General features: G+C 39.2%; 11 protein-coding genes and 1 pseudogene across 34 annotated transcripts in view; 7 read left to right on the top strand and 5 right to left on the bottom strand.

The window, feature by feature from the left end:
• The window catches only part of fam131bb (family with sequence similarity 131 member Bb), a 42,248-nt gene extending 27,309 nt beyond the window's left edge, over window positions 1–14,939 (top strand). For 2 of the 6 annotated variants that reach the window (XM_067511644.1, XM_067511645.1), the window contains 8 exons: window positions 3,300–3,337; window positions 6,212–6,247; window positions 6,642–6,744; window positions 8,314–8,538; window positions 8,679–8,819; window positions 9,453–9,763; window positions 10,239–10,505; window positions 11,312–14,939. In XM_067511644.1, the coding sequence (XP_067367745.1) occupies window positions 3,300–3,337; window positions 6,212–6,247; window positions 6,642–6,744; window positions 8,314–8,538; window positions 8,679–8,819; window positions 9,453–9,763; window positions 10,239–10,505; window positions 11,312–11,530 (1,340 nt within the window). In that variant the 3' untranslated portion in view covers window positions 11,531–14,939. Of the gene's footprint in view, window positions 1–3,299; window positions 3,338–6,211; window positions 6,248–6,641; window positions 6,745–8,313; window positions 8,539–8,678; window positions 8,820–9,452; window positions 9,764–10,238; window positions 10,511–11,311 lie in introns of all 6 variants that reach the window. The other 4 variants (XM_067511646.1, XM_067511649.1, XM_067511647.1 and 1 more) reach the window with 4 other exon arrangements.
• A 953-nt stretch (window positions 14,940–15,892) lies between these two features.
• On the bottom strand, window positions 15,893–39,475 carry clcn1b (chloride channel, voltage-sensitive 1b). Of its 3 annotated transcripts, none has more exons than XM_067511629.1 (23): window positions 34,122–34,265; window positions 29,497–29,746; window positions 27,691–27,822; window positions 27,432–27,560; window positions 27,185–27,318; window positions 26,757–26,834; window positions 24,510–24,588; window positions 23,436–23,561; window positions 22,482–22,566; window positions 22,184–22,285; window positions 21,626–21,710; window positions 20,959–21,114; window positions 20,774–20,843; window positions 20,573–20,683; window positions 19,795–20,008; window positions 19,565–19,698; window positions 18,880–19,061; window positions 18,724–18,805; window positions 18,547–18,629; window positions 18,309–18,353; window positions 18,085–18,189; window positions 17,305–17,391; window positions 15,893–16,999 (listed from the first exon to the last, which is right to left on the bottom strand). In XM_067511629.1, the coding sequence occupies exons 1-23, from the start codon at window positions 34,173–34,175 to the stop codon at window positions 16,538–16,540; spliced, it is 2,985 nt and encodes a 994-aa protein (XP_067367730.1). In that variant the 5' UTR covers window positions 34,176–34,265; the 3' UTR covers window positions 15,893–16,537. The 3 variants fall into 3 exon arrangements, with proteins under 3 accessions (XP_067367730.1, XP_067367731.1, XP_067367732.1); XM_067511630.1 differs by lacking the exon at window positions 34,122–34,265 and adding an exon at window positions 38,714–39,475 and having other exon boundaries at window positions 15,894–16,999; XM_067511631.1 differs by lacking the exon at window positions 34,122–34,265 and adding an exon at window positions 32,037–32,164 and having other exon boundaries at window positions 15,894–16,999.
• A 715-nt stretch (window positions 39,476–40,190) lies between these two features.
• On the bottom strand, window positions 40,191–49,122 carry casp2 (caspase 2, apoptosis-related cysteine peptidase). Of its 4 annotated transcripts, none has more exons than XM_067511641.1 (12): window positions 48,977–49,122; window positions 48,332–48,495; window positions 47,422–47,592; window positions 47,241–47,312; window positions 46,585–46,663; window positions 46,061–46,152; window positions 44,480–44,662; window positions 43,943–44,071; window positions 43,749–43,839; window positions 43,035–43,235; window positions 41,959–42,068; window positions 40,191–41,880 (listed from the first exon to the last, which is right to left on the bottom strand). In XM_067511641.1, the coding sequence occupies exons 2-12, from the start codon at window positions 48,479–48,481 to the stop codon at window positions 41,746–41,748; spliced, it is 1,413 nt and encodes a 470-aa protein (XP_067367742.1). In that variant the 5' UTR covers window positions 48,482–48,495; window positions 48,977–49,122; the 3' UTR covers window positions 40,191–41,745. The 4 variants fall into 4 exon arrangements, with proteins under 4 accessions (XP_067367742.1, XP_067367743.1, XP_067367741.1 ...); XM_067511642.1 differs by having other exon boundaries at window positions 43,047–43,235; window positions 47,241–47,315; XM_067511640.1 differs by having other exon boundaries at window positions 47,241–47,315.
• A 1,163-nt stretch (window positions 49,123–50,285) lies between these two features.
• rap1gapl (RAP1 GTPase activating protein-like) lies at window positions 50,286–56,256 on the top strand. Of its 3 annotated transcripts, none has more exons than XM_067511661.1 (19): window positions 50,286–50,646; window positions 50,806–50,838; window positions 50,988–51,078; window positions 51,273–51,308; window positions 51,397–51,444; window positions 51,565–51,762; window positions 51,845–51,942; window positions 52,350–52,428; window positions 52,680–52,733; window positions 52,829–52,912; window positions 53,023–53,123; window positions 53,201–53,330; window positions 53,425–53,586; window positions 53,842–53,931; window positions 54,322–54,408; window positions 54,510–54,665; window positions 54,765–54,848; window positions 54,932–54,951; window positions 55,039–56,255. In XM_067511661.1, the coding sequence occupies exons 1-19, from the start codon at window positions 50,576–50,578 to the stop codon at window positions 55,124–55,126; spliced, it is 1,710 nt and encodes a 569-aa protein (XP_067367762.1). In that variant the 5' UTR covers window positions 50,286–50,575; the 3' UTR covers window positions 55,127–56,255. The 3 variants fall into 3 exon arrangements, with proteins under 3 accessions (XP_067367762.1, XP_067367763.1, XP_067367764.1); XM_067511662.1 differs by having other exon boundaries at window positions 53,842–53,913; window positions 55,039–56,254; XM_067511663.1 differs by lacking the exon at window positions 54,322–54,408 and having other exon boundaries at window positions 53,842–53,913; window positions 55,039–56,256.
• A 672-nt stretch (window positions 56,257–56,928) lies between these two features.
• LOC137130942 (glutathione S-transferase kappa 1-like) lies at window positions 56,929–59,857 on the top strand. 2 transcript variants are annotated; one of them, XM_067511667.1, is made up of 7 exons: window positions 56,929–57,420; window positions 57,515–57,596; window positions 57,692–57,820; window positions 58,806–58,951; window positions 59,022–59,138; window positions 59,233–59,326; window positions 59,663–59,857. In XM_067511667.1, the coding sequence occupies exons 1-7, from the start codon at window positions 57,313–57,315 to the stop codon at window positions 59,710–59,712; spliced, it is 726 nt and encodes a 241-aa protein (XP_067367768.1). In that variant the 5' UTR covers window positions 56,929–57,312; the 3' UTR covers window positions 59,713–59,857. The 2 variants fall into 2 exon arrangements, with proteins under 2 accessions (XP_067367768.1, XP_067367767.1); XM_067511666.1 differs by having other exon boundaries at window positions 57,515–57,820; window positions 58,806–58,946; window positions 59,026–59,138.
• A 925-nt stretch (window positions 59,858–60,782) lies between these two features.
• styk1b (serine/threonine/tyrosine kinase 1b) lies at window positions 60,783–66,080 on the top strand. The gene is made up of 10 exons (XM_067511664.1): window positions 60,783–61,466; window positions 62,171–62,217; window positions 62,414–62,584; window positions 63,048–63,380; window positions 63,504–63,685; window positions 63,780–63,854; window positions 64,528–64,736; window positions 64,893–64,933; window positions 65,148–65,244; window positions 65,366–66,080. Exons 2-10 carry the CDS (start codon window positions 62,172–62,174, stop codon window positions 65,556–65,558), a joined length of 1,347 nt encoding a protein of 448 aa, XP_067367765.1. The 5' UTR covers window positions 60,783–61,466; window position 62,171; the 3' UTR covers window positions 65,559–66,080.
• Window positions 66,081–66,149: 69 nt separating this feature from the next.
• phc1 (polyhomeotic homolog 1) lies at window positions 66,150–74,748 on the bottom strand. Of its 5 annotated transcripts, none has more exons than XM_067511658.1 (16): window positions 74,366–74,748; window positions 73,855–73,941; window positions 71,441–71,562; window positions 71,184–71,282; window positions 71,016–71,081; window positions 70,780–70,920; window positions 70,323–70,493; window positions 69,401–70,147; window positions 69,163–69,298; window positions 68,866–69,044; window positions 68,681–68,744; window positions 68,465–68,552; window positions 67,616–67,787; window positions 67,179–67,422; window positions 66,929–67,072; window positions 66,150–66,832 (listed from the first exon to the last, which is right to left on the bottom strand). In XM_067511658.1, exons 2-16 carry the CDS (start codon window positions 73,886–73,888, stop codon window positions 66,822–66,824), a joined length of 2,418 nt encoding a protein of 805 aa, XP_067367759.1. In that variant the 5' UTR covers window positions 73,889–73,941; window positions 74,366–74,748; the 3' UTR covers window positions 66,150–66,821. The 5 variants fall into 5 exon arrangements, with proteins under 5 accessions (XP_067367759.1, XP_067367758.1, XP_067367757.1 ...); XM_067511657.1 differs by having other exon boundaries at window positions 74,039–74,748; XM_067511656.1 differs by having other exon boundaries at window positions 73,855–74,748.
• Window positions 74,749–74,896: 148 nt separating this feature from the next.
• On the bottom strand, window positions 74,897–80,933 carry m6pr (mannose-6-phosphate receptor (cation dependent)). Its single transcript, XM_067511665.1, has 7 exons — window positions 80,610–80,933; window positions 78,191–78,357; window positions 77,876–78,045; window positions 77,499–77,608; window positions 76,862–76,992; window positions 76,648–76,774; window positions 74,897–76,555 (listed from the first exon to the last, which is right to left on the bottom strand). The coding sequence occupies exons 2-7, from the start codon at window positions 78,355–78,357 to the stop codon at window positions 76,433–76,435; spliced, it is 828 nt and encodes a 275-aa protein (XP_067367766.1). The 5' UTR covers window positions 80,610–80,933; the 3' UTR covers window positions 74,897–76,432.
• Window positions 80,934–82,954: 2,021 nt separating this feature from the next.
• arhgef5 (Rho guanine nucleotide exchange factor (GEF) 5) lies at window positions 82,955–97,090 on the top strand. Of its 5 annotated transcripts, none has more exons than XM_067511651.1 (15): window positions 82,955–83,493; window positions 83,993–87,814; window positions 88,435–88,480; window positions 88,636–88,688; window positions 89,401–89,768; window positions 90,561–90,721; window positions 90,839–90,991; window positions 91,178–91,307; window positions 91,409–91,483; window positions 91,581–91,670; window positions 93,206–93,348; window positions 93,523–93,666; window positions 93,767–93,837; window positions 96,097–96,201; window positions 96,323–97,090. In XM_067511651.1, exons 2-15 carry the CDS (start codon window positions 84,013–84,015, stop codon window positions 96,463–96,465), a joined length of 5,484 nt encoding a protein of 1,827 aa, XP_067367752.1. In that variant the 5' UTR covers window positions 82,955–83,493; window positions 83,993–84,012; the 3' UTR covers window positions 96,466–97,090. The 5 variants fall into 5 exon arrangements, with proteins under 5 accessions (XP_067367752.1, XP_067367753.1, XP_067367755.1 ...); XM_067511652.1 differs by having other exon boundaries at window positions 88,639–88,688; XM_067511654.1 differs by having other exon boundaries at window positions 82,957–83,493; window positions 83,993–87,151.
• Window positions 97,091–97,491: 401 nt separating this feature from the next.
• Window positions 97,492–101,451, top strand: zgc:92606 (uncharacterized protein LOC100000242 homolog). Its single transcript, XM_067511668.1, has 5 exons — window positions 97,492–97,679; window positions 99,001–99,090; window positions 100,004–100,082; window positions 100,632–100,750; window positions 101,177–101,451. Exons 2-5 carry the CDS (start codon window positions 99,001–99,003, stop codon window positions 101,240–101,242), a joined length of 354 nt encoding a protein of 117 aa, XP_067367769.1. The 5' UTR covers window positions 97,492–97,679; the 3' UTR covers window positions 101,243–101,451.
• A 537-nt stretch (window positions 101,452–101,988) lies between these two features.
• Window positions 101,989–107,994, top strand: si:dkey-26c10.5 (uncharacterized protein LOC563797 homolog). 3 transcript variants are annotated; one of them, XM_067511519.1, is made up of 7 exons: window positions 101,989–102,146; window positions 102,397–102,495; window positions 105,964–106,068; window positions 106,342–106,473; window positions 106,943–107,094; window positions 107,178–107,275; window positions 107,530–107,994. In XM_067511519.1, the coding sequence occupies exons 1-7, from the start codon at window positions 102,059–102,061 to the stop codon at window positions 107,654–107,656; spliced, it is 801 nt and encodes a 266-aa protein (XP_067367620.1). In that variant the 5' UTR covers window positions 101,989–102,058; the 3' UTR covers window positions 107,657–107,994. The 3 variants fall into 3 exon arrangements, with proteins under 3 accessions (XP_067367620.1, XP_067367621.1, XP_067367622.1); XM_067511520.1 differs by having other exon boundaries at window positions 106,342–106,467; XM_067511521.1 differs by lacking the exons at window positions 101,989–102,146; window positions 102,397–102,495 and adding an exon at window positions 105,679–105,869.
• Window positions 107,995–108,135: 141 nt separating this feature from the next.
• LOC137130877 (transient receptor potential cation channel subfamily V member 5-like) lies at window positions 108,136–117,957 on the bottom strand (annotated as a pseudogene).
• Between the last annotated feature and the right edge of the window lie 3,939 nt (window positions 117,958–121,896).

The raw sequence follows: 121,896 nt of genomic DNA on the forward strand, positions 1-121,896 counted from the left end.
AAAGAAATCTGGGACAATCTCTCCTACCCAGCCAGAAATCTATAACTGAGATCAGCCAATAAGTAACATTCTTACACCACATGCCACATTGCAAAAACTCAAGCATGCCTGACTAATCCTTCTGAGGTCACACAACGTTCATTTATAACGTGTAATTACAAAGTGTAATTAGAATCCAAATATGTCCATGTCCCCTGAAAATGATGAGCTAAGATGCAAAAGTAGTTTCTTTGCTTCTGCAGCTAAGCGTGTCCATCAGCTGATCCAAAGCACTTTCATTTTCAGGAATGCCTTGTTCACACTTGCACAGTTTCTCACACTTTTATAGCAAAGGATAGATTTGCAGTACTTGGAGTACTTTCAACAGCTTCAGTGTTAAAACACTTAGATTGTAAAAACTATAACTGGCAATGTACCCAACATTTATTGGGACATTTTTGCCCTTGGATGATGTATCTTAAATTGACCAGATCACAGCAGTGGCTCACAGTAAAGATTGCTGAAAGAGCTAAAATTAAGTTTATACTTTACAAATGATACACTAAAATTACTTTTCAGTGTCAGGTCCTTAACAATAACTAGAGCCACATTTGGCTCGTTCAGACTGAAAAACTCAAAACAGAATGCGAGTTTCCCTTCCAGCAGAGACTTTGATGGGACATAATGTAATATAGAAAAAATAAAGCTCCATCATATCTTAGGGGTCATCCTTATGAGGACCCAAAAGCACAAAAATGCCATCCGGTGTTTACTTTATGTTAAGGTACAAGCAAAAGTCAAAATGGAGGGCAAACTCAAACAGCAGGCAGGAGTTTAGAGTCCAAGGGGCAGACAAGGAGTCGAACAGGCTGGAATCAGGCAAGCAGAATGAGAAGGTTAGAAACATGGATGCACAATTGAAAGTCTGGCAGCTGCTGAGCAAAAATGGTTGGTTTATATACTACAGGGCTATTTGGGGAAGTGGAAACAGGTGATCGAGTGGATCTTCAGGGGCTCAGAAATGCGGAAACTAGGCTTCAACAGGGCAAGAGGGTGAAATAGGATATTGGTCTCATGATGCGAATCATGATGATGATATTTCAGAATCTTGCTGAAACTGAGTGGAGTTTGATTGATATCAAATCTTTAGTAGTTCACTGCTAAATATCTCCAACTAATATTTAATAGTATGGCAATAAAGTCAGCACACTTGTGAGAAATGAATAAGAAAAAACATAACCTGATTTTTAGCCCCCTCATGTGTGTCAAAAACACTCTGTAACAGAGTTCCTTTTTTGTTGTGACCTCTTCACATAAAGTGCAATCTACCACATTAAAGATTACAGCTTTAAAAGTGTTTGTATCTTTTTAATTAATTTTAGGTGATGAATATGCCTATAATATGGCCACATGCACATCTATAAGGCAAGCTTTGTGTTTAAATTTGGTATTCTCCAAGCCTAAGCTGGGATACAATGTTACTTTTCTAGAGCTACAGAAACTGGTTAAAGAGAAATTAGGTCAAACTGTAAGAGATATTAAAGAAGTAAGAAAAATGCATTAGACTAATGACACATGAGCCACTCGTACAATCTCTACAAAATAAGACAACTGAAATTAGGAGAATCAAGGTGTAAAAACTGTATTAACTCTGCAAATGATGTAAGGTGATTTTTATTTGTTTATTTGACTTCCTGTAAAAGAACTAAGGGTCAGTTTCTAAAATGAAATCTATCCCTTGTCTCCTGCCCTTGCAGTGATCTGAAGCGACGGGATGGAGTTCAGAGGACAGGGTATTTTCTGAGAGCCCAACAGAGACACAGTAGAGCTGATGTTTTTGAGTCACTGGGTCAGTGGGTCAGAGACATCACTGGACATCCAGAGAGCCAATAGCTCTGTGTTTCTCAGAACTCTCAAGGAATCAGTCATGATTGCCAAATGCAGCTGATTGACTGAGCTACACCCTCACACATACACACATTTACATACGCTGACACTGACAGGGTACTGATACAGAAGTAAGCCCCTCAGAGAGAGGCACACACAACTCAGACCCTCTGATACAGAGAACCGGTACCTAGAGACCAAAGCTGTGTTTAAACTTCATTACCAGTGCAGTCTATAATTAAGCCAATGTTTTAATTAGGCTTTGGGCAGCAAGAAAAGAGGAGAGATAATAATGTTAATTTATCCAACATAGAGCATGCATTTCAGATGACTCCCATCTTCAATGCTCTGTAGATGGCTTTGTGTATGATCTGCCACTTTGTCTGAATAGTTTGTTATTAAGTGTTATATACAGGTGTAATTTTCATACAAAGGAAGTTAAGCATAGACCCAAATGAAGGATCCCCTGGAATCTAGATGCCAATGGTGGTGGAATAGAGCCTGCAGGTGGTTGATGGAAACTCTCAGGTGAATTTTCCAGAGTAAATGGTGGTGATGGAGAGGTGGTGGATTGCACAAAAGAAAGACAGATCTGACACTTTTCTCTGCCACATTTCAGTGATATTTTAAGAACAAGCTCAAAAAACTGAAGCGGAGATCAATGGCATATATGGTAACATCAGAATGTAAATGAATCAGAGTTAAAGGGTCTGGAAGGGGCTGATCTCTGATTAGTAATTAGTAGTCTGATTAGTGTTTTTCGTCATAAAACTGTGGGAGAAAGAACACATTGCCAGTGAAAGGTTTCTGTTTAAACCACCTGTGGAGAAGGTTGGTTAGAAAATAATTTAACTATTATTTATTATGTAACTATTATTACTTTTGTTTTGTTCAGATTTTTACCCATAAATCTTTATATCTCGTAGTACGAGCTCCGGATAAGGTCCGGATTTTTTTTTTTCTTTGGTGAATGCAATGCGCCGCTGTAGAGCATTAATGTTTATGTTTTATTATCATTATAACAGTTTTATATCAAAGGGCGATTTCACCAAATTTCAAATGGTTCTCTATTTAGTTTAGGGTGTAAATGTACATTCATGCTTTTAAATTGATTAGTGTTTTTATCATTAGGAGTTCAGATGATGTCATCTGGGGGAGATCTAAAAAAGCATGTTGACTCTGATTACAAATTACATTGTGTGAGCAAGAAGATAACATAATTTGAACTGAAAGTTCCTTCAAGGGATGTCATCTAGAGGCATTTTAGGCTGAAAGTAGAGAGACATTTTGTTATGGGGATAAGAAGTGAGTTCAAAACCAGTGAAGGCGTCCTTTAATTCTTGTAGGGGTATTCAACTGGAGATTTCTTTTGTCACTGAGAGGGATACAAAGAATACACACTAATTTTCAATCTTCCTTTCTGTTTATCTCAGCGGCAGATGGCGTGCCAGTCCAGAAGGATGGGGAGCAGGTAAGTCTCACTCTGGGTCACCTTTCTTGTTGACTTCCTCTGACAGTGGATTGTTGTTGAACATGGCTGCTGACTAACATGAGTTTCACAGACAGCTACATGATGAGCACTGTTTTTCAAAAAGCTCACCCCCTAGCTCTCTGTAACTCAAGGTGCCGGTGCTTATGCTAGATTAGGGAAGTAGCAAATTTTATGTCAGCCTCAGTTGCTTAACGTCTGCTACACTATTCTGTCCATGACAGAGTGGCGTAGCAGGACATCTGAACCAAAGCTGGTTGGGTTTGCTCATTGCTGCTGGCATTACATCTGTTGCTTGATGTCCATCTGATAGAGTCACTGCTCAATGCTGGTTAGCAACGAAACAGCAGAGACATCACCCCCTCTTTCTCCAACTTCTTATATACTATTTCTACTGTATATCCTCCTCTCCTCTGCTCTACTCTCCCCTCCTTTCACTGCTATACTGATCCCGTGGATGCAGGAAAAGAAACCATTTTGGACTCAAATGTAGAGAACTGCACTTTTCACCAAATGGACTGTAGACTGATTCCATAATTTATTCATGCATCATGCCTTAGAATGCCCTTCAGTCCCATGGAGATAAAAAACACACACATATCAGTATTGTCAGAGCTGCTCAACTCTATCATTCATGCTAAATCTCTTATCACCCACACCCACTTTTTTGGGCCGGGAAGAAAGTGAGAAGGATAAGCAGAGTCAGAGGGAGCAGAGAATAGAATAGAATAGACAGGAAGAGGCTGATATCGATTAACATGAGCTATGTGGAGACGAGCTGCATGTACAGTAGCTGATGGAGACAGTGAAAACGGCCCTGGTAGACCTTCTCCCTCAGCATTACATTACCTACAAATTACAGTTCAATGATTACACCTACTACGTTTCAACTACAATACAGATGGAAATATTATATCTTATTATTCCGCTACATGTTTTAACAGTTGATTTGGAGATGATGCTTGTTTCTAATTGAGTGTATTTTATGTACAAACCCCAATCCCCAAAAAGTTGGGAAGACAGGAAAACCTAAATAAAAATAGAATGCTATGATTTGCAAATCTCATCAACCCATATTTTATTCACAAAAGAACATAAACAACATATCAGATGTTGAAACTGAGAAATTGTACCATTTCGTGGAAAATATTAGTTCATTTTGAATTCGATGGCAGCAACACATCTCAACAAATTTGGAGGAGAGGCAATAAAATGCTGGACAAGTAGGGGAGCATCTGACAACTAATTATGTTAATTGGCAACAGTTAATTGGCAACAGTCAGTAACATGACTGGGTATAAAAGGAGCGTGACTGGGTATAAACAACTAAAGAGGAGAGGGACCATCCAGCTTGATGGTATGTGGGTGCATCAGCACCTATCGCGTGGCCAGGTTACACATCTGGAAAGGCAACATTAATCCTGAAAAGTACATAGAGATTTTAAAACAACATATGCTCCCATCCACACAACGTCTCTTTCAGGGAAGGCGTTGCATATTTCAGAAAGACAAAGCTAAACCACATACTGCATCCATCACAAAAGCATGGCTTAGCAGCAGAAGAGTCCAGGTGCTGAATTGGCTTGCCTGCAGTCCAGACCTTTCACCATTAGAAAATATTTGACGCATCATAAACCAAAAAATCCACCAACAAAAGCCAAGGAGTTTTGAGCAGATTTTTGAGCAGTCCTAAAACAGAAACTGCTGTCCTCACTTACTGTTGCTGCCATCAAATTCAAAATGAGCCATTCCATGATATGTTACAGTTTGTCAGTTTCCACATATGATTTGTTGATTCTGTTCTATTGTTAATAAAATGTGTGTTGATGAGATTTGCAAATCATTGCATTCTGTTTTTATTTATGTTTTACACATAGTCCCAACCTTTTTTCTCTTTTATATTTAAAGGTCTAGTTGGATGTTTTGGGCAGTGAGAAGATTGAAACCTCCCGCATGTCTCAATGTTAACTATAAAGCTGGTGCTAAAAGGCTGTTAGAGCCACATACATAAAAATGGACATGTGCACCTTCGTGACAGGCTGGGCAATTAAATGAACTAAATTCTGTAAATAAAAATATGGTCAATGATGTATATGCTGTCGAGGGTGGGTGTGATTTTCTAGTTTTGTTTATATTTACGAATGTATCGTCTTTAATTTTTTACCCCACGCCCCACTGTCTGTGTACAGTATATTGACAGGCAGGAGAAAGCATTTTAGCTCATGCAGGAACTCACCACTGTCCCTGGTCCTGTTACTGTCAGTCCAGTTTAGATGGGGTGGCAGATGCTGCTTTGTCTACTCAGTTTATCTACTTTGTCCCCAGTAACTCCATTCTCTTTCTCCCTGTTATACCCCCCGACACCCACACACACACACACGCACACGCACATGCACACGCACACGCACACACGCACACACACACAGACCTTCCTTAGCCTCTGTCCCTTGTCTGTCTGCAGCATCAGATATTGTTCGACACAGAACTGGGCTCACTCAATCAATTTTCCGCTGGCTTTCAGTGTTTTTGGCAGCACATTTAACTGGAGAAAAGGCTCGTTCATCCGTAGCATATTCACTCTGCTATACATAACTAAGCAAATATAAACTGATCCCTATTTAATCCCCTCCCTTCTCCCTGTCATTCTGGTCCTTGACTCTTTCCTCATTCCTTGAAAATCCCCCCTCTCCTCTAATTTTTTCTCTTCCTCTGAATGTTCGATGTGCATTCCTCTACCTCTGTCTCTCCTCTTTCTCCTCTTCCATGTTCCCCTCCATGCATGAGAATGTTCTCGCTGTCCTGTCACTCTCTCACTCTTTCCCCATCCCTCTCTCTTCTTCTATTTGTCTTCCTTAGCATGGACGTTCAGAATTTTCATGGGAAGGAATCAATGTAAGTGTTGTGACACCATTCCTTCATCTACTACTTTTCTTTCTCTGTTTCTTTCATCTGGCTTGATTTAACTCACTCTTTAGTGATCTGCTCTTTCTCTCTCACAATCCCCACCACCTCAGCATAACAGTCAATCTTTCGGTTTATTGTAGTGGTGGACATGAGCACTAGCAGAATCACTTATTGGTACAAAAACAGTAACTTGGAGACAGGATTTGAGAAATGCAGATATTATCTTTTGTATTAACCCAGCATTCCCATCACTTCTCCTTTCCACCCACCTCTTTCTAAAACACTGTTGTGATGTCTTTGTGTGCCCTGTCACACCTTTCCATACTATCCTTTTCTCTGCACCTTTTCCCCTCCTCCATTCCTCTCTCTTCTCTCCCTCTAGCTGTCTATGGAAGATACTACATCAATCCTGCCTCGGCTCAAGAGGAACTCAAATGCCTATGGCATAGGGGCTCTGGCTAAGTCTTCTCTGTCAGGTGTGTCAGGTGTGTGTCTGTGCTGTAACTGGTAAATCGCCCCCATGTTGGCTCCGTCCCTAGTGGGTGCTGGAGTCAGCATGGTACCCAAAACGGGTTCCCTGTATCACTTCCTCTCCACACTGTAAAAACACAGTCAATGACTTGTTGCAAGTCATTGACTGGAAAACACAAGGCATATACACACACTGCATCATCATACAGCTTGTTTCTCTAAGAAAAGGTGAGTGGGAAGTGCAGATTTTTATGTTAAGGGGTTGTGAAATTGTGGTGTCTCGAGCAGATATTAGAATGAATGTTTTAAACTGTAAAGTGCTGTGTTAAACAGAGTTAAGTGCATTGCAATGAAGTGCTTTCTTTTAGTGCAGTGCTTTTGGTGTAATAGCTGTTTTGTGCAGTGCAGTTTATTTGAGTGCAGTGACATGTATTGCAGTACGGTGTAATGAAGTGCAGCTGCTGCACTGTGTGGCGTGGTACTGATTTGTCTTATAATTTATTCATAAATCCCATCTCCATGTGCCACCATCAGAGATGAATCGAGCAACTAGGGATGTACAGTATGTGTCATTATGTGTTCATCGCATGAAACTTGAAGCACAGCCATTATAGGGATGTGAACTGATTAGCTTGGTAGCAGTAAATTAATTTCTTTCTAAAAAATGTTCTGCAGTGATTGTATGAGTCAAGTTCTCAGACAGACAGCAAGGAGAGAGAGAGACCTGTTTGCTTACCCAGTGCAGCTTAGCAGAAGTGTGAAAGCCATAATGTCAACAAGCCAGCCTCTCATTACTCATGCTACACAGCCACCTCACCCCAATTAACCTGTTCAATCCCATGATGCACCTTTGTCAGACAAGACACACGTTGCCTCCACAAGGTGAGAGGCAATGGCTTAGTCTCATTAAACACATGAATGTAACCTCCACAACCCATGTCATTTAGCTATTCACATAATCCATGCTTATGAAGATCCTCATTTAATTGCAGCCATTGGAGTATTGAAGTAGGATTCGACTGATGAGTTTTTTTGTTTTTTTTTACACTGGATTGTGTTTATTTGAAACTGTATTTAACGCTAATGTTTAATATAAAAACATTATTTAACCTGCCGCCCAACATCCCAGATTTACATTTAGTGTTTAATCCAGGATTTGTGAATATTAAAACAAATCTTACTTGAAAAAATTAATTATTGCCAATAATACTTTTATGTATTATAAATTCCTCATGGGAGGTCAATGCTGACTACAAATTATATCATTCCTATTGCCTATCTTATTTATCAGTCTAACTCTACTGGATATCCATATTGTCACTGGCCATCACATCTCCCCTCACCAAAAAGTAATGCACCTTTGATAATAACAAATCTACATATTTCTTTTCCTCCCCTTACTTTCTCATTTTCAATCCTCTAACTTAAAAAAACAAACCTATCTTCATTAACTGAATCCATCAATCACCTTTGCATCCACATCTGATATGTCATTTATTTTTTGAAACCTGTTCCATTGCTATGCGTGCTGTCCTCCTTTAATTTAATCATCCTTCTTTCCCTGCTACCTCCTCTCTCTGAAGGAGTGACCCGCACCATGAAAGAAAGAGTGACCAAGCCCACAGCCATGGCCCAGGGTCGTGTTGCTCACATGATTGAATGGCAGAACTGGGGCATGCAGACTGTGGGTGCAGGGGGCCTCCCCCAGTCCCGCATCACCACACAAGAACGGGAAAAGGAGCGGCGGCTTGAGAATGATGCCTACAGTGACCTCAGTGATGGAGAAAAGGAGGCTCGTTTCGCTGCAGGTTCGGAAAGGCACTGAGTTTGCTGACATCAGCAAAGTATATGGTCATGTGATGTTTGTTTTGTGTCAGTTAGTTAGCCAATTGAAAATGATGCGAGTCTTAACAACAATCATGCCTTGTCATTTGAAATCTGACTTCAGGTATCCTGCAGCAGTTTGCTATCTCACAAGCAACACTTCTAGCCTGGTCATCAATGGATGGAGAGAGCCCACGGTCGGGATCAAACCAGGGTAGTGTGGCCCATCTGAGTGAAGTCAACCAGGAGAGCATCACCAGTCGAGGTACAGTTCTTAAAACATTAATGCATGCAGCATGATAGGTCTCAAAACACACTGTACATACAGGGTGTAGATGCAGATCAATTGGAGTTGATCCTGTTCACTGCACCATTAAATGAGGTGCTTTTCTAATCTGTGTATTTATACATGTTTTTGTAGGTGCAGACAAGCAGTTTGCAGGATAGCATCAGAACACTGTTTCATCTTTTGTCTCCATGCTTGAGGTTTCTCTGGAATGACAGAATTTATACCTGTCCCTGAGAGAAAGAGAAACTGTAAAAAAATCAAAGCTATGTCTGCATTATACAGTTTGACAGAAGTGATGAATCAACGATGTAACGTGTTCCAGTTTGAAACTATATTCACTACAACTTGGAGAGTTACTGTCATGTTGAGACTTTTCTGCTGAGCTTTTGGATTTAGATCTCAGTCAAATGCCCTGCTTGTTTGGTTTGGTAAGTTCTGCATTATAACCTCACAACACCAGCCACATATAGTGTCAGTGTTGACTAGGTTTGTATTGCTTTGGTTATATCAAGATAATCTATTATGCTTTTTGTTACTGAAACTCTTGCCATCATTTCTCCCAGTCTAAAAAATACTAATAGCACCTGGTGCAATTTTAATTTTTTACAGATCAGATATTGCACCACTCATCAGCAGAGGTGTGGCCTCACACATACGTCTCACAGGGACATTACTGCCTCTCCTCCTCGGACGCCTGGGAACCGATCAACAATGATCCCTCCGGTGTGGCGTCCCCCGCTCCTGGCTATGTTATGGGAACAGACGGGTATGATGGGCAGGTGGCAGCTCACTTCCTGTCGCAGCAACAACAGCCGCAGCAGTTCAGCCTCCAGCAGCAGAGTCAACTACAGCAGCTGCAGCAGATCCAACAGATCCAGCACTACCAGCAACAGCAGCTCCTGCAGTATCAGCAACAACAGGTGATTAATGGGAGCAAGTGTAGTCTTTGGGATTTACAATGTCACACTGAGCTTTAAAGAAACATTGTCCATTGTGCCACAAAACATTATGTACATGCAGATTTTCACCTGCAATATTTGGTAACTTTCTTTTCCTAAAAATAACTAATATATGTAAAATTCATAGAAGAGGTCATATAAAGAATGTTGTAACTTGGTTCTCTAGCTCATAAATGCTGCAAATCAAAAAGAGCTGTTTATCTTTTCCTGTGCTCAGTATTGATCACTGGTATAATGAATTAGCTTACTTAAGTATTTTCTTCGCCAACACCTGACTTTGTGTATTTTGAAAAACACTGTTTCACCTCTGAAATGTCTTTGCATCATGAAAGACATACTTGAGAAAACAGGTTCCAAACAAGCAGGAGATCCTAGCTCTGTCTTTTCTTCCTCACAAGTCACTGTCTCTGACCACAGTCTGTCCCTTTGTTACTAGTCTCTGGAGCACAGGTTGCACAGTGCCAACCAGTCTTTACAAGTGACACCCAACAGCACCATCCACAGTCTAGTCCATCAAGTTCACCCACCATTGGTTGATCTCTGGAACACGGGGCAGATGGAGGCCTATCAGGCAGAGGCTGGCGGCTACATGGGGGTGGCGGCGGTGGTGGAGCCAAGCCTGTGTGTCCCCTCTGGAGACGAGATGGTGGGAACAGAACACTCCCCACTACTGGAGCAGCAGGAGGAGGAAGAGGAGGTCAAGGTGAGGTGAATGTGGGCTTAGATTAAATCAAAATTACATCTACAGTGTTTAATATTTGAACTGTGAAGTGCTGAGTAAGTTCTGTTAAGAGCTGGCATGTATTGTTATATTAATTACAAAAATGCGTCTTTTATAGTATTTATTTTTGCAAATTATTCCATAAATCTGAAATATTGAATTGTAGTCATACTGTTAAGAACCACTTGTGTCTCAGTTTTTAAGTTGAAAATGTCTCAGAGGTGAGAAGTCTGTTTATTATTGAGGTCATAGTGGGTGGCGGAGACTTACTGGAGTGCATTATAAGAAAAGGTGGTTCTGTTTTGGCCACCCTATTAAAAATCAATGAGAGGGCTAAAATATCAGAACCACTTCTTCTTATAAGTAGAATTAATGGCGGAGCTTGTGTATTGGATTGCATTAGATTGAACAAATGTGTCTAATAAAGTGGCCAGTGAGTGTCATTTGGATTTAACCAGTAGCCCAATACAAAACAGAGTAAACAAACAGCAATGAAAGACACAAAAACACAATAATAGCCAAAGAATTTAAAACTCTCAAGAAAGCTTGAATTCATTGCATTGCTGGAACAGAAATCAGTCTATACACTACAGCAATGTAAACTGTGTAATTTTTCGAGTTAACTGAATATAACCTGGAAATCCACAAGTACAGATCCTCTGTTTCATATTTAGATTTTTAACTGGCCAGTTGTTGTGTGCACCCTCAGCTCTTGAACAGTTTCTATATGTGAGCTAAGCTGACTGAATTTGTGTGTGTGCATGTGTTTCATCACGTGTCCTGATCAGGAAGCGGAGGTGACACTGTGTACAGATCCAGAGTCGGCTACATTGACTCCACCTACGCAACAAGGAGATACCTCTGGGGGCAGTAGTCCAGGGCAACCGCCAGCAGAGCCAATAACAGAGCGGAAGGCCTCCGATGTCACCTCTGGCCTTGTTCAGACGTTAGATGAGAAGGAAGAGGAGGGCAAAGATGGGCCACTTGCTTCCATGGCAACTAACTGAGATCCTGGATGTTAAAAGACTCCTTACTACAAACTGACCCAGGAGTCAGCACGAAATCAGCGTAATAATTCAACATGTCTCTATTAATCTGTTCCTTTTCAGGTATCAAAGACACAACTTTTTGGTTACAAGGTGAATTCTTCAAAATGGTGACACACTGACTTGGAAGTGACTCTTAAAGAGACATACGCTAATGCAACAAAGGACACCTATTTCTTTATAAGCCTTACATCCCAAAAATAAATGGAAGAGAAGAGTAAGGATGGAGAAACTGAAGACAAGGAAAGGAGGAGCAGCACGACCTGACCGAGACGCTTCTATCAGGGAAATTAAACCACACTGAGACTAAAAGGAAGGGAATGGAAACATGCATGCTTTTTATGAAGACAAGCAAATTGACCCCATCCTCGTCTCATAATGATAATGAAAATTTAACACAATGAAACAGTATAATAAGAATAACTTTATAACAAACCAAAAAAAATAAAAAATGACAGGAATCTATGTATAAGTGTATGATAGGTCAACCGTTTTCCTATGGGAGAACATCTCTGTTTACAGCTGTTACTCAACATATTAGTGTTTAATCAAATTCATTTCCCTGTTGAAACAAACACACACAGTGTACTTTAATAATAACAACCCAAACAATTTCACATGTAATTAAGGAAGGTGCAGAAAATGTCAGCATTTCAGTGAAATGCAGTTTAACCTTCTGAAATAAATTCCTCTATGATGTTGCGCCACTGGGATGTTTACATCCCACAACCCAAGAACAGGCCCATTCTGCTGACTGCACAGTACCCCAAACACTGCACAGATAAGGATTGTACTGTAAGATAGGTGTGCTTCCTACTCTGTCTCTCTGTATGCATGTTTCTTCAGAGTACTATGGAGTACCTGTCCTATACAGCACTGTATAGAATTTGCACTGAACCATAGTATCCCAGGTGGGGCCTCGGTGGGCCTGCGGTGGGACTTGAGCGGCATCTTTCATAAAAAAGAAGTAAAGATGGACCTGCATAAGCAAATCTTTTTTGCACTGATGCAATCCAACAGATCAGAGGTTCCCTCTGGACTGTTGATGTTACCCAGTTCCCACTCCAAAAGCTTTCAGCATCACTGACAACCAAAACTGAGCCGCTTAACAACACAAACACTCAGTTGCTTTTTTCATAAGACATAGTCGTGATTATTTGAGGATGATATCTACTATTTTGAATGTACTCAAAGACAAATGGCAGAACACACGCATTGCTTCTGATATCTGCTCACTGTCCACATGAGAGATAATAAAACAATATAAATAAGGGAATTTTTTCAAACAAGTTGAAAACTTACTCACTTCTGACTCAAGCAGTATGCCACTACACACACACACACACAAATATCTAAATTGTAACCAGCAATAGGCAGGCAAACACTGGCCTCCCAACAGACCAGTGTCAGCTCAGTCCTGGAGATGTACATAGTGTGAGTAAATAAAAATCGCCTCTCACTCAGTCACAACTGTTCTACTGCAGTATAATTTATTTATTTTTTTACACATCTTGGGTCCCACTTTATTTTGGGAAGTGTTTCACCACACAGAAGACAAATGAAAAATGTTTTTAGTTGTATATATGTGATTGTTCAAATTGGAGAAAGCTTGTCGAAAACATTGGTATAGTAGTAGGTCTAAGTGCAAGGGGGGGGGGGGAATCAGCCCGTGTGTCACTCAATCAGCCAATCAGGGAATAGAATAGAAGACTAGGACCTAAACTCTAGAGCCGAACAGATCGGTGTCTTCCTATTCATTGTGATTACTATGAAGCAGCTGCCTGGAGTGTGACAGTGTTGGTAATGATGTTTGAGAAGGCATGTTTTCATTCCCCCACCCCACCCCTTTTTTTTGGGCCTGAAGAGGACTGGGTGTTTTTCCAGGAAGGAGGGGAGTTAAACAGTGAACAAAGGGGACTGTATGTGCATGACTCACTGACAAACTTTTCAATATACAGCCACTGTTCTTATCTTTTCTCTGTTACGGAGCACCTTCTCCTCTCACTTTGACGACTGTGTGAGGAACTTTTAAGACAAAATACAGTTTATTGACTTGAATGAATTCATTCATTAAGGATTGCTTCTTTATGCAATGTTGAGGACAATGTTTATTTTTCTACTGACTTGTCTAATTCCCTTCCAGTATAAGTTAGAATATGTGTCATGACTGTAAATAAGATTAGCTTTGGTTGAGTTTTGAGCACTTTAAATGCAGAAAAATCATGTTGGTAAAAGATAAGAAATGGATAGCTCTCAGTTGTAACAAATATGATTTTCATAAAACAACTTAGGAGGGCTCAAATGCAAGCAGAAGGTCTTTACACAATGGCACATATTAATTTATTTATTAAACAATTACTTGGGGAGGGAAAACGTGACAGCTTGTACAGCCTATCATTTCATAAAGGTACCAACCCTTCTGGGGGCAGTATCTTTTGCTTTATGAGTCTTGGTTTTAAGACATAATATGGTGGAAAGTCTGTGTTGCTTTTTATTTCTTGATGGCACAAACCTTAAACGTTTATTTGGGCTCGACTGATTGTTAAAGGAAACATGCATGGACCAGATTGAACCAGAAAAGACACTGCTTCAAATGGGTTATTTTGTTTTTCCGTTTTGGTTTTTATAAATCTCAATGAATGAATAAACTAACAAGAAGCCAAATATATTTCTGTGAATGTTAAGGTTTGCTGATTACATCTTTGTTAACCGACTGGGTTGCAGTTGAGTTCCTCTTTTTTGTATGATTCTACTGCCATTTTCCAACAGTTAGAGTAACTTGTCTGCAGGCATGGCACTCAAAATCTGCTTCTGGTCCTCTGCCTTTCTCCTTCTTTCTCTCTTTGTATTTGTTCGGTATATTTGTGTCTGTCTGTATGTCTGTCACTGTACAGTATATTGTCTGTCTTGTTGGAAGAATCACTGCCTAAAAAAAAAAAAATAATAGTTTTTTTTAGATCAACCAAAGGGCATTTGAGGCAATCATAGATGTAACATAGACATACTGTAATTTGGAAGTGTGTGGCAAAAAAGTAATTGCTGTACAAAATGCTGTATAAAATTTGATGGCTTCTGTAAAGCTCTAATATAAAATTGGGTTTATTTGTTTGGACTGAGGCAGTGTGGCTAGTGAAGCCAGTTTACACCCATAACACTTACACCTATGCATGCTTGTTGGACAGCTATCACAGGATGGTTCTTCCACGTGTCTGTCTTCTCTGTCAACTACCCTCTGTTTTTTCCTGTTTTTCTTCCTTTCCACTCTTTTTCCTGCACGACAGAACCTCCTACACTTTCTCCAGATTCTTACCCATTTCCTCTTCTGTTCCTCCTGTGGAGAAAGAGCAAATAAACAAACCAACAAATGGCATTTCTGGTGCAAATGTGTGGATATCTTTTCACATCCTATAAATAATTAATCACGCGGACACCTCTTTCTCTCAAGAGCCTTAACACATGTGATATGTCTTTTCTTAATCATGTCAGGTGGCAGCCAGTGTCTCTGGCCAGCCCCATCGGTCCTCATCAGACAAAACAGCAATCACCAAGGAGCTGGCAGCAGTGTAATCCTGTCTGTCTTGCTTTTCTAAAAACATTCCTCTCCAGTCTTTATCAGGGATTTTATGCCAGGAGAATATTAATGTGTGTATTTGTTTAAGCTTGTGTAGGAATCAGAGAATGAAAAACACTGTTGACCTTCACAGCAAAAAAAAAAAATTGTGCTCAAATATAATCTCTTTGCAAGCCTGATTGCTGGAACGCTATCACTGATAACATGATATTTTCTTACCCATGCTTGAAGCGGGTCTCTCAACTATTAGTCGAAGTGCTCAGTACAAACAGTATTAACATTCTTGTCTTAACTTTGGTGATAATCTCTGATTTCATCTAGCACCACCAAGGTCAAAAATATATATATAAACAGTTCTTTTTGACAATTGCGCATGGTGTAGTGAGGCCGTTTTAAAATAAATATGAATTTTAAGTCTTAAGTGAAGTGATGCTGCACTGTTTATACACTTAGAGTGTTGTCTCTATAAACCATTTTACAATGGGCAACAGCTGTATTTTCTTTCATTGTAACGATCACACACCTTAATGGTTCTGGTCAAGCAATTGAACCAGGTTCAGCGGTTTTGCCAGAAGACCCTTCATTTTTTTTTGCAAGGGGTTAGAGTCAGTCTGAACGTATGTTAAGTGCAAAGTAAAAATGAGAGCATGCTAGCAAATGTAAACTAGAACTGTGAACATGGTAAACATTTCTTGATTAACATATGCATGTTTGCATCTTTATTTTTGTATTTCACTCTAATCACCACAGTTGATCAACACAGAGAGGTTACCATTGGTGTAGCTTCTGTTTTATTGTTGTAAATAATTAAAATAACCTATTGAACAAATTTAATATTTATAATATTAAAAATTACAGACTTGTAGAAACGATATAAACATTTATCATACAGCAAATATTTGATAAATGCAAATTATAATTCAAAATTAACCTCAATCAGGACATATAATATGCATGATCTAGTTGGCCTTTAGGTCAAATTAATTAGGTTGTCAACATAATATTATTCCATTAGGACATAATTGTTTGCTCTCAGTCATTTTTTTTTAAAGTACTTAATGAAATCGATACAAGTGATGTACAGTTACATTCAACGTTTCCAAGATATAGAGAGACATTCAATACTAGTGATATGCATGTCTGTCTGTTTGTAGTTCAAAAAACACGGGAAGGCACCTGAGATTCTGAGGAGTGAAAAAGTGAGACTGTCATTAAGAGTAGAAAAAAATATCTTGTACTGCAAGTTTCAGGAGCTTTGTGTGCACCAGTCACCCTGCTTGCTGAGAGTTGAATAGGGCGGCTGCAGGTCGGCCTGACTCCTCCCACCAGACAGCAGCTCTGTACCTGGGGAAAGGAAGATAAATCAAGAGAAGAAAAAAGTCTTAAACCCAGTCCTCTTATATGGGCTCGTCTGACTCCTCGCTGTCCATATCCTCTTGCAGCGAGGATAGTGTGAGGACAGGGCTGCTGGGAGACACAGGGGAGGCAGGAGGTGAAAGTGAGGTAGGGGAGGAGGTAGAGGGGGATGCTGGCTCCAGTGTAGCACCATCAGCTCCTCTTGTGTTGGCACAGCTGTCAGTGGTGCTCCGCACACTGCTGGGGGAGGAGGGAGCAGTGTCACACCCGGGAGCTCCTCTGGAAGATGATGCCTTCGCTCGGGAATCCTCCTTGGACCCTTTCCTGACCAGCTCCCCCTCCCTGCTACCCTCCGCTGACAGGTCTCTGTCTGGTGTGGGGGAGGACGTGGTGGATGACGGCACCTGGTGCTTCTTAGTTTTCCTGCTGGCATCTCTGAAGCTGGCCAGAGGGGGACGAAGTCTCACCCCACTGCGGGTTGAGCTCTCTATAGCTTTCTGTAGCTGATAAAAGGAAAAGAGGAAAAGTTGAACTATCTACAAAAGGTAGGCAGAAAATATGGCACAGAGAAATGTGTGGAACTGACAGTGTGGGATATTAATAGTGAAGATTGAGGGAGATGAGCTGTGTGGCCAAATAATGGAATAACAGCACGAATCAGAGCGTAAACCATGATGCATCCTGTGACAGAACAACTGCCCACAATGTGAGATCATTATGGATCGTAGTCATGCCACCCAAAAGCATCAAACTGAGGGAGGTGACAGAAAAAACAAAAAACCATACAGTCAAAGAAAAAAGACTTTACCTCTTTCAGTGCCACAACACCCACCAGCTTTCCAATACTGGTGACATAGGCGTGACTGAGACCCAGCAGAGAGAACAGAGTGTGTGTCTGAATAATGAGAAAGGAGGACACAATCCAGTCAGTGTTAAATGGGCTGTACTGTGACAGTATTCTGCTTGCATGGCAGAATTGTTGCTCAGAAACAGTTTCTCTGCAAGTAAAGGAGGACACATAAGGCTGTGCTGCATATTTGCATCAGGTTTGGTTATTCAACCACCTGATCTTACATTTTGCTAATTCTTAGTTTATTTTATTAAACCCTTCCTAAATGCCCCTTTATTTGTCCACAGATTTTACAAAGCCAGTTTATAACTCAGATTTTCTGTTAAATTATGTCCACAACCACTTTATCTTTCATCACGACAACTGTGAAGAGTAGAAATAATTCATTCATTGTATAAACTAATCTCTCAACAAAAAACCAGGGCCTTTATAGTATTCAATTTTAAAATCAATTGAGCCTGGTTTATTTTTGTCTGGGTGAACTGTATCTTTCTTAGTATTGAGGTTAGTCTGAGTTTTCTGACTGTGGCCTAGAGCTAACTTAATAAAATGTTTACTTTATCTTTTTGTTAAATCTGCACAAAAAAGTTTAAAACTGTCAAATAATTTCTTTCAAATCTGCTGTGCTACTTAGAGACACAAAATTATATTTGTGTGTAAATTTCACCTGCATAATCGAATGTCTGTGTAGTGATCTTTGTTTGTAATGACATGCTAACCAGGTGATGCTGTTATCACCTTGTGCAGGGACGTTCTTTCCACCAGCTGAAATGGTGAGGGATCTATTCGTATATGCTCCATATCGATTGGTTTGTCCAGCTCTGTCTCTTCCCACGCTTTAATCTGTATAACCCAAACAGGAGACAGAGAGGTGGAGGTTAGACTGTCTCCAATTATTGATTAGGATCATTATATAATCACACTGGTGGCTTTTTGGATGCTGAAAGGATAAAGTACACTACCTCCTCAGGGGTCATGGTGTCAGGGAGTGGAGAGGTTGTAGTCTCCTGAGGAAACAGAAGGAAAAAAAAGACATGATGGAAAAAGGGATGGACAATCAGGACACATACAGAAGATCAATAGTGGTGGTTTAATGTCTTTGTAAGACATGTCAACACTTGAATATTTGCAACATGTCCGGCTCCTCTCATCATAGAGGCGAATTTAGCTCAGGGTGTGGGGTTGATCTTAGCAGCAGACCTGAGTTTCAGTCTGGCCTGTTGAAGATGTGGAGGAGAAGAGTCTCTGGAGGGTCCTTCTCACTGACGGCAGCTTGCGCTTGTCTGAGGACATGGTTTAGCAACATGTGTAAGAGGAAAGAGGAAGTGACATTTTATGGGTGAACTTGCTTTTATGAGCAGGAGAAAAGTCATTTACCTGAGCCTGTGTGGTTGGTGGATGGTTCCTGAGGTTTAGGGGATTCGAGGGGGCCGTTACATTCTTCCTGCACTGGAGCAGTCTGGGGGCAGAACATACTGGTTAACACAATCATCAACAACATGCAGCAATTCATGGCAGGTGTGTCTTCTCCACCTTGCCAGCACTCCCCTCTCCACCCTCCTCATCCACAAAGGTGAAGGACTCCCAGCTGACTTTGGAGGCCTGGCCTGGTGAACTCTGACCTCTTTCAAAGACTCGTCTCTCTGGTGAGAGCCACCAATCTAACACAGCTTGGAGCTCTGTCCTCTCGATGGAGCCCAGAAGAATCATAGATTCTGCAGAGGTAGTAAAGGAATATTTTGTTGGGAAATATGCTTATTGACACAAACTGCTCTTGTTAGTTTACACTAGGTGAAGGTAAAACCAGCAGGCTAGTTGTTTGTTTGTTAGCATATAATGACTAAAAACAGCTAGCCTGGCTGAGTACAAGCTGGCTATTCAGTTTTCATGTTTTTGTTATCATACGTATAGTGTATGTGAGACTATTTCTCAGCCTGGTTTCCTGGTGTCTCTGACATGGTAATCAGTAAGTGAAAGAGGTGCCGATAGACTTTTTTTTTTTTAAACAATCTTTGGGGAGGTTAACTGTTTCCACCCAGTTCTGTTCTTTGTGTTAAGCTAAAATAACCCTCTTCTGAATGCAGTTAATTGTTTAGAGCTGTGTGGTATAAACATTCTCTTCTCTCAGCAGATAAATAAACATCAAACCAAACACAATATGTTTTGTGATATTTAAAAGTAAATCACTAAATATGACAAACATTGTAGGTCATTCTACCTTTAGAGTCCACAAGAGGGATTGTTTTTAGGGGTGTGGTCTCTAGCAAATGGCTTAGTTCCCGAAAAGTGGATTGAGAAGACAAGAATTTCACTTTGCGTACCATGATATCCTCCACAAAGATGTTATACTTGCTGTGGATGTAGAGAAAAATAACCACTTGTCTTAGACTGACAGCTTCATAAAAAACACAAATATGAAATGTAAGTGTTTTACAGTTTTAACTTTACCTGATGTGCCCAAGGGCCAGCTCAGGCAGGTAGGGCAGCTTCTTCACCTGGATGATGGAGTCATAGAGGGAAGGCTGCAGACCCTGGGCCACCATGTTTGCTAGGATGACCGCAACCATCATAGGTAAGATGTGGGAGATTTGACCTGTCAGCTCAAAGCAGATTACTGCAGTGGAAACTGTATGTGTGACAGCGCCCGTCATTGCTGCCGCACCTGGTAAAGAGATTTTTAAGCAGAGTGCCTCATTATTCACCTTGTGGTTCATCTGTAAGTGTTTTAATATTAATTGTATAATGAAAAGAACATTTTTAAGGGTGAGTTTAACAGTGTTGTGACTCATTTGGATGTAGAAGTCAAAGTGTGAAGTGGTAAAAATACATATGCCTCTTTCAACTCAATCAATTATTTAAACCATTTTTCTGCTGCTCAATGGTCACAGGAGACTGGTGACTGTCCTTGGACATATTGTGCAAAACACGATAAAATGTATTGATAATAACCACTAGTTTAAGTGAAACCAATTTTTTCTGTAGCAAAACCATGTGTGTGGGGTTATCACACTGAGTTACACATCAAGCTCTGGAATTTTCAGTGAATGTTAATGTTTATTTTTGGATATTAAACACACAACTGGTAGTTTTTACAAATTGTTTTCTGAACTGCTGCTATGTCAACATATTTTCAGTATTGTAAAGATAGGCAGTTATTACTCAAATGCAAAGCTCTTCTAAGATGCTTAAAGGAACCCGTGCACAGCAAAAAGGTCAGTAGACTGACCAATGACAGCGTAACCTCCTGGCAGGATACGGTAGACTATCCCATCAAACAGGATTCCATTTGGAAAAAGAGTGGCCATGATCTCCCCTACGAGGCGACCGAAAGCAGCTCCTTCAGGAGAGCGATAAGACAGGCTGGTAAAAACAAATTGAACTGAAGCTCAGCAGGAGATCCTGCACTCGCATTACTAAATCCTCTTACCTAATATGAACACTGGCATGAAGGCGCCTGAGGGGATGGGCATGGTGGTGGAAACTGCTGACATCCAGAACTACAGCATAAAAACAGGATGAAGATGGGATCAAATCCAGTCCCAGAGGTTCTGTGTGCTACCACACACTGTAAACTATATATTTAAAAATAGTACCTACAAAACTGAGACATACCTTCATAATAAAGAAGAGGAAGAGGATGACGAAGACGCTGACATGAGGATGGAGCCATGCAGATGAGTGACCCAGGTTAGGTGGAGGAGGAGATCCTGAGATTTTGGTCCAGGTGAAATTATCAAACAAGGAGTTGATGCACTCTCTGGGCATCAGCTGAAAACACACACACACACACACACACACACACACACACACACACACACACACACACACACACACACACACACACACACACACACACACACACAATTCTTTGTCTTTGGAAAAATGTTGTTGGTTGGAAAGTATTTGCTAAACAACTGAAGTGAAAGAAGGCAATGTACTATCTGGCCAACATGACAACAAGGTAACATAGTGCCCACAAAAGTCAGTATGCAGATACATTGTCATGATGTATAAATAGTTACAAAAACTAAAATCTAAGGGAAAGCTAACAAAATCCTAACCATTTATAGAGAAGGTTGAATATCACTTCAAAGTTATGACTTTGAAATGTGAAATGGTGAGTTCTCTATCATGTTTGTTTTTTTTGCTTCCATTGTAGCATGGTGTGGAAAAACTACACAATCTTGACCCCACTGACCTGCTTTTTCAAAAGTACCATAAATGATAATCACCGCGCATCACAAATAACCCAGAGAGTGTGAGATTTATTCAGTCTAACCTCTCCAGCCATAAACTGTCCAAATCCAGGAGGAAACGTGAAGGTGGCGATGATCAGTGTCACTGCACCTGGATAGATCAATCGACTGGGAGTCCAAACACACATAAACACAAATACATTAACAGAAACTGCTGTGTATTACCAAAAACAGGCAATATGGCAAAGTACGTGATGATTGTAACTGAAATAACTGCCTGAGTACGAGTGTGCAACAGCACTGCTGCTGCTCAGCTCTTTGTAATGGTGAAGACTAATGTTCCCTGACTGTTGAGTCTCAGAGGGTAAGTGAATCCTCCCATTGAGTGAATAACTCTCTGAAAGGTTGTTAAGGCTTTGCTGCTGTCCTGGCCAGTGTTGTGAGACTGATGAGTTCAAAGAGAGGAGCTGAGATCCATTACAAGAAATTGGTTTTGAATGTGCAAATGGTTTGAGTTCCTAGGAACAGCATGTGCTGCCAGAATCACCGTGGTTTTAAATCCGAAGTCTACCTTGATTCACGGTGGCAGGGAGTGAGTTTATGTTCCTGTCTGTGTGCATGTGTGTGTGTTGGAATCTCACTGTTTGGTTAAGAAGCGGGTGAGGGCTGTCGGCCTTCTCATGAATAGAACCACCTGTCTGTTCAGGTAGACGAAGAACGCCCCCAGGAAACCGCATGAGATCCTAAAACATCAAGTTCTCACACATGAACTTCAGCTTGCTTGTACTAAGAAAGATTTATCATTAATATGACTGATTATGCACTATTGCAGACAAAATGCATATATTCGACTGACCTATGTTAAAATGATCATTTGAAAGGATTGCCCTGTGAAATAGACTTGACTCACTTCACACACATACTCAGAAATATTCTTACCCTATTACTGCAAATGCAGGCAGCTCCTGCAGGTCAAAGGGGAAATCCATCCGGAAATTAGTTTTGAAGAGAGCTGTGATTGTGACTGAGACAGACAGGAAAATAAATATTTCAAATATATTTTTTAGCCACACAAATGTTTGCTAAATGTTTTCTGGACCTAATGAAAAAGAGTTATTATACATTCAAATCATATTTATATGTAAATAAAGTTTTATTAAAGCCATATTGCTAACATTTTCTGCAGTTTTTGTGTAAATATAAACCAACAATGAGCTGTTCTATAATAATGAAATTAAAAATGATAACTATATTTGTACTGAAATGAAATGTTACCGTGCATGTGGAGTATAAGGATGTTTTTAAAGGAGTTACAGATAAATATGAAAGCAGAAGAAATCTGCAAACAAATAACCACAATTAATCCAGACTGCAGACGATCAAAGTTAGATGATTCACCTTTTCTCATAAGAGGTTTGGGAGGAAGAGTGTCATGTTGGTTGATTTTGTTAATTAAGAGGATTTGTTTAAAATAAATTAAATGAAGAGAGGAATCTATAAATCTGATATTTTCTGTCTTTTATTTTTATTGTATTTTATCTTCTAAACTTGGAAAATTAAGTAAAAACTTGATCTGTGAGAGTTTCTCTGACTAAGAGTGGATGTGTGAGCTTGTTAACACTTAACAATCTTTGTGCTAAATGTACTTTGTATATAAAATGAAAAACTGTAAGAAGTAGACGTTTCTGAAAAACTGAAGATAGTCTGCAGGGATTTGCGTTTGCACAAGTGGCAAGAATCGCTCCTATGGAGCCGGGAGTTTGCATATGATGACTTATAAATTTCTGGTTTATCTTAAGAAGCATATCCAGCTACTTACCATAACATGCCAGCACAGCACTATTTCGCTGGTTTATGATTGTGTGCTAAATGTGTGTCTACTCAGCTTCTCACCAGCATCCTTGTTCCAAACAGAGAGCACTCTGAATATGAAGGCACTGAAGGTGGCGGCAAAATATCCCCGCCAGTAATTCCTCACCGCAAAGTAGGTAGACGTGACCTCAATACTGAACAACACCCCTGATGGCAGTGGGAAGTGAGAGGCAAGGAAGGACAGAGGGAGAGGAGAGATTACAGCAGAGAGGCAAAAATGAGGATGGATAGTGTGAGAAATCAAGATGAGAAGGAGGAGAGAGTGAGAGAAAGAGGAAAAACATGGTACAGAGGGAGAGAGGGTGAGAGAAAGAGAAAAACTGGGTACAGAGGGAGAGAGGAGGGAGACAAAAATGAGTTAAATAAGCAAATTAAGACCAAAAACTCTTCAAGCTAAGGGTGTAATTATATACAACAGGAAAACCACAGGGAGTAAATACATACAACTCTAACCCAAAGCACTTATGTATGTCGTATCTTACTTGAACAAACACAAACACACACACACAGACACCAGATTTAAACAATATTATTCTGAAGAATATGAACTGAAGATAAAGAGAAATGAAGTGTCTGCTTTACTTTCTTTGGTGAATAAAACCCAGGTTTTTAAAGTTTTTGACTTATGTACAAAGGGAGTTTTTTTGTATTAATTTACAGAAGGATGAGTAACATTGAGCAGGGCTGAAACTTACAACTACATTATTAAGTAATGTATTGATTATTTTTAGTTTGATCTATGAAATAATAACAAATTGTGACAAACACATCATTAATCATTAATTAATTAATCATTAGATTTAACAACAGACAAAAGACCAAGACTGAAAAGCTAAAAACAGAATGTTTTGCAGCTTTGGTTGAAAAACGTGTTAATGATAGTCAGTGAATCATTTCAGCTCTAATACTGATGTTAATTAGTTGTTATTGTGACACATATCTACTGTATATTTTGGACGTGGGTGTGAACTAAAATGGTGTAGTAGTGGGATTGTTATAGAGCTGTTCCCTTAGCCTATCAACCCTTTATAAATGTCCGCTAGATCCTCAACAGTGGTTTTGGTTGTAATATGCAGTGTGCAAATTGTACAGTACCTCCAAGTGGAGTGCCGAAACAGCATCCCACCCCCACGGCACAGCCAACAGTCAGAATATCTGTGTAACCATAAGGGTTCTACTGGCACGAAAAACAGAGAAGGGGAGGAAAAAACAGGGGGGGTGAGCGAAAGGGGTAGAAGAGAAAATGGGCGTGAGGGATGAAAAGCAACAGATAAAGGAGGAAAATTAAGGTGATGTGGAATGAGAGAGTGGACAGAAGGCCAGGGGAGTGAGGTGAAGAAAGAGAGAATAGAAGATCAAGGTGAAAAGATCAGGATGGGGAACCACAGGGGGGACAGAGGGGAAGTAAAATGGAATAAAGTGAATAAATAATGCTCACTGGAGACTGAGGGTAAAAAATACCAAGAGAATATAAAGCAGAGGATGCACATGCCAGTAAGAGTAATGTGAGTTAGAAGTTCAATTAAGCAATAATGAAACAAAGAGACATGAAAATGTCCCTGAGTTGTAAAAGTCTGTGTTGATTTTTAATGTACGGACTGTATCGTATGACGTGTTCCATTATGTTTCCGGGGGAATATTTGAATTTAATCTAGTGACTAAATAAACACAAGATGGGAACAACACTAATATCAGAAAGAACCTCATAATAACTAGAGTCATACACAGAGCTACTGGCAAGTTAATTGGTGTGTTTAAATATTCATTACATGTAAATTCACATCTTAGTATTGTCTGAGGTCACTTGACATTTTGAGAAATGCGCTTATTAATGTTCCTGCTGAGAATTAGATAGAAAACTTGATATCACTCTTATGGCTGTGCTGCAGCTGACACCAGCTTGGTCTATCATTGCCCTAATATAGCTCATAGCTCGTGGGCCAGTGCATAAAATAGAAAATAGAAAAAGTCTTCTCATCTCTCAGACACTAAACAAATAGGTGTGTTTCCAAATCACTTTTCCAAAACCACCTTAAAATCCAAGCATCAGGATGTAGTATCACGGACAGGTTTAGATTCATACAGTTTTCAGTTTTCTGTTTTCATTCAGTAATGCAGGCCACTGGTCTGTGGTCAGATTAAATCCCTACATTTGTGTTGCTAGGGACTGACCAGAGACCTGTGTCTGAGGGAGCAGCATGGAACTTGCCTCCCACAGGGGCAGCGAAGCAGGTGGCCACTCCAACGGCACACGCACACACCAACAGGTCCAGCTTATGGGTGCCATTCTGGGGTTAATGGTCACAGGTAGAGACAGAGACGGAGGAATGGGGGACAAGGACAAGCAGGGTTGAAGGACAAGGCAGAGAAAGCAGGAGAAAGGAATATGGGAGGTCACTGTTAAAACAAGTGCTAGCCATTAATGTAACACTATTAATACAGTGAGACACAAACACAGATGAGGAGCAAATGGGCGAGCCATAACAAAGACACAAGAGAAACAGAAAGAAGTGAGCTGGGCAGGAAGGAGACAGATGGGAGAGGATGACAGGGTTCCCACTTTTTTTTTAACATTGAAATCACAGACCATTCGGTGAATTTTAAGAACTCAGAATCAGCATATTTGTTAAACAGAGGACTAATTCATTCAATTCAATCATTTAAAATCTTGTCAGGTAATAAAATTGAAGGTATGATAGTTACAAGGTCGTCTCATCATTGTCATCATGTTAATGCTAAAGACTTGTTATTGTAACTAGCATTGAAAGTAAAGTACACCTAATCCTCCGAAGGATGTTGTTACTTTTGCAAGTGTATCACAGAACAAACCACTGGACACATGGAAAGTTTGGTCGCACAAAGAAGTTCAATGGTAAGAAATTGCCGAAATCGCCAAAATTAAAACTGTTCATTCTCAGTTGTGTGTGTGGACACATTTTTGGAACAATAATCAAAGATTTTACTTCAAACCACTAGTGTAGAAAAGTAAGGGGATTGCAAAAGTCATTTCTACACCTTAGTTGGGAAGGATGTACAGTATCTCTATACAAAAAACAATTTATCTTGTTATTACTGAGATATTTCTGTCCAAACCACAATAGGGACTGAACAGCTGACCAACAGACACTGTCACGCATGGAAGTTTGCTACAAGTGTGCCTAAAAATAAAAAAAAAACTGATCTGAAAACAATTTTACAGCCCAAGGGAACCCTGTAATTACATTAAAGATAGCAAGAAAGGACACTATAATAAAAAAAAATGCATTCCACATCCTCATAACTGTGACTGTAGTCAGTGGTGCTTACGGGTAATGTAGTGTTTTGGTCAGGGTCTCGGCTTACCTCATAGACTCCAGAGAAGATGGACATGAATCGACTTAGCACTGCAGCACAGATACTGGCAATATGGACAAATGGACCCTGGAGGTGATAAGAAATCGCTGACACAAATGAACAATGTCTAAACATCATCTGCACAGTCACAGACCACTGTCTGTAAAACAGGAAGTCTAAACTGGGACATGTTTTATCAGAATGGATAAATCATTGTATAATTGGTGGATATGACAGTTGCTGTGGAACTTTAAGGGAAAAATGAATGTAAGCCTCTGCTTAATACTTGAATTATTTGCTTCCGTCGCGGGAGGAGGGAGAAACACAACAAGGGATGATTTATTATCTTCCAAGCATAGATGAAGAACAGAGGGATGAGGAAAGCAAAGAATGACAATGATAGTTGTGACAGATAGCGAGGAAGACAAACTGTGTACCTCTTTGCCCACTGGCATCCCACTGCCCAGCCCAGCAGTCAGGCCGACAACTTTAGCTATGAAGGCCTTAAAGGTCAGATACTCCTTTAGAACTACACCTCTAAGAATGGTTTTCAGCTCAGGGATACCAGAACCTGACGAGACAAAACACACCCACTAGATGACCGGACAGACTAAACGTAACTACTAAAGTTAGGCAAAGTTGTTGGAGAAGATGAGAGAGACTGACAGGGAATAGAGAGCATACCGATGGCCTGTGGGGAAACTAGGTGACAGAAGAGCGAGGCAAACATGACAAGAATCACGGGATACGTAACCCAGGCAAGGTACTGGAGGGGTATGTTGCCTTTAAGCTCCCCATGCATCCACTTGTAGGCTGAAAAATAGAAAACAGGACAGAATAAAAGGCTTCAAATACAGGCAAATAATCACAGACAGTTGAAGCAAAAATCCTGTGGGATTTAAGTTGTAAACCTGACAGTAACAATCCCTGAGATTTTTGGTACCTTGTAGACTTTTGGCACTGGCGTAGTCCATACTCCAGCTGACCAGAGCCATAGCCAGTCCCAGAAGAACCAGGAAGATCCAGTCCTCCCCCATCTTGGTCAAAATGTACTGTCGAACACGAGCCAAACAATCTGGGACAGAGAGATAAAATCAACAATTCACATTGAATCCATTTATCTCTCGATGTGAATACTGACAGATATTGTAACAAAGCCTAAGAGGTAATTACTCAGTGTGATTACTGCTGCAACGATGGTGCTATAACTCATTTTAGTAGTGCCTACAATGACAGTACAGTGTGAAACTAATGGTTTGCTGTTTTTCACATTTCACATCACGTTGTGTGCATTGTTTAGAAATACATTTTCTGACAAAAACATATGGCATACATTTTTAAAAAGGTATAACAATCACTGAATATGGGAAAATAGAGAAGTCCACTGTCCTAAAGCTTGGGGATGCTCAAAGTTTATCCAACAGAACCTGAGATACAGGATCATGACTCTTGGTACTTAGTATGTGTTCAGGTCAAAAACACTGATTATTGCATTTCCCATAATGCAACTTATAGTTTTCATTTTACTAAAATAAACATTTATAGCTTGTACAGGTTTTAAAAATCCATAGTTGAAAGTTGAAACGTTACATTTATATTTAGTATTTGGGCAGATGCTTTTTTCCAAAATGAGGTCATTTTGAACATGTGCCCCTATAGAGAGCAAAACTATTAAACAATGTTATTCGAGTAACTTTCTCATACTTGGCAAAACTCAACAGACGTTATATTACACCTGCAAAGGCTGTGCCCAGTGACTAGGGCATGAAATTCAAATCTCTGAAGTAGCACTTTAAGTAACACTGGTCCAATCCAATACTCAAACAAGGTACCGGCACCTCAACAGAACACACACCATCTATAACACCACAAACATGGTTTTAAAACTTACCACAGGGATAATTTACAACTCTCAGGGTAAGTCTAACAATAAACTGAATAATATAACTTAACAACATTGTAATTATATAGACAGATACATGTTGTAGAATTACATAACATTGTACATATTGAGACCAATGATGTCCAAGGATTGCAGAAACTTTGTGTACAATCTTTGGACTTAACTACCCATTCTTTGGAGTCTTGATTTACTGATGCATTGATTGTTGTTGATAATGAGCAATAACAATGTCCAGGCGCAGTCAGAATTACCAATCGTGCTGTGATTGTAAATGTTAGGCACTGGTTGGTGTGTAGTTACATCTGTAGTAGTGCATCGTATTTTATCAGCTTACATGTTTTATTTAAAATCTTACTCTGCTTTAGAAACATAAACTATAATGAAATTGAAATACGCTAGTAAAACACAGGTACCAAGATTATTTGTACAATTAAAACACATTCAGAGCACATTATATTACCTATATACTATATTTATATGTACTATCCTATATATAGCCTAGGTGGCCTTTATTCATATGTCTAAATTGCAGGTGCTGCTAGTCAAACTCCCTCATGTTCTATGTAACAGACTAATTAAAATGTAGAAGTGCATAAAATTTTATGAGCTCATCATGTTGCATGTAAAATCATAATCTGCATAGCAACCAGTAACTTGAAGCCATCAGATAAATGTGCTCTCTGCAGCATGGCACAATAAAAAAAAAGTTTAAAGTTATTTTCTGTAATTTTCATCTCTGTTACCTGGTTACCATATGAGGTGTCAAGGCAACTATTAAAGCATAAGCACTGAAAATGTTTCTCAATCTACTGCGGCTACTGTAAATTGTAACAACTTTACTTTTACCTTGGCATTTGGAGTAGGGGCGAGGTTTCTTGGTAGAAGATGTATGGCTGGAATATGACTCCAGGGTCACAGGGTGGTGGTGGTGATGATGATGATGATGATGATGATGATGATGTCGCCTGCTGTGGCCTTTGCGGCCAGTGGCTGAAATGTTTTCCCCTGTCTGTCTTCTCCATTGTCTCTCTGTGAGCAAACGGGCAGCCTCACGTCTGGCAAAGTTCCCCAGGTGCTCTCTGTACTCGCCGTACAGCTGAAACAGAGGCAAAACCCTGAGAAAACTATAAAGCAAAATGCACAAAGCCAAGAAATCTTATGTTTGCTCTAAGGAATAAGACAGAGACTAACAGAAAAAAGAAAGGAGAGACAACAGAAAAACTACGAGAAACCTGACAACTGAGACTAGGGAGAAGGATCAAACTAGATCCAGTATAAAAAGTCTTGAGATAACCAGAAAGAGACAAGGACTATGTGGGGTGTGTGTAAGGGATACACACCAACCTGAATACTCTGGCAGACATAAATAGACAAAACGGGCATTGAGATTGGCAAAACCCCTCCCAGACAGGAGGCAGGGGCTGGACAGCAGCCAGAGGAAGAGTGGACATTCCACATCTTCCCCTTTCCCTGCATTTTACACCTACAAACCCCAGAAACCTGCACACACGCACCAACTCAAACACCAGAAAACACGACACCTCGTAATCCAGTGTGATCAGTTTGCAGTGCGCTTGTTAAAGCTGTAGGCGCTGTAAAATATTGCAGATCCAGGTGTAGCTATGATGTGCAACTGAAACCTACAGATCACATGCATCCCGCCACACAGCAAAGCAAGAAGCTAAAACATTAGGAGGCCGGCCTGCAACGCATTACTGTCTCATGTTCACACAGGGAAGGAGAGCTGAAACATTCAACCATGAGGCCCTACAAGGACCAGAGCTCAGCAGACTGCACTTAATTACATAACATTCACCACTAATAACATACGTACAGTATGTACAAGGACACACTGATTAAATCTGTCTTTTTTTTGAGACTTTCCTTAGTGTAACTGAACAAAAACTGCCTTACACAATCATCCACTTTAATACATGAGTCACTACAACCACATGACAAAGTGACTGATATAGAAGTTTATAATTAATTCATGAATACACCACATAGCAGGTGGCCATGCAGCTACACTGTTAAAGGCTCTTGAAAACTTTCGATGCCTCTAAGTCATCTAGCAGGGTATTTTAAACCTCACTAAACACTACAAACCACAAACTGTTATTCAGAACAATGTTGCACCACTTAGAGCTGCTGAGTCCTGATGCAACAAGTTCAATTCACTTCAAATCACTGTATTTGTCCCCTAGAGGCAATTTAAAACATAAAGGTAGACATAAAGGTAGCTCATGAAAACATCAATCAGTAGAATCAAAGTGTTTGTTGTATTACTTTTTAAAAGCTGAGCTGACAGTAGATCCGGGACAAGATTTACTAAGAGACACAAACAACTAGTGTCTGATTGGATTATTTATCAGTATGCAAAAAACTGTGCAAATTAGTTTCAAAAATCACTTTTTACCCTGATTTGCTACGAATTACTGGGATTTACTACAGAGGAAGAGCACTTACTTTTGTAAAAATAAGGGGGACTAAATGGTCAAAATGGACAAATTGTTAGCATAACAATAGCATTGTTTTTATTTGACTAATATTTACTCCTCCAGCTGGATTTTTTTCTTACTTATTGATCAGTAGTTTGCACTTATATTTGTTTATTGTCTTGGTTTGGCGAATATTTTTTTCTTTCTTTTCTACTTTTCACATGGAGAGTAGCTGTAACAAGGCATCTCAATTTCCCTATGGGATCAATAAGGTTGTTTGTATCTGGAATTTTACAGTCACATTTTAGCAAAACAAATAGGAAAAACATAGCTGTTATTGATTTGTTTAAAGTTATGTATTTAAATTTAATCTGATATAAACCATATATCTAGTGCAAAACTACAAATGCAACATAGAAGTTTAATCATTTGTGGTTTCAGATTAATTTTTAAAAGACCAAAGCACCAACAGAAAATATCTATCTATGGTTTAAAGACATAACATGTGAGATCAAAGAATTTTTTTTTATTTTGAGATAAAAAAAAAATCTATTTGTCCAATATTTACATATTCATTTGCCCATCAAATATTTAAAGAAAGTGGCTAGTGTTAGAATCATATTAAAGTACATTATATAAAAAAAACACTTCACGTCTTGCATATATTGTATAAACTATATTATTTTGTTTTGTATATAGTTTACTAAAAAGCTATGTCAGTCAAAATGGGAAATGTAAAAATTATAAACATCTAATGTCATGTTATGGTGCATCTATATGTGCACAATTTAGTAAAACTTCCATCATGTAAAATATGCAGAGATGCACCAAAATAACTTCTGGAGATTAAAGGAAAACTATTAAATCACTATTAAATCTTGACCAAAAAAAAAAAAACAAAAAAATAGAAACCCGACCAGATGAAACCTTTGGTCCTCCTGTCTTTACCTGTTGCTCATCAGCTGTCTTTGGCATGATGTGGTAGGAGCTCTGTCCCTGCTCTGTCTCCTGTCCCTGCAGACAGCCTCAACACCATCATCGCTGCACTACACATTAACACCAAAGCACTAATCCATCAGCATCATCAAACAAGACCTGGCACCAGGCGCGGTCAAAACCAGGCACAGCAACAAGAGGAACCTGAGGCAGTGGTCACAGAGAGGATCACAGTTGTTGTTGTTAAATATAATTTTACTTCCAAAGTCCTCTAATGAGCAGAAACATGAACCATCTTTACCTTACTGCTGTGTGTGTTACATACCTTTTAAATATAACAAAACATAAAAGATATTATTATGTTGCAAAGGAATAAGATATAAAGAGGCCTGTTAGGACGAATTATAAGGACAGCCTTTTGTTAATAATCCTCTTTCCACAATATGTATTTAAATCATTGGTTTTTCTGCAGTTTTTTAAAAATTAATACTCTTCTATTTCATTCAATGTCACTTTACCCTCAAGCTCATCTTTTGTTTTAAGCATGGTGCATTTGTATGGTTTGTCACGTTATTGTTCCCCTTCTCCCATTTTACCATTTTGTATATATTAACTTATTGTATGTACGACTGAATGTTAAACACTATTGTACATTTTGTGTGTGTGTGTTTTTAGCCTTGAACTCTGAAAAACGTGTGTCATTTACTAAACAATTGAAAAACATGTCAAAATAATTGTTACTGGAAATAACTGATTAAATTGTTGAAATGAAAAAAAAAATCTGAAATAGTGGGATAAAGAGACACAGTAAAGACAAAGAGACAATGACCACAGAGTGTGAGAAAGACATTGAAAGCTACCATTAATCCACTTTGGCTGACTGCTGTCTCCATCTCTCAACCTTATGTGTACTCATTAAGTCAGATGAGGCCCTAAAACATCAGTAACTTTCACACGCTTTTGAACAGTTCACTGACCTTCCCACTTCAAGTTAAGTACACCGACCATACACCTGTTGTTGGCGATACTACCAGCAGAAGTCCTTTGACTTCCCCGCCTCGCTCTTATTATTTTTTCTCTAGGGCATTACTGTACAGTTCTTACACATGCACCCCTCATTATTATTTTCTTCTGCTCTACTCTAAGAGCTGAAGCTTTACCGTTGTGCTTGTTGTACGTCTAATTGGATGAATAAAACAGAAATATGTAAACTTTTCCTTTCTTGGCTTTGTTAGGAATACAAAGCTTGTGTTAAATTATGCCAATGATCTGCCAGGAGCTTTGAATTCACTTTCAGATTTGTCCTTTAAAAGCAGCCTTTAACCAGTTAATATGTACTGTAAAAAAAGAAAAAAAAGAATCAAGAAACAACATCTTGTGGAAGGAGAGAAAGTGAGGAAGTGAAACCGAGAGAAAGGTTCATTTATAGTGAGAGCTGAAGAGATGCAGAGGTTGAAGGACAGTGTGACATTGAGAGTTAATTAAAAAAATAACACAGTCCGGTGCACCTCATGAGAGAGAGCCTGTACTGCATATTCATAAATATCTATGTGTGAGTTCTTCAGCATGATAAAATAGTGTTTGTGTGTTTATAAACTGATGCTTGGTTGTGTGTCTGAGAGTGGCCCTACAACAATATTGCTCTGTCCCATATCTCAAGGTTAATAATAAAATGTGACCTGCTCACTGACTGATATATCAGGAGATTACCTTCCCTACACACACACACGCACACACACACTTCTTCATATGCATACACTAATTAACCAGCACAATAACATTTCCATGTATCATCCAAACATTGTTCAAACTGTCAGGTTCTAATTAAAACATGCCAGCACACCCAAAAGAGAAAAATAAAAAAATCTGTAAAAGTTCATGTGCTATGTATGAGCCCCCAGTCCAGTAATGCAAGAAAAAAAAAAGAGGTAATTTAGGTAATTTAGTCCTTTCTAAAGCTAGTTTACAATTCATCAGATTAGTCACAAACTTGAAATTCAAAACCAAATTAAAAGCCAGAGACAGGAAAGAAGTTGCCTTTGCAAATTCACCAGTTCTTTCAGAAAACTTTTCATAACAAAAACAATAAACCCTTACCAGAAACTGATCTATATTCAAAACTGTCTCAAAAGTGTTGATCCGCTCCCTCATGTTTTCAGCTGTTCCTGCTGCAGGTCACTTTCTTGTTTGTTCACTTTCTAATTTTTCATCTGTCCTTTCCTGTCTTTACCAGATTCACAGACACACGCTGTACCTGCTACCTCCATACAGTGACCGACAGGTATGGTCAGTCTTACACACACGCATACCTGGGGGGGGAAGCAGTAGAGGTTAATAAGGCACTTGAAGCTTGACAATAAATTGTCAGCAGTTCTTAATTCAGTGGGGTAGATTCTCAGTCAGGCGACCGATCCAGCAGATTCCAGCAGCAGGATCATAAATGATACCAGGAAGGCAGGACACAAGCTTAAGGTATGAAAATAATACCTGCTGACTGAGTGGAGACCACAGCCATATTAACATTGTGTGGGATTGGGTGGATCATACTGTGATGTGCTTTAAGTTCCTTCCGCATAGATGACATGTTTTACTAAAGCCTGACTAGGCTCCAGAACAGTATCATGTCTTTGGCTAAGAGCTGTTTTTGTACACAAAAACTTTTGGCAGCTGTATCTAAGTTTTGGTTGTTAAAGTTCAAGTTAGGACAAAAGGCACTGTATAAAGTTTTTTGCTGTTATAGGAGACAGTATATTTTGAACATTAAATAAAAAAAAAACAAAAAATAAAAGAAAATGTAGACTATAAAATGATATGCTACAAATCTACCAGCATATATTATAGACCAATACATTACACCATTTTGGCTTTATTTGTTATCTTTATTCAGTCTACCTGTTCTCCAACTATGAGACTGAAAAGTAGGTCATGATCTGGATCTTTATGGACCAGAGTGTTGCTGGTTTTAGGTCCCATCAGAAAACCAGCAGTAACAACGATCACCCCTAAATGTGAAAGTCCCAGTTTAACTATGGTAAATTATGATTGTGTCTCAGCTTGCAATACACTGATATTTGTAGAAGGTATTCCAATGTTTTTTCTCTTTTTTATTTAATGCATGCATGGATACAATTCTGCTCAACAGAAAAAAATTATTTACAGTACATCTTATGACTAATAGGATGATAAGTGGGAGTGGAGACATTTTTGGAAAGCGAGTGAATTAAAAACACCTTACAGCAAAACATTTCCATTTTTACAACTGCACAGCTTCATAACACATTAGAAATCTGATTTGCCTGTCATTGAAGGCCTCGGATTTTCTTGTGTTTTTTTGTTCCAGACCATCTCACCTACGATGGAACTCATGTGCAGCATTTCACCTTTCTCCCCGACTCTAACAAACTTTCTCTCTCTCACCACCCCTGGTTCCCGTCCATCCAAACCCCACCCCTGAGGTGAAACCTTACTCGTGGATAAATTTAGAAAGAGTGTGACCCTATGTTCACTGACTCACTTCTCCACACCTCTCCCTCTCTCACACTGTTTGTCTCTTTTGGCCCATCTCTCCCAGGAGGCCACTTGTACAGACAGATGGAGAGCTTTAACTTTCATAATAAAACGACACTATTATTTTACAACTTTAAAATTCTGTTTTATCTTGCTGCTATTGATGTAAAACTAATAGTTTAATTACTTCTTTTTTATTATAATGTAGCCACCATTTTAATTGAAAAAAAAAAACATCAAGTGACTGCCATATCATATGAAATTTAATGGCCTAATCATCTACATCCCAGTCATTCCAGTCTACAAGACGTTTGCCAGGTGAACATTATCCTTCTTAGTAGCCTGTAACATTTGAGACTTCTAAGATTTATTGCACTGCGGCTGGCATTTTCACTGACTGGGACTCCTCTCCACACACAACCTTGTTTTAACCACATCCATCACAGAAATTGTTGAACAAACATAAAATATGTGTTTACACACAAGCAGCCCTGCTTTTGTGAAACTATCAGCATGACACAAGACCACAGAGGTTGCTCCCTCTTTGTGAAGGTTAAGGGTCAACAACAGCTCTGGACTTGGAAGCAATTAATACAATTAACACAAGAGACCCCGATTATAACGAACAACTATTATTACTTTATGTTAGGGATGTGCCTTGATTTCTAGAAATAGAATGGGCTAGACATTGTTTAAAACTGAAAGCTGTCTTTTTTAAAATGTCCAAAGAGCAATCACACTCTTAATTCCGTAGCTAATAATCTAGCTAATAATAAGCTAAGAGTGTAGATTCTAATTACAGGAAAACAAATTCATTAAAGTTATGTATTAATAACTTATTATAAATGTTAGAAGTTAGATAATTATTTCACAATTTAAAATGCTGTACCTGCCCATTAAGTGCTTTAGATAACATAAAATAGGGACACACTTCTAGTTAAATTATCGGTAGTGTGAACATTTTTTACATGAAACTGAAATGTTTCTACAGGCGAGAAGAACGTTCGCATGAACAAAGATAAAAAGATTACTATTGAAACGAATAATGGATCAGAGTTGTTTTTCCATTACATCACACAGATGCTTGAATGTATTAAGGCCAAAGCCACAGCTCAAACTCTTTGTTGTGTTACTTAAATCAATCTTGAAGCATTTTTGCAGAGTGGCAGTGTGCATTATTCTGCTGAAAGAGGCCAATGACCGCAGAGACTATTGTTTCCATGAAGGGGTGTACCTAGTCAGAAACAATGTTTAGGTAGGTGGTCTGTGTTAAATTAAAATCCACATTAATGGCAGGTCCCAAGGTTGCCTTTTTCCTATAGTGCATTTTTTTGCCATCTTTTTATATTATTGGCGACAATAGCTATTCTGGATCAGACTAAACCAGCCAGCCTTTGCTCCCCACATGTGTTAATAAGCCTTAGACACCCGTCTTTGTACTGCTGGTTCACCGGCTTTCAGCTTGTCCCTTCAGGGGTCGCCACAGCGGAATGTGTTCGGCACGTTGAATAGGCATCTTCCTGCTGCAACCATCCCATTTTTATCTGGCCTTGGGACAGGCATCAAGGTAGCCCTTGGCCACACCTGGTGGTGTGGGATTCAATCCCGTGAGCCACCAGGCCCCCCTGCCATTGTAACAAGATAGACATTGTATTCACTTTACCCATCAGTGGTCATGGTGATGGTGATTGATTTCTTAAGTTTAAAAATATTCCTAAAGTCTATAATAAAAAAGATAAACATTAAAACATTTTATAAAATACCACATTTAACCCAATTTTGACCTCAACACATAAAAACAAAACCTTACAGTGTGCAACACCACTGTGCATCTGTGAAGTGTGAAATCAATAAATAAAATAGGACAATCTATTAACAGCTCTGTGCATAAACTCCTCAGATCCTTTAAAGCTCTAATTTCCTTTTAGCAAACACACACACGCACAGCCATGGCACTTTTCACACCTAAGAGATGTGTGACTTCACAGAAAGACATAAGCCTGTAAATAGTGTGGTTGATTAAGATTTTTTTATTTATATCTGAACTGTGGCCCCCCGAGAGACTCCAGCAGGGCTGAGGATTAGGGATTTTACTTTGGGCAATTGTCCATCTTCTCAAAGGAGAAGAGGAGCGGCATTGACACTCTGTCACTGCTCCTCCTCACTTTATCAGTTTCTCAAGCTGCTCTGACACATATATACACACCCCAGCTGCTCCAACCTCAGTTGCTCATGTATCTGTCTGTTGTTTCATCTTTAATTCATAATCAGCTTTGTCAAAACCTGACCTTTAACAACCCTGGGCATAAACAAAATACATGAAATAATCCACAGTCAAAAGACCATAGTACAGGTGAAAGTGGATGGAAATCAATGGAAGACAAGACGCTTCTGGGAAGAATTACCATCTTTCTAGGTGAGCATTTAAACAGATAAACTTAGGATATAGTGACACGACTTCATCTCAACATGTACATCTAACCTGTCTGCTCAGGTTTCCTATATATAGGCATTTACAAGACTGCTGCTTGAAGAGGTTTACAGATAGGAGATAGAAAAGGTCACACAGACGTAGTGTACTTAAGTAAGTAATCTGTGCAAAAAACAGTCAACTGTAAAAGATCAAGTAAAAGATTGGAGTCTAGAATCCAAATAAACAGTAAAATACCCATTTATTGCAGGGGTGACATTTCGTTTATCGCCTCAGCGTTTTATAGTGTGGGTGGTTTAACACCAGCAGAGACTGTTAATGTGTTTTAAGGGCTGTACAAATAAACTTCACATTACATTGCAGAAATCTTACTCAAGAAAACAGAACAGGAGAGGAAGAGGAAGAAACTTGAAACGAAGAGTACGGATTTAACACAAGGGCTTTCAGGGCACTTTGTGTGACGTAGTAGAGAAATGGGAAAGAAACAAAACACTGCTTGCTGATGAGACAGATGCAACAAATGCAAACAAATGGCCAAGGGCTAGCGGTGGAAGAAAAGTAATAAATTAACAGGGGAAGTACACTACAGTAGTAGTTGGCTGGAGAAAACTACATGACAGTTGGTTAAATGGAGAGATGACAGAGAAGCAGCTAATTAGACCTTTATCAGATTGGAAAGGGAGGGCATTTAAAGAAACTAATAAGACAAAAGACACACAGGCAGATGAAGTAAGATGTGGTTAAGACCTACCAGGGTCTGCTGGTATCTCAGAGCCTTCCTATGCGACGCATCTGTAGCCATTGACCCGCTGTCACTGATCCAAAAATAACCACGCTGGGCACCCCAGCATTTCCAGTGGCGTGGGCAACACCATGCACTCTTATTCTCTTATATATACACAGACTTTGCACCAGGTCAAATAAACACAAACATGTTCATAAGTTTCTCACTCTCTTATGAACTCAAACACACTTGTTAGACAGATATAACCAATAAACACAGGTGACGTCCTTCCTGAACATGCTCTTCTCCAGATGATCCAGAGGCTGCAAGCCATCCAGCTCCACTGCAGGACTGACAGACAGAGACAGAAATCAGACAGGCGGACAAAGCAGAGCGAAGCCATCTGCTGAGGCAGTGAAGGACGCAGCGCTTTCCTTTATTAGAACTGCAGACACCTAATAACACACACACACACACACACACACACACAGACAACTTGTTGCCCTTAGCAGCACCCTCCCTGCCAGTCGGCCATTAGGTGTGTGTTGGGATGGACTGTTTCTATTTGGATGGGGGTGGTGGGGTTGGGGGTTGGATGGGCACCCCCTATAGGGCTGCCCCTGCAACGTGAGAAGAAAGGTGCACATGACACCCCTTTGACAGCTCACACCTAATCAGCCAATGATGCAAGGCAATCCCCATAACACTCACGTTATGAAAGTCCTCTCATATGGGAAACAGTTAATCTGAAAGTGCCCTTCTCCAGTAAGCACTACCAACCCCCCGCCCCCAAAAAACACCCCAACAATAAAAGTGATCTCCACATTGCTAAACCTCAGTGGTAGCATCAGATATCCAAATTGTGTATGTGCTGCACATCATTCACTAAAACCTGAAAAGCCCAAAGTGCCTTTATCCTACCAACACATGTTAATCTAGACGCCTGTAACTCATTGGAAAGTTCCTCCTCTCAGGCTGAGACAGGCAGCCATTATGACAAAGGCACAGATAGATCCCCCTAACCCCGCCTTGCTTTGTGGTCCATGTGCCAGCACATAACAGCTTAATCACACAGATACACAGGACGCCAGCTTGTGTGAGTTTGTGTGTTAAGGGAGAATGACTGTGGACAGCTGGCCGGGCCTCTATCTGATACACTAAGAACATTATCACTGGGCGGCAGTCAGTGTGAGAGATACATACGTCCCAGTCACAACACGGGGAGACCTGAGCACAGCGGAATAGTGGGGAGCCAGTTATACTATACCTGAGAACGTGGAGGACAGGCTGTACACCGGGAACAACACACACAAACACAGCAACAAGGAGGATCAAATAAAGTGGAGCATGCACAGGAGCAGCCATGGTGCACATTCATAGAGAGGCCTCACACACAATCTACAGGATTAGGCCTTAAACAGGCACAAAAACATGCAGCCCCAAGCAAACTCAGTTACTTAGTTTCATACTCATACTGTAAAAATAATAAGCCTTAAAATGTGTCTTCTTTAGAAACCACGTCCTGTTTATTGTATAGAACATTTGGCAGTCATTGGCAATAACAGATGTAAAATCTCCCCCCCACCCCATCTCATGAGTATGGCAGCATATAGTTGACAATCAATACTGTTTCCATCACATGTTGTCTTTTCTCTTTAGTACAAAACTGCTGTAAGAAAACATACTTTATTTCTGCTCAGGGCTTTTTTGGTAAACATCGATGCTCACACCACCTTCAGTAACAGAGCCATATAGCCATTCTTTCCGTGTGGAGGGCAGGGTGCCAAAGTGTTACAGTATAATATGAAAGCCCCATCATGTCCATGGACATTTGTCTAATAGATTTTTACATGGCACAGGCTTTTGTAGAAAACTGCATATTGTTTATGGAAGACATAGGAAACACGTGTTTTGCACCTTACTATATCCGATATAGTAAAACAAAGTAGATGGACTAAATGTGAAGCAACCACACAGGGAGAACACTATTAGTAGTCAGAGTTAGCGTAAAGGTCAGAGTTCATACAGTAGGCGTATGACCCCACAAGTAGCACCACATTCCCCTGGCAGCCCACCACCCTGACAGAAACACATTTACAATACCACAGCTGATACATGAAGAGATTTGCAGGGTTGCAGTGGGTGACTCAATCGAATTGAACATTAAAAGCAGCTGACTGATTTTCAATCAGCAAAAGTGAAATAATATATGACAAAGATTTCTTTTTTTTAAGCTGCCCTCTAAATGTTTTTCTTCTTCATAAAACAAATAGCAAAAGGCAAAAAAGTGCTGTGGCTGAAGAGAGGAGTTTAAAACCTGCATTCTGTGTCTTTACTGTTTAGTTATCACTGCAGTTGACTGCAAGTAAAATAAAGTGGTCTGCAAACATGACAGAAAAGATTATTTGAACTGAAGGATAAATATTTTTGATTTAGTAAAGATGATGGAATGAATTTGTCTCGGCTGGGCTGCCCCCTGCCTGTCAATATACTAGAGACAAGAAAGAATCACAATTTAAACATTGTACACCTAAAAAGAGAACAGGATTAAAAATTCCTTATAAAAACAATTTGATAAAAAAAACAAAAGGCACAAAAATATATCTGTGTACAAAATACAGATTAAAAGAGAGTTGTGAATCCTCAAAGTAGCTGTGCAGTGAGAAAACAAAAATATATGTCTTTGACTAAAAATGATAAACATCTAAACTTCCTAACTGGCATATACACACACACACACACACACACACACACACACACACACACACACACACACACACACACACGCAAACAATACAAATAAGCCGCCTACTAATACAGTGTCCACTTCTGAGTCGATCACTTCTTTTTCTCACTTCGAACCACTTCCTTTCCTAGATTTGTGTGTGTGTGTGTGTGTGTGCATGTCCATTGGAGAAGCTAATATTCACAAATATCGGAACAAAATTGTATGTGAACTTGCAACTTGGGAATGTGTGAGTATGTGGCAGTTCTGTGCTCCTACTGAGAGGTTTCATTGCTAGGAATGGTCTGTGTGTTATTATGTGCATATTTGTATATCAATACTGGGGCTGGTACTTTGGGAACAGGTAGAGGTCTTTGCACAATGAGCTGGTGAACTCTGACATCTCTTTGCAACGATGGTGGGCAGTCCCTGGAGCGTAACCCTCTCGCTCCTTGATATGCCTGTTGACCTAGTGACAGAGATGAGAATTTTACAGTACTGTCTTGAAGGAACCCCCCCCACCCCAAAAGACGCCACTTCTATTCACCTGCACCAGGAGGTCTGCAACATGTGTGTCCCTGGCATGAAGCCGGAGCGCTGCGTTAAGATCCTGGATGAACCAGGATCCTCTCTTTGTATTTCGCATGGCTGCCGTGCCTTGAGTAAGAAGATAATACATAAATAAGTAACAGCTTAATACATTAGCTATGGATGCAAGGAGACAGAGCAAATGGAGTATCAAGTTTTAAAATGAGTGTAAACAGAAGCCATAACTCATTAATTCATGCCAACATGTAAAATATCAATGTGGATGTAAACAAATGATCAAATAAAGCAGAAGCAGAGAAATTGTCTTTATTTAATCCGTGTTTTTAGGGGCTTGCAGGTATATCCTCGAGCTGCTAGCCTTAAGCAGAGATGAGCAGTGGTTAAGTAGACTCTGATATTTGTCACGCAGGCAATAATTTTTGCATTTTCTAATATTATAGTTAGTGGAATAATTAAGTTAATAAACCTGTTTCTTCCAAGAACCAATAACATCAAAATACATAAATAGGTAATGTTCCTGAATATAATATGCTTCCTATACTTAACTGTTCTGCAACTACATTAACATTTGAACCAGAGATGTTTTAAGTCGTGGAGGGAACTGATCAAGAGTTCATTTGTGATTCCACAGTTGCTGCAAGTCACTAAAACTTTGCATGAGAAGAATAATTTCATCATGTCCATCTGTTCATCTGACATCATCGATTTTTATTCAGTTCCAATAAAAATAAAACATTTAATCAGAATTCTTATTTTAAAAGCAAGTATTTACTTACTAAATTTTTTTCATATCATGAAAAAGTCATTATTAATAGGCTTTTTTCATCATAGTTTTTGTTGATGGAACTAACACTAAAACAGATTTAATATGTAGAATTAGGTCTTTAAAGCTACTAATATCTTCCCATATTGGTTTGGTTGCAGCTCCCCCAACACAGACTGCATGCTTTATTTAAAACAGTGGCATGTTAAACTACAATAAAGTCTTTGTTGAGTAAGTTATAAACACCAATGTGATATTTGCTCTTCAAAAAAAGAAATACAACACAGAATAGCAAAAAATTACAAACTTACAAATTCTCTGACCTTTGAGAGATGCAAAGCCACAGATCATGTCAGAACGCTGAGGAAGTTTAATCCTAGGCCTTCCCATGTCCGTTCTATGTCTCGATTCTCCATCTCCTGGTCCCTCCCTCCCAGCATCGTGCTGTTCACAGCTCGGTGATGAGGTCCTTGCTGGTCCATCTATCTGTTCTACTCCACAGTCCATCTCCTCTGAAAAACAAGGTTTCAATTTAGCCTCTAACAGTTAACTTTACTTTTTAAATATTTAGTGCATAAACCAGGGCTTTAAATACATTTTTATGTTATTAAAACACGTGATTCTCTTTTGTCTAATAATGTCTAGTTAAATTAGGGCTGGACCTAAGGATTTGTCAGATGCATGATCAGCTGTGTACTGGAAGTCAGGCAAGAAAATCCATCACAAACAAACTAATTAGCACTGTCAAGTCACAAATTACATGCTTATGAAACAATATTGTACCAACACTGCAGAACACTGAAATCTGACACTGTGGTCCACAGCATCTGGAATTGTGTAGTTGATGGACAGCTTTGAAACTGCTCCCTAGGTTGTATGTCCCATGGGACAGAACATCCGGACACATGAAAGGACAAGCTGGCATCTATCTATTCACTTGCTCTTACACACATTCAGTAAACACACTTTGTGGATTACTCCTTATTGGTCTCGCTTAACTTTGCCTCCCAGTTGCAGCATTTTACCTCCTCTGCAGGCCTGGATGAAAAACATTTTTGGCTTGTTTTGCAGAAGTGGACAGTGTGCATTGTCAAAGGCTTCAAACACCCAGTCCAGCTGAAAAAGACCACATGACAAAGAGGTTACATGAAAAATTGCAAAAGGTGTATTGTTACTTCTGATATCATTCTACACACAAACAAAAGTGTCAAAAACACACCTGCAGAAGTTGTCCATCTGTGCCATACACAGCTCCTTCCACTCCGTGTGAGAGCAGACAGACCACAGAGCTGTCCATGGTCCGGTGGTCTGGCTGTCTGCTAAAGCTCTCAATACATGTCTTCATGCCCTACATAAAGAATGAGAAATCAGGAAAACTCTGGATGACAAAGAGTAGCCTGCATCAGGTTGGTAAGGCAACCATGTGGTTACACAGGTCACTCAGAATATAAGCAGTAACTGTGTCTGAGTTTCCTAATTTAATGTTGAGTTAAATGGATGGAAAGTGTGTTTAATTTATAGCAGCATAGTCACTCTGAACAGCTCTAAAAATGGGAACTAAGACATAAATCCTAATAAAATAATTTTCTTATAAACACTGGTCATATATGACTGTCTCTAAATAATTCAAGGTCACGAGGTTGTTCCTCTTCCTTTTAACAACTTCCTTTTTACTATGCCTGACAATTAAATGGATGGGTCGTTGTTTAAATAATGCCTTGTAAATACATATTCTACCTGTGTCGGTGTGTGTTACCTGAGCAGTGAGGTCTCTGTGCACAGTAACCAAGTAGTCCAGTTCTGTGAGAACCTTCCTGAGGACCTCATCATCAACTTCACCTCCCTTCCTGGGGTCAAGGTCAGGAGCAGAACAAGGGTCAAAGGTCACATTACTGATCACCAAGGCAAAGCCACGAGGGGACGAGCTCATTTTGTAAGACTGGAGAGGGAAAAGGGAAAACAAAAAATATGAATGAGAAATTAAGAAATTACAAAGCATATGGAAAAAATATAAATATAAAACCACACTAAAAAGACATTTTACTTGAATAGATTACATGATTACAACCCCAATTAAATAAAAGTTAGGACAATGTGTAAAAACATATCAGATGTTGAAACAGACATTTTACTCATCTCAAAAAAGAACAGGGGCAACAAAAGGCTGGAACAGTAATTGCTGCGAATAAAAAACCCAAATGGAGGAGTATTTGACAGCTAATTAGGTTATATCGCATCAGGTCAGTAACATGACTGGGTATGAAGAGCATTTCAGAGAGGCAGAGCCTCTTACATATAAAGATGGGCAGAGGTTCATCAATCTGTGCCAAACTGCATCTACAAATTGTGGAAGAATTTTCGAAAAATGTTCCCCAATGTACAATTGCGAAGACTTTGAAGATCCCATCATCTACAGTATATAATATCATCAAAGATTCAGAGAATTGGGAGGAATCTCTGTGATCAAGGGACAAGGCCAAATCAAAACTGGACGCTCGTTATCTTCAGGCCCTCAGGCAGCACTGCATTAAAAACAGACACGTTTCTCTACGGTGGTCAGATGAATCAAAATTTCTTTGGGAACCATGAGGCCATGTCCTGCAGACTAAAGAGGAGAGGGGACATCCAGCTTGTTATCAGTGGGCAGTTCAAAAGCCTGTATCTCTGATGGTATGGGGGTGCATTAGTATAAGACGTGGGCAGCTTACACATCTGGAAAGGCACCATTAATGCTGAGAAATACACAGAGGTTTTAGAGCAACATACGCTCCCATCCAGACAATGTGTCTTTCAGGGAAGACTGCATATTTCAGCAAGACAATGCTAAACCACATACTGCATCCATCACAATAGCATGGCTTAGCAAAAGAAGGGTCAAGGTGCTGAACTGGCCTGTCTGCAGCCGAGACCTTTCATCAATAGAAAACATTTGGTGCATCAAAAAACAAATAATTCAGCAACAAAGGCCCAGGACTCCAGAAAATTCCAGAAACTGGTCTCCTCACTTACCAGATGTTTACAGACTCATTGTTAAATGAAGAGGGGACGCTACACAATAGTGATCATCACCCTATTCCAACTTTTTTGAAATGTGTTACTGTGTCATGCAGTTTCAACATCTGATATGTTGTTTATGTTCTATTGAATTCTGTTAATACTTATGTTTTACACATCAACCCAACACTATCCCATTATTTTGAATTGGGGTTGTACTTCACAAATTAGTACAAGATACAATCCTTAAATTTTATGGCTCTCTGCATTCAGTCGTCTATATCATGCATTTCTTGTCAGGCCCACTGCATACCTATTAAGCTGACCAGGGGAAGTATTTTACCTGCTGGCAGTGTGAGAGGTAAAATTCTGGAGTGCATGGGAGCACAGGTGTGTTGATGGGACTATCTGCATCCAGGCTAAACTCCATGGACTCTGATGTAAACACAACACACACAAACATCGCCATGACACGGACATCTACCGATTACAAATTAAAACACTGATGTAAAGCTTTCATTGTCCACACCTGCCAGCAGTGGTGTGACAATAAACTTAATGCTGCAAGAGCTGTGAATGAGTCACTCTTTGGGTGTGGCACCTGCAGGTACCAACAGTATCAAAATTCTAGCACAAGCACACAGCTACATTTCTCTCAGTCAATAGGTTAAATCAGAAAATGCACTGCCTATGGATTATTTTTGAGCATTGATATGTTGAATTACCTGTCTCAAAAACTAACAAATCACCCTTCTGTCCGGATACCCCCTCGTGTCTCCAAAGAAACAGATATTAACATTTTGACAACACTGGACACAAGGAAACCTATGTTAATCAGAAAAGGGGCCTGAATGCAAGACCACTCACCATGTGTGCGTGCTCTCTTGGCTGAAATAGCTTCCTGTGTGGGAAGTGGGAGGGGAGAATCCACAAACCTCTGCAAATTCTAAATAATGCACAAAATAGAACAAATAGGGAAAAAAAAATTACCTGTTGTAATAGAAGCCACATTAGACAGATAAAAAGAAAGGCAAAGAATCAAGGATTTAGTTTTTTATTGTAACAGCAGCTGTTGTCTTCTGGATGAATATAACTGGAAAAATACAGTAGCTATTAAGGAATCTACTGCCTGCTGTGTTACTACATAAGTACACCATCTGGATTTCCAATGTAGGATGAACGTGATTTGTGATTCTCACATCTGTCTGCTTATCACTTTCTCTGCTCTTCATCCTCTGTCCCTCTTTGTTCCTGTCCTCCAACCTGACAGGGACAGATCCTCTGAATGATGACTCTGACCACTGGCAGCTATCTGAGGCTTGGCCTGGCTGTGATGTGGTGCTGGTTACCTCGCTCTTTTCCTCTCTGGCTACTAAGGATTTCTGCAGAAGACCACGTAACTATGGCATAATGTTTTTTGAGTTTCTTTTCATTAACCGGATTTCTTTGAGAATGTGTCACTAAACTGACAGCTGTGAAACCTGCAGTAGCTATGTTTGAGTGATCGTAGGCCCTCTGCTCACCTCTCGCTTCTTTGCTGTTGTCTCCATTACCAACCCACCTGCCTTTCTCTCTGGCTCTTCCTCATGCTGAATCTTCTGTGAGCAGAAAACAGCACTGCACTAGATCTATTAAGATTCTGCTATATGTAGCTTTTTGTTGTGTACTGTATGTGTTTGTTGATATGCACTGATGTTCATTTACCTCAATATTTCCTTCACTGCCATCTTTTTCTGGTGACTGTGCAAGCAGGTCACAGAGATGCTGCTGCTCAGTGTCTCGCAGAGCTGCACAGAAGCTGCTAAAGGCTCTGGGGCCTCGCTTTGGTAGAAGTAGTAACAAACGCCAGCTTCGTTTTTGTGAAGTTTGCTCAGCCTATAGGAGAACAAATACAAAGATCACCGACAGATTTATTAAAAGAGATTACTACTTCACCTGATATCATTTTCCATCCTAATAGCCCTAATAAAGATAAACCATCATCAGTGCCACTTTTACTAATGCCACTCCCATTAGGTTGGCTCAACAATGAACTAAATATTAAGGCAGACAGTAAAAGGGCATCTCATATGGTAATCACAAGCTGGAAAGAAGGCAAAAGGCTGAACCCAACCCAAGCCCAATTGCATCTCATGTCCAAACCTTACCTGAGCATTTTTTTTTACCTTGTACATACACAAACCCACTACAGGCTCCTCATTTTGGTATTTGTCCTATTTGTCCTAACTCTGTGATCAAAACCAACCCGAACCTGATTTCTAAATTTCTGCCAGGACCCTGTCTGATCCCTTTAGGTACCAAAGGGTCCCACTGGGCTTCGTTTGGGTATCCACCCTCTAGTTCAGCCAAATAGTACTTTTGCTTGAAGATGTTTAACAAAATAAAGTTTCTAATATCTTACACATATGATTCCTGTGATCATCTTACACCTCCACATATTTATGTTAGCGGCTCTGAATGGCAGGTTTAAAAACACTGATTTAATCCCTGGGTTTAATGCTGACGAAAAGGAACAGACAGCTGACACAAGTGTTTAATTGTCACCTGAAAAAAAAATCTGCTGACAAACTGTTTCCCTAAGGTAATATTATCAGAGGTGTTAGTGTTTACATACCATGATGCTCTCAGCCATGCTCTCGGTTAGGATGTCGTCTGCCTGCAGGGACTGGATGAGCATCTCATCCACCACCAGCTGTTTGCAGAGGACAGCAGAACGTTTCCGAAGAGCCTTCCTTTCCCGCTCCAGCATGCCACATTCCAACATCTTGCCCCAACAGACTAGGTGCAGGACAAATATCAATGTGTAACGTTACCATGACCTTAAAAACTCCAGCATCTTACTACAGAACATATTGTGGAATGCCGCAGTATCGTGGTACCCTATGATACTGCTGTACTCTCGCATATCGCTACGTTATTAACTATATTTAAATTAGCATCACAAAATATCTATGAATCAAGAGCATGTTTTCTAGCGACACAATAGTGAACCCATCAAAACTAAAACAATCATGAATGCTAGCTAAACAGTGCAGGTTAATGTAATAAAAACCGACATCAACGCAATATGTAGCGTTACATGCTTTTATAGAGAACAGACACTGATCTAAAAAAAAGTGTAGTTAGCCAACTGTATTTAACCTCAACCTAGAGGTTGGGGCTAAATAGCAATGCTAACGAGCTAGCTAGCCAACTTTGAGCGCCCTTCATTTTTTGCATGAAAATAACAGACATGATTCCTTCACAACCTTACTCTTACCGTTCTTCTATTTGTACAAGAGAATAGCAGAGTCCGCCAAAACTACAACGAAGTATTAGTGTGTTTCACCCGATTTCACGCAAATTAATAACAACATCTCGACCACACTTCTCCAACCAACTTCCGCGGGGTATGCAGTCCTGAACAAAAAGAGGGCGGGACAAACAGGTCGTTACTTTGGATTTAGACCAGTAAGATCACGGTGCATTTTGAGTGGCGTTGAAAATGGCCAATCCCCTCCCTATTACAGGTGCCACCTATCTGGCATCAAGGGGGGCATTTTGAATTTGAATGTGATTCTGTAAATAAGTGACCAGCTGATAGTGACAGTTTTGAAAACTGGCATAAATAAACACTGGCGCAACTAACAAAAAGAGTTAACAAAATGTGATTTAAAATAAAATGATTTATATTCATTTGATAATTAGTCAAAGTCAACTAAACAGCGGTTTATTAAGTAAGAGTATGTCATTCATTTATGATTTTTATTCTATTTATTTTATTCATGTATTTCTGTTTTATTTTATTTTAAGCCAATGCCAATTGGGCTACACAACACAAGAGATTTGCTGTTGTTCACTATTTAAAAAAGCAACTGTTTACATTATTGTATTTTAAGTTAAAAGTTAAGCTAAAATATGTCATTTGGAACAACTTTTTAAGTACCCTAATGAACAAGGTTTCCCTAATGGACAAAAATATAGAAAACTGACTCAAAATGATAACCAAGGAAGGTGCTTGGTTAGGAAATACACAAGGACTTTAAAACTTTTTTTAAAAAAATGGAAGGAGATCCCAAACAAAATTGTGACATTCATTCATTTCCGATTAATAAGCTCACTCTATTTGACTAACAATTGAAGTTAAACAAATGTTTTGCTAATATTTCTAAATCAAACAGTAGAGAGAAGTGAAACATATAAAAAACATTTTGCAATTTCTTTTTTTCTTCATTCCTAAAGATTTGTCTGCTTATCAATGTTTTATTTTAACAAGCTATAAATACTTCTCCCACCAACTATATAATTGTACCATTACATACATAATAAACCAAAACATAGTGTAAATTATACATGTTAGACACCATTTAAATATGTTTTCTTCCTCTCTGGGTCTGTCTCTTTTTGTCTTCCTCTCTCCCTCTCCTGAGGCCTACTTCACCCTCCCCTGCTGTCTATCTCCTCACCCTCACTGTGTGTGCTGTCAATAATTAATGATCCTTACTAACTCAAAGGGTAACAGGTCCAGAAAAAAAATGTCTCTGTCATTTATTTATTTATTTATAAGTCAATCTTTAAGCTCAGTCAGTCTGAGAAAGTGTTTATTCGAGCACGAGGATGAATGGCACGAAGCAGCCTGACCACCTCTGTTTTATAGTTTTTGTCAGCTGCTACACCTGTGACCACGAGTGGGTTAATGCTGCCTGTCTGGCTGACAGCAGGACGGAGGGAGGAAAGGGAAGCTTAAATGAGTGAGAGGCAGGGGGCAGAGAGGAGGAGGAGTGACAGAATGATAGGGTGAATTAATTCAGCCTTAACCAGCCCTGATTGACTCGGCAGCAAACTGGCATGTACATACATCCACAGTCACACTAGAGGCATGGAGAGAGAAAAGAGGAATGACAGTTCCTTCTCCAGGAAGAGAAGTTTTACTTTTGGGGCGTATGAAGGGTGAGTAAAGAATCTGTTTTTCTTAAATTAGCATTGACACTCTCTACAAAAAGACAATTGAATTGCTACACACACTGAATAAACAACATTGTTTTTGACATAAGGAATCCTGTCTGTTTAAGAGGATCTTTTGAGTGGTTCTCACTTCCTTGTTTACAGTGTGGACAGATTCCCATGTGCGGATGAAACGAGGTGAGGCGTTATTGTCCATTTTGTTGCAATTGTTTTAAGGTAACATTCAAACTTTATTGTGTATTGTGAGCTCTGATTGTGAGTTGTATTGTGAGCTGAATAAGAAGCAATATATTGTGCTTTCTTCCTATATCAACCTGTTGCTGCAGACCTGAATCTGCAGAGGACAGCCTACTGGACATCCTAGGCTCTCCTGCCGGTCAGAGCAAGCCTTTCCTCTCTGCTAGCAGCAATCAGAGGGTGATATAACATTATGTGCCCAGCATGCAGCTGTACCCCTTATTGTATGAATAGCCATATATTGCAATTTTGAGAAGGGAGTTTCCACTTGTAGCTCATGTATTTGTCATGTTCCTCTTCCACCCGATGTTTCACCTTCCCTTTCTCTCTGTCTGCATTTCTCTCTGACGTCTGCTGCCTGTCGTTCATAACAGGACACAGAGCTGTTTGAAATCATTGAAAAGCTGCAGGTGAGTTACAGTGTGATTGATCTTGTGTTGTCCAGCAATTTCTGAGCAGCAGAAGTTTCTTATCATCAATACTCCTCTTGTCCATCAGGGCAGCAGAATCAATGAGCAGCGATGTGAATTCCCCCTGCCTCTAAAGGTTAGTTTTTAACCTGAGAAGCTGAATCTATATGCTAATATAAACCGGTGTGGGTTTCCTTAAATAAGACAAAACAGGCCCTAAGGTTCATGCTCAAGTGCTTCTTCGTGTCTGTTTTAGTCTCAACTTTTAACAATAGGTGGAGAACTGCCACTCATCCTACCTTCGAAGTTGGGGGGCTACTGGATAGACCCCCCACTGGAGAGGGTTGCAGATGTGAGTCCCACCTCTTCCCACTTTGGCTTTGGTCCAGAGAGCTATGACATCATGGAAAGAGATGGAGAGGCCAAAATCTACCACGAGTTCTTCCGCTTGCGAGTTAGTAAATCTAAAATCTCAAGGGATACAGTACATTATGTAGAATATGTATTTATAATACAATTGCTTTTTCCTTTCCTAGTACCATCACTCTTTCATAGCGGTGGATCCATCTTTAGGTCCTCTGGTTCTCTCTGTCTGTTTGGAGGAAGACGAGAATAAGCTGCGGGTGATATTAAGGTGAAGACCTTTGGCCATGTTAGTTTGTAGACAGTGTTTTATATTCTGAGCTTCAAAAACATTTCAGCATTTATAATGTTTCAATATGCAGAGTTTGACACTAGTGGGGTGTTCATATTCATCAAATTAGGAAGTTTCTCTATGCTCAAATTAAATTATGAGTTTAAAACATAACCGTACATCTGCAATAATAGTTCAGTTCATTTGGATCTAACAACTTAAATTGGGGTGACAAGAAAACGTGAACCCTCACTTTCACACCATGAACGGGTGAAATTTATGGTCAGTAACTTGGCAATTTAAGTGATCTTGAAAGTGATTCTAAATTATTTAATGACAGAGAAAGAATGAGCATAGTTTTAATAAACTTGTAATGAGATAATTGAACGTTGTCTTTTGTGTCACAGAATGAAGGAGTGCTCCCTGCATGGAGTTTTCTCCTTGTCTCTTTTCCCCAACATCCCATCTGCTGTTGAATTAGCAAAGGTATCAAATAAATTATTTTGGTCATGGAAATGTAACCAGTTCTTACTTGTTGATACACTATCATGCTTAAAACTAAAAAGGAATAAAAAGTTAACTGTTTACTTCTGTAAAGTAATAAACTAGCAGTGCATGATAAATTATCCAATAACTCAGATTTGTACTTTTAGGTAGTGACGTAAATAATTATATTCTACCAGTGACAGTTGACTAATTATAAGAAATCTATAAAGTCACCATTTTATTTTGTCTAGATGCTATGTGATAGAGTAACCCTCTCAAAGTTTGAAGTGGTCAGCTACCTGAAGGTAATGTTCTAATTTTAATGAATAGAAAAAAGAACGACATATTATTTTAGAAAAATCCTCTCAAAGCCTACGACTACCTGTCACTTGATCCACAGGCTCCAGAACTTATAACTGCATTTGATGAGCACAGAGTGTCTCCAAATTTTAAGTTTGGCATTTTGTATCAAAAGGAAGGTCAGGTAAGGAAACCTGCTGTTTTACGTCTCAGTGTCCTGCATTCATAAAAATGACTGAAATGTGGAATCGTGTGAGAACCGTTCCTTCTCTGACAAGATCCATCTCTCTGTAGTTCACAGAGGAAGAGATACTAAGCAACAGTGATGAAAGTGAAGAGTTCAAAGAATTCCTGTCAATTCTGGGAGAGACGATACAACTGCAGGGCTTTGCCGGGTAGAGTATGCTGATGTTGTAAGCTGGAGAAGTGACACATGCAGTGTGTAAAATCATGTGAATTCTCCTTGTCTCAGCTTCAGGGGAGGACTGGATGTGTGTCATGGTCAGACTGGCACCGAAGCCGTCTTCACTTCCTTTCATGGGAGAGAAATCATGTTCCACGTTGCAACAAAGCTGCCTTTCACAGAGGGAGACCCACAGCAGGTTAGCCACTGTTTCAATAAGCATATTATTAGAAAACAGGTTTCTGAAACATACGGTGACACTATTTTTTCTCTTTCTCTCTCTTTATACCCAGTTACAAAGAAAAAGACACATTGGTAATGACATTGTAGCTTTGGTCTATCAGGAGGGCAAAACTCCTTTTCTGTCTGATGTTATCAAGTCTCACTTCTTGCACTGTTTCCTGGTGGTCCGGAGAATTCAGAGGGCGGAGGATACAGGAGCAGCTGCATACCAGGTGAGTGAAAACAAACTAAATCTGTCATAATCTATGTGTTCCAATTTACCATAAAAAAGCCTCATATAGTCCAACTTATCTTTAATAGATGTGTCAGTTCAAAGCATCCAACAATATATCGTATTTTACTTACCAAGTGGCACTTCTTATTGTAGTGGAGTACTTTTTTAGTCTTTCTCTATGTACTTCTGCCCACTCACATTATTAACCAGTAATGTCAGTCAGGCTCAAACACTTTTTTTCTGTTCTCTACAGGTGTCTGTCACAGCCAGAGAGGATGTTCCTTGTTTTGGTCCAGTTCTCCCAGACCCTCCGGTCTTCAAAGATGTAGGGACCAATAGTGAGGTCAACAAGTGCCAGCTGCTTTTATTTTTCTTAATACATCAAAAAATACATGTTGTAGCAGCATTCACATTTTAATACCTGCCTTTCCTTCGTCTGTCCAGCAGTTGTTGCTGTGTGCTCCCAATCTGCACACTGGTTCCTAACTTCCTCATTAACTTACTGTCTCATTGTCACACTTGTCTGAGGACACAGCAATAGAGCACAGCTAATTCCGTGTTTCTTATATTACCAATTCAATGCTGTTGCCTAACATTTCCTCATATTCATTTCTGCTTGATTTGCCTGTTTTGATTTTAGCATGCCTTCATATACCCATTGTCAATTTAACAAATCAATAACAAATTACTAAGAGGGTTCCCAAGTCTTCATTTCTTCTGTTGTGTCTTTTAGTGTTCTCTGCTAAGAGAATTCCTTCTAACTAAACTCATCAATGCAGAGATTTCCTGCTATAAGGCTGAGCGATTCAGCAAACTAGAGGTAGAAGAAAAACTGTTTTTATTCATGTTGTTTATAAGTGAGGTTCCAAGCATATTCTCTGCCCTTTTGACCTCAAATTTGTTTGACTCTCTCTCATGAAGCTCCGCACTCGTTCATCGCTTCTAGAGAGTCTGCAGGCCGAACTCTCCACCCGTTCGCAGTGTATGATGGGGGATCAATCACTTTCTGCTCTCCCTTCCTCTGATGGGGCACGTGGGGTGTCTGAAGGGAGTGGAGGATTCATTGAAAACTTTAAGGTGAATATTGGGCTCCCCTACATTTGAAGTCTCAGAAACTATATCCCGTTTGACTAAATTGTTTTTGTTGGACTTTCTAAAATTTGAATCTACTATTAGAGGGCCATCCGAGTGCGGAGCCACTCATTTGAGACACTAGTAGTACCCAGGAAGACTGGTGGCAGTGGATCACAGAAGCCAAAAGTAAAAATCCACATTTAAACAGAAAGTGTTTTTCTAAATAAACACTTACTATTTAAGATTCATATTTTTTATTTCTTTTACAGACAGAGAAAAATGGAGAGAGGTAAGGCTTGATAGAAATGGGTAAAAACAATTATGGTTTGTATAATCTGTGTTAGCAGTACACATAACTGTGTTCTCTTTTTTTCAGTGACAAATGTCCAGGAGCTCTGTCTCTTTCTGACAGTTTGGGACCAGCTGAACTCACAAACCAAACAAGTCCACAAGAAGAGACTTAAAGGGAAACATTCTAAAGTAGATCTTAGACATTAATATACATATAAAAATTGCTAGCCTATATGGTTACTACTTTATTATCCTGGTGGATGACTTATATGTAAATACAGTGTAAAAGTAAATAGTGTTTCTGAGAACATACATATTTTACTTCCACAGCAGTGATATTTTAGATTGATAAGAATCTTTAAATTGTATTTCAGTGAAATGTACAACATTGTTAGCAGAACAGTTCCACTGAAACATGATGTATCTTTACATTCATCAATGTAGAAAAGTATGTTAAGAGGTAAAGGGAAAGAGACAGACGTGGGCAAGACGTGGAAATAAAACTTATGAAACAGAAGAAGTATAGGCCTGTTTAATTTATGGTACAGTACAGGTGACATTTTAATGTAATATATATTTTTATTCATGATGGTGTGAATAGATTTAAATTTGTTGGAATGTTACCTAACTACAGTATATAAATAAAGTATTTAAAGACAAATTCATCATATAAAGAGAAGACAATTTGAAATTATTCCTTTACAAATCATAGGCTGTATAATACAGGTTTATTATGTTGAACTTTAACGTCCTGCCCATAGAAGTGTGTGAAATGCAGTGACAATGTGGATATATGGTCAAATATTAATTACCAACAATAATAAGATATTGATATAACAGGCATGTAAAATAATGTAAAACACATGGGGCAGGAGCCAGAACAAGGTTACCATCATTATCTTTCTGTGGTAAAACACCAGAGGACTAAACATAAGTTAGAGCACAGCAAAGACAACCAGGACAGCAAAAAAACTTTAAAACCTAAACCTTTCTTCAAACCTGTTACTTTCTACTTAAAACGAAAATAGATAGATAGTCAAGGCAGTTGTCTATGGACCACAGGGTCAGTGGTTCGATCCCTGCTCCTGGCTACATGTCGAAGTGTCCTTGGGCAAGACACTGAACCCCAAGTGGCTACCAGTGGGTCAGGTGAGCACCTTGCATGGCAGCCACCACCATCGGTGTGTGAATGGGTGAATAGGAATCAACATTGTAAAGTGCTTTCGATAAAAGTGCTATATAAGCGACTATTTACCATTTACCAAAACTATTATTCTGGCTTAAACACTTTTTGCCAATAAAAACTATATGTGAACTTGAAAAGAGACTGAATAATTCCGAATCAACAACAAAACTGCATTTTAGGTTTTCCATGTAAAATCTTACTGGGTCTACCCCAGTCTAGTAAGCAAAGATGAGTGAGATGAGAGTTTAGAACTTCCATGACACATACAATGACAATGGCCATAAAGATAGTGCATCTGGTTTTGAGCAGTTAAACTGAAAAACGTTAAACTGCAATGTACCAATATTTACATCTTCAGAGAGTTAGTTCAGAGAGTTATTGTCTCCCTTTATGGTGGAGTAGAAACACAAATTCAATTCCATCCCCAGCTGTGCAGTGCTGGTCCAAGCCCGGTAGAATTTGGGGAGGGTTGCGACAGGAAGGGCATCCGGAGTAAAACAAACTGGGCCAAATTAACATGCGGACATGATCCGCTGTGGCGACCCTGAACTCACGGGATAAGCCATAAGGACAAAAAAAGAAGAAGCACAAATTCAAAATATCAAAATAACACTTAATTTCTGGGAATGTATCTTGGAAATATGTATGTAGGAATCCTATAATTTAAGCTATATATTACTTAGCTTGTTTATTTTTAATGCCAAAATATTGCTGTACACTTCAGTCCAGTAGGTGGAGGTACTGCACCCTTCAAGGGTTTTTGTCATCTACAGGTTAAATAAGCGAAGAGGAATCAGTAGCACTACGCCTGCGTAGGAGACGTAAAGCGATATAATGGTTGTGCAGGTTTTCTAGTGGAGGGCAAAGATGTGACTGTGCATTTGGTTTAATAAACTATATAGTTGTGGCGGTCGGACCTTGTCAGAGAGCCGATCTGAATGATTTGCAGTTCCAGCTAACTGTAGCTAGCTTAAAGCTAACTTCCGTTATGTAAGTCTGTGGTAACAGCGACTTTAGCTAAACATTAGCCTAGAGTAAAACCACAGACTTGTTGGAATGCACTGCACTTGGTTATAAGTTACATCGTGCACTTGAACTCTGACACACTTAGCAGTGAAGCCCAAAGAACCGTTCTGGGAAGGCCACGCAAGTTTACACACATTTAAGACGTTGATGTTGAAAGTAAAAACCCCTGAACCAGCGGACCTGAATATGACCTCCAAGAAGGTGATCGAGTTGTTCTACGACGTTATCTCTCCATACTCCTGGCTTGGCTTTGAGGTTTGTGCTTCTTAGAAAAAATCTGCGTCGATTGAAATAACAGGCGTTATCAGCCCCTAGACTTCACACAGAGGAATTCTGGTTAATGTTTTAGGTGATGTGCCGCTACAGAAATGTGTGGAACATGGATTTGAAACTGCGACCTGCCTTTTTGGGTGGCATCATGCAAGCTACAGGCAAATAAACTTTTGGAACATGTATCAACTATTGAAGGTTGTCTGTTTCTTATCCACGGGTGTTACTGTCATGTACTGTTTATTTGTCACGACAGGCAACAAACCTCCAGCTGTGGTTCCAACCAAATTCATGTACATGAGCAAAGATCTGGCCCGCCTGACAGAGTACTTTGGGGTCCCCTTGCATCCTCCATCTGATCCTTTAGATACCATGTTCAATAAAGGTAAACACCAGTTGCATATGATGTGATCAGTGCTGACCCTTCTGAATTCTGCTCCTTCTCTGTGGATACTGCAATTTCTGTGCTAATTGGACCAAAACATTCGTTGAGGAACATGTACATCGTCAGCTCAAATAACAGTTTTTTTAAATTGATCATTCTTTTTCAAAGAATTACCTAGCTTCTCTTATGCAAGATGACCGTTAATTGTTGATTTTTCTTCTATCATCTATAATAGTAATATAGTAATGGTAGGTGCAATGTCTTTAGGGGTTGGATTGTGTTTGATTTGACATTTTAGAGGCAAAACAAAGCATTTTATCAAGAAAAATGTATGTAGAATGATCAATAATGAGAACAGGTGTTAGTTGTAGCCTAATTTTTAAACCATTTTATTCCTAATGGTACTTTTGATTCTAGTGTCTTCTCTATGATTTGGCTTTGCTTGATTTGTACATGCACCTGTGTCTCTTTGGATAAAAGTTAAATTTCTTAAAGTTTAAACACTTTAACTTTAAATTTGTTATAGTTAAAGTGATAATGTTAATGACTACTTTACCCACATGGGGGCAGCAGCTGTTTATAATTTTTTGTTCTTTATTTACACAGACAAGCAACTGTAGCTCAGTTGGTAAAGGCAGTCATCCACAGACCAAAGGGTCAGTGGCTCGATCCCCGGTCCCTGCTATATGCGGAAATGTCTATGGGCAACTGGTAGAAATTGGGGAGGGTTGCGTCAAATCAACATGCGGACGATGATCCCAAAGGACAAACATTTACGCAGACCCTAAGTTTGTGGTCACCAGATAAAATGCGGAGTGTGACACTAAAAGTTCAAAACAATGAGCTGAAACAATCTAAAAATTTCCATAGTGGCACACATTACCTAAATAAGATCTGGGGTACTGCTAGTAAAACACAAATTAAAAAGCAAAGCTAACAACATAACAACTTTCAGTTTTTGCTTTGTGCTATTTTCGTGGCCCAGGTTCTTTGTCTGCAATGCGCTTTCTAGTAGCAGTGCAAGAGAGGGAGAAGGGTGGACAAAAGCAGGTGGAGCAGGTGTCCAGGGAGCTGTGGATGAGGATTTGGAGTGAGGACAAAGACATCACTGAACCTGCATCCCTGTGTGAGGTATCAAAATATTCAGCCTGGTTGCATTAATAATCTTAAACATTATTTAATATTCACACTTTGTTTGCAGGCAGCAATGAAAGCGGGATTGTCTGGCAGTGAGATTAAGGAAGTGCTGGAGCTGTTTAATTCAAAGGAGATAAAAGACAAACTGAAAAGCACAACAGCAGCTGCACTTAAATATGGGGTCAGTTGTCCCTTAGTTGTCTGTGAGGATTCAGATAGGACACACAAGACATTACAAAATAATGAAAATAGTCTCCCCTGCTGCGTTTTCCCAGGCATTTGGCTTCCCCATGGTGGTGTGTCATATAAATGGAAAGCCAGAGATGTTTTTTGGATCTGACAGATTTGAGCTCATGGCCCACTGCATTGGTAAGACTAATAATCACTCCCACTTCTCCTCGAAATTACAACCCCTATCTGATATGTTGTTTATGTTCTACTGTGCAAAAAATGTGGGTTGATGAGGTTTGCAAATCATTGCATTCTATTTTTATTTTTGTTATACACATTGTCCCAGCATCTTTGGAATTGGGGTTGCAATAAAATATTTATCATTAATAAATAGAAAAAGACGTAATTGTAAAGTGATAATATAACATTCAAAATCACACTTCACACAGCTCTTATCTACTGTTGCATTCGCTGTGAGTCGCCATTCATCTGAGAATTAGCTAGTCAATTCAGTCTCATTTTATTCTGTTTCAGGAGAGAAGTGGCTGGGACCTCAGCCTGAAAAATCAGCTGCTAAGCTGTGAGATGAAAGCCATCTTCAAACACTCTTAGTGTGCTCACACATTCTGGAATCTAATACTTACAAAGCATGTTCTTTGCTGTGCCTTCTGACATGAAGCACCACTTTTTCAGTAGACCAGGATAACAAATAAATTACATACAAACTAATATTATTGCAGTGTTAATTGTGTTCCAATTAAAGGAAGGTTGAACTTTTTCATTTCTTTAACCTCATAGTAATCGAAAATACATTTTTGACACATCGTAAATCTCTGTTTGCATCAGTGGTTACAGCGTTAAGTTCCTGAGTTTAAAACCATGGGCAGGAAGTCGAGCAGAGGTCTGAACAGGACGCTGTACATAGTAGATAACGGATTTTGCATTAAATCTAAATGATGAAATACATTAAACGTCATGCCATGTATCTAAACATAGTATAGCAAAAAATCAGTTTATTCCTAATTTTACACAGAGCTTATACATTTTAATTTTAGGTGGGGATGTGTGTTAGTTTTTTTTTTTTTTTTTTTTTTTTTTTCTACTTGTTAGCAAATGTGGTATACGGATAAAACGATTAAGCGTGGTGCATGTCTTATCTCCATATGAATCTAGGGCCTACAGTCTGACTCTACAGGAGTCAGATTATGGTTATGTTTGGCTGTGCAGTGCCTTGTTACTGGTTACTCTGCTTAGTCCAGTACCTTGTTTATTAAATTGCCAACTTCCATTTGTTTATATTTTTTTGATTTTTAGAACATAACGTGAATAATGTTGCAGAACTTTATTCATGCTACATTTTTCTTTTTCTTGTATTATAACGTTCTCTTTGTCTGAACATGTGTTGCTTCTTCCTCCACATCTTTTCCTATCGTGTCTGCACTACTTCAAACAACATGTATGCACTTTAGGAAATATAACAGTTTTCTTTCAATTAAATCCTTAACATAAATTTCCTTTTTTCGGGAATATTTTATCAGATTAATTTTTACTGTACATCACAAACTTCCAACCAAGAAATCAATCTCCCAATATAAGAGCATAGATGCTTCTGTTTTTAATAGATTTTTATATTTTTCTCTAAGACAAAAGTCTAAACTGTCATAAAATATATAACTTTTCAGCTTACCATTTATTTTTCAGTGTGCATAATATTGTATGTGTTTGATCTCTGTACCTGGAAAAACATTTTGCCGATTATAGATGACTACTCCAGAGATGGCAGAACTTGTCACACGAGTTTCACGGCAATGAAAGCCAAACATGCTTAACAAAAGGTCAGGGACTTATAATACAACACAATAAGCAGTAGGACCAGTTTCCCCAAACAAGAAGAGAAAGGCAGGGCTAGAAGTAGCTGGCATACGTCAGCTTTAAAAGGAAACACAAATAACAGAATGTGGTAGAACTAACTAAGGAAGGCTTGGCAAGAAAGTGGATAACCATACACCTGATGCATTGCAGCTCAAAGTGCGAAAGAGACAAAAGGGAGGAAGACGTGAGAGGTAAACAGAAGTAAAAGGATAAGGTGGTAAGGAGGGTGGAGATTAGGAAACGCTGAAGGTGTAACATAGACAAGCAGACAGCACAGATCCCCTGAGCCTGACAAATCACCTGAGAATAAGAAGGGAATGAAGATCTGAACAAACACAGCTGAACCCAGAGTTAACACTGAGGTGGGAGGTTGTGTAAAAGGACCTGACAGTGTGAACAAACAAAACATGAGCCTGCACTAACAGGATCTAGTATTTTCTTGGGAGAGACAACTGAAGGACCTGAGGTAAGGGTTTTCTTTACTGCAGGTGTTTCCTTTCACACGGGCTGTCGGTATTGTTAATGGTGCTGTGAAGAGTAGCATACTGACAAGTTGATTAATACAAGCTTTTACTATGTAACTCAAACTACATAGACTTTCAAAAAAAAAAATTTTTTCCCAGTACTGCAGGGTGATTTCTGGTCCCTAACATCGCTGTTCTGGTACTGTAGCTATAAATAATGCATAATAAATGCTTCAGTTAGTGATAATGCATGTTTTCTTCTTCTTCTTTGGTAGTTTTTGTGCCTTTAAATAGTCCCATAGAATATCTTTTTTAATCAGAAAAAAATGACAAACAACAGAAGTCGGATATATACTGTATATTCTGAAGGATCGGAGTTTTGTGCTACAAGATAAAATGAATAAAAGAAATTCGGTGAAGTGTCAAGAGTTTTTCCTGACTGACAAGAAAAGAAATGCTTGGCATACCTCAGAGAAAGTGATAGAACATCTGAATGTCCTGAATTTCAGCTACGAGTTTGCTCAGACACCTAGTTCTTGTTACCTGTAAAAGTCATGTTGTTATTATTACATAGAGTCAAAATGGGGCTCAGGATTACAACTGTCAGTTCATCTGTAGTTTCTAATCCTGTACATCTATTTGTTTGTCCATAAAAACAATATTGTCAGCTAATTTGTTGAATCACCCTTTATTTCACATTTACCAGGATGTCTTCATTATCAGCAGGCTGCCAACAAGGTGATACCGTCTGTGGTGAGTTTAATGAGCGGAGAGGAAACGTGTGGGCCTCCAACGTGGACTCACCCTTACAGGCCTTGTTAAGATGAACAAACATAGCAGCACATACTTTACAGACAAACATTGCAGCCACTGTGACAGACTGGCAGACAGACTGGCTGATTCATTGTACACACTTAATGACTTTCCTCTTGTCTGCTCCTAATTGCAGTGATCCGAGTAAACCAGCAGGAGGTGATTGTTGTGCCTGTCTTCTTGTTGGCCAGCTTCTTGGTCACTCTGATCTTCATTTTACTCCTGCGCTTTTGTCCAGAGAAAGTCAATCGTAACCGCCCACAACACTCAAATCCAAAGTCCAGAAGACCACTGCATGGTATTGATGGTAAGTTGGTGGTAGTTTGCCTGGATCAAAATGTGCCCATTTCCTGTATACTGAACATCTTTCAGTGTTTAGGAGTTCTAGCTGAATGCGAAAGCAGCGATCCCTTATACATTTTAAAGCTGTGTAGCATTTCACAGTATATAAACATATAATAAGGGGTTTAATTTATGTTTTGGATTATTTGCTACAGATAATGGGCCTAACTTGTTTTGGGGAAACAGACCATTCTTATTTTTTATACATTAAATCGAAGAGCAGCAATTAGCAGGAAATGGCAAGTTTTAGTATCTGGTGTAAATTGATTTTAACCCCTTGGATCACTACTGAAAGTGCTGTGTATATCTATGTTTAGATAAAAAGATTAATAGTTAAATTTAACTACAGTCATGTTAAAATTTTTCAGTTTTCCATAATGGTTTCTTTGAATTCACTTACTTTTCTATCTGTCTCTCCCAATGCATAGCTCCACCAGGTATCAATGTTTTGGAGCATGAAAGTATCGCTCTGGACATGCCCAGTTCCTACTCCACTTTCAACCCCCCAAACACCTACCCCTCTAAAAACCTCTCGATGCTTGTGAGCACACCATCTCTCCATCCTACCCCCCCATCACAGACCTTCAAGCCCAGTTTCACTCCCATTGTCCAGCCCAGGGAGTTGCCCCGCCAGAGGCTGCCAGAGTCCTTCAACCTAGTCACTGCCCTGCCTGTTTTATTCTCACTGCGCTCCGACTCCTCAGTGTCCCTCTACAGGGCCCGCATGGAGAACAGAAACGTGTTGCTGCGGGTGCTAAATGGTAGGAAGGTTAAAATTTCACTTAAAAGGGACATTTGTTGTCAGCTGCTGGTCGGAGCTCCTAATTGTCTGCTTTGTCAGCTACAAAGTTTGTTGTTCATTAACACCACTCTACCATCTACAGACTCTGCTGATGCCACAGAAAGGCACAACTTTCTCAGCTTTGCGTCCTTCCTGGCCCAGCTTGGGCCCCATCCCTTCCTACCAGAGCTTCTTGGTGTCATTTCCCTACGTGCTCCACTGGTGACTGTTTTGGAGGAGCTGGAGAACAAAGACCTGCTCAGTTTCTTATGGAGATGCAGGCAGGTAGGGAGTGTTGTTGGTATTGTTTTTACTAAACTAAAAAAATAAACTGTCATTTCAAAGCCTGTGTGTTTTCAAAGTGTGTTTGTTCTTTTAGGAAAATGTGGATCCTCCATGTGAGATGACTGAGAAGCGAATATTTGCCATGGCCATACAGGTGGCCTCAGCACTGGTCAGTATGCTAATAAATATGTAATAAATATATTTTAGGTTTGGAATCACTGAAATAAATCAATCCTAACCCCATCTAAGTCTTACTGACAGGATTTGTCTTCCAAAACATCTTTGTCTTTGTCTGCAATCCTAAACTGGCAAGGACACTAATTTTCTTTGACTTCCCATTAGTTTCAATTTGTGGGCCACGGATAAACACATGTAGTCTACAGCAGCTACCAGCTCTGGAAGCTGTAGCATTTAATTTATGCATGCAACACCAGCATGTCAGCATGTTAACATAACATGCTGATGTAAGTGGATTTGCTCATGAGAATGGAAATTGCATTGCAGCTGAGGCTGTTGGGAACGTCTTTAGTTTAGCCTGTATAAGCCAAAATGCTACCACCTTTACAATTTAATTAGAAAACACGTATGCCTGTAGAAAATTTCCCATGCTCTGTGGTTGTAGAGATACACTTAAAATCTTAAATTTTAGCTCCATAGTGGAGCTACAGGTAAGGTCAGGGGAATCACCAGAGTCAGTAGGATTCAGTCTCTAGGGATCTTGAATGTCTTAACAAAGTAGTATGAGAAATATCTGCAAGGTATTAATAAGATTTTGATTTCTAACAGTATTATTAAAACACATGACGTGAATGACATGCGCAGTTGTCCTCTTGCCTATTCAGGAGTTCCTTCACAGCAAAGATCTTCTCCATGGCAATATTCGTGCCCACAGCGTACTGGTCAGTAAAGAATTCACAGCCAAGCTTTGGGGCCTGCATGGGGTCTACACGAGGAAGAACCAGGCAGCCACTCAGATAGATGATTCCTGCATGAAGAAATGGCTGGCACCAGAGATTTTAGCCAAAAGGCCTGCCACTCAGAGCAGTGATGTGTGAGTTATTTTTATGCCTGAATTTATCCAGAAACAAAAAAGTGTGGTCAGCTTGAATTATTTGTAGGTGAATAGGATAAGATGTGAAATTTTTGTTTAATGACATTAACCTCATGAAAGGTTCTAACTATTATTTGTCTGTGTGTCTTCCTCCAGCTGGTCATTTGGCATCTTACTGTATGAAATGGTAACACTGGGTAAGTTGAATTTTAACTTATGGAAAGATAGTTGCCAAAAGTTGCCATTGTCCCATAGGTTATTTTATTATCAATTATTTGCTCAATTAATTTATTGTCAAATCCTCACAATTTACATTTATATCACAAAGTAACTACACACACATTTCTAGATAATTCTCACAACCCTATATCACTTGTCCTATCTGCTACATGTGGTATTTTTCTTCTCCAGGTGATGCTCCATTTGCAGAAATCTCAGTTAATGAGCTTCTGCAGTTTCATCAACGAGGGAAAAGTTTGAAAAAACCCTCCAACTGCTCCGGCACACTGTGAGTGTGTGTTTCTGACAGTAAAACACTAAACCTGAAGCAAATTCATCAATTACAAGTCTCAGCTATTAAACAAATGTGCTTTTAAGTTCACACTATTTTCTCTCCCTCTTGCCCTCAGGTATTCAATTATTAAGGGTTGTTGCCAGTGGAAGGTTCAAGATCGACTCTCATTGGCTGATGTGAGGCGAAAGCTCATTTCAGGAGAGAAAAGTGCCTCTGACAAAGTCCTTAAGGTGTCAGGGACAATTAACATTGAGCAGTACCTGCAGGACGCAGGGTATGGGGAAACCCACAGCTACACTGTTTTCTGACCACCGACTGTGCCACCCAAATAAATTGCACTATTCTCAAATACCCCAGTGTAGCACGTTTACAACACAACACTTTTAGCTAAAATTGGGTTAAAAGTTTTCCAAACTCAGTGTATGAATAGTCTATATGCAAGTTATTTTATTTAGGATACCATTGATTTTCATCCAAGTCATCATTCAAGTGTTTGTGTAGTGAAAACCTAAAAGTCAACTGGGGTAATATATAATTTTGTAGCAGACTTTTAAGACACATACACTTGGTCAATGTGCTGCATTTGGAAGAATTTGTTCAAAGTGTCAATGACAAATATTAGTGACATGATGCCAACGTATAATTGAATATGTAATATATGATATGTATTCTGTATGATTCAATATTTGTCAGGGTTATGGAATTGAAGGACACGTCAGTGTAATTGTGTTATTATTACATGCAGTGTCTCAATAATGTCTCTATAAGCTGTGCACATCTATGAGGGATAGGTAAATCTCTTTACATGTGAATAAATGATCATCACAAGGCTGGAAATGACCTTTTCCTTTTTAGGGGATGTCATGGGAACTAATGAAAAAAAAAACATAGACCTTCCATTAACAGGTATTGTTTATTGGTAGCACTGCATACATGTCCACAGAGCACTTTTACTACCAGAAATACCTATTTTCAGGTAGTTAGGTTGATTAAAGCTACTAAAACTATATCATATCCATGAAAAAATATTTTTGATTGTAGTACAAAATGGAAAAAGATAGAAAACTAAATTTTTAATAACTGATAAAACTAAATAAAATACCAGGCTTTTTAAGTGTTCTTTGCTCGATTTGATTGCAGCCTGAAATAACCATCTACGGTTAAAAAATAATAATAATAAAACACTACTAAAGATTAACATGTAAATGAAGTTGTCCAAAGCATATCACTAAAGTTAAAGCACCATTTGGAATACAGCAAGAAGGCAACATTTCTCTTTTTACCCAACAAGTGAAGTGTCCTAGTTAGATGACCTATCACCGATTACTGCAGGTTGGCATATTTGCAGTCTCACAAGGGTACACACACTACTCTACTCATACTGATGGAAAACAACTGACAAACACTACTGCCATGGATACTTCAGTCTGTCCATACTCACCACTCACACAACATGTTTTGAACATTCATTGTCCAGAAAGTAAACTGCCTCCATCTCCACATGAAGCGACGAAGCAAATGTTGTGTGGAGGAAAAAAAATCCTGTCGCCGTAGATCTCAGTCTTGACTTTTCAACTTCTTACTAAAAGAGGAGCAGGTCCATGTTTTGATTCCAGTGAGAAATCATCAATGAGAAAACAATCTTGGTAACCCTCTAATCTTGGTAACCCTCACTCACGCAGGCTGTTGATGGAGGCACAGATCTTGAGAGCAGGACCTAGCTTGATATTCATTGTGGAGATGAGGTGGTCTTCACGCAGCAGAAGCAGAGCCTGCCCATCTATTTCCTGTGACAGAAACTGGGCAGCCAGCTCCTCACAACCTAAACACACCAGAAAGACAAGAAGGTAGAATCAGTACAAATTGAGGAGACATGAAACACTTGCACTTACAAATCTTGAACTCTTATCCAATAGTCGAACGCCAACCTTGAAGTGAAGAGATGAACCTGCAGACTTCCTCTACAGTCCACTGAGCAGGAGTTGATGAAAGGAAGTTGGCCCCCTCTGGTGGGAAGCTAGCAGGAGCTGAGCTGTCTGATGGAGGAGCACTGTGTTCAGCTCTGGAGCAGGAGTTCGAGGAGCTTGAGGAAAGTGAAGGAGAATCGTCTTCCTCTTCCTCTTCTTCCCCATCGCTAGTTATATCCTCTGAACGACTAGACTCAGAGTGGCACTTTACCCAACAGAGTAGAGATTAAAATACAAAAGTAACACAAAACTTGCACAGCTTAATTTTGATACAATTTAATTACATCTAATATAAATCAATTAATTGCCAGATTGTTTAATATGTTTTGATTGAATTTGTTGGCAGGAAAGAAAATACAGAATAGTGCCACCCATACCCTTTAAACTACAGATCTTACCTTTACAGGTAGATGCCTGTTTGGTATTTTATTACAGGCAATATTAGAATTGCTCCTGCGACCAGGGCCTCTACGCTTAACAGTGCTTTCTGTGGGTGGAGGCGGTGATGTGAGTCCTGCACCAGTTCTCCCTCTGCTTGTCTTGAAGTGTTGACTGCAGCTTACATTATACCTGTGGATGCAGGAGTTTCTAGTTTTTAGCTTATTTTATAAAAGAAAGCACAAAAAATGTAGTTAAAGCTACAATATAAAAGATCTGGAAATCAAAAAGTAACACCAAGCACAAAAGTAAACGACTGCTTCTCTTGTCCCTTCCTTTCCCCGTCTCTTACTAATCACTATCCAGACCTGAATCAGGCTCAAAACACCCTCCTAAAAAAAACTTTAACAGGAAAACATTATTTATCAGAAAGCGTTAGAGGTATCCCCCTCTCTGGACAGACATGCAACAGTTGTGTCTATAGAACACACTGCCTAACATTGCTGACAATCGGAGTTTCAACATTAAAGGTTCTATAACTTCCCCTGCCTTTGAGTCAGCCATACTGGCATATTCCAGCAGTTAATACTAGTTTGAAGACTTATTATGAGGAAAGTCATAGATCTGAAGCATGTTCATGTACTGACTGACAGCCAGAACCTCCTCCCCCTGACTCTTGCTTTCGCCGATTGGTTAGACATGTTAAAAAAAAAACCTTAAAAGAGAATATCTCTGCATTGCTTGCATGTACAATGAGTCTCCTTTGATGGAACCTCACTTGTCTTGGATCATATTTCAACAACAAAAAAAGTGTAGCTCTAAGAATAATGCTGAAAAGAGAAACTTTTGGATGCTCATGCAACTCTTACCTCTTGGCGCAAGTATTTGTACAGAACCTCTTTGATCCCCTGAACTGGCTGGCTGGAGCGAGGCTTCCACAGTACTCACATTTCAACACTTAAGAAAAAATAAATAAAATAACATAAACCCCAATACATATATATTTAGCAATGACTATCCATACACACACCTTTGTTATATCATACAACAGCATATAAAAAAAAACATCTTACACCAACACTTACTTGGAGGTCCATTTTCAGAGCGGCCAACCAGAGCGAAATCTCTGTCTTTCAAAAGCCCAGCAACCTGCCACATCAAATACAAACCTGACAGTAAGAAACGTCTTCACATATAAAATGTGCAGCCAGTGTGACTGAAAGTATGCCTTGATTTAATGAAATGTGTCATCATGGCAGAATGTACTTACAGGGAAAGGTTCCGCTCCCTCCTGAATGACAAAGCCCTCTATGAGGTGAGTGAGGACTTGAGGTTTGACCACAGCTTGGGGAACAGGTGCTCTGTCTTTGTCACCGTGTCCAACTCTTGACAATGGTAGGGGCAAGGACAGTGTGGGGGGAGATGAAAAGGTAGTGGGCATGGGAGGAGCTGCTCGATATAGAAAGAAAAAGCGGGGGGTGGGTTAATAGATTTATAGAGTTCCAATATTTAAGCACTGCTACTGATATTTTAGGGTTCATTTAAAGATGATCAATTGAGCATTTACCAGAGTCCTTTGTAGGAGCAGGGGATAAGGGAGGAGCTGAATCTTTTATGGAAGCAGAGTCAGAGGATTCAGTTGGCAGCTCATTTGGTGCATCACAGTCAGACTTTCTCTTCAGAGACCCAATAGCAGGCTTTGTCTAATTATATGTGGGGGGATAAAAACCACAAAATGATAGAACGTAGATACAGCTTTGCAGCTAAACAAAATGGTTTCAGCCCTTACCACTCAGTGATCTTACCCCTGTATTGTTGCAGGAGGCTGTAGTAACATTCCCACCAGCTGTATTTTCCTGGGTTGTGCTGCTGCGTGCTTGTCCCAGGGCCACAGCTTGTGTATTTCCTGCTAAGCCCTGTCTGGCTCCCACAAGCTGGACGGGGATGTGGTGTGGGTTGTGTCCAACTGTGCTGGCCTGGTTATTGCTAGGTGGAGCTGGGAGAATGGGAGGTGGGTATCGAGGTGGCAGCTGGACAGGTAAACGATGTCCCTGAGCCGTCTTTGGCTGAATAGGCACAGGACCTTTGTCTGCAGTCGTGCTGGCCTGTTGTAGTGGCTGTACCACTAGAGTCTGTGTATTAACATTGGCTTTTGGGTTCACTGAGCCAATGGGGTAAGCCTGGGTGGAGGTAGGAACATTTGATGTGGGAACAAGAATGACAGGGGCAGCAGAGGAGGACAAGAGAAGCTGGGGGAGAGGGAGTGCTGCAGAAGATGTGGAAGAAGGAGCTACAGAAGCAGCAGGACTAATAGTCATAGCAGCCTGATTTCCAGTTTTAACAGTCATAGTGTTGGTAGTGGACTGCTGAAAGTTGGGTTTGGCCATTTGTTGCTGCTGTTGGGGCTGCACTTGTTGGTGCTGAGCTGTCTGGGGGAAAGACTGCTGTTGCTGACTAAGAGGAAAGCTGGCAGCATCCTTCCTGTCTGGAAGCTCAGACTTGACAGCTACTGCTCTGGGAGTGGAAGCGCAGTGAAGGGCTAGGTTCTGCACCTGGGAGATAAAGAAAATAGCAGGTAAATTTATTTCTTGTAAGGCAGAAGAAAAAATAGTAGGAGTAGTAGTGAAATAGTCCTCCATTAACAATCATGTCTCTAAAAAAAAGCTCTACCTGTATGAGTTAAAGTATTTCAGATTTAAAATTTCAGGAAGGGAATGGTAATCAAACCTGATCACTGTCAGACTGGGCAGTTGCAGTGTTAGGAGCAACTTCATGCTGTTGCTGCTGCTGCTGCTGAGGAGGCTGTGTCTGGGCAACTGTTGCTACAGTCGCTGTTGCTGTACCACCAGGCATAAAGATGAGCTGAGAAGCAAGTGGAGTTCTGAGAGAACGATTGACCTACACGATGAGGGTAAAAGACAATTCACAATGTAAACGGCTAATACTTGACTCCGTAAATACATAGAATACTTAATGATGTTCCAACAATTCAGGTATTAAGAAGTCATTTTTAACAGCACTTCTTTATAACACCAATTTGTTTGGAAAGAAGCAAATAAATAAGTGTGTTGTTTAAAAAGCGGTTATTATATCATACGAATCTGTTTCCCAGCCAAGCACAATATGCTATACCTTTCTGAGTATAACTAAAAATGGACACAGTACACAATGATTTTTAACTCACCCTAAGATACATTTGTCCCTGTCCAGCTGAATTACTACCCAGCAAAACTGACTGATTAAGTGCCGTAGTTGTTGCAGTGGCTGGGCCATGAGGACGGGGATTAGTTATCGTTCCTCCTGCAGATGTGGTGCTTAAGTTCATCTGGAACAGAAGATTAGACATTTCGATTAAAGCTAAAAAATATTTTGATAAACACTATATGTTATAATTCAAAAACTATGTACATAAAGTCTTACAGTGGTTGGTGCCTGGGACATGCTGTTACTTGGGCTATTGGACTGACGACTAGCTGCAAGCGTGGCCTGGTAAAAAAGTAAAATTAATAGAATGAAGGGTAATTCTTTGGCTTACAATGTTGTTGCACTGACTGTATTTACAATGAATAATTAAATAATTCTAGTTACCAAGCTGCTGTGCAGTTGGGCACTACTGATCTGCTGCTGCAGCATAAGCTGCTGGAAGTACTGAGCTGCATTTGGCTGCCTCTGCAGTGCTTGCAGAGCCTAAAAAAACAACAACAACACAGATACTACTACTACATACTGTTTTGAGACTAATTGGAAATTGTTTATATAAATGTATTAATATGAATTTGCAATACAAAACATTGGTCCTCTTATGATATATTTGCAAAAGTAATAGATGTGATACACAAACTCACCTGAACAGCCTGTCTCTCGTATAGAGACATGTGTGCTATCTGAGGTGCACGGGAGTTCCCACCTGTCTGAGGATTGCCACCTGTGGTGCCTGTGTTTTGGTCTTCACCTGCATCCATGTTTGCTGCTCAAAACAAAAGGCCATTCATCAAAAGTAGTTGTGAAAGAAATATTGTGTAATAAATCCATCCTATCATCCAACTATATATTTTCAACTTCTAGAGTGCTGATATTAGGAAGACTTGTTGAACATAAAATTTTACATCCTTAAAACAGGCTCAAACTAATTTCTATATGAAAACTCAAATGATCAGGTTTCATAGCTTAATTACATAAGAATATGATAACTTAAATGGGTTTTAAAGGTCACACTGTTTGGGTGCAATCTGACAGTTTCTAGTATTGGTACTATAGGTTTTTAATTATTCATTAAAGCTTTATTTATTTATTAATTTTGCAAAATTATAGCACACCATCATTGCTAGCTACAACCCTGCACAAAAGGTGTAACTGACTAACGATGACTTGGAAGCTTTGCAGATCGTGCAAGGCAGGAGTAGCATTGTGGTATTTTTATTAAGAGATTAGCTGTCAACATAACAGCTAAATCTAAGAAAGAACAGGAAAGCTTCTAAGCACACTATGAAAAAAGCTAGCCAGCTGAAGCTAACTACAATACACTTTGATTGTAAGCGATCCTTGAACAAAAGAATTGCAGATCACACCCAAACGGCATTGACGTTTAAAACTACAATGAAAAAAGACAGAGATGAAATCTTAAATGAAAGTACACGAGTCTTCGCTGTGGTGCTAATACTACGATGACCTGCTATAAAAAGTGCAGTGTTAGTTTACATATATAGGCTAAGTTAACTAGCGATGCTAGCTGCTTACTGCAGTCAGAGCGCTAACTATTTTCTGGCTATAACCTTTGCAAAAACTCAACACTTAATGGTTATCGATGTGCTTGTGTGGTTACCTCTCCTTCTTATGTCTGTCCTTTTCACAGCTAAACGCAAATTTACTCTGCGATCTTGGTTTTAGCTGCAAACAACGACTACCCCCTTTTAGGGATTTTGCCTCCAAGCAAACCCCGCCCCTCAGAAGGCGGCGGCGTCTTCGTCTTCGTCGTCCTCTTCTTCTTCTTCTGCTGCTGCTGCTGCTGCTGCTGCTGCTGCTGCTGCTTCTTCTTCTTCTTCTTCGCTGATTTACGGCAGCAGGCGGCACTATTGTCACAGTACTGTCTCCTTGTGGACCACTTTGTTAGATCAGCACCGCGCTGATCATTATTAATCCAGTGCCATCATAAACCAGGCTCACGTCTATGAAAGGATTCCAGGTTGAAGTACAAGGGCGTTCAGGGCCAACACAGAGAGATACACCAAGACTCTCACACCTACCGGCAATTTAGAGTAGCCATTTACCTAACATGCATATCCTTAAACTGTGGGAGGAAAGTGGAGTATTTACATTTGTGAATATGGCATAGTAACTTTACTGAAATCAATTTTAGCAGGGTACTTGAGAAATATCTAAACAAATAGATATCATCAGTTATTTTTTCCGCATGTAATTGAGTAAAATTTCCTCTGTTTCTCACTGAATGCTAAGATTAACAAAGCATTCCATTAGGTTTGCAGTAAATTTGTAATACAAATAATTATTCCACTGCTGGAATACTGTAATATCAAAGCTTTTGTAATATTTGACTATGTCATAGTAAATCAAACTGTTGCACTTGTACAAATGTGGAGATAATTGTTTTTAACTTAGCAGTTTTCAAGCATGCATGCATCTCTTGAGCAATACCAAATTTCCTAGCTAATAGGCTTGTCAAGAAGCTTGTAAGATTCTTCCTGTCAGGAGATATGTGTAGCAGCGCACATTTGGGCACAAAAGGTGGCAGCAGAGAGCATACAGACAGTGAGCATACAGTTTGGAAAGATGCGACATCTTTAGTAACACCAAAAGTGTATTGAAATATATTAAACTACGTTGAGAAAGGTAATGCATTGTTGAACGTGTGTCAAAGGACACTACTTTGGGTAAATTGCCAATAGAGTCTCTTACAGATAGACATACACACTGATCAGGTATAACATTATGACCACCTATGCAATTTAAAGCAATCCAATACAGTGGCTCTGCCATGAACTCTACTTTAAAATGTTATAACCTCTCAGTTTTTAGGTTAAAACTGTCAGAAAGGTGCTAATTATAAATATATCTGTTTATTATTGAGGTCAAAGTAGGTGGTGGAGTTGTACTGAAGTGTATTATAAGAATTGGTGCTTCTTATGTTTTGGCTACACTATTTAAAATGAATGATGGGGCCAAAATATTAAATTGCCCAGGTGGTCATAATGTTATCCCTGGTCGGTGTATATGTATGATTAAAGGGGCTGCAACTACTTACCACCAAACAGTAAGACTGCCATTGATTTCATCATGTCTTGTAATCACCTGGCCCTCGTGGCAGCTGTTGCCGGGAAAAAACATCTACCTAAAAAGAACACGAAAGCATTACAGTAAAAACAAAATAAGAGGGGGTACTATAATTTGCACAGGACTGTACTCTTGTGTTTGCATGCTGCAACCACCTTCTTCACATCCCACCAGAGATTTTCCATCAGGTCCAAGATAGATAACTGTGACGGCTACTCTAGAATGTTCCAGATCATTCTGTGTAAATAAACCATGGTGGACTTTGATGTATCCTCAGCATCATTGTTGTGTTACAAGGTTTAATGATATCCAGACTTCAGTTTTCTCCCAGACGCCGTGACGTTTTCTCCTAGGACGTCCTGATACTTCTGATACTAAAAGAATCCAACTTGCCTTCCAAATCCTGCAGGTTTCTAAACCTTAAGTGTTTCGTATGCACCTTACTGTGCAAACTGAAGCCTCAGTGCCTGTTGCCACCATACCTTGCTGCAGGTCTTTGGCAGTCACTTGAGGGTTTTTCTCCACCTGTCTCTTTAGAAATCCTGTTGCAGCCCTTGATAGCTTCCTTCATTTGCCACATCCAGGTATTGTAGCCACTGTTCCTCTAACTTTGATTGCATGTCTAAAAAAATGTATAGAAAAGTTAAGAGATCATTGCCAAACAAGGAAAAGTACATAAAAAGATAGTGAAGGCACTCAATGGTCATAGTCAGCTGAAAGCTTATTTCAAAAGTTCAAACTATCACTCAACAAACCCCATTCCAGTTCAGATATGTGATGTGTTCCATCTTGAGCACACTAATAAAGTCCTTGATTAGATGCATCTAGTGGTCTTGAGTTCTGTAGTCAAATTATTCTCAGAATTCGGATTCTTGGTAGGTTTGTGTTTTCAGCCTTTAGGCCTTAAGAACCTGGTAAACCTGATTTTGTATCCTGAAACAGCTCCCAAGATAATGTGTATGGTTAATAACAGGGCAAGAATGTAGATCATAAATTGAAATTAAAAAATGAAATATATTATGCATGTAACATTTTATTAAAACATTTTTAAATCCATTAAACCTCCAAAGGTGAGTGCACTTTGGTGTGTACTGACAAATGTTGGTGACCTGAAATCATCCTAGAACCAAACAGGCTTTTATATAAATCTAGAGGTTGTTCAGTTCACTAAGACTATTAGGCATAACAACGCCCATTAGATGGAAATCCAGAACACAATTCACTGTATTAAGCAAAAAATTATTCCAAGAAAACACAAAAGCAAACAACAGAAACTAATCAAAGCAAAGTGGCCATGCTGATGGTAACACCCTAACTGGATTAATTGAAACCTTCAAACATATTTTTTAAATCAGGTTCAAAATCCTGCTTTAGTCCTTAGCAGCAATATTAATTTGATGTATGTAAAAAACATAAACCTCAGTGACATCCTCAGGACATTTTACAGCTGTAATATATTTAAAGTAACGGACAGAAAATTAAGTGTTTTCATTCCCACTCTGTGCATTTTACTAATGCCACATTCTACGGTTGGTGTACGTGCTCAGCAGTGCTTCTGATGTTTTCTGTCAATTTATCAGGTAAACTGTTTAAAGTCTACACAGTATTATATTCATTATTAGTAACAGTTTTGTGATTATTAACATTAGTCTTTTGCAGTCAATGGTCATTTATTCTACCAAAAGTACATATATATCAGACATTGGGAAATCAAAAGTTATAGGATAGCAGAATTCATATTGGTTATCACATTCATTTAATGCATTGATGACCTACCTATTAAAAGTGTAAAGGGATGGTTGCTCAGGTCAGATTTCAGGCAGGAACAACCATTTAATGAAATTCTCAGCACTGCTGTAAAAGTTTTAATTTATAATGTGGCAAAAAGGAAAATGCTGAACTAAAACTCTGATGTAATCAAGCTGTGGTTTCCATTTGTGTAGCAACACTTTGAATAGTCACACTTAAAAATCAAAATGTACATTATCGTGTTGCTTTTCTATCGTTCAAAACAAAACATAAGCAAATTAAAGCCAAATTACACAAGTTGAAGCACTTGTGTGTTTGTATCCTGCAATGTTCAGTGCATAACTAAGGTCCCATGTAGAACAACTTGCTGTAACCTGCATGAACTTCAACTTATGTACAATCACTAGTCAAACAGGAAAGAATGTTCATAAATTTAGTTCACAGAGAAATCCAATTTTTTGACATCTCCATCTGTGCCAGATCTTCATGGAAAAAGAGTCGCTCTTTGATGTCACTTTGTAATCTTGAATGAAAGGTCTTTTTTTACATAAAAGAACAAACGTGAAAAGCATGGTTGAGAGGGTAAGAGGAGCCAGATCTGTCAGCCCTATGAGTAACATGCCCTTTCACACATAAGTTGCCCTAGGCACAAGTCTAAAACGGCATGAAGTCTGAACAGGTCCAGACCTAAACCAGCAAAGGAAAACAGACTTGTGTCTACCAACAACTTCATCTAAACTATGAAAGAGTAAACTGTGCCAAACAGTAAAAATCTCTGTCCTATTTCTGACATACTGAGGTCACATTGGTAATAAGTGGTCATCCCGCTCTTCTGGTTGCTCCTCTACAGGTTCTGTGGCCATTGGCCTGTAAGCTGGGGACTCCTCGCGATTTTGTGACCGACAGACGAAGTCACAACCATCCTGTAAGCGAGACATAGGATTTGTTAGAAATAAAAAATAACAACAAAAAACATGATCTTTTCTGACATTATTCATCAAATGCTTAGGCTTACCGCTGTCAGGTTGCCAACCTCCACCCAGAAGGCGTAATTGGGAAACTGCTCCATCCCTTTGGCTCCAACAATGAGCCGCTGGTAAAGGAAACCTCCAACGAGGTAAACAGCCAGAAGACAGAACCCACTACAAGAAGATGATGAATGACCATTTATAATTTTATATGCTTTAATATTTAGGGTGGTCGTGACATATAAGACTTTGTTTACTCACATCATGAGTAATATAGAGCCGGGGCTCATCTTGGAGTCAAGAGCTGGACACACAGCACTGGAATCCAGCTCGATCAGGTAGAAACATTCTTTATCCTTGTCTCTGTCCTCCAGCACCACCTGCAGCTGGCCCTGAGAGTGAGATAAGAGCGAGACAGACGAACAAAAAATGAAAAGGCAGCATGCTTACGAAATGAGAAAGATGCAAGAGTACATGACATACAGGACAATAGCAGCTGATAAAGGCGTGTCAAAAGTTGATCACAGAACTGATACATGGAGATTATTTATATCCATGAGCAATTTAGAGTAACCTATTATTCTGACTTTTATGTCTGTGAACTTTGGGAGGAAGTGGAAAACCCCACACATAAAAGCAAGGTCGCCACAGAACCTTCTTCACAGGAGGTGACATCGCTAACAACACAACAGAAGGTATGAGAACTGGGTCACTGCACTATCAACCTCTGTGCATGAATTCGGGCTTTTGATAGGTTTTAAAAATAAGAGGAAATTGACTTTGCTTGATAAATTTAAAGCGACACGCTGCCACCACCAACATAGTGGAATTTTTTTTTTTTTTTTAATCTAAAAGGCCAGTGAAATTTAATTTCAGTTTTTATCTATGTTTCTTTTACCACGTCTGTGTTCCTGTTGCAAGAGATCATGATAATGGCTTTCCTCTTTTCTCCGGAGCAGTGGGCATCATATGAGTCACCATTTTCATACATCAACATCACCCAGTCACCTGAAAGGGCAGGAAATGATCAAAACACATACAACACTGATCTAAAGCCCTGGTTTAAAGGTTGATGTTTATGGACAGTATATAACCTGTTTAGTGCTTATTAAGTTTAATGTTCATTATTTTGATTTTCTTAAAAACAACTATTCTTCAACCTAAGATTACAGTTTTAGTATGTTTAGCTTTTCATCACATTTACAAATTATTCATGTGACATTCTGTAAAGGTCAGCATAAATTAGGATGAACATCTTATATTTTGCAGACTTACTTCCTCCAAAGGCCTGCGTTGAATTATACATGCCAATCACGGTTGGTTTCTTTCCACTTTCCTTGTTGTTAGTTTGAATTACTCCAGCTCCTGGGACTCCCCCTGCATCCCCACACACCTGGAACACGTAAGTGTAACTCTCTTCTCCATTCTTTTCCTCAACTGTAAAGCTGTCAAGATAATAAAAAATGCCAGTGAACAATCACCAACATGTATGACGAAAGTGGTGAAAAGCACAGCAGTGAAGTAAAAAGGACAGGGAAGTAAAATACTTCTTCATGCCTGAACATTTCACAATAATCAGTCATTTCTTACTTCTTATTAGTAAGGGGTTCTAGTCGATGAAGAGCTTTCTGCTGTGAATCCGACTTATGGTGAAGAGTACATCTACTGGTGTTGTCAGTGGCGTACACTCCACAGAGGACCAGCTGAACTGCCAGGGTCCACACTAGGAAGGGCCCTCCACTCAGACTGAGGAACATCTGGAACAGAAAGGCTACTCCATGAAAAGGGCATTTTTAAAGATTTAATTTTTATTTACCATTTTTAAACATTTAAAGTTATTCTTAAACATAATTAGTTTGCATTCCTTTAAAATTAAGTTTTTGTAATAGTTTCATCATTAAAACTGATGATTTACCGTTTTCCATTAATCTACCGCATATGCTGAACCAAACAATCAATGTAAATATGTCATCTTGGAGTGAAGTTACTGTTGTCAACTCTAGTGAAAATAAATTTCCACTGCAACTCTGATCTCTTTAATAAAATTTGACTAATGTGTTTTTATACAGTCACATGCAAAAGTAAGTACCCCCTCTTTAAAATACGTCTTTTGTTAAAAACATAATAAAAATAATTTAATTGTAGCAGGTCTAAGTATTAGGCAAATACAGCCTCAGATAAACAGTGTGTAACTGAAGTGTGAGGCTTGTTCATCTGTTGTTAATGGGCAATACCCTCATGATTCAGTAGCTTGTAGATCCACATCCAGCAATACCATTAAGTAATCATTTGCTTTATGACTGGAGGATTTTCAGCCCCATTCTTCTTTACAACTTTGCTTCAGTTCATGAAGGTTTTGGGGCATTTGCATATGCACAGCACTATTAAGGTCCTGCCATTTTGACTAGGCCATTCCAAAACCGTGAGGAGTTGATTGTCTTAACCGTTCAGATGAGGTGTTTGTGCTGAAATGCGGTGTTTTCGCCAAACTTGGCATTAAGGCCAAACGACTCCCCCTTTGGCCTCATCTATCCACAGGACAGTTCCTGGCAACCCTTCCAAACAAACTGTACTTGTTCAGTCTTCTTCTAATTGTGCTTTTCGACTTTAACAATTAACATGTTCAGTGATTCCTGTAGGCTCTGAGATATAGCATTTTTTTTCCTTTCTCTGAGCACTGCATAGTCTGACCTTCAGATAAATGTGCTGTGACATCAACTCCTTGGAAGAAGGACAATGTTGTGATTGCTTTCCACTGGTGAATAAGCTTTCTCACCGTACAATCGTGAACTCCAAAATGTTCGAATTGCTTGTATAACCCTTTTCAGATTGATTTGCAGCTACATTTAAACTTGTCTTTCCCTCTTAGCTTTGTGTTAACACACACCTGAATGCTCCAGACCAGCAAACTGCCAATACCTCTGCTTTTATAGATGTTTGTAGACCTGCTGATCATCAACTAATCACGTTCTGATGATTAGCAGCGCCTGGCTGCAACTTACTCTCTTAAACCCCATGGAAGCAGTAAGGGAGTACTTACTATTGCCCTTTTTTTTTTTTGACCTAATGTTTGTTAAATAAATGCCCTGGTGAAAAAAAATGTTGTTACTATCAGATGATTATATTTTTACACACAAAATGAATAGAATTAAAAGAGGGGGTACTAACCTTTGTACAAGTGTAAGATTTTTGCAACAATCCAATAGTCTCCTTTTTAACCCCAATGACCAGGTGGTTGAAACATTGTCCATATCAATAAATTATGCAATTAGCTTTTTGAAGCATAAGAAGAACCTAGATTTTATTTTAGCTCATTCAAACTTATGACAATCATAAAACTCAATTTACAAACAGAGAAAGGCAGCAAATCGTAACATTTGATCAGCTTGAACCAGTGAAAGTTGAGATTTATTTCTGGATGCATATTAGCTGCTGATCAAAGATAATATTTCAGCTCTTGCTATACTGGATGTCTCCTACCGGTTAGGGCTGCACCTAATGACTGTTTTCATAGTAAATCTGAAGTAGATTTTCTTTCTTAACTGAACAATCATTTTGTCTATGAGATGTTTTATTATATCCCAAACCCCAGGGTGATCAAATATTAAACAATCCTTATTAACAACAAAAACATACAATCTTCACATTTAAAAAGCTATTTAAATGCTAAAAATAGATTAATTTGAAAGACTGGTAAATTATTTACTATAAACAACCTATATAATGCAAATGCTTCCTGGAGGGAAACTGCCTAGTTTTTTGTGTAAAACCAAGAGTAACAGAACCGTACTAATCACGTCATGATAACGTCAAGGTTTTTAAAATATAGTTTTCATTTAAAATACAGTAGGTACATGCAAAATGTCTCTAGCTCTTTATATGAGGCACTAAGTTCTCCAGGAGAAACTGCTAAAAAAAGTCACAAAAATGCGTAAACGAGTAAACATTTTGCTTATATATATATATATATATATATATATATACATAATTCTAAATATCATGTACCTACCTTTATGACTTGTTCTTATTTATTAGTTGTAGTTTAACATACAAGATGACATATGTTTAAAAATGTGTCCAGTTGATGGTGAGCTTCCTCAAGCCAACGTTGCTTCCTGGTTGACTTTATCAGCAGTGTAGCGTCGGTTTGATTTATAGATTAAATAAAGTAGATATGCAAGTGGTCGGGGTTTTAAACGTTGTCTTCTGCACGATTTCCCCCGGTCTGGACACTAAACCATTTTTATTTCACAACGTGTGAGGATAATATCCAGGTTGCTAACAGGCTACAGACTGTAGTGGAGTGCGGAAGTGAAACTACAGACACTCACGCTCACATGTGACCGTGCAAATGAGGCGCCGCAGTCCTCGCACCCTCATCAGCTGACCTGGGAGCTACAGTGTGGTAGAAAACTAAAGAGAAGGGGGGAAATTGTTTTTGCCACAGGATCTAACTGCCCACCAAATGGCATTTTTTCTCTTGGTAATAAATGCACATTAAACGAAACTACCAAATGACCTTGGATTTGCCTTCATGGATATTTTGATCAGATGGTGGCACACGAATAAATAGTGTAAGAAGTCACACTTCACCACTGATGATGTCAATGATTCACTAGAGGGAAAATCACACAGCAAAATACGCACTGCAAAATATAAAAAGAATTCTGTATTACTCTAAAGCTCTCGTTATGTTTTGATCAAACTCTTTGGTGACCTATTGCAAATTCTACAACTCTAAACATTTTGTGAAATAAGTTATTGTTTTATAGTCATTTTTGATGCTGTTTAATTGTGTTAAGTTTTACTGAATATGTCATGTCACACAATATTTTGATCCCATCTTAGAAATGAGGTAACCATAGTAATTTTAAATAGCCTATGTATTAGTACCAGTTTATTCACTGTTTCATTTTTCATTAAAGTGATTTCAGTAATTCAGCATTTTTAAGCTAAAACACATGGCCACACACAAAGTTCCTTCTCGATACAATAGTCAGTACTCCAGCTGTCACCAAGAATGTGAGAACAAGTCAACTTTTAACCTGTTTAGTGTTTGATCAAACGCAAACAATGCCCCATTCGTCTGCTTGTAACAAAATTTGCACACTCCTAAAAGAACAGTTTAAAATGATAAGATTAAAGATGATCAACTCTGACACAGTAGCTTATGTGTCTTTTTGTTTGTTGATCCTGTTTGGTTGAAACTGTTGAGATTGAAATATACATCCTAACCTAACTTGCTATCATTGTTAGGTTCTTAACTAGAGGTCAGGCCAGAGGGAGGGCCGGGCATGGAAGAGGCCCCCTCAGAAATTCAATTGGCCATCCTTAGTTCCCCCCCCTACAAAAGTAAGAAGATGGCAGGTAGTTGGTTTGTGATTAAAACCGGATGTATACTCAAGCGTAAATTAGGGTTAAATAAAATAAATTATAATAAATAATAGTATCGGCATTAACTGCAGCTCCATAATTTTCCAGAAAAGGGTGTCATATACAGTGTGAAACACTAACCATTTCCCCAGCAGTATTTAGGACTGACAAACACATTGTCTGATTTCTCTGAAAGTTGAAAGAATCAGAATTTAGATTAATTCTTTAAATATTTTGTGGCAAACCCATTCTGAAATTCACTGAACACTCTTACTAAACTCTCCCTGCTTTCTGCTGGTTTTTACTTGTATTTGTTGTAATGTTACAACTAAATCTAAAGAGGTGGACAAAGATTAGGAGACACCTCTTTCTATGACACAATACAGTTCAATAGCATGACAAACTATAGTGTTTAAAATAACAATTAACTTGATCAAAAGGACTTTATCATAGGATTCTTGGTAAATGTAGGTAACTGAGTTAGAGAAAGCAATGTCAAGCCTGAGTGATGTTAATCATGTGCAACAAAACAAGGAAACCAGTCTGAAGACAGCATAGCTCGGTCTTAGTAATGATATATTTAATATATATATATATTATATATTTAATTTAGCAGATGATATAGTGTTGTGGTGCTTCAAGTCAGAAATTTCATGCCACCTTAGTACTCAATCAACATATTAATGAAGTCATTGTTGAAGAAATAATTAACTAACCACTCTTGTCACACGCCTCACTTTGTTCTCTTCCCTGTGATTGTTTTATCAAAAGAATCTGTTTGTGTTTTTGTCTGAGAATGAGGGGAAGTTTTAATAGGCCAGTGATCTCTTCTGTACTCCTATACATTCACTCAATTGTCCCTCTTTACATCCCCTCCCCCCATTCTTCTTTGCAGCCCTTACCTTACCTGGCCGTGTATTGTGCAGACACACCCGGCTACTTCATATCAGCCAATCACTGCTCCAAGAAAGACACACCAAGGAGGTGTACTTCCTGTGTTTCGTGTGAGTGGAATGGGGCAGGAGAGCAAGAACAGGGACTTGTCTTCTTTCTTATTTGCCACAGGGGGTCCATACAGGGATCACGTCAGAGGTACTTCAGTGGGAAATTGGACTAGTGGACAGACTGTGTTTTGTTTGATTTGTAGAGGGTCTCTATGTTCAACAACAGCGACCGAGAGGACAAGAGAGAGAGAGAAGTAGGAGGAGGGGAGAGATAAGTGTCAATCTGTTGAAACTTGTTTGGGAATTTAAAGAAGGAGGGGAAGGTGGGGAGGGACTGAAAGGAGGCAGCAAGAGGGAAAAGCAGGCAGAGATCAACCGTAAACAGTTTTCCATAAGAGTTGAAGTTAAAAAGAAAAGAGACATTTCAGAGTTCTTTGTTAAAAAGTAGGATGTTTGTCATTTTACCTCGACTATGGGAACGCATGGAATGAATTCTTATGTGTTGTGCAATCCCATGCTTTTGAGCTGAGCTGGATTGGAGGGGGGAACTGGATCTTCCCAGGATACCACATTCAGGTAAGACTCAACTATTTTTTAGTGGGCTTCAGATGCCCGCAGATTGATTGTGGTTTAACCACAACTTTGGATCTGGTGTAGTTTACATGTTACATGCCATGTGTATGTGTCACAGGCTATGCTTTCTAAGAGATGTCTTGTGGTATGCTGTGGCTTGCAGGTCTGTGCTGCAACTGTAGAAGTGTTATACCTTATCTCAGGGCTGCATCTTTATTTTCCAGCAAATTTCTATGCAACCAGATGTAGACTTAAAGCACTGCATGGCTCCTAGTTCAGAAGGAGAAGTGCATATATTTAGTATATCTGGTAAAATAACAGAACAATAGATTGAACACACAACTAGATTGTTTCAGATGTAGCAGCTACATGAATGGATTTACAGTAGTTTTCATATGTGCCAGTAAAAGTTTGTAGATCCTGCCTAAATTTGACCTGTGTATCAACGATTTGTCTCTGAAAGTGTCTTGACACAAAATTGATCTGTGCTACTCTGTTTTAGGTTGTCCAAATTGTGGTACTATGGGGACCAAAAGACCCAGCTGCACCCTGTTTGACACTGTATCTAACATAAACATGTCTGACCGCAAACTTCAGCCAGGTGGAAAAATCTCCCGGGATCCAAGTCCCAGACCAGCAATGCCTGCCCAGTCAGCACGAGAAAGAGACGGCAACAGAGAGGATGACTGGAGAAGGGAAAGACACATGGAGAAAATGAGAGACAAAGCAAGATACAATGATATGGACTCACAGGAGAGATACTATGAAAGAGATAGAGCTGCTGCACCTAGGTGGAGAGAGGGAGAAGGAGCGTGGACGGAGAGAGAGAGAAGACAAGAAAATGAAAATGGCAGAAAATTGAAGGCACTGTTGAAATTAAAGGACATTGAGAGAGAAACAGAAGGGGGTATGAAAAAAGGTGATACATTTCCTAGAATGACAAAAAATTACCCTGATCATGGGAGAAGAAAGATGTCCACTGCCACAACAGATGAAGAACTAGGGGAAAGGAGAAAGAGAGAATGGCAGAGACGAACTGAGACAGGTGACAGAGAAAGAGAGAGAGAATTGCAGAAAGAGAGGTACAGAGATAGAGAAAGAGATGAAATACACCGCAGGGCAAAGGAAGAAGGACAAAAGACTGCAAGAAGACCCGTAGAAGACAGGGAAAGATATCAGGAGTCTGATGCTAGAGATGCTAGAGATGTGGGGGATTGTTGGGACCAGAGAGATAGATATGCAGCTAGAAACAGAAAAAATCCAAGGCCTAACATGGGAGAGAGGCAGGGCAGGACACCCTCCCCACATAGACAAAGAGACAGAGAGATGGATGCAGATGGGAGGGAGAGAGTAAAGGCACAGAAGAAAGGGGGAAGGAGGGACACGAGGAGTGAAGGAGACAATGACGAGAGAGAATTAAGAAGGGAAAGAGAGAGAGACCATGAGAGGGAATACAGCAGAAGTGAGGATGACAACAAGGGCAAAAGAGTACGGGAGAGAGATTGCGATAGACAAAGATACAAGGAAGATGAGTGGATGAGATACAGAGAAAGAGAAGGGGACAGATCCAGGAGGAGGGGGGTGGAAAATGATAGGGAGCGATATAGAGATGTTGGGAAGGGAGCAGCAAATGAGGTAGACAGTGAGGGAGACAAATTGAGAGAAAGTGGGGGAGACTTAAGGGATGACAGAGCATGGCCAAAAGATAGGGGATACGATGACAGATACAAACAAAGGAAATACGGGGAAAGAAAGGAAAGAGAGAGTGATCCTAGTTGGGATGATACAGCAGAGAGAAGCAGTCGCTCCCAAAACGAGACAGCTTTTAGAGTGCCACCACGAGCCAAGAGCAGTGGAGAGTGGACCAGCGACATGGACAGTGAGACAAGATACAGAAGACACAGAGACAGTAATGAAGAGAGGGAACCAGGAAGGGAGGGCAGTACTGACAATGAAAAAGATGTAGACGGAAAGAGGGAACCAGAGAGAGCCCCTATAAGTCAAAGGAAGCATAAAAGAAGTGACAGGCATGAGAGCAGGACAGGAGAAATGACAGGCAGCGTGCCAGGGCAGAGGAGGATGTGGTTAGAGCCACAGTGGGGTAAAAATAGTAAAGAAGGATTTTTAGACATGGAGACGCACACTAGACACAGAGAAAGAATGAGAGGAGAGGAGAGGAAAATGGAGTCACAGGAGAAGTGGGTAAGAGAGGGGTGGAGAGTAAAAGAGGATCCAGATGACAAGCACTTGAACCAAAGCAGCTATAGAGGAATACATGGGGGGAGAAATGAGTACAGGGGCGACATTGAGGGTGAGACAGGGGGTGTAAGTGTAGATGGGGAGGACCTGGGGGAGGACCTGGGGGAGGGCTGGAGAGAGACAGACGACAATGGGAAGGAATATCTGTCGGACAGCAACAGAGGGACAGAAGGGTGCTGGCAGAGAGATGCAGAGGGAGAGAACATGACAGATAATACCGAGGAGGGAGAAAAAGAGGAAGAGGGTGGGAGCAATTGTTTGGTGAAAAGAGGAAGTGAGACAGGGTGGAAGGAAGAAAGAATGCTTTCAGGAGAAGACTTTGTAACTGTGTCCAGCGGTGGAGACGAAGAAGAAGATGAGGAGTTTCAGGACTGTCAGGAGTCCTGGGAAGGTGGAGTTACATGTGATGGCACCTCACCTCTTGAATGCAAAGAGTTTGTGGGAGATGAGGAGAGGGAAGAGGAATGGACAGTGTGGAAGGAGAGGAAAGTTGATGAGGAAGAGAAGGGGAGGGAAAAGCAGCCAAAGTATGTCTTCTGTGTGATTGGGCAAACTTTGCCTCTGTCACAACCTGATGGTATGTCATCCTCACCAGTTATTCAGATTGGATGTGTTGAAAGAGACGACCCAGAATTAGAAAAGGCTCGTCATTGTAGTGATGACGACACACAGCAACCAAAGGAAGACCTATGTCCAACACTGAGTGGAAATGATGAATACTTGATTATCAACAACCAGGACAAAGAAGCTGAGAGTGAGCACAACACAACAGGGGAGGAGAGTAAAACCACAGGAGAAACAACTGAAACTGATAGAAGATACAGGACCTCGCCAGTGCTTCAAATTACAGAGCCTGTAGAGAAAACCAAGAGGAAAGTGGACCCTTTGTGTGCGGCAAGGAGACAACTTAAAACAGACTCACAAACTGAAAGACTCCTGGTACATTGGAGGGAGAAAAATGAAGAACAAGCAGTAGAACAAAGTTCTCCAGTGCCCAGTAAAACTTATGCTGATGTTTGTTCTGAGGGGAATTTTGAACAAATATTGGAGAGGATAAACACTGGAGTCCAGAGGAGTCCAGAGGAGGAGGAGGATGCCATTCGGATACGAATGAGCAAGGCATGGACCATGTCTGAGGAGCCTAAGCGGCATTCCCAAGCTCCCCACCTTAAATGGGCCAAAAATGTGGTTTCCAACATCTTGGGACATTCAGAGGAAGATAGTGTGGATGAACAGTCCCAAGATGAAGAGCTGAAGGAGACTGAGGCAGCTATCAAGCTTGACAAACAGCAGGAAGAGGTTGCACAAGGGAATAGAGAGATTCCTTTTGTCACATTGACAACGATTGACCAGGACTCAGAGCCAGAGCTGGAGGAGGAAGATCCATTGGAGGGATTGAGAGGTATGAGGCAGAGTCAGGGTGACATGCATACTGACAAAGTCACATCTATGCATGACGACACACCTACACACACTCATACTGACACACTGTTAGGAAAGGAGGATCACAGAATGGACCAAGAGACTGAGCCATGCCGTCGTATTTCCTTAGAAAAGGCAGATTTAGAAGTGATAATAACTCATGAGACAAGTAATGAGGTTGTATTATCAGAAGTGGAAAACAAAGAATTCAGACAGAAAGAAACTGAGATGTATTTATCTGTAGGCAACACATTATACAAGCCCAACAGCTGTCCCATTCTTAATTATGAAACGACTTCGGAGCTCCTCATCCCTTCGAGAGACGGACAGAGCCAGGAGGTGGAATACAGAATGGATGAAAGTGAAGAAGATGTACAGGGAGAGGAGGCTGAAAGGTGGGGTACCACAGTGGAGGTGGGAAAAACAAGAGCAGGAGAGACAATTGACAGGGATAACAATGAGGAAGAGATGGTGGCAGAGAGCAACATAGAAGTAGGGACTCTGAAAGGCACCAGAAGTTTCCAAGATTTGGGTCCTGAGGCTCGAATACAAAGAAGGGGAATCCGTAAAAGCAAAGCTGGGAGGCCTGAAGAAGAGGACGGTGCTGGACGGGATCGCAGAACCAGAATATTCTCTACAACAGGTAAAGAAAGAAGATGGAGGACGGAAACACTGCTCATTTGCTCCATTCATATTTCAAAATTGTCATTTTAATCATTTAATCAGGTTGACGTTTTTTCAGACCAGGTCAAGCAAACAGCCCCTAAATGAATTTGTGTGTTTTTCTTTTTTCCTTCTAGTCACATCCTCTGTATTGAGTCTTTGCATTACTGTGTTGTTACGTCAACTACAGAATAGAAGATCTAAAAGGCTGATATCTGATTGTAGACACTAGACAATTTCCCTGGTCTGAAGAAACTATTTTACTTTTAACATGCGTCATGGTGTTGTGGTTACAGGTAGTGGGTGGAGATAAGTAGAGGTGGAGAAAGCAAGGGAAAACCTGAAGGGCTTGGTTTGGTCCTGCTTTGAGACATAAAATGTGAAGCATGAGTTTTACAAACACATCAGTCTCTCCTTTAACTCTTATTGTAGCAGGGTTAAGTTAACTAACCAAAACCCTGCTACGTATTTATTTATGTTTGTTTTCATAGGTTTCATTTCTGTTGTCGCTGACAATAGTAGTTATTTTGTTTGGGTGTTTTGAACTCAGAGGTATGTTGCTCTATAGCGTCAAGACAAATGGATTCTTTTTTATTCCAGATGATGAGGATGATATGTCCAAAAGCTGGGCAGGACCGGAGCTGAGGTGAGTGAAATAAGCTCATGTAACATTGTCAAATCTTGTGTATGTAATGTAGTTTTCCTGCACATTATAAACTTCCCGAATACATTTTACATTAGATGTTTTTTTTGTTATAAATTAATTGTTTTTCTCCTCTCTCTCTCTCTCTCTCTGCACAGTAGGAATATTTTAAGCACACTTGTAAGAAGGAAAAGAAATTCAAAGTTTTTCAGTGAGTATGACTGTTCCATGTCTTTTTCTTTTACTTTTAGATTATGAACATTTCAAAGGACAAGCACATCAACTAGTGGCTGTTTTTAACTATTTGCCTTGTTAAATCAATTACTTGTGTTTTTAATATATCTTTAGATTGGTAATTAGAAAATGCTGTTTAGGCAGGAGTGACATGCTTTCAGATAATATCGGCTTAGTCTGTAGGAACAGTATGACACAGTTGAGCATTTCCCTTCAGTGTGAGTCATGTGTGAATGCTGCCTGAATGTTTTGCCGTACACACAACACGCTGGTTTGAATACACAAATGAAAGAATATCTGTGTGCAGCTTACTGTTGGCGTGCACCATTTCAAATGATGTTTTAAAACAACCAAAAGTGGCAGCGGTTCTCTTGACCTATGATTCACATGGATTTTGCAAGAAATGGGGCTGGACTCTGGTTGTACGTGTATGTCTGTACAGGCCATAGACAGGTTTCTGCATGCTTTTATATTTCCCAGCTTCAGGGAAAAAAACAGCTGCCACTCCGACTTTGCATACAGACAAGTATGTGTAAAAGGAATTTCAAATGCAAACAACTCTAGTTGGCTAACACTGTTCATCTTCTTACTTCTGCCTTCTGTATTTTCAACCCTCATTTTCCTTTTCTCCCTCTTCTCTGTGTATCTGTCTTTCTTGCCCCGTCTCTCATATCCTCTGTTTTTCCCAGAGGGTGCCCAGCTCTACCAGCAGTACAACGAGGCAGCACAGAACTTGGAGATCCTAAGTCAGTCAGGCTCTGATGCCCACCCTCTAGCTGATGATACACACTTTCCTGCACCTTCACCACCTCCTGCCCGAAGACCCCTTCCTCCTTTGCCTTCTATACTGCACCCCCACTCCTTGATCCACACAGGCTCTTACACCAGTGTCAAAAGCTTGCCTGTCCCTGAGCCACCCAGGAGTGAAGGCAGGCCTCCATCTCCACGTCTATCTGTCTCACTCTCACAGGTGTCCACACTGTGGCGGGACTTGCCGGGGGTCAGGGACAGTGGTGAGCTGGAGGAGCTCACAGAGGACCAGAGACGACTGCAGGAGGTAACACGTAAAAAAATGTATATGATAGCATTCAGTTCCTTATAAAGCATGAAGGAGCTTGCCCCCGATTCCCTCGAATCATAATAAGCTGTGAAGGTTGTCCGGGCAACTTTCCCACGAATGAAGAGCATACCATCACACCAAGTCATTTCCACCTAGCATCTTTTTTATTGTATCTGAATGAAACATGCTAATCAGTTTCCGTTCAAAATGTTCCTGCTTGCTTCGTCAGAAAGTGAATTGCATTGCATGAAAACATGTCACTCTATCTTTCATCTACCTGGACACTTTACCTTTGTAATAAATATGAAAGCATTTTTTTAAAGGTTTTTAAAATGCATTCCACATTTCATTCTAGTTTTAATGATTTACTTCCCTGTGCTTATTTTACTGCTTTTAAGTGACAAGGCTGTTTTGGGATTCTTATTTACTCTCACATGATAGTGACTTTTGGGAAATGTCGCATGAATCAGCTTTTAACTGTTATTACCTCAGATCTCAAAACATTCAGACTTGCCACATTACAGAATAACCCTCCCATGAATCCAGCTCTTATTGGCAGGAGAGTGTCTGTTGCTGGAAGATGTAATTGCATGAACTTGTTTTAACTGGTAGTGTTTTTCTGTAAACTTAAAATCAGACCTCTGTCTTTCCTGGAACACTTCCACTCCTTGTGCAATCCATGTCCCAACGTCTGGATAACTGAAACCTTCTGCCTTATTAGCAATATTTACCATGTAGCTGTATGTTGTAATATTTCTCACAAATTTAACTTAATGTCTTGCTTTGTAGGTGCAGTTTGAAGTAGTGACCTCAGAAGCTGCCTACTGCAAGAGTTTGGATATTGTTGTTGAACACTTTGTCAAGTCCAAACAGCTGGGGGCACTATTGACCAATCAAGATAGAAACTGGCTTTTTTCACGGCTAGCAGACGTTCGCGCCATCAGCCACAGGTTAGGGATGCATAACATTTACTCAAGCAAGTTCTCTATGCATTCAAGACATTATTCCCCCTGCATTTAAATATATTTCTCAGGCTAAATAAGTTCATGAAACTTTATTTCTTTCAGTTTTTTGTCAAAGCTGGAGGAACGAGTGGAAACAGATATCATGTCCTTTACTGTGTGTGACATTATCGCTCAACACTGTCCACGCTTCAGGAAGGTTTATGTGCCCTACCTCACCAACCAGTCTTATCAGGATGCCACTTACCAGAGACTCATGTAAGCAAGCCAGTCAAGCTTTTGTGTTTTCTCCGTTAGAACATCATTCCAGTTGATGGATAACAAAACAAATTCATATCAGATTTCAGGTCTTTGATTTGATTTCTGGTTCATACCAACTGCAGCTGCTGTCTGTATTTTTTTAACATTATTTCTTTACAATTTTTTATTTATTTATTTTTTTAGGAATGAGAATCCAGGATTCAAGAGGACGGTGGAGAAATTAGAGAGGAACCCTGTTTGTGAAAGACTGCCATTTCGTTCCTTCCTTGTTCTTCCTTTTCAAAGAATCACAAGAATAAAGCTGCTGGTCCAGGTGTGTGCGTGTGTGTTTGTGCATGTGTGTGTTGCTCTTGATAGCATGTTCGGTCATGTACACCTCCATCTGACTTTGACGCACACACTGTTTCTGTCCAGAATATTGTGAAGAGAACAACTCCAGGTACTATACAGGCGACACAGGCAATCAAAACTTTGAAACTACTGGAGAAGGTACAGTGTGATTCCCATTTGACCTCATGTTAACAATATGAAAATTATATTCTTCATATCTTTATCTCATTGGTAATAAATCTCTATTCTCCCATAGCTGATCCAAGAGAGTAATGACAGCATCTCTCAGATGAAAAACATTGAGTCTCTGGTCTCTCTTAATGCTAAGGTGGACTTTGAGTGCAAGGTAAAATGTTTAAAATTACTTTTTTAGAATTTAATAAAATCTTATTGTCCAAATGATTAATTTCAAATAAACTGCAAGAAATCAAAATTTTATTTTACTTACATACATTACACACATATATACATAGTGCTGTACATACAGTCGCTTTGGGAAATATTTTGATCCTTTGACTTTTTCCACACTTTACTGTGTTTAAAGTTTAATTACAATTTAAAAAAAATACAAATATTTGCATTTTGTTCTAAATTTATAAGCTATTTTTTCTCCAAATTTATTAAAATTATTTCAAAAACTGAAATATAGAAAAGCATTCACACCCAGTAGTGTTGCTCCAAATTGTGTTTAGGTGCACTTCTAAAACCAGGAGCACAGCAGCAACAATTGTAAAATGGAAGTTTGGAACCCTAAGGACTCTTCCTAGAGTTGTTGGTCCTGAGTACCTGAGTAACCAGACAAGAAGGGCCTTGGTAAGGTGACCAAGAAAGCCATGGTCATGCTAACAGTGCTTGGAACTTGCCAAAAGCACAATCATCATTGGCTAGACTGAAGCCACTTTAAGTCAAAGGTGTATAAAAACCTGCAATGAGTCTGCCAAAAAGCATTTGAAGACTCGGAGAGAATGAGGAAACAACATTTACTGGTCTAATGAGACAAAATTAAACTTGGCAATTGGGCAGAACTCTGATCTCTTATCCGATCATCTGATGAACACAGAGTTTCTCATCTCCTGGCTCATACTGTCCCTGCAGTGAAGTGTGATGGTGGCATCTTGACGTTATGCTTCACAGCGGCTGGGACAAGGACACCGGACAGAACTGGAGTAAGAATGCCAAATAGGGAGGTCATTGAAAAAAGGCTGAGCCAGAACATATAAGACGTGAGACTAACGTGATTGTTCACAGCAATGATCCAAAGCAAACAGCTAAGTGGCTTTAAGGAACATATTCTGACTTTCCTTAATTGGCCCAGCTAAAATCGAGACTTCAAACCCACAGTGGAGATGAGTGTGGAGAGATCTGAAGATGCCAGTTTACTGACACTTTGCATCAAATTACAGTGTTTGAAATGATCTGCCAGGAAGAGTGAGGTAAACTGCCCAATCCTGGTGTGAGAGTAAAGGATTACTCAGGAAGACTCAAAGCTGTAGTTTCTATACTTTAAATTGTGGGGTTTCTGTTTTTTTTGTTTTTGCAATAAATAAATATTTATATTTTGTTCCGGCTTGTTGCATGTTGATTTAGTGGGTTTTTCCATTTAAAATGTAATTTACAATAAATTGTGGGAAACTTATAGGGTTGAGAGTTTTTCCCAAAGCTGACTGCAATATGTTTCCTGTGTTTGTAGCAATGTTTATTCAAATCTACAACATATTTTACATTTTTACAAAATTATATTTGGTGAAGTTATTAGCCTTTCCTGAATTTATCAAGGGTTTTCGCAGAGTCTTTATCAGCAAACAGAGTTTTCTTTGCCTTTCTGTCAAAACATAGCTCTGATCATGAGATAACATTTTCCCACATGTGTTTTTGTTATAGACTCTTCCTCTGGTCAGTCAGTCTCGGAGGTTGCTACGAGAAGGACCCGTCACTGAACTGATAGATTTCTCCATAAAGGACACTGAGAGGAATGCTTACTTGCACCTGTTCAATGACTTCTTGCTAATTTCCCTTCAAAAAGAGTAAGTCAATAAATATATAATTTTAAAATAATCTATTCCTCTCTATCATTATACATTTGCCTACATCCTGTTTTCCTCATTTTTGCAATCTTTTATTATCCTTTCAATCATGTCAGATTTATCTCTTCCTCCCTCTAATTTCTCTTATGCGCATTCGCTGTGTGCCATTTCCAGAGGAGGAAGATTTATAGTAGTCGACCACTCTCCTGTATCGTACCTGCGTGTAGAAAACTGTCGAGTCAAACTTCACACTCTCCACAAGAACCTGTTTCGGCTGCACATGGCACACAGATCCCTGCTGCTGAGGACTGACACACTGTAAGAGACTGAGACAGCGCATGGGATGTCTGTATTGGCTGTCACATCACAGTGTGAAAGAAGTTACAGAGGATACACCTATCTTTGCTTTTTTCTTTAGGAGTGATAAGCTACGTTGGATATCAGCTCTTTCCCGGCCACATCCTGAAGTAGATTTTTCTGCAGCTCAAGGTGAACTATTTATCCAGATGCTGTGTTTCTTCTTGTTGGTCATGAGCTGTGGCTGAAATCACTACTTTTTTTTTTTTACCTTATTCCCTACTCAAGTCAAAAATGGTAATCATCATTTTGTATTCAACAGCAATTGCAGATTCAGATCCTTTGTGTGTCTGTTTACATTTCATATAAGACAGGAAATCTGTTCAGTCTCTTGTTCTAAATTACTGTGTGTTGTGCATGAGGAGTCAGTAGGCTGTGCTGTCATTGTTCATTGTCTGCCAGTCTGATGGCCTGGTGGAATAAGTTGTCTCCGAGCCTGAGGCTGCAGATTAGCAGCTGAAATGGTCCCATGTGTTGGATGGCTGGGGTCTCTGATGATTTAACAAACTGATTGTTGTAAGGATCCTGGATGGAATAAAGTATACATGCACTGATAGTCTGGGATGTCTGTACAACTGTCTGAGCAGTTTGCAGCTCATAAAGATCCTCTCCAGTGGTTTTTCTTCACCATATGACAACTAAGTTATGGCTGTTTCTGGCCATGCAGCTTTAGTTCACAGCTTAGCATGTGAGTGAGGGCAGTGTGTATTGATTGCGTGATTCTTGTTTTGTGTAGATATCCATTTATTAAAAACTGAAAAGGGTAAATAGTAAGTGGAATTGTGTGACAGCTAAGACCTTTGATATGGCACTCAAAGTATTTGCCTGTGATGTAGGTGTGAGTAACATGGCTCCAGTCCGTATACGTTCTTTTGACATCAAAGTGATTCACGTTGCAAAAACAAAGCTTTCTACTGTGATATTAGTTTTAGCTGTCACATTTTTTTCTATTAATAATTTTTACACTTCCATTTTTTTCATTTAAAACCAAATGGCAGACAGTATGCACAGTGTATTTGGTGTGAAATTATGGGGGGTTTCGGAAAGCGGCACAAACAGACAAACTGGCACTGTTTGAAACGATGTCTAAGAAAGAAAAGACCCACTGTTGAACACTTCACGTTTAGTAGAGACTAAAATGACACTGCACCTGTACAGAGACGTGTAAAACACGTTTGCTGCTCTATTTAAATGTTGTATCCTCTGGAGAGTAAATGCTAGAATTTTTTTAATGCAAGGGATAGTAAATGAAGGGATCATTTCAGCCCAGGGATCCAACTGCAAAAGAAGCTGGGGAATGTAAATGAAGAGAACTGTCATTAACATCATCAGCTGTGCATGCTTTTTCTTTTCAGATCAAAATGTCAGCTGTAAAAAATAAATAAATAAGTCCATTAATGTTCATTAGCTCCTAGTGCCCAGTAGTCATTAGGAATTTCAATACAATGTGGTAGGCACTATTTGTGATAGATGAAGTGCAATTTTTTGTGCTATTTGAATTTGCATTGACATTTCTAGTAATGGACGCCTTATAAGGCTGGGAACTTTGGCAGTGTTTAAAAAAGTGTCAACGAGTTAGGGCTTCAAACAAAGCAACTACGACATCTGGTGGCTTGTAAAATGAATAGCTGCCCTTTAACATACTGAAACTCTGCAACACTTTAGTCAGATTGTCATACGCTAAACATGTAGAAGAAGTCTATGTCCCTTCAGGGGTCGCCACAGCGGAAAGTCTTCCGTTAGTTGATTTGGCATCTGTTTTTATGCCAGATGCCCTTCCTTTTGCAACCCTCCTATTTTTATCAGGGCTCGGGACTGGCACCAAGGTTGTGCTTTGTGGCTGGCAGGGCCATATGTGGTGGGGTGGAATTTGAACCCACAGCCTTCTGCATCCCAACACAATGCTCCTCCACTGAGACACCAGGCCCCCATGGTGCAACTAGACATTAATGTCCGTTATGAAATAGATTAGTATGCAATGTGACTGTGGAGTTTTAGCTTTTGCTCGAATTTTGTGTGCAATTATATGACCCATAATTGTGAATGTGATCTTTTTTTCATTTTACTTATTTACTCATTTGCAGTATTATAAATGATATATCCTATGCATACTCGATAAAGAGTTGTGATCTAATCAAGAGAATTTTGTTTGGAACTGTGCTGCACTAAACATGTCACTAAATGGTATGTAAAATGATGAAAGTGAATGCACATTAACATCCTGAGTGTGAGTGGTTTGTGCAGTTCAGCACATTCCTGTGAAAAGATCTAAATAGCCCAAATAAATGAAAATATGTCAGAGGACTATGGGTGTTTATAGCAGCTCCACGCTCTGAGCGTGTTGTATTTTGACCTCTAACTGTCGGTTTGACCTCTTTTTTTTCCATACAGATTTCCCACAGATGCAGTGTATCCGGGCTTTTGTTGCCCAGCAGCCAGATGAGCTGTCATTAGATAAAGCTGATATCATATTAGTGCACCAAAAGAGTAGTGACCGTAAGTTCATCAGATCACCCTTTTCATCACTGTCTTCCTAAAGATTCCTTAACCTGTAGTTTTTACTGGAAAACTACACTCTACCTTATCTCTTTTGTGATGGGTTCTTTTCTTTTCACAGATTGGGTAGAGGGGACCAGACTGCTTGATTGTCATCGTGGATGGGTACCCGAGACCCATTTGGAAACCATAAGCAACCCTAGAGTCCGACAACGCAACCTGTCAGATGCTCTCAAACTTACAACAGCCACAGCTGCTGTTTGAGCCAGACACTTGGAGTGGGACTGAACAGAGGGACATCCTAGGACCACCAAACAATAAGACTCTTCTCTGTCTATGCAAAAACAAACAAAAAAAGGGATTTGGATTGGATCACAAGTGAGCATTGGACACTTGGTACTTCAAATGGAGATTTTTGTCGTTAATTTGTTCACAAGAGTGCAGTAACTGGGATGGTGTGAGAATACATCTCAATGTAGCATCGGCTGTTTAATAATAATGCTCTTCAGCAATGTATGAACAGCTGAGGCCTGCCCAAAAGTTATTTAGGACATTGTGACTATTTGCTGTTATCTACAGTACTTTATAAACATAAATGTGTTTACAGTTATCGGTTCACTATTGTCTTAGAGGATTATGTTCAAAAGGAATTGCATTCCTACAAGAAATACTATTTTTGGAATTTTGTTTTATTTTTATTTGTTTATACTGAACTGAATAGATGATTTTATTGTCTTTTAAATTGGGCCCCTCCATGCAGGAGAGGTAAGAAATATAATTCAAAATGTACAGAGATAATTCAAATATGTATATAACTTTGTTGGTTACATAGTGAGGACATTTCAAACCCTTCATACCATATGTTGAAATTAAAAGACATTTGCACATATGCAGGCGTTGCGAGTGAGTTTTTTGTCAAGTGACGTTTTGCTCATGCATAAACATACCTGCCGACACCTTGAACATCAGCAACGACCTTGCACGTTCCAGCAGGACTTGGACAGAACAAATTGAAAGGTGGCTAGGTCTGGGGAATGCACGCTAGGCACGTAGCCTGGGCGAGGCCTAACTTTAGGCGTGACCGTGCGTCGGGCTGGCCAAGTATCTGAAAAGATTGAGTATATGTGGCGTCACTCAAACAAATGGGGCCATAACAACTGGATATGGACACCAACATTTGTCCAATGAACGCACAGTAAACACGCCCTTGACTTTCCTTGAAGGGACGCGTTCAGCTGTCAATCCACTTGCTCGTCTCTGATTGGTCACTGCTTTTGTAGGCGGGGTTTGCGGTATTTGTTGTTTTCGTTCAGCAGCCGCACAAGTAGACATCTTTGAATTTGATCGTATTCCCTTCCGTTAGGATTACATTTTAAGTAAAAATTATTTACTCTTGCGGTTCCTTACGGCCCAAGGGTCCATTGTATTACATCTGGATCTTTCCTGTTTTGAGTGTAACTTTCTTGTCCTTTTCGAAGGTACGTTCACTCTGATATCTCGTAGCCCTGTTAGCCGTAAGTCTAGTTGCTGCTGTTGTTGTAAGGTAGCATCGTAAACAGCTGATTTTGGGAAACCGGCAGGAAAACTACCATTACACGTTGGCTGTATGACAGTTGGTTACATCCAGCTATTTGTGTCATTGGTTTGACATATTCATTTCAGAAGGAAATGTAGCTTACCGTCTGCATTGTTTCAAACAGTGACGTGGACCCACAAACCATGAACCCACAAAGAAGTGTAATCGAAACCAAAACAATGTGTAACAACAACATCAGTCAATTTCATTCGACTGATAGTGGTCGCTGTCAATAAAGGCAAATTATGTGGATGCTTTTTTTTAAGCGACAGCTTTTCTCCTCCACCCACTGTTATCTGTGTACAACGCTTCAAGCTCTGTTAGTTTTAAACAGTGGGGTTCAGAAATATTTCCAATTTAGATATTTTAGGGTTTCTTCTGTAACTTTACAAAGACATATTTGACAGCATGAACTGTACATATACATTTGTTACCATGTAATTTATGGTATGCACTTACTATACGCAACGGTTTTCTATCAATTCTGAAGAGCAGCAATTTTTAGTCTTATCCAGAAAATGAAATGATGGACTGGTGTCACCCTCAGTCTTAGGTCCTCCTTCATAGGCACTGCATCTGAGCACTGCTCTGTTGGATCGAGTGTTCTGTTGTTGTTCCTGGAACCTGTTGGAGCTTTTCTTCCAGTTTAGGAGTCATAGCCCTGTATGCCTGTATGATGCTACCACCACTGGGGCTTCTTTGGCCTTTACTTTCTGCATCCTCTCTAATTCTTTTAGTCTCCATTTCTTCTCCATTTCTCTTGATGTTGCTGTCCCTTGGAACCGCTTTGTGTGTCACCACTTCCTGTTTACTGTCTAACACTGCAATGTCTAGTTGGTTAGCCAGTATTTTCCTGTCTTAGTCCTATAGGATCTTTGCTCTTTTGTTTTCTATGTCATTCTGAGGAGCCTCCCACCTGGACTTGGAATGATCCAGCCCATACTCTGCTAACATTTTCCTGTACGCAATGCAAGACACTTGGTTGTGTAATAATTTTAGGCTATAGCCTACATCCACACTTGCATACCACAGTCTTTACCACTATAAAACACTTGATTAAAAGATGCTTCTTCTCTAGCAACAATGGTGTACTCTTGAAGCACAGTATCACTTGACAGAATGTGCTAGTTGTTGAAGTCAGCGAATGCTCTTTCTCCTTTGTCTAGTTGGTAAATAATGCTATTGTGAGTGAATTCATGATTGTTTCTTTGTGTTGTTTTCAGATGGGTAGTCACTACCAGCGCTCAGTCCCACTAGAAGTAAGGAGAGCAGAGGGAGAGAGAGTTCGGGCCAAGCATCCTGACAAGATACCGGTACATATGAGAGCTGGTTTATAATATTATAACATGTTACATTTACTGTAACTGATCTTTCTCAGATCATTAAGTTACACTGATCAGCCACAATAGTAATACTGTGGTGGTCTTTATGATGTCATGGAGAAAAATGATCAGCATGGCCACTCTAAACAGGGTGCTGCTACATAGCCCCATACACAACAAAGTGTTATACACTGTGTGCAGTAAGTGGTAGAAGTACACAAACTCAATACTCAAGTAAAAGTCCAAGTAGTGGCCTAAACAAATTCTCTAGTACAATTACTACTTCAAATCTTTTACTCAAGTAAAAGTAATAAGCAGATTATTTAAAAAAAATTCCAAGTACAAAAGTAAAAGTACCCAAATAACAAACAGTGTATTTTAAGCAAAACTCATTATGGTAACTATGGACAAACATGTACAGTAATTATTAAAAAATAAGAGTCAAAGGTTACTGTTGATAAAGGTGGAGCTGAGTCTAACCACTTTATGTGCTAATAGGCTGTTAACCCATAATGATAACTTAGAATTTGTGGCTGATCAGTGTGTATGTGATAATGACAGACATTTAGACATGTATTTAAAATTAGTTCTTTTAAACAGACAAGTTTTCTGAGTTTCTAATGTCTTCAACTAATTTTAACTGTAAAGTAATTGCGCTCTTTGCAAAGACACGACCGATTCTGTGTTTATTCAGCTTAGAAATATTGTGTTTGTTGATTTTTTTGTGACTTTGTTGAAGGTCAGATCACATGTCAGGATCAATTTATGCAAAAAACTAGGAAAATGCAAACCGTGCCATTACCCTCTCTTGTGAATGTATTTCTTCTGTAGAATTTGGCTCATGAATACGAGCTGTTCTTCTGTTATTAAATTTAATTTATGCTTTTTTTTTTTCTTAAACCAGATTATTGTAGAGAGGGCCCCAAGGTCAAGAGCTCCTGAACTGGACAAGAAGAAATACCTAGTGCCCTCAGATTTAACAGGTGTAATACACAAACACATGCCAGTCTTTAGAAAAGTTCTTCACTTTAACTTTATCAACTTGATAAAGTTCAGGCAAGGTTACATAAGCCATCTTTGAATTGTATGAGAACAACAGTAATGTTTTCTAATACTGATGGACCAATCAGAGTGACACAGTTTTTGACAGCACTAAAAGTCATTAAAATGCATCCTCCGCCTAGGTTCCGTAGTTTATTGGAACACTTAATACTAACATTAATGGTTTTAGGTCCATCTTGGCTTTTCCTGTTTTGACAAGTCGATGTCTGCTGTGTCTGTTCAAATTCAATTAGACAGTAGTTGTTGTTTTTTTATTATTATTACTTAAAACTTTATTGAACTTTACCAAATTACAACCCCTCCTGGAGGTAGAAATAGTAGAAACAGTAGTTGTCCTAGCAATACACATATTGTTTACTCTCAGTTTACTCCCAGCGACCTGGTCGTCTCTCACTGTTTTTTTTCCTTGACATAAAATAATACAACTGTGAATGACTTTCACTCTTTGGCTCTTTGCTTTCCTGTGTTAGTGGGCCAGTTGTGCTTTCTGATTCGCCAGCGTGTGTCCTTGAGACCCGAAGAGGCACTCTTCTTCTTCGTTCACAACTCCCTCCCCCCATCCAGCTCCCCCCTCTCTGCTGTATATGAGGTAACTGCACCCATTTTATGTTTACACAAGGAGCACTCACACTCTCACTTTTGTATGAATTGCATGGCTTACTGCCTTAAGTGTGTATACTGTTGGAATTTGTGAATTTCCTTTTCAGATGAATAAAGTATACCTCTCTCTCTCTCTCTCTCTCTCGCTCTGTCTCTCTAAAAAATATATAAATTACTGACTATTTTGCAGTAACATGTAGTCATTCTGAAAGTGATATTAAAGACCAGAAGTTGAAGTGTTGTAAAAAAACATTAAATTGTGTAAATTCTTGACTGATGTTAAAATTTCAAAGATGTTCTGTTTTACTTAGTGCTTATTGTTTTTGAATGGTCACTCCATGTACATACTCCTAAGTACTCAATGTAAATTAAGTGTTTATGTAAATTATGCATTTTTCTCTGATTTCTATACTAGGAGCACCACGAAGAGGATCTGTTTCTCTACATGACCTACAGTAATGAGAGCGTGTATGGTGCCTGAGGAAGGACGAAAGACTGGAGATAAAGACAGAGAGGAGAAGAGGAGAAAAAGTGATATAGTCTTCACAACCATATTATTCTTTATGATATTAGTTTTGATAAGTACCTACAGTACATGATAGAAGAAAGGCTTTGAACAAGGATAAAGTGTCAGTATTTCTGGGTTGAGCATAATGCTTTTTATTACACTTATGTTGATTCCTTATTTGTTGAAAGAAGAAAGAGGAAGGGTGAAAAAAAAGAGAAAGCACCGTGAACGGAAGGTATTTAAAAAAAGTTGAGAGCTCTCGTCTTTCTCTGTCATCTGTATTTAATGCAAATAGTATTTTTTTTTGTAAATATCCAAAATGTTTCTGGAAATAAAGACAAGAATAAAAAAAATGGTTCTCTTTTTATTGTGTGGGTCTCCATGTGCAAGCTGTGGTTTTATATGAAAGAAATCACAAATGTTATCAGCATTTATCAACATTTGTAGAGTTTTTATTCCATTGAAAGATGTGATAATGTCTTTATATATCAGGCTCTTACACAGTGTAAAGTTGTTGTCACACATGTGCTCTTTGTGTGAGGCTATGGAGAAGGGAAAAGACAGGATAAATCATTATGGGGAAGTTTTCTCACTTTACTGACAATATGAGTCACTGGATACTTCAAATTGTGGGTTTTACTTTTTTAAAACCATCCTGACACAGTTTTTAATCAGGCGTTCATCTTATTTGTGACAAAGGAGGTTACATAACGTCATAGTCAGTTGACCAGCCAGGACTGAAAGACTTCCCTGGTAAATCGAAAGTTAGTCAAACAGAATAGAGTAGACATGGAGATGCAAGAGATCCCCCCAGAGAAGGAAGAGAAGAAAGAAGATGAAGGAGCAAGTGAGTCAGCCCTGAAAGTCAAAACTGAAGGTAAAAGGTCTCACTAAATCAGGTCTTACTTACAAATACAACGCTTTATTGTGGAAAAGAAAATTATGTATATACCTTGCAGGAATATTTTTTGACAAATATTTCCACATTGCTTCATGAAAAAGTAGAATGCATTCATATTAATACAAGATTTGAATTTATTTTATTTTAATTTAGAATACATTGAGTGTTTGGATCAATTTGCAGATGTGTCTTTTTAAACAGTGTCTGTATTTTTATCCTGCTTTAGAGGAAGCAGAACCAGAGCACTACACTAAACTACGAGCTCCATCTGAAAACATCTATAGTGAATCTCTTTATAGTGGTGGTCCACTTATAAAAAAAGAAGGTACATTTTGTTTTATTAATTAATGTTTGCACTGTGTTTAATTAACAACTGACACCCCTAGAGGCAATGTGTTTTGGCTTGCTTCTAAGCGCACCTGTGTTTCTGCCAAAAATATTACCAAAGTAATAATCAACATAACATTGCAAACATTGTTTAATTGCATTAAAGTATTTCTTAAAAACTAAATTTCGGTTCAAAGATAAAGAAAGAAGAAGCTTTTTTTGCTTAGTTTTGCAAAAAGACCACAGTTATTATTCATCATTCTGGCTTCCAATATTGAAATTATTGCAATAAATGTGAATTTTGTGACGCATATTTCTCAGAATGCAAGGTCTAAAAGAAAACATGAAAAGAAGAAACAAACTTACGAAATGTTAAAGCTATGTAAGCATATTTGGAGAAAGCCAAAGGTTTGACTCAAATAATGTTAGAGATGATAAACTAAAGGATATTTACTATTAAGAATCAAATATTAAAGTTTAAACCCTCAAATTATATTTCTGTCACTTTTCTATTATACAATCATGTGATAATTAAGGGACAAGACAGACAAACAATATCAAAATCAATAATCGGGCAGATTTTATATTCAACGTCATGTCAATAGCAACAGTGATGATGGAAGACACTCAGGTGAGTTCAGATAATGACACAGAAGTTTTTAAACTGCATGTCAACTCTCGAGTCTAGCTCCACAAAGAGCAGAATTATCAGGTAGGAATGGTTAAAAATTAAACTGTTTATAGGAAGCAGGCTTTGTAGATAAGTTACTTCAATTAAAAGGTAGTGTACAGTTTAGTAGGTAAGTACACAATAAAAGTTTAGTTCAAAGGAGTAAACAAATCTCAACAAAGAACAGTCAATGTCCAGAGAAGATAATTATTTATTTAATATCGGATGAGAACAGAGCAGAGTCGAGACAATAAAAGAAAAGTCCATGGATATAGAACAATAATAAGCAGGAGCAAGCAGAGATGAAGTCCAATTAAAATAAAACAAACAGGAAAAGCAGGGAATGGAAAGAACATATAGAGACATGTAACTGAGAAAACAGTTTGGCAGGAAACAGGATGATTTTTAAGGCTGAAGTGATTCACTGGTAAATCAGGGCAGGTGCATAAGGGGGCTGGAGACACTGGGTAATCAAGACTGAGGTCGTGTGTGTGTGCGTGTGTAAACCAGGAACTGAGGGCAAAAAAAAGGGATCTGTTACGAGAAGGAAAAAGCAGGAACAAAAAACCCTGAACAGAAAAAGAAGACAAAAAAACAAAAAAAAACACAGGAAATAGTTTACATATTAACAGAATATAAATGCACAAAGGCACATTTTAACAATTTTTCTTTGCATGAATAAACCACGAAAACAAAGTTAAAAGTAGGGCAACAACTAACAACTGTTTTACAACAGAAAAACAGACATTTTTCTGCTAACCAGTTAAATTACAGACATAAGTAATATCTGTATTGTATGTAATAAAGCTTGTGTCCTTCCTAGTAATAAGGAAACAAAGTATTGGAACATGTTCTAAATCATTATTGACAGTGGTCTAATAAGGAAGAGAACTAAATATGATTTATTATGTTATTATGTTTTCCAGTGCTTTAAGTCAAAAGTTCATGTACAATCAGCTTTATAGATATTGGGGCAATTATTGTTTTTTTGGCATTTGGCCTCTGTGCACCATCATATTGAATTTCAAATGAAAGACTTAAGATGTCGTTGAAGCCAAGACTTAATGTCACAAAAGTGTGACATTAACCACAGTTAATGTTCACTGCTCACCTACAATAGGTTTTTTTTTAAAAAACAGTTTCATTCTCAGGCACGTCTGTGTACAGACTAGCACTTTGTTCTCTTAATGTCTGAATGTTTACCAGTCTTTAAGTCTTAAGTGCTTTATTGCTTTTATTTTGTAATGTGGCACCCATGTTTAATATTAGAGGAAGAAAAATAGAAAGAAATAGCACAAATGACTGTTTGTGTCAGTCTTCTCATAGTCCTCCTTTTCCTTTTCCTCCTTTTTGCAGAAGGCCTTGATATGTCGTCTTATCTTGTGCAACATTGGGTCGTTTCTGTCCTCAACCCTGCAAATGTGACAGACTAAACCAACACTTTAAAAAAATTCTATTTTTTTAACATTAAGGCAGATAAATGCATTAGATTTATTGCAAAAATAGCACAGAGTGTGTTATTCAACATGCTAAGCAAAGCATAATACAGTAAGTGCAGTAAAGCTACAGAATTTGAAAGTATTTTCTTTTCTTTAACTTGTTAGAGTAAGTTATCAGCCCTTTGCCTGCAAAGGGTTTTATTAGAAGAATGACACACATTTGGTTTATTTTTGAGTTTTAAACAACAGAGAAGGGGCGGCTGTATCTCAGTTGGTAAGGCAGTCGTCAACGGACCACAGGCCCAGTGGATCCTTTCCCGGTCCTGGCTATATGTCGAAATGTCTCTGGGCAAGTCACTGAACCCCTAACTGCCCATCCCTAGCTGTGCAGCGCCCGGTAGAAATTGGGGAGGGTTGCGTCAGGAAGGGCATCCGGTGTAATAAAAAAACTGTGCCAAATCAACATGCGGATAATGATCCGCTGTGGCGAACCTGAACTCACGGGATAAAAGGACAAAAAAAAAACACACCAGAAAGGGAAACACTAGAGTATCAAGCAAAGCCTGCTGGGATCATTCCTTTGTAACACAAGATTCTTCATTTTAGTGAACAAGTAATGTTTTAAATTTAGAAAGTAAAGTAATTTAGAAAGTAATGTTTTAAATTGCATCACAGACAACTATGTTTAGTCTCTGAACTGTGTACAGCACACACACTGATTTTAATTGGCGTCAAAAAGTAATTCCTATCTGTTGTTTTGGAGTACAGTGCCTCCAGTCTGATACTATCTGCCTGTGTTTGTTTCAAACACATTCCTGAAGAGAGAGAGAGAGAGAGAGAGAGAGAGAGAGAGATAGAGAGAGAGAGAAAGAGAGAGAGAGAGAGAGAGAGAGAGAGAGAGAGACAGACAAAGAGAGATACAGTGAAGACTTTTTGGGAGATTAAGGACAAGTGGAACACTGCTTTTCATGAATAATTCAATAAACTCTGAAGGCCATATTGCTATGGCGATGCAACATGGGGTTGGCTGGGGGTGGAAGGGGGGGGGGGGGGGGGGGGTTTAAATCTGCACTCTTGTGGGCAGAAGTGCGTCAGCAGTACAGGAAGACAGAGCAGGGATAGGGTAAACAAGCTTCCTCACAAATCCTAGCAAGCGTTTCTACATGTATATCAAATTCTGTCGCAGTTTTGGTGAGGATAAAAAAGATGAGGCTAAGGAAAACTTGTCATCCAAGCTATCCGTTGAACTGGAGGGAGAGAAAGGTAGGCCTGGAGGTGCTTTTTAAACCTTTGCGATGATTGTTGTTGTGGTTGCTGAAATGCCTTTCTAACAGCTGGTTGATGTTTTGGTCCTCAGGGAATCAGACCCCGGGAATTGGACGTCTGTACCGTGCAGGTTGTTTTTTCCTCACAGTAATCTGCCTGGTCCTGGTACTGGTCGTTATCATCCTCAGTGTGAAACGTGAGTATCTGCAGCCATGGATCTCTATTCATGTCAGTGCTGTAACAAACCTGCAATTGGCTGCGTTGTGTTAGCAACAACAAAGCTGATTTCACTGGCAATGCAGAAACAAAACAAAATGAAGAATCAATGTCAGCAGTCACCATCACAATGTTTTAGCTCCTAACAACAGACGATATGCGAATACAAAGTGCGTCTCATAGCACTGCTGCAGCCTAATAGAGGGCACTAATCTTTTGTTCACATCTCCTCCCACTGTGCTTTGACTTCTAGTGCAAAATGGATCCACAGGCTGCCCAGAGAAACAGGAAAAAGCCAAAGCAGACAGTGGAACTCGCTCTCTTACTCCAGACTGCAGCTACGAGCAATGCCAGGCTCACCACTTCATTCAGCCCAAACGTGAGGGTAATTTCACATGAACAAAAAAAAAAAAAAAGATGATAGAAAGTCTAGACCAAGCAGCCAGATCACTGAATGAAAGAAAACGAAAGCACCATGTTTATGGTAATAGTTCTGCTTTCCTGGTTGCCAACAGGGTTTGCCAGACAGAGGAAGTTAGTTCATATGGTTATTTTTGGAGAACTGAGAAGATTTTGTGTAAATTAAATCAAGATTCAGCTGACTTTTATAAACTTTATTATTTTCTTTTAGACTTATTTCCTGGTTAAACAAGGATATACAGGCATACATAATTTTCACATATACATAAATCTGAGAAAAACTAACAAAAAAAAAAAAAAAAACTACAAGGAAAAACAAAGCCTGGATTTTAACATGGAATTATTCAAATAAACTGTAATTTAGTATGTATTTGCAAATTGACCTTTTTTCAAACCTTTTTTAACATTTTCAAGGTTTCTCTCTCTCTTTCCAGATCTTGGCTGCCAGCAATGTGCAAAAGGCTGGCTGACTTTTGGACGATCCTGTTTTTACCTGTCCACTTTCAGGCTGAGCTGGGAGGAGAGCCAGAGGAACTGCACCAGTAGAGGAGGGTCTTTGGCTATCATCAACAGTCAGAGTGTTCAGGTCCTTCCCTGACCTTGTAGTAAATATTTGTGGTAATAAAAATGGTTGAGATGTTTTGTGTAAACTGTTGCTCTGTCTTCTAGACTTTTCTGACCAAGGTTGGGAGGCTCAGTTACTGGATCGGACTGAGATACAATAGAGACAGATGGGCCTGGGTCAATCAGACTGTGCTGCAACGGAGGTTATTCACCTAATCACCTAAACAATCAACAAATCAACACAGTAATAGATAACTGATTAAATGTTGAAATGTGTAATGGTCTCAGCTGTAGATAGCAAACTTTATATTAGTCATCTTTAGGTTTTGTATGCTGTTAATAAAGTGCTCTCTGAGTGTATATTTCAAAATAAGTAAATAATCTAGGATAAAAGTGAATGACCACAATATCTTGCGATCACTTGTTAATAGTCAGTATTTGTTTCTATTGTTTGCAGTTACTGGGCAGAACATGAAACAGCAGGGGACTGTGGGATCTTGAGCAGTGGCGACCCACCTGAAAAGAACTGGTCTAAGGCGTCCTGCCAGTTCTACTCCTACTTCATCTGTCAGTTGCAGTACTGACAGCACCTCCCTCATTCACAGAACAACGAGCAAACCAGTGCTCTATAAACAAGCTTCTTCTCAATAACACTTCAAACAGTTGATCTTTCCACTTTCCACCTAAATCAGTAAAACACATTTTCAGATAACAGATGTTATAATAATAATAGTTTTAATATAGTTAGTTTTGTATTTACCACTTAGAGATGTTCAGTCTGATTTTTATTAGTTGTTGTGTAGCACAATTTGTATTCTAATATCATGCTGATAAGTTCTTATAAGAATGGATCGGAGTTCCTCTTTATGATTCAATGTACTGCTGTACAACTGCAAAAAACAAATAAAGGCCAGTGAGTATATTTCAAGTTTTTTCCTCATATAAAATTTCATGCAACTTCATACACTCGATGTCTATATTACTCTTTATTTTAGCTCAGTATATGATTCTGCTACATTTTTTTATCCATCCAACTATTGACACTGCTATAATCGCTATATACTGTATATATTGCTAAGGATAAGAAAAAATTATTTTCTGTCCTGTAACACAACAGCAATAATTCAACGGTTGACTATATAAACTGAAACAGTTAAATCCTTAGTTTTTTGCAATGTTCTTCATTGAAACTCATCAACTTATTTGATGGAAGGTGTTAGAAAATACACTTTAGTCTCAAAGACAGACTCTAGACATATCTGACGTCCTCATCCTGATCCAGCCGTTGCTGCTCCATCTCAAAACCCAAATCACTGTGGTGAATCATTTGCCATCGTAACAAATTCTCATTGTTGTTAAATTGGCCATTTTTAGATCGGATTTTGGAGGTTGATGCCTTCCTTTTGTCAGTCTTCTCATAGTCCTCCTTTTCCTTGATATGTTGTCTTATCTTGTGCAACATTGGGTCGTTTCTGTCCTCAACCCTGCAAATGTGACACTTCAAACAATTCTATTTTTTTTAACACTAAGGCAAAAAAAATAAATGCATTAGATTTATTGCAAAAAGTTAGATGTGAAGGTTGATACTACTCTCATGTCCTTGCAATAAACACAAACAAGAGACTCCCAGCAGCTGTTACTGTAGCTTAACATTAGGACCAATACCTCTAAATCTCAATTATGAATATAAAATTTTATTGGTAGAATAAAGTATTAGCCCAATACCAATGCCATAACCTCTGGGTAGGGCAAGGCAAGCTGTTTCACACTATTTTCAAACTTTATCTTACATGTTGACTCTATAAGCATGAGTGACATTGATCTTCTCATTTAAATCTGGTCAATGGTGAGGGTTATGATAATAACACAGTTTTAGAGAGTGAGAGTTGTGATTCACAGTGCAACATGAGTGTGGCTGCGCTGCATTAAAAGGTACTATGAGTGAAAAAATGTGAGTATTTTTAAGTATAAAAAAGACTTATTACTTATTACTACTTAATTACTTATCTCACTTAATTTCAGCTATAGTCTCAACTTTATTCATTTGCTGCTATAAAGTGCTTATTATTTCATTTTAAGACAATGATTATGATTCTGACACTGCAGTACTCTCTTACCTTAGATACCAGCGCTCCTTTAAGCCACAGTCTAGCCCACATACCCCGAGTCGAGGCCACATCCAGCGTGGGAGCCTCCTCTCCAGCATTAAAGTTGTGGCCACCACCTGCATGACAACTTAAAGCTCTTATTATGACATAACAAGTACAAGGTGCTTCTGTGCTTTTATATTTCTATCTTTAGATGCATTATTTGTAAGTCGATATGTATGTGTTACCTAAGTTTTCCAAAGCTCATGTCTCTCTTGGGCCACCCTCCACTGTGTGTCACTCATCATGGCTATCAGTAGATTAAGTAGAAGGATGTAGGAGACCACAGAGAAGGCAGTGTGCATCACGTGAACGATTGGGGGTGTAAAGATGGTCTGATCCACAGGCAGATCTATGAGGCCAACAGTGAGCTCAAACTCAGAAAAGAGAGTGATGGGAAAAGAGGTATATGCAGGGAGGGATCCAGGTTCCTGCGTCATATACACAATCCACAGGGCTGAGGAAAAGGAAAAGGTCAAGATCTAAATAGCTGAAAACAAATATTTCTTACATAGATTTAGAAGCTTTGTGTGAGTTGAAGGTTTTTTCTTGTTCAGCCCAGAATATACTTACAGGTGGAGAAAGCAATGAGAACAATGACAATCAGCCACATAAACCTTGCAAGGTCTCCAAATAAAATCTAGGGGAAAATAAGAGACATGGTTGTTCAAATAAATGAACTTCAGTAAGCATACATAAATTCATCTGCTTGAAAAACATTTCAGCACCGGTGCGAATGAATAAACCATTATTTCTACAGTTCCTGTAGCATTTCTCACTGTGCTAAAGTCAAGGCTGAGCTGTTTCTTACCTTCTGTATCATGATGACATAAGGGCCGAGCATTTCGAAACCTCGGGCGAAGAACATTACATTACACCAGCCGAGAACCAAACACACAGCCATCACCACAGCCTCTCCCTGTACCTCGCAGACTCTGAATACACACAGCAACACCACCAAGCATGCGTAGCTGATACTGGTCAAAAGAAAAACAGAAAGGTCAGAAGGTATCTGAAACAGTAGGCTTCATTTTACTGCTTGGAAGCGTTTAGACTTAAAGGATGATATGAAAGGGACCTCCTAGTGCTGTCTGGCCAAAATAGCGCTTAGCTCCCACTCTCAACATGTCAGGGATCTTTTGCAAAGAAACATACGGCAGGATGTGCATGTGAAAATTCCTGTACTGCTGCATACAGAATTAAGAAGTTTATTAAATTTACCTCCAGCAACAGGATGGCAAAAGCTCCCAGAACAACTGATGATTTCACCGACCAGCCGCAGGCGGTCCTTGCTTGTAACATAATTCTCCTGAGATATGAAAGGAAAAATAAAAATAAAAAGCAAAGATTTCATGTTGAAACATTGCAGAGAATACATTTATTTGAAATGCTCTATATGCTTTTAATCTGTAACAGTAGTGATCCAGTTATTTGGCATATATCATAATTAACAAACTTTTAAAACTTGTAAATTTTAATCACGTTACTAGTGTCTATACCTATCAGATAAACATAGCAAAGTAAAAAGTAGAAAAAATGAAATAAATCACCAGTACAACAACTTGAATATTTAGTATCATTCTACCCTTTTGATATCTTTTATGGTCCCTTATGTATTATAACATTATAGAATTATGTAATTACACTGAAATATCATATTTATACCATTACTCCAACACACATTGAGTCTTTTCTGGATGCGGATGGTTTTGTCCATGTCTGACTGTGTGTAATTCTCTGGAATGTCCTTCAGAGGGCGAAATAGACAACAGAGTGTGAAGTTCCCAATGTACAACAGATAAAGCAACAGCAGCAGCCTGACGTGACAAAAGGAGAGAAAAAAACACTGTAACACAGGGCTGGACATGTGTGCAACTCAGATATTTGACTTGACACTTTGGCATCACATTTTACCTGAAATAATGTTTTCCATACAGGTTCCACTTTAGACTGACAAGCTGCCTCACAGGGGTCAGCTCGAGTATCCTCCTCGTCTAAAAACAAAACAAACTTGGCTTTCAGTGTTGTCTAAGTATTAAGTTACCCTCACTCGCATGTGGATCCACCTCTGCCACTAAATACAGTGATTTGCATTGTACCTCTCTTCTCGGGCTGCCCACTGTAAGTTCCAGCACCGACATGTTGTCAGCCCACGAATCGATCTCTGTCAGGTCATACAAGTGAGAGGTCAAAGGACCCAGTCTCCACTGAAAAACACGTCTTTTATTAACCAGGTGCTGAAATACCTTAAAAAGACAAAGCAAATCACTACAGTGAGGACAGAAATAGTGAACACCTGATTCTACCTTTCAGTTCCTTTATGCTTTACTCACCACATTGTTTCCCTTTTTGGCAGCCAGTTTAAGAGGTGTAAGGCCTCGGAAGTTGGGCACCATGTCGAGTGGCACTGATCGGTACGTCTCTGCATCGCGTGCCATAATCAGGTCAATGGCCTGGCACGCTATCATCTTATTGGGCTGCAGAGCCAAAATGTGAAGCTCTGTGTTGCCTACAGAGAGTATAAGAAAAAAAGAATAATACTTTACAATAAACGCGAGTAGTTACTGACAAAAGACACAGGAGTGACTCGAAAAATATGAAAAATTTAATAAGAAGTACTGATTAACTCTGAATTAAGGACTATATAGTAGATGCTGATGTGTTTCTAAAGAACAAATAGGGGGATACTTTATTATGAATCAGTACTTAATTGTTATTAATGCATTTCTGCAAAAATCAATTTAGTCTTTTTTTACATAATTAATGTATAACTATTTATTTCATAATTAATTACTTTTTAACGTACCTTTCAAGTGAATTGACACATGATCTTGAGTAATTAAGGTCCTTGTTAATTAATGAAAATCTAACATAGGATTTCATAACTAGTTCCCTAATAAACTAGATACAGAAGAATTCTCAGATTTCTTAATTATTATATTCAAGGCACATGAAAGATTACTTTTCTGTCAGGAGTATCCAGGTTGACTAAATGTCTCGAATATTGGCCTGACATGCATTGGTAATCCAAATCGTTAATTGATGTTATCTTTCTCTTGTATTTTTTAGGCTTATATTTACCTGTAAATGGTAAATGGGTGGTTTTATTTGTGCTTTTATTAAATTATTTTGACAATTTTCCTTCTCTATTACCCACTCACACACTCACACACACCAATGACTTCGGCTGACATGCAAGGTGCTTGCCTGAACCAGTGGGCACAAATTGGGGTTCATTGTTTTTCTAAAGAACACTTCAAATCACAGATCTACCTACTGAGCCCATGCCACTCTCCCTCTTTTTCTCTGACATATGTTTTCTACTGGCTGTCTGATGTGTCTCCCTGTCTGCTTTATCGTCTTTGCCCCTTTTTCAAACTTTGTTTTAGTAATAAGACAAACATCACAGTATAGGTTTATATATATATAGTAAATCTTTTTTTATAATGAGTGTCTATTGTATTTCTAATCACGTTTCAGTGATCGGTACAAAACAAAATGGGGGACAGATGCATTCTCTCAGCTTTCGCTTGTCCATCTTTTATATCAAATTTAAATATCTGTAAAAGCACACAGTTTTGGCACAGACACAGTTTAACATTCTGCTTATCATTAGGTGGTGATTGCCAGAAATAGATGGTTAAGATGTTGCGATTTTTTTAAGGATAATTAAAATGTTATTTATTTATTTTGAACATGTTAAGCTAACTTGATGCCGCTATTAACTTTAGTTATGTGATGGTGATTTTAAATTAATTCGATGCATGCATTCGAGCATGTTCTTCAAGCTAAACACCCATATATCTTCCCAAGACAAACTAATGGGACTGTTTACAATTTGCTGGTTTTCTGCATGAATTGCTAAAAAAATGTACATCTAAACCAAAAATATTTCCAACCATTTCTAATCACAAAAAACATGGTTTTTCATGTCTTTATTGAACACACCCATTAAACATTAAAAGTGATGGTGGAAGAAGTAATGACAACACTAAGCTTCTGATGTTATTACATTTCAAATTGAGTCAGGTGTTAGCAAACTTGGGGTCTAATAAATAAAAAGACAAATGAGATGTGGTTTAGAGCTACCCTGACTTATAAAAACACTCAAACAGTGACAGTGTGCCATTCACAAGCAGTATCAGCCTATGTGAGCCATGTCTTGCCAAAGAGAGATCTCAGGACACCAAAGAACCAAAGAGTTGTTGAATTGCATGTTGCTGGGTTATAGAGTAATCTCAAAGACTTTAGATATTCATCAGTCCACAATTAGTTCTATTGTCTATAATTGGAGGGGATTTGGTACTTTGGCTACTCTCCTTAGAAGAAGACATCCAGCCAAGATCACTCCTTATGCATAAAGCAAAATGCACAATGAGGTAAAGAAGAAAACTTATATTATTCATTGGAGTAGGTTAACATCTCTGTTCATGATACATTGAATCCGTTGTGGGACACACCATGGAATAAGCCTTTACACTTCTAAAATATACTGCAGCATGCCTGAAGTTTGCCAAATAACACATTGACACTCACAACACTACTTGGATAATATGTCTTGTGGACAGAAGAACACACTACATTTGGTGTACCAACACGTACCAACATCATCCTAACAGTGAAGTACGGTGGAGGGAGCATCGTGATTGTAGGCTACTGCCTTTGGACCTGGACCACTTTCCATGGTGGAAATGAAAAAAGAAAATTAATTCCAAATTTTATCAGGATCTCCGACAGGATAATGTCAGGGTGTCTGCCCACAAGCTGACTATCAGAAGAAGCTGAGTGATGCAGCAGGACAATGCTGTAAATCTATTAGAGAATGGCTTCAGACACACATAATGTGCTTGGAGTGATCCAGTAAAAGCCCTGACAATTGTTTTATTCTGAACTCGATCTCCAGACTCATCTGCTTTGTATACCCAGCCCATGGTTTGCTGCTGCTGGTATAAACAAGAGCTGTATTTAACAGCACAGTGGTTTCCATCTCAATAATGATCCAGTCATAAATGATTAGTATTTGATAGATATAAAAAAAAAAACAGCTTTTTTGAAGATCATATTTCTGAGACTCAACCTTTGATAAAGTGTTCTACTGCCAGTGTATACTGTCAAGAAAAAATCTTGCAAATTATTTCATTAGCTTTCTTTGCATTTTACAAACAGTTTCTATAAAGGTACAGTAGGTCTAAAAGACCTTCCATTGAGTGTGTTGTAAGTGCAACATCATGTGATTTAAAAAATCTGAAATTAAGATTGTTCCTTATTTATTCATCACCAACTACTACTGTTTTAAGTGAAAAGGTACTCAACAAATGTTTAGTCAGGAGACAGCCACTTCTACACGAGATAGCATTTTATACCTTGGTAATCCTGGAGTCTGGTGCTGGCCCCTGCCTCAATTATCATGGAGATAATTTCTTCATTCCCTGCACTTGCAGCAAAGGACAGGATGTGCTCCCCTGTTGAACAAACGCATGTTTTCAAGACCCCACGTTTGTAGTTAGTTTACCACCTGAGCTACAGCTTCCATGTACATTTTAGGTTCATGCTTACTCACCAAAGTAAATGAGTCCCCCCTTTTTTTTCCCTAAGTACTTGCCAGTGACTCGAGGTGCAGCCACATCACCACCACGTTTAATGAGACGTTGGACTAAACCGACGTTCTGATTGACCACAGCGATGTGGAGAGGAGTAACACCTGAGACAAAGGAGTCAGGTCAGTGCACATAACATCACTGCAACTTTTCGTACTTAGCTCATACTTATTTGCTTATGAGTGAAACGGGTTATCCTGGGAATCAGCAGGGAATGAAATATTAAAATTATTTACTTACTAAAATTAGCAATAACACACTATAAAAACACTGAATAACACCGAATTAAAGATTAAACTCTTGCACTACAACTTTTACAAGCACTGGTGACACAATGTACTTTAAGTATCAAAAGCCTAAGTAGTAATATACAGAATGGCCTTATGCCAAGTAGCCAAGTTAAACAATCAGAATATTGCAGTCATATAGTCATATAGTCAAGATCATAAAGGCTAGTGGCATGGTTTAACCAAAGCAGACGGGGATCAAATGTGGAGTTTTCATCTATTTGGGATTTTGTGGCATGATTCTTTTAGTGCGAGTACAACCATATTCAAAGTTTAAAAAATAAGGATGATTAAATAAAGTAATACGGAAAGACCCCCCTTAATCCATGTTTCTTATCTCCATATGTCTCTCAAATTCTTTATTTTTCTTTGTTGCTGATCATAACTTTAGGCGTGTACACGCCCATGTGCAGGATATTTTAACTGTGTGATTACATGATTATTCCTCTGTCCTTGATTCTGAGTTCAAATACAGTTATGTCAACCTTGGAAAAGTTCAGAAGTCATTGGCTCATTGATGAGTTCAGGTGCTCCGTCCATCAACACCATAGCTGCCTCCAGGTTATTATTCATCACAGCAATATGAAGTGCAGTCTCCCCGAGAGCACCTAAATCAGAAAATTACAACTACACATTTAATACTATAATACACAGAAAAAACTGAAATGTTTAAATTTGCAGCTTAGCGTCACCTCTCTCAAAGATATTAGTGGATGCACAGTCGAGCAGTTTCTTGATACAACCAACCCTGTTCTTTTTAGCCTCGTAGAAGAGAGGAATGTCATTTATGCTGAAGGACAGAAGAAAAACACAAAATGAAACAAACAGGCTTCTCAATCAGTGACACAACAAATATATTCATAAAACTATTTGTAGAGGATCTTTCATAGAGGTTCATGTAATTCAAAGTGGTTTACAGATGAATGAACACAAAATACGCAAAAAGTTGAACACGGATAAAAGCTAGTGACAGATAAAACCTGCTCACAGTAAACCAAAATAAAAATTATCTTTAAGCCACAAAATATTTTCATCCAAAATCAAATATAAGAGGTGGGCTTTAAGATTTGTTGAAAAATATTAGTACAAATCATAAAAAGTTTAAGAAAAGTATAACAATCATAACAAACATACTGTAATATACATATATACATATAAGCCAGGCTTAGCAGATACATTTTTAGCCTGTTTTTTGTTGAGCCTGTTTACTAATAGTTTATTATTAGCATTACTAATAGATTTCTCAGTCCAAGGCAGTAACCTACAGGAGATACAGCTGTGTATCTTCCGCATAGCTATAGAAATAGATACCACAGCCACCTGAATAAAATACAGCATACAGATTTTAAAGTAATGGTTGTTAAAATTGATCTTTGGGGTACCTCATAGGTGGGCTTATAGTATTGGGCAAATGTAGTGTTCCATTTTGATCTTTGACACTGTTAATTAATCAGCATTGTTCGATGCCTGAGTTCACAGTGGCCGATTCATTACAAAAAATTCTGCTGTCATATCTGCAGCTTAAACAGGCACCACTTCAATTGCATATGTGACTGAACATTTTTTGATGTTCTTAACTGGATGGATTTTACTGGCATAACAGAGCAGTGAGTGAAATGACTGAAAAAAGAGTTGTGGTTTTCATGCTCCCCTCTCTGTGACTATGGGCTGAGCTGAGCTGCTCCTGATGCACAGAGTGGACAGGACGAAAGACAGAGGGAGCCAAGGTGAGGTGAGGCTTCCCTAAATTGAGTTTATGATTGTATGTCGCTGTAAGTGGACTGGTAACTAATTAACTGGCAAGTAATTAATTTATCATTGCATGTTGAACAAGTAAAATTCTCAGAATAATAGTAAGATCAGCTCTGCCTGCAATCTCCTGTTCCCCATCATGTTACTCGCAGCAAGCTTGTAGGCTAATTGTTAATTACTATGAACATGGCATAGTGAAATCTGATTGTATGTAGGTTACTGTACTGTACTGATTTAGCCCAATTTACTTCAGAACTTTGAGTTAAGCAAGTTCTGGTGAACTTTATTTCTGACAACAGTTCACATTCCCAAACCCATGCCTCCCTCTGCCAGGACTAGACTACCTGCAAAGCAGAGTCACGTGATAGAAAGAGACAGAGGATCGGTGAATAAAAGTGACTGACTGATACAATGAAATTACAGACAAAGAAGACTAAACATGTTTGAACTGTATTTTGCAATAGAAATCATTATAGTGTTACAGTGAATGATTTGTTATGGCAGGATAGCTTCATTAGCTTCATTACATAATTACACAGCAAATGATAACAAGACAGCAGTGCACTGCTACATAACAACGAAAACCTATTAAAATGTTAATGTGCTGAATTTATGGAGTCAAGCCAAAACCAATAGCTTACTCTGCTACTGCCATCACGACTAGATAAATATTAGGCTTTACACCTGTACCATTAATTTTCACATTGCAAGAAGCAGGAAGTGCTACAGTATGTGATATGAGTTTCTTACAGTTTGCTGTGGAGCAGAAAGGTTTCATCCAACATCCTATCCCATTCTTTCTTGTTTCCAATGCCAAACCTCAGCTGGCTCAACCAATATTTAAGGTCACTTGGAGCAAATCTGGTCTGATTCTGAAACATTGACCTGACGTGTGACTGAAACCCACCAACCAACCAACAAACAAACAAACAAATAAATAGGTTCAGTTTAATATACAGGGAGAGAAGCAATACCAGCACTTAAACATTCAAAATAAAATGCAATAACAAAAAGTTTCAGTCTTACCATTAAACAAATGCCACTCCTCAATGTCAAAAAGCAACACCAATAAAGAGTCCCTGAAGAGAAGTGAAATTCCTGAGCTGTGATAATTTTTTTATAGCTACAGTATCTTCGAGCTATTAGGGAGGTGACATAACTGAGAACAGATAGGAGGGGACGTAGGAGGAGGGAACAGCAGGTAAGACATAAATGTGGAGGTGTTAATGACCAGGGAGGCACTGCAGGTCAAGAATCCCACAGCTGGAGCCCCTTTCAACATTTACTAAACATCTGGGGTCTTACTACTGACGGCTTAACTGTCCTGGTAGATAAATATTTGTATACATACAGTACTATGGTACAACCAAGTAATTGACACAAAAGTGCAGCACTGATGTCACATTACATTATACAAAGTTATGACACCAAGTTAAACAAAAAAGCCTATTGCTGCATTTCATCAATTTACCAAAACAACTATGTGCAAATGTTTTAAGTCCTCACATGCAATATGATTTATTTTCAATACAAAATAACATACCAGTATCTTATATAACCGGTGTCATATTTACAATTGTGAAGGTGAAGGTCTGTTTACAATATGTGCCAGGGAGATAATGTGTCATGGTCTGCCTTTGGTCTACCTCTTTATCTAACTTAATGACCTTGTTCTATGTCAAATCATCTTATCCACTCAAGCTCATCCCATCCATACAACATTTTGCTCTAGTCATATTTGGGCCTAATTTCAATTCTTATTTTATACCCCTTGCTCCCTTGTTTTTGAGTAGTGATTAAAATATCTCCTCATGACATGAGATCCAAATGAGTGGTCTCCTTTTCTGAATGATCCTAGGTAAAACCATGCACTATAAACATTGGGATCTATAACACTGTTTATACAGTATCTACACATAGCTTTACTGCTTGCAATCACAATACACTGTTAGAAATGTCAGACGGCAAGCTGTCTATCCTGCCCTGCCCACCTCATGTATTGGAAGGCAAATAATATTTGCACTTTTGAACCTTATACAGTAACTCACTGACAACAGTGACTGGGGTGTACAACCCCTGACTAGTTGACACTGTTGGTCATGTTTTGAAGTCTTAATTTTAAATTTTAATATGTCACTAGGACATTTTTTTGTAATTTATCAGTAAGCATTGTGGTGAAGTTTACAAGGTATCTATCTGACCCTGCTCAGATGTTACCTTGCTAACATGAACATTCTTGTCGGTTTGTGCATGCTGTTACCAGTACTCACAGACTAATACATATCAGCTGTATTTAGCTTTTTCACAGTGTAAAAGTGAGACCAGTTTTCCTCCTTTCTTGTCCTGACAATCTAAAAGCATTTGTGCTTAAAGCAGTAACATTAGCTCTTATCCAGGAGCCGGGCTGCAATGGTGCAGACCTGAGGTAGTTAATAAGTAACATTAACAAGTGCTGCAGGAGCATAAGCCTCTGATGGTTGAACTAAGGCTGTCTGCATAAGCATGTAAAGTGGCGGTATGTTACTGATGTTTCAGCTGATTGAGGTGTGCTGACATTAAGCAGCTTGGAAACAACATTTCAATTATGTTTCTCTTAACACTGCTGCAGCCGCAAAGTTTCTATCTTGGTAATGACCATAGATTTTATTAACATTTGTTATTGATCAAACCATTTACAAGTTTGGTCACATTAAGTCACATCAGGAAAACCTAATCTTGGATGTACAAAGTGTTGGGGTAGGTAGTTACCAAAGTGTGTTACATATAATAATGCTTTTCATAGTCGGAAAGTAATATAACATTATCTCATCAGTTTAGTAATGGTATTACTAGGTAATTTATGCAATAATGTGTTATATTCAGAAACCATACTGTGACATTTCTTTTAACATTACTAATGTATTTGGGACAAAATGAATCTCAGAAGCTCCTGTCTGTCTGACTTGCATGTTACTTTACACTCATCAGGTCAGACTACAATGACAGAAACATTCATGTCTCCCTGCAGCAGGAAGATGCAAAGAAGCAAGTTGGAACTGACTTCCTATTATCAGTAAAATCCGTGTATGTGAGGGAGCTTCAGTGGCTTGTAGTTGAATATATGCAGACAATATGAACAGTGGCTTGAGGAGATTTCTTTGTTACTGTTCACTGGCTGATTAGATTCTTTCTAAACACATCTCATTATGTTCCACTTTAGGTCTAAGTGCTAGCTTGAGACTTGGAAGCCCTCCCTAGGTCCTCTTTCGACAATGTTATTACAAACAATTATGCACCATTTAAAATTCAAGGTTAAGAATTACATTAGGGCTGCAGTGAATAAATGGTACAGTCCTGGTGTGGCAGGAGAAGTGATTAGACTCATAGTATCAGATTAGAGGTATTTAACATGAATCATTTTCAAATGAAACATACCATTAAATTGACATAATTTGTGTTAGTAAATTTGAGATATTACTTTGCTTGTATTGTACTGGAACTGTACTGTGATGTGTTCATGTGCCAGTTATCACATGGGTCAAACTGCTGTTCCTGGTTTGAGCTGTTTCATTTTATGACATTTATTTGTACAGTTATCTAAGGTCTTTAGGTGTCAAAAGCTCCTGGTAAATCTACGCTGTGTATAATCATTGCAAGGTAGTTTTAGGCTTCTTCTCTGCAGCATCCCAATCCTGTGGACATTCTGTTGAAAGTTTGTAATATTTTAAATATTTCTGATAATAATGTAAACTAAGCAGTTAAATTAGGTGTCAGGTGATCATTAATCAAGCTTTACATTTTTTTCTTATACAAATGTTAAAAACTAAGAAAAAGAGCTTAATAATTTTAAATATTAGCCTAACACAAACACAGCTTAGTAGATTCTTTTTTTTAATTTAATGATTAATTGATCATTTAAATTGCTGTGACAGCTCAATTTGATGTGTCATATTTGGGCTACTTGACAGTAAATTCCCAGGCTGCTTTTTGCTGCCAGTCCAAATCACAGTTCCTTTTCCAGAGCCTGAAAGAGCAGAGGTTGGTACATTAGACCACCCTCATAAAATGTATTTAGGTTGGCCGAAACATCAGAAGCACTCAAGTACAACTCCACAACCTACTATGACCTCAATAATAAACACATGACTGAACACTGTATGAGCCAACCAAAGGCAAATTCAACTTAATAACTGAAAAATTATAATCATGCCAAATTGGAGCTTGGGTCTTAAGAGGATAGTTCCAAGCATTCCCAGATCCTTTTGTGAGGCACTGAGTCCTAGGCTTTCTTGTAGTCAATCTAGGCAACACACAGATTGGTATGTCTGTTCTTGCAGTCTCGAGTGACTACGTTATCTACAATTAGCTGGTGCTTTGCTCCTCTGGTGTGACTACTAATTCCTTTCTGGGCTCCACTCATGTGGATGGAACTCCCTTCTGGGGGTCCTTCAGGATCAGGACTGTTCGGCCTTTAATTAAGCATTCAGTATGGGTTCCATCCTTTATTAGCTGGTTCATTTGTCCTGCCAGGGGCTCATAGAGTAAAGATAGATACTTCAGCCAGTAGGCGTGGATCATGTCAGGACCTAGTGCTGTCCAGCTCTTCATACTTGAGACCCTCTTTTGGATGTCTGCCATTGTGATGATTACTGGATATTGCTCAGGAAAGATTCTCTGATCTGCTCTTACAAGCCATAGGCATTTCCAGTATTGTTCAGTCTCCAGCCTTGGTGAGTCTGCTCCCATGGTATTACCCTGCCACTGAAAGTACACTTTGGATGGCTCAGTAGAAAACGTCTGCTTTATTCTCCTGGCTTGAACTTTTCTGGTGTACCTCTTGGGCCGGGTAGGCTGGGCTGTGAGTCTTTGCTTGGCAGTCTCCAATGCTGTTCTGCATTCTGAAAGCAGGTTAACGTATTTCTGTGCTGCCTTGATCTTGGCCTTCAATCCCTTGACTTATGTTGAACTTACAGCAACACCTCTCAAAGATCATGGTTGCTGTTATGTATTTCACCTTGTTGGTCTCACTGATCATTGCAGCAGGGATTGATAGTAGTGCTTC

Source organism: Channa argus, chromosome 7 (assembly GCF_033026475.1).
Source record: "Channa argus isolate prfri chromosome 7, Channa argus male v1.0, whole genome shotgun sequence".
Taxonomy (NCBI): domain Eukaryota; kingdom Metazoa; phylum Chordata; class Actinopteri; order Anabantiformes; family Channidae; genus Channa; species Channa argus.

Excerpts from the sequence above, each read along its gene's own strand:
- arhgef5 (XM_067511651.1), top strand. The coding sequence starts at position 84,013 with ATGGGGACCAAAAGACCCAGCTGCACCCTGTTTGACACTGTATCTAAC. Across the intron at positions 88,481-88,635 it reads TGGGCAGGACCGGAGCTGAG|TAGGAATATTTTAAGCACAC; the intron begins GTGAGTGAAATA and ends CTCTCTGCACAG. Across the intron at positions 91,308-91,408 it reads GAATAAAGCTGCTGGTCCAG|AATATTGTGAAGAGAACAAC; the intron begins GTGTGTGCGTGT and ends GTTTCTGTCCAG.
- zgc:92606 (XM_067511668.1), top strand. The coding sequence starts at position 99,001 with ATGGGTAGTCACTACCAGCGCTCAGTCCCACTAGAAGTAAGGAGAGCA. Across the intron at positions 99,091-100,003 it reads AGCATCCTGACAAGATACCG|ATTATTGTAGAGAGGGCCCC; the intron begins GTACATATGAGA and ends TTCTTAAACCAG. Across the intron at positions 100,083-100,631 it reads AGTGCCCTCAGATTTAACAG|TGGGCCAGTTGTGCTTTCTG; the intron begins GTGTAATACACA and ends TTCCTGTGTTAG.
- casp2 (XM_067511640.1), bottom strand. The coding sequence starts at position 48,481 with ATGTTGGAATGTGGCATGCTGGAGCGGGAAAGGAAGGCTCTTCGGAAA. Across the intron at positions 44,663-46,060 it reads ACCTCTCACACTGCCAGCAG|TCTTACAAAATGAGCTCGTC; the intron begins GTAAAATACTTC and ends TTCCCTCTCCAG. Across the intron at positions 44,072-44,479 it reads ACAGAGACCTCACTGCTCAG|GGCATGAAGACATGTATTGA; the intron begins GTAACACACACC and ends TTCTTTATGTAG.
- styk1b (XM_067511664.1), top strand. The coding sequence starts at position 62,172 with ATGTCTTCATTATCAGCAGGCTGCCAACAAGGTGATACCGTCTGTG. Across the intron at positions 63,381-63,503 it reads GTTGCTGCGGGTGCTAAATG|ACTCTGCTGATGCCACAGAA; the intron begins GTAGGAAGGTTA and ends TACCATCTACAG. Across the intron at positions 63,855-64,527 it reads TACAGGTGGCCTCAGCACTG|GAGTTCCTTCACAGCAAAGA; the intron begins GTCAGTATGCTA and ends TTGCCTATTCAG.
- m6pr (XM_067511665.1), bottom strand. The coding sequence starts at position 78,357 with ATGTTCCTCAGTCTGAGTGGAGGGCCCTTCCTAGTGTGGACCCTGGCA. Across the intron at positions 76,993-77,498 it reads GCAACAGGAACACAGACGTG|GGCCAGCTGCAGGTGGTGCT; the intron begins GTAAAAGAAACA and ends TCTCACTCTCAG. Across the intron at positions 76,775-76,861 it reads GGCTCTATATTACTCATGAT|TGGGTTCTGTCTTCTGGCTG; the intron begins GTGAGTAAACAA and ends ATCTTCTTGTAG.
- rap1gapl (XM_067511661.1), top strand. The coding sequence starts at position 50,576 with ATGGAGAGAGAAAAGAGGAATGACAGTTCCTTCTCCAGGAAGAGAAGT. Across the intron at positions 50,647-50,805 it reads ACTTTTGGGGCGTATGAAGG|TGTGGACAGATTCCCATGTG; the intron begins GTGAGTAAAGAA and ends CCTTGTTTACAG. Across the intron at positions 50,839-50,987 it reads CCATGTGCGGATGAAACGAG|ACCTGAATCTGCAGAGGACA; the intron begins GTGAGGCGTTAT and ends CTGTTGCTGCAG.
- LOC137130942 (XM_067511667.1), top strand. The coding sequence starts at position 57,313 with ATGTTGAAAGTAAAAACCCCTGAACCAGCGGACCTGAATATGACCTCC. Across the intron at positions 57,421-57,514 it reads ACTCCTGGCTTGGCTTTGAG|GTGATGTGCCGCTACAGAAA; the intron begins GTTTGTGCTTCT and ends TTAATGTTTTAG. Across the intron at positions 57,821-58,805 it reads AGATACCATGTTCAATAAAG|GTTCTTTGTCTGCAATGCGC; the intron begins GTAAACACCAGT and ends TTCGTGGCCCAG.
- clcn1b (XM_067511629.1), bottom strand. The coding sequence starts at position 34,175 with ATGAGGGAGCGGATCAACACTTTTGAGACAGTTTTGAATATAGATCAG. Across the intron at positions 19,699-19,794 it reads CTGGCCCTTGGGCACATCAG|CAAGTATAACATCTTTGTGG; the intron begins GTAAAGTTAAAA and ends CTACATCCACAG. Across the intron at positions 18,806-18,879 it reads GAGAGGGGAGTGCTGGCAAG|ACTGCTCCAGTGCAGGAAGA; the intron begins GTGGAGAAGACA and ends TTCTGCCCCCAG.
- si:dkey-26c10.5 (XM_067511519.1), top strand. The coding sequence starts at position 102,059 with ATGGAGATGCAAGAGATCCCCCCAGAGAAGGAAGAGAAGAAAGAAGAT. Across the intron at positions 102,496-105,963 it reads TCCACTTATAAAAAAAGAAG|GGAATCAGACCCCGGGAATT; the intron begins GTACATTTTGTT and ends TTTGGTCCTCAG. Across the intron at positions 107,276-107,529 it reads CAGACTGTGCTGCAACGGAG|TTACTGGGCAGAACATGAAA; the intron begins GTTATTCACCTA and ends TATTGTTTGCAG.
- phc1 (XM_067511658.1), bottom strand. The coding sequence starts at position 73,888 with ATGATGAAATCAATGGCAGTCTTACTGTTTGGTG. Across the intron at positions 70,148-70,322 it reads CCCAGTCTGACAGTGATCAG|GTGCAGAACCTAGCCCTTCA; the intron begins GTTTGATTACCA and ends TTTATCTCCCAG. Across the intron at positions 69,045-69,162 it reads TGCTCCTACAAAGGACTCTG|CTCCTCCCATGCCCACTACC; the intron begins GTAAATGCTCAA and ends TATATCGAGCAG.